Below are 144,179 nucleotides of genomic sequence, written 5' to 3'. Positions count from 1 at the left end.
TGATAAATTCTCTATCACGCGTCCTGCAAAAAACTGGTTAGGCTATAAAAATCTTAGATAAACAGAAGATAGACAGGGTTAGCATCAACGTTAGTATAATCAAATTTTAATTCACAAAAAAACCCTGGCAAGTAAACTGTTTCTGAAATGACAAAACCGAAATTCGTACGATAGAGTATACCTTCTTGCATGAGTATTCTCATAGGCCCAAATGACAAAACATAGAGTCGAGTTATTAGAGCAGAAACTCGTATGAGATCCTTTTCTGATTCATGCGATAAAACAGAGATCTTGACAGAATATCGTATGATGTAGGAATAACACTCGTACGATATTTAGCAGAGACTGTATGAACGAGACCTATAGGATAGAAAAAAGTGATTTTGAGGCCGAAGTATTGAATTTCATGCCCCACGGTGGGCGCCAAAAATGTGTGTGTGAAAAGTGGACTTGTATATGTATCTGGAATACACAACACTTCAATTAAGTCATTAGATGCATGGTTAGTAAATCAATAATCAATGAATAATAAACCATTACAAAGCGACCTATTGTCTTCTAGTAGATGTGAGTTTAGATTTCTCTCAGATTGCTAAGCTATCTGGTGACTAGACAACACCTAAACAAAAGATTTTTAATCTATATGAGCATGGATTTAAGCTAGATGAATGCAAGATTTGCAAGATTTAATCTAACATGATGTAAGCTATGAATGGATATTTAAGCTAAATGATTTAATAAGGATGCAAGAACTAATATGTAAATATCTGAATGAACAAATATCAATGAACCTAGAGCAAAAACAACATAATAAAAATATATTCTCCAGGATCCTTGAATGAGAGACGAGAACCTGAATTTATAGAAAATTCAGAAAGAAACCAACGGCTGAGATCAAATGATGATGAGCGGTCAAGATTTTCCAAGAGGAAGCACAATCCAGGTGAATTGATGTGATTGGCTGCTTTTCTCAGTTTTAAAGGAAATTGAATTAAAATTAAGATAAAATCAGAAAAAATTGATTTATTCTCTATTTCATTCAATTTTTAATATTTAATTGTTTTAATTGCTTTCTCTGAGATTATTTATCAATTTTTAATTTGTTTTTCAAGATTATCTCCAATTGATTTCTTTTCTCAATTTTAATTTTTTTTTGTCAATTAATTCCTTTTTTGAAGATTTGATGGCAAATTTATTTATTTAATTAAATATGCTAGGATATTCAATAAAACAAATAGGATAATTGTTTAAAATGATTTACTTGGAATGATCAATTAACTAAATAAATATTTAATTAATATTGGTTGATTAATTTGCCATGTGACATTTGATGATTTTAGAAATTAATTGTGTGCTCAAGATTTATTTAATTGCCTTTGGTTAGGATCTTGGTGACGTTGTCGAGATTAGGGGGTCTATGGTTTAGATGACCATTTTTAGGGTATTACAGAATATACACTGTATGAGAGACCCTTGGTTATATAGGCCAAGGTAAGACAATAGAGTCCCCTCCAAGTCTAGCACTAAATTTTTTCTTAATAATGATGGTTTGGGTAAGTGTACCAAGATGGGGACCAAAAGGGGGTCTTAAGATGCCACTTTAAAAAAATAAAATCAAAGCCTAGTCAGGAATGAGAAAATGAAGAAAGTTACACTCAAAATTTGAAGATGCAACAAGAACAAGAGTTATTGTGCTCCAAATCTACTACTTTCAAACTATTAATTTTTTGTTTAAATGGTGGAGATTAATGGTTTCAAAAAAGGGAAGTGCGCAAGTGGCACTTTTTTATTAAATAAATAACATAACGTTTAGTGTGCTTCCATAAATCGTTAACCTTTTTTCAGTATTTCAAAAATCACTCTAGTAAACAATTAGCTAACACCATGTATTTTATGTTAGATTTTGAGGCTAATTTTTAATGAATATATGATTTTTTACTAACTTTTGAAGTGGACACATCTAGAAAATTAGAAAATTGAGCATGCTCCCCCTTAATTTGTTTGAAAACTAATCTAAAAGAAATAAAAAATTCAATGTGTAGAATGAAATCTAGTTTCTTAAAAATGTAATTTGTTTCAAAATTTGATGAATGAGTAGAAAACTACACCCAAAATACCACAAGTTGGTTTTTGACAAAAAAATGAACACACGAACAAAATAAATTAAAGATGAAAACCTTAAAACATACTCAAAACTAAAAAAATTACATGGTTATATAGCTAAGAGAGAGCTTAGCATCATCATGATATTTTTAAAAATTTGCATTGAAACACATGCAAACTTAGTGGAGAGCATTCTAAAAATGTGTGAGATTATTTATTTTTTCAAAAAGCAGGTCTTTGGGCATGAAATGGTCATCCAACCCTTTGGGTTGGATACCAAAAGAAAATCCAACCAAAATAGTTAGAATTTCCTAATGCAAACAAGAATGTGAGTGTGTTATTATGCGCTCACATTATGGCATGGTAGTGATTGAGCCTAGCTTGGTCACTACCAAGCCAAAGTGCACAATCATTTTGGTGAAGAATTTTTTTTTTAACTCTTGAGTGTTATCTTCAATTCAATCTCATTCTCTTCATTAGAATATATACATGAAATAATCGTTTATGTATACTTTAAGTTGTATTTTATGTATATCTTGGCAAGATATTTGAGAGCAGTTTCATATCTCGAGGAGTTATAACATTTGTAGATTCTAGATTTTAGAAGATCTTATAAATTTTGACTTAGTCAAATTTTAGTAATCAACAATCTCTTATCAACATTCTATTGCTTTCTCTATCTCGCTCTCTTTATCTCTCCTAAACTCTAGATCTATCTCTCTCTATCACTATTCCTCTACCCCCTCTATCTGCCTCTATGTATCTCACTCTCTCCTCTCTTCCCTATGATCTAACCTTTCTCTCTACCTCTCTCTCTCATCGTTTACTCTCTACTATTCGTATAATATTTCTTTGAACACCTCCCCCTCACTCCCTCCCCACCTCTATTTCTCTACATCATCTCTCTCCCTCTCTCTAAATACTGTTCTCTCCCTCCCTACCTATGTATATTTGATATTTGTTTACATGCATCTCTCTTCCACCCTCTCTCTCTCTCCCCCTCACCCTACTTCCCTCTCCACTTCTTCCTATCTTTCCTCTCTCTCCCTCTACCTCTTCACCCTCCCTTCTTCCATTTTTCCCACTCTCTACCTATCTATCTCTCTATATTTCTATCTATCTCCCCTCTCCCTCTCCCTACCTACCTCTGCCTCCCTCCCCCCCTCTCTAATTTAATCTCCCCCGACTCTCTACTACCTTCTCTCTCTTTGCATACCTTTTTGTTCTTCCCTGTTCACTTCTATCTTTCTAACCTCTTTCTATCTCTCTCATTCCCTCTCTACTTATCTTTATATCCTCTCTCATTCTCTCTCTCAATACATCTCCCTCTCCCTCTCTCTCTCTCACTCTCTTCCTCACTCATTCCCTTGTCACTTCTCTCTAGGTCACTCCTCTCTTTCCCCTCTCTCCCTTTCTATACATACCTCTCACTCCCCTCTTTCTCTTTCCATCTCTACTTACCTTTCTATCCCTCCTTACCTCTCTCTACTTACCTCTTCCTATCCAACTCTCCCTCTCTATCTCTCATTCTCTCTTTACTTAAATCTATTTCCCCATCTCCCTCTCTCTCTCTCTAAATACTCGTTCTGCCCACTTTCCATTTGCATTTAGGGTTGAGTGTATAGGTTTTAGGTTTTAGGGTTAATAGTATAAGGTATTTGGTTGAGATTTGAGGGTTTAGGTTTGAGTGTTAGGGTACATGGTTTAAGGTTGAGGGTATCCAATTTAGGGTATGACATTTACAGTTGAGGGTATAGGGAATAAGATTGAGTTTAAAGGGGGGTATATAGTGGAGGGCTTAAGGTTTAGACACTCTCTCTCTCTCTCTCTCTCTCTCTCTCTCTCTCTCTCTCTCTCTCTCTCTCTCTCTCTCTCTCTCTCTCCTTTCTTCGCCTCTGTTCTCTATCTCACCTATCTCTCCTCTATCCCCTCTCTCCCTCTCTATTGGGATTAAGGTGTCTCAACTTAAAGAGTCCCAAGATTATTTAATTCATAAATTAGTCTTTTTTCTACATATTTTATTAATTAAATCCTAATTGATAAGTTTCTAAGTTGTTACAACACTTTGTGGGACCTGATTGTGAGTTGGCTTCCTACATGCAAGCTGAAGAGCTTGAGAATGATCCACTTGTTACTTGGCCACTAATTTCGAGAGGTGATTTTATGAAAACCTCTCAAAGGTGCATCATAGTGATATGTGGTATTGCTTTTGGAGTTATTACTTGGTGGAATTTGGGAATCTTGGTAAAACGGGACTATGACAACCTCTCAGAGTGAGTAAGAGTGAATGGGAGTTCTAAATTGGCATTTTGAATTATTTTATTTAGTGCCACTTGTTACTTGGCCACTAATTTCGAGAGGTGATTTTATGAAAACCTCTCAAAGGTGCATCATAGTGATATGTGGTATTGCTTTTGGAGTTATTACTTGGTGGAATTTGGGAATCATGGTAAAACGGGACTATGACAACCTCTCAGAGTGAGTAAGAGTGAATGGGAGTTCTAAATTGGCATTTTGAATTATTTTATTTAGTGCCACTTGTTACTTGGCCACTAATTTCGAGAGGTGATTTTATGAAAACCTCTCAAAGGTGCATCATAGTGATATGTGGTATTGCTTTTGGAGTTATTACTTGGTGGGATTTGGGAATCTTGGTAAAACAGGACTATGACAACCTCTCAGAGTGAGTAAGAGTGAATGGGAGTTCTAAATTGGCATTTTGAATTATTTTATTTAGTGCCACTTGTTACTTGGCCACTAATTTCGAGAGGTGATTTTATGAAAACCTCTCAAAGGTGCATCATAGTGATATGTGGTATTGCTTTTGGAGTTATTACTTGGTGGAATTTGGGAATCTTGGTAAAACAGGACTATGACAACCTCTCAGAGTGAGTAAGAGTGAATGGGAGTTCTAAATTGGCATTTTGAATTATTTTATTTAGTGGAATTCCATGCATGTGAAGGTGACTTATTATTTGTATAAAATATGGAGTTGGATGTCTTGCATGTGGTTGCATGATTAGCATGTTTCTAATGAGTCAATTTGGACTTTTGCATGTTGTCAATTTCACTTTGTATGCATGTGGAGACTATGAAAATATCACATGGCAATCTTGGAAACCTACCTTAAAGGTTTATAAATAAATGATATTATAGATATTTTTATATGAGACTTTTAAGATGTTGTTATGCTACTAGAATTACTCTAGATTCGTATTACATTGTGAAGACACATGAAAGAGCATAAAGTCTATTATTGTATTGTAACTAATATTGTTGCTAAAAAATTGGTCTGCATAATGGTGTGTGGGATTTTTTATTGAAATATTTTTTTTTTGGTAGTCCATTCAACAATAGCCTTGATCTTTTTAGGGCCAACTCTCACCCCCTTTGCATTGATAATGTGACCAAGAAAAAGAAGCTTAGTCATACCAAAGTCATATTTAGACTCAACATATAGAGACTCACTCTCCAAGATGCTTAAGAACTCCTCAACATACTACATATGCTCCTCCCAAGTCTTACTAAAAATTAGGATGTCATAAAAAATATCAAAACAAATTTCATTAATTATTTCTTGAACAGCTGATTCATGCAACTCTATAAAGTGGCTAGAGTATTTGTCAATCCAAATGGCATCGCCAAAAAAAAAGTCCAAAAAAGAACCTAAAAGAAGTCTTCTCAATATCTTCGTTGATCATCCATATTTGATGGTATCCTAACCTCAAATCTATCTTAGAGAAATATCAAGCACCATACAACCCATCAATCAACTCATCAATCCTAGGAATTACATATCTATTCTTAATTGTGTTTTTTTCCCAATGCCCTATAATCAATACACATCTACATTGTTGCATATTTCTTCACCAAAACTACTGCTGATGCGAATGGACTCTTATTGGGTCTTATGTGTCCCATTTGTACTAACTCAATTTCTTAAATTCTATTTCATCCTTATGCCTCTTAGGATGTTGGTAAGGTATAGTAATTACTAGTTTGGCTCCCTTATCTAGCTCAGTAACATGTTCTATCCCTCTCTCAGGTGGAACTTTGTAAAGGATACTCAAAAACACCTTACATGCTTCAATGACAGCCTCTGAATATCAAGATGGTAACTGTTCTTTTCCTGGTCTGAAATTGTAGGAACTGTAGGCATAATGAGACACTTGGTTGCCCACTCAACCTAATTAATTCTAATCAGTCGCTCCATCCTCTTAAGTGATACCATTGTAGGCCCTCCATTTGAAAGTCCTTTGAGTACTACTTTCCTTCCTTGATGTTCGAAACTCATTTCCTACTTCTATAAGTTGAAAGAGAACTCTACCAGTGATAACATCCATGTCATACCAAGAATAACATCATTGTCCCCCATGTCAACCACATAGAATTCATCTTTTAGCTCACAATCAACCAATTGTATACTCAAATTAGAGATCTTACAAGCACAAGGAAGCTTATAACAATTAGCTACCATCACCTTAAACCCATTGTGCTCTTCAGTTTGCAATCCCCTCTAAGCTAGAATTCTCTCATCAATGAAATTATGTGTATCTCTTGTATCAATCAAAGAAACTACTTGTTGCCCTTGTATTACACCTCTCATATTTTCAAATGAATTCTCTTCTTCACCATTCTTTAAATCAAACTATTGTTCTTGTTTTTTTTATGTTGATTCCTCAAGAGAAAAATACTCTAATTGCTTGGTTTTGGTTTTCATACTACACGTATGTGATGATTTCCAAGGTCTTCTGCAATAGAAGCACAATTTCTTCCTCATGAGGTCATTCAACAAGTCACTATCCAACTTGTTGGAATAATTTCATGGTTGACATGATTCCCTATGAAACTATTTCTCGTCTTTGTACCTCTTGGGAGGGAATCCTTTGCACTAAATCTTGCTTCAAGAAGTAGAAGCCTCCATGTCTCTCACCTTTTTGATAGCCTCTTGTAAAGTAGTTGGATTGAGCCCCTTAATCCACCATCTCAATGTATTTTTCAACCCATCAATGAAAAGAACTATGAGTCTCCTCTTTGAAATATCTGTGACCAACACTACATGTCTCTAAAAATCAACAACATATGTCTATACTAAACCCCATTGCTTCAACTATGCCAATTCCTTGAAATGCAGCTCCAAAACTTTCTTATCAAATCTCCTAATCAACCTCTATAAAATATGCATAAGAGGCAATCTGATCATGCCCCATGGTGATCATCCCATGATGCGACCACTCATGTGCAATTCCATCAAGATGTATTGTTGCATACTTGATGGCCTCTTCCTCTGTCATAGTGTTGAGTTGGAAATAAGTATCTACCTTTTGAACCAAAGCTTGAGTTGAGGTCTTCCCTGAACCATCATAATAAGGAAGAGTCATCCACAAATCATAGTTTTGTTCTCTATTACTAGTGCAGGGTCTATGCTTCATTTTGACATCAATATAGTCCCTCAATATTTAGAGTACCACCATGAACTAAGTTCTCTCCTTGGCCATTATCATCTTCGTTGTTGCCTTCATTGTTGCCTCCATGATTGACTCCATTGTTATGTCCATTATTGGCATTGTTTGTACCAATATCTATCCCCATCTATCGAGCCATTAATTCTATTAAAAGTTCCAAATGCTGATTTTGTTGGTGTGCTCTTTGTTTTGTATCTTGTTTCCCTTTGACCAAAGCATCCAACAAATTCAAAAATCTTTCATTTGCTAGATCTCTTGCATTCACGTGACCCATATTTTTTGTGTTGTCTCTCTAAAGCCCTATGTTCTTTTACAACTAAATTTGGAGCATGCCTATTTATTTGATAATGTAATGAAAAAGGTGATTGATCCCAATCTGTCATATCACTACTCTGTCATATTGTATCCTATGGGATAGTAAGATACACCGCTCTGATAACAATGTAATATGTTGCCCTATTTGCCTTAGTTTTTTGTTTGTTTTGAAATGTGTTTGGAGTGTATTTTGCAATGGTTTCAAGATGACAAATAAAGTGTAGATAATAAAGTAACTTGTAGCAAACAAATAACTCAACAAGATGACAATATTAAAAAATACATATAACTAAAAAATTTAGATTTTATTTCTGATTTGAAAATATAAATTTCTTCATATGTAATAGCAACCCAGATCATCAAATAGAATAACATGTCTATTTTAAGCATACCCCAAAAATATGATAGACTTTGATAATTCTATGTAATTGCAACCAACTCTCGTAAGCTCCCAAAAAAGGATGCCACAACCAAAAATGAATTATTTTGCTGATAAAACTAAAATACAATGCAATAATAACCCTAAGTGCCACTCCCAAACCAAATCAATGATGCCAAAACCTGACTAGAGGCTCGAGAAACTTGACGCCACTCTCAAACTAGTATGGCTAGTTGCAAGAAAGGTACGACAAACCAAGGAAGTCCCAACATCAAACAATTTCTCCAAAAACCTCCTAGCAGTCTCTATCAATCAAATATGCAATATTCTCCTAAAAAATTGAAATAAAAAACTCCACAAATACGGTCAATTGTGATCTCTGTGATAAAATCATCAAGATATTCTCCAAATTATATCTGTCAATAATATGGAGAATGTCACTTTTAAGGGATTTAGTCTTCATAAACCTAAGAAGAACAATCTCCTCCAAAAGCAAGAAGCAATATCAAAATATCAAACTTAGCATAAGAGAAATAAGCTCCAACTTTCTCTTTGATATTTTCCTGGAAGGGGGTTAGCCTCTTTCAAATAGCCTTTTAAAATAATAAAATAAAACCAAAGACTTCATAAAGCGCGTAACATAAATTTCCAAAAGGCCCCCCTTTATTAAATATTTGCATTGCACTTTAATCTTGGCACCCAAATAATCTTTATTTTAAATTATACTTGATGCTCTGCAAAATGGACAAGGTTAGCAAATGACAAACAACACAAGACACAAGAAATCGTTAGTGTTAGTTAATCAAAAGCTAATCTAAACAGGCATATCAAAAGAGATACTAAGAACATGAAAGAATATTTAACTAAATAAGCAAATATGATGAGGCATCTCCAAATGCCTCCTAACATGCTCTTGGCTCCTTCTCCTTTGTTCCTCTCCTCTCCAAGTTCCAAAGTAGTGTAGCTCTCAGCAGCTTTTTGCACTATGGATGCTTATGGAGGTTTGAGATTGAAATATTGCTCTAAATGTAAATAAAGAAGCTAATATTAAGCTATTGATACTAAAATAATTTATTTTAACCAAAATGACAATATATGAGTTGATTATGCTAAAATGCTCTCTCAAAATACCTATAGCTTAAATGCATACAAGTTTTCAGGATCTGGATTATGAAGAAATGGGCTCTATTTATAGGAAAAATGGAGCAATGGATGGTTGAGATTGAGTAATCTCAACAAGGGTCAAGATTGAATGATTTCAAATCCATGTGAGGGCTTTCAACCCAATCTTATGATGACAAGTGTCAATGTGAGATAGGTTGAGAGGAGAGGGAATAAACATTAAATGCTTGACATGACCTTGGGAGTTAAGGTCAAGGTTAGTTGAATGAATAAACTCTTTATTCAAAGAATAAAGCTTTTATCTAATGGATAAACTCTTGTGCAAAAGGCAAGAGGGATAAACATGGTCAAAGCAATAAATGTTTGGGGAGACAAGTTTGAAATAACCATAAATGGTTATGTAAGAGCCATTAATGGTCATGTAAGAGCCATTAGTGGTTTTGGAAGACTTTGGAGGTTAAATTGTTGAACACACAAAGCATTAAATGCTTTTCAAAGACTTTGAAGTCTTTGAGAAGTGACTTAAAGTTACTTAGGAATGTGACAATAATTAAGGAATGGATTAGGCTAATTAGGAAGGGGTTAGAAGAATCTAGAAGGGGGTTTTAGGAATGCAATTGGATTTGGTGGGTGAGGGAAAATAGGATTTTTATTAAAATAAAATTAGTTTATTTCAATAAATGTGTGCAAGTTGCATTAGTAGGAAAATGCAAGTGGGGGGGGATAAATGATTTAAATAAATGTTTAATTTAATTTATTTAAAAGAGGAATAGGGGGATTTAATTAAATAAATAGATTTTATTTATTTAATTGATTTGTGAGCTTGGTTTTAATGAATTAATTAAAATAAATTGAATAGTTTACTTAATTAATAAGAGAATGTTTGAAGATGAATTAATTAAATATTAATTAATTAACTCCTAGCTAGTGTATTTTTAATCAAATAAATAGCAAATATTTATTTAATTAAGTTGGACAGATTTGTGTGACTACATTTGCCCCTCTTTGAGACGGTGTGGTTTATCGCGTTGTTTCAAAGAAAGAAAAATTGGTGTGAAGAAATGCCCCATAAAATATTAATTTAATGGGTGGTATGCCCCCTCGAGAGATGGGCCGAATTTTTTTGAAAAATCGGGCGATCTCTCGAAAAAGAATGAAAATTGGCAGGGTGTTAGCAAAGAAGAAGTTAGGAAAATGGGTGAAATATAGAAGAAAGCGGGGGTAAAATGGAGAAATGGGAGGCTCGGGAAGTTTACGGGGACCACGGTGGTGAGCGAGGGGGAAGCTATGGTGACGACGAAGGGTTTAAATGGGGTGAAAGGGGTGAAAACAGGATCATTTGTGACCGTGACCAGAGCTCTGATAGTGACATTTTGGAGGAGCGAGTAGCAGTCAGGATGTCGGTACCTATTACAGAGCACCGATTTGAGTGAGTTCATTGATTCCAGCGGTCAGACGACTATGGACCAGCGGTACGCAAATTTGAAATTTGAATTTTTATGCATTTTTGATACGGTTTTTGCTGAGTTAAAGTTGGGTCGGAGCAATAGCGCTGAAACTATGTTTTGGCGCTATTGCCCAATTAACTAGCGCTATTGTGTCACAATGGCACTATTGTCCTATTGTTTGAGCATTGTTGAAATGTTTTAGTGCTATTGCATGCATGTTTAGGCGCTATTGATTAATAAGCGCTATTGAGTGCTTAATTGACCGCTATTGTTCTGAATTAGCGCTATTGTGAGGTTGTTCTAGCGCGTTTCGAGTTTAAGCGCTATTGGATAGCTGATTGAGCGCTTTTGTTAGGGGTTTAGCGCTATTGTTTATAAACTAGTGCTTTTGTTGGTAAAGTAGCGCTTTTGTTTTAGGAAAAATAGATGCCCTAGTTTGTATGAATAAAATCTCCCGATGCCAATGATGGATGGATGGCGATGTGAAGTGGGAGTTGTTTTGAACCATAGCAGTCTGATGAGACTTAGGTCATTTCTAGGATAAATGTCTATTTGAAGTCTAGGTTGCTAGGATTGCTTACCTGTTGAGACCCGAAGATACTTGATCAAAGTATCTGTTGATAGTCTAGGTTTAAACTTTAAGAAAGTTTGAAACAAAACAACTGATGATGATTGATGGATGCCCATGTGCAGGAGGATCTAGGCGTGTTGCAGTTACGCTAGAGACATCCGGTAACACAGAGGTTGCAGGATCGGTTGATAGAGGCGGAGATCGATTGTATTGCCGCGACTGGATTATATGAGGTGATGCACATGCCTGTGATTCAGATGAATCACGGATTGATTATGGCATTAGCAAAGCGGTGGCACAGTGAGACGTGCACCTTTCATCTGGCACAGGGGGAGATGACAGTGACCCTGGAGGATGTGTGGCGCATCCTACGTATTCCGATTCGGGGGGAGCTGGTGACATATGATAGATCCTAGGGGACCCTTGCAGTATAGAGGTTCTTCGATGAGGATGTGTTTATTGATGATAGCTCCATTGCATGGGAGGAGATAGCTGCATTATACGAGCCTCTATCAGGCATTGTGGGAGGACTTCTGTGTCTAGACAGGCGATCACATGGGTTGGCCGTGGGGTGGGGGCAGGTGATCGAGATGATGATTACCGAGGGGACCTGATTTGCTTGGGGGCCGTGCGTGCTAGCGCACCTGTATCAGGAGCTTCATGAGGTGGTTTACCGGGGGAGGGGTTCCTTAGCAGTGGGAGTGACACTGCTTCATATTTGGGCCTGGGAGCACCTACCAGTGACTCGACCAGTGAGTCTTAGGTTTCGCGTAGTGGATCAGCCGTATATGTTTATGTATAGCGGTATGATGAGTCAGCCCCACCTGGGGAAGTTAGAGTGGTGGCGACGGGCATTAGATGATCTAGATGCAGTCATATGGCGACCCTACCTGGAGTGTGAGCCCTGGGATGATGATGCAGACGCACTACCCTATGTATTCATGACCCAATTCCTCATTGGGAGGACCTTATACCATGTAGAGAGATAGGTGTGGGGGAGAGTGATGAGGCAGTTTGGACAGCAGCAGGGATTGCCTAGTGGATTAGGGGAGTATGCACGGGTGATTTGAGAGAGATATGCATGGGGGCCAGTGCTGTCGTATGACCAGGTACTGGCGGAGTTTTGGACGTTGCAGGCGAGACCGTGGGACATATGACCGAGGGTCGTGGATGCAGGGGTATCAGACGAGTACACGCAGTACCGGGCGGAGCATCTGATTCTACGGATATCCGATCCAGCAGAGCCGGTGCCCGATTTTGAGGATGAAAGGGGACAGAGACGAAGGAGGGAAGGATGTCAAGGACCGAGGGTAGGTGGAGGAGGGAGAGGAGATGGTGGAGACGGAGGAGGAGGTGGTGGAGGAGGTGGTGGTGGAGGTGGTGGGTTGGGGATTCGGATTCAGCGGAGAGGGAGAGGTGGACTGCCACTACGGATATCACAGGGACCGCTGATACAGGGAGGAGTTAGACTGGGTGGTAGAGGTATGGAGAGGGAGATCTCAATGGACAGAGGGGAGAGAGCTACTAGAGAGGGTGGTACAGGTGATGCTACTATGGATACCAAGGAGGGAGCCACTAGAGATCTTAGGGATCATATGATAGCACATTTGTAGACCCGGGTAGAGGATTTGGAGGTGGAGGTGGCGGCTAGAGATGTGCAGCTATTTGCACGGGAGTTAGAGCTGGTTGTAGTGCTGCAGGAGAGGGATAGTGCGGTGGAGAGATTAGCAGAGCTGCAGGAGAGAGTCTGGGTTGGAGTAGGAGCACAGGGGCCTATGGGGGAGGTGATGAGGGAGATGCGGCGAGCATAGGCTGAGATAGACTATTGGTAGGGTTTATATGAGCAGGTGGTGCCAGCTAGTCAGCGAGCACTTAGCTATTCACAGATGCGGCAGGCCAGATCAGAGCGATCACAAAGGGTGCAGAGCAGTGGGGGTGTGATGGGTCCTCTAAGGAGGGAGAGATCAGGGGATGCAGGAGTGAGTGGGGGTTTGATGGGGCCTCCATGGAGAGATAGATCAGATGGTGCGAGGACCAGTGGGGGAGCAGGTGGTGATGGTGGGACAACATCTGGCCAGAGTGGCATCTGTGAGAGCATTTTTGCATATATGTATTGTATCATTGTTTATTTTTGGATTGTATCTTGGATGGCTCTTGGTAGCTGATTTTGTAGACTTCATTGTACTCTGATATATGAGATGATATATATGAGGAGATCCCCTATTTTGATGATATGCATTTGATATGTATAGATGTTTATGCAAGATGATGAGTTATTGCTTAGATGGATATGTGTACATGTATGCATTTGATGAGATGTTTCTTATATGCATGTTTTTATGATGATTTATGATGTTGGATACTGACATATGAATGCAGGTTTATACATGTGTGCATGTTTTATTTCGATGTAATGCTTTATGTATGTAATGCTATGATGATGATGTATGTTTATGATGAGTTAGGAACAAGATTTTGGTGTTTCCAATTTTGACAAAAGGATGAGATAATTTATGCGATGATGTTAATGCAATGTTTGAATGAATGATGTTATGTATGGATATGTATCTAGATGTTTTTAAATGAGTGTAATATGGATAAACAAAATGTAAAGTACAAATGTTTATATGATAATGTCTAAATGAATGCATATGTATAATGGATATATAAATAACATGAACCAATGTGTTTTTGGAAACAAATGGTTTTATGATTCTAAATGCTTAAATATGATTTAGTAAAAATGATAATGTGTTGATAATGCAACTCATGGTTTTAATAACTGCACCTTAATGCAATTAAAAAAGGATAATGAATGCAATGTGAATGAATCCTAAATATGAACATAATAAGATACTTAATAATGGATGAATGAATGCATCTTTTCACTAATGAATAGATAAATGAATGTATGTAATGATAAATGATAAATGATAAAGGAAAATGAAATGATGATGGATAAATGATACTAAATGAATGCATAGGAAATGGTTTAATATAATCAAGGATAATTTGATCCCATGAATGAATCTAATTATTTATGATTATGCAATGATGCAAATGTTTAATGAAAACTAATGTCAATAAACCAAATGAACTATATGCAATGTTAATTTAAAAAAATGACATGAATGTACTTAATGCAAAATGCAACTAAATGTGACGATGATATGATTATGAGGAATGCAAGGTTTTTGAGACTTTGCATGATGTATTGATGATGTATCAGAGTACTCAGTCGTGATTGTATCCAAGACCAGCTTAATGGTCACATTTAAATATAAATCCTACATATGAATGAGTGAATGGATGGGTGATATGCAACGGAATGCAATATATAAACAGATGAGATGAAATGACGATCCATAGTGCTCTATTTTCATCATTGAGCTTTAAAATGTTGGAAAAGAATACAAGCATCTTGACATAATGATTCAAGATGACCTAAGTGTTTCTTACATGGATTTTATATAGCAATTTAATACAAACAAATTGATATAAGGGTCAAGTCGACCAGAGTATTGCTTGCGGAGCAGACAAGGATCATCTTCGTTCATGCATGACTTGGATCGTCCTCCTTGATCTTAGGTTGATCATATCCTGAGACAAGTGCATACCGTAATAAGAGATAAAAACCTTTATCCAAATTGGATGAGGAGGAACCAAAAAAGGAGCATTGTTCGTGCAAACAACAGTATATACATAAAGAATAAAGAATAGGGATCCTTGGTAATGGTTCATGCCCATATGGTTGAGGTATACGCTATAGTCAGCTAGCCATAATGATCTATGACTGCATTTTGCATAAGATCACGTAGCTTGGTGAACTTCCCACGTGGACACCATTAGTACATGCCCCAGGACTTCATTGGAAATAATGCGTAGACGATACAAAATAATGCTGAAAGATCCTGATACAGATAAACAAATGAATTACTCACAAATCAACCAAGTATTTGATAGCTTAACATAATTTTCTTGACAAAGAAAATGTCATTTTTGTCTTTGTTTTGGTAAGGAAGGATGCATCCTTGTTGAAGACAGTTTGATTGTTGATGTCGATTGTGTTGGTCAATTTTTTATAAGAGATCATCGTGTGAGTATTTGTCAATGTTTGTTTTTGGTGTCTGCTTGGATGAGTATGTACAAGGTGTTGCCATGTTTTTGTGTGATTTTCGATGTTTTCCATTGTTTTTGGATTTTGTGAGATGTTTTTGAATGTTTTTGGATTTTGTGAGACATTTTTTAATGTTTTTGGATTTTGTGAGACATTTTTGAATGTTTTTTGGATTTTGTGAAATAGTTTTGAATGTTTTTGGATTTTGTGAAACAGTTTTTGAATGTTTTTGGATTTTGTGAGACATTTTTGAATGTTTTTGGATTTTGTGAGACGTTTTTTAATGTTTTTGGATTTTGTGAGACGTTTTTGGATTTTGTGAGACATTTTTGAATGTTTTTAGATTTTGTGAGACGTTTTTGAATGTTTTTGGATTTTGTGAGACATTTTTTAATGTTTTTACCCAATGAATCACCAGTAATGTAGAATCCACTTCCATCAACTAGATTTAAGGGCATTGCCCCCAAGTTTAGACATGACTATGAAAAAGCAGGATGCAAGACGCATGAAGTACTTTCTTTGATTACAGATCAAATAACAAGCCATGGTTTAGATGGATGGATGTGTGTATGCATGAATGTGATCGCAACAAGCCTAAAAGATACTGGAGCCATAGTCTTTACGAGTGGCATTGCCAGGTTTTCACCATCGCACTTACCCAAGGTGCCACCAGAGTGGTTGTTCACCATTTGGATGCATGATTTTTTTTTACTATTTTGATGTTTTTATATTTTCTTCAGGACATTTATCTGGATGTTTTTGGTATTTTCGTCGGTATGCAGGGGAGCCTGATGTACAACTTAGGTATAAAACCGTTTGAGGTGCATGCTGTTGATTGGATCTGCGAGCGGTTCTCCTTCTGATGTAGCCAACTGATATGCCCTAGACCCAAATACAACAGTGACAACATATGGGCCCAGCATGTTTGATTCAAACTTGCCCTGATGTTCCCTGTTTGGTTGGTTGCGAGGATTCTCTCGGAGAACAAGATCACCTACCTCAAATGTACGAGGTCTAACTCGATGATTATAACTTCTACTCATGCACTGCTGATAGGCTTTGAGATGGTTGTATGCAGCTTGTCGTTTCTCATCAAGTAACTCTAAGTCCTGAAGACGGGATACTCTATGGGCTTCGTCATCAATGAGATTATGCAAGGAAACCCGTAGTGATGGTATCTTGACCTCAATAGGCAAGATAGCTTCTGCACCATAGACCAATGAATAAGGAGTTGCACCTGTAGGGGTTCGAATGCTAGTTTGATATGCCCATAGTGCTGGATTTAGTTGAACATGCCAATCACGGCCAACATCATTGACTGTCTTCTTGAGGATTCTTAATATGTTCTTATTTGATGCTTCGACCTGACCATTGCCTTGTGGGTAATAGAGAGTGGAAAAGCGATGTTGGATATGAAATTTCTCACAAAGTTCACGGACATCCTAATTTTTGAAAGGAAGACCGTTATCTGTGATGATGGACATGGGTACACCATACCGGCAGATGATGTAATTGAGGATGAATGAGGCGATCTGCTTGCCGATGACTTGGGTAAATGGAACAGCTTCGATCCACTTTGTGAAATATTTGGTGGCGGTAATAATGAATTTGTGGCCGTTGGATGAAGATGGATGGATTTTACCCACAAGGTCAAGGCCCCATTGACAAAAAGGCCATGGTGTCATGATTGGTTGTAGTTCCTATGTTGGTGCATGTATCAGGTCGCCATGAATTTGACATTTCTTGCATTTTCTGGCAAAGTAGTAGGAATCTTTTTCCATAGATGGCCAATAGTATACATTGCATAGGAGTTTCTTGGCTAGTGATGGACCACTTGAGTGAGTCTCACAAATTCTTTCATGTACCTCTTCCAAGGCCTTTGTTATCTCATCTTGTTCCAGACATCAAAGGAGAGTACCATCAAGACTGCATCGGTATAGGGTTTTAGCAATAATGGTATATCGAGCAGTTTGGCGAATGAAGGTTTTACGTTAGTTATTCGATTGGTTGGGAGGAAGGGTGTGATCGCGGAGATAGGTGTATAATTCACCGTACCATGGGGATTCAGAACCAACAAGGCAACATATCATTTCAAATTTGGGGATATCATAAGCGGGAATCCAAAGCTGTTCTACCAAGAACTCGTAGCGTGTTGAATTATGTGGAAGATCTAGGAGAGATGCGATGGTAGCCATAGCATCAACAACTCTATTCTGATCTCTTGGTATTTGCTCAAAGGTAATTGTAGTAAATGATGCTTTTAGTTTGTCCACCATTTGCTTATATGGCATGAGTTTATCATCCTTGGTCTGATATTCATCAGTTGCTTGTCGAATGACCAGTTGTGAGTCGCCATATACTTGCAGTTCTTGTAATTTCCATTGTACGGATAGCCTGAGTCCTGTGATCAAGGCCTCATACTTTTCTATGTTGTTGGTGCATGGAAATGTGAGCCTGTAAGACTTTGGGATGCTATCACCTTGAGGTGTGATAAACAGAATGCCTGCCCCCGAGCCATGCCTAGTGTATAAACCATCAAAGTATAGTTTTCATGGTTGTGTTGTTGTGATCATGAATATCTCTTCATCTGAAAAATTGGAAATGAGAGGATGATCGCCTATGAGGGGTGCGTCGGCCAACTGATTGGAAATAACTTGTCCTTTGATAGCTTTACGGTCCACGTACTCGATGTCAAATTCACTCAGCATCATCACCCATTTGGCCAAGCGGCCTGTCAATGCTGCTTTGTTGAGTAAATACTTGAGTGGATCAATCTTTGCAATGAGTTGTACTTTGTGTGTTAACAAATAATGTCTCAGTTTAGTGGCTGCTAAGATTACTGCTAGGCAAGCTTGCTCAATAGGTGTGTAATTGAGTTCATAGCCTACCAGTGTGCGAGAGATGTAGTAAACAACACACTCTTTTTCTTCTACATTATGTTGTGCCAGTAGTACACCCAATGTTGTACTTGTTACTGATATATAGAGTAACATAGGTCTGCTTGGATCTAGTGGTATTAACTATGGTGTATTCATGAGATAGTCTTTGAGCATCTGGAATGCTTGCTGGCATCTGGCATCCCATTGAAAGCGGATGTTCTTGTGTAGTAGGTGTGTGAATGGGTGACACTTATCAGCCAATTGTGCAATGAATCTTCGGATGGATTGAAGCCACCCTTGTAATGTCCTTAGCTGACTGATATTCTTTGGTGGTGGCATGTCCATGATTGCTTTTACCTTTGCTGGGTCGACCTCAATACCTTTGCTTGAGACAATGTATCCTAGAAGCTTCCCAGAGGTTACTCCAAAGACACATTTCTTTGGGTTGAGTCGAACATGGTATTGTTCCAGTCTATCAAAGATTTTATCTAATATGTTGAGATGCCCTTCTCTGGTCAGTGATTTTGCTAGTAAGTCATCAACATAATCTTCCATCATAGTATGCATCATGTCATGGAAGATGGTGGTCATGGCTCGTTGATAGGTCGCTCCTGCATTCTTTAGACCGAAGGGCATTACATTCCAGCAATATGTGCCCCATGGACCTGTGAAGGCTATCTTATGTTGATCTTCTGGTGCGATCTTTATCTGATTGTATCCTGAAAAGCCATCCATGAGTGAAAGCATGGCATGTCCCGCTGTCAGATCCACTATGATGTCGATATTTGGTAGGGGGAAGTCATCCTTAGGACATGCCTTATTCAGATCTCTGAAGTTAGTACAAATGCAGATGCCCCCTTTTGGTTTGCCGACAGGCACAATGATGGAGATCCATTCTGCATAATCAATTGGTCTAATGAATCCAACATCTAGGAGTTTCTTGAGTTCTGTTTTGAGTAGCACTGCAATTTGAGGATGCATCTTACGAAGCTTCTACTTGACAGGTTTGGCTTCTTCTACTACGGTGAGGTGATGCATGACTAAATTAGGATCAAGCCTAGGCATGTCTGCATATGACCATGCAAAGTTGATCTGACGCTGTTGAAAGAACTCTATAAATTTAGGTTGTTCCTCTGGAGTGAGAAGAGATGCCAAATGTATGAGATGAGGATTTTCAAGAGTCCCCACATTGTATTCTTTGGTTTCCTCGATGAGAATCGTTGATCGTTCCTGTTGTGTACTAGTAGGGAGGATGTCAAACCCTTCATCCTCAGGCGCCTCAGAGAGGTTTTCACTGTTGGATACGCTCTTTCTTTTTACTTTTGTTGGATCAAACAGTGCCACAGTGTGGTTTTCATTGGAAGATCCATGTTTTATTGTTATATTTTTGCAGCTGAAAGGTTTGGCATCCGCCCCGAAGTATGCTGTGCTATTTAGTTCTATGGTGAATCCAGCTTTGTGATCCCCACTTGGTAGGTTATCCCTTAATTCCAAAAAGTCAATGATAGCCTCATCGTTTTGGAAGAAGTCAAGACATGGGGGATTTGGTTGGTTCCATTCAATGAGTTCAGGGTGAATAATGGGCATTACTTTATCAATTAGGTTAAGTGTGTTAGATGTATCAGAGAGGGTTAAGATGTTGTGGTGAAGGTCGTTGATGGTACTCTCCCTATCAGAATTAGGCGTAGGATGAGACGTAGGGTCTGTGGAAGGTGTTTCCAGTTCAGGAACCCAAGTGGTCTTTATCTGTGCTTCTCTGTAAACAAGGATGTCTTTGCGTGGCGGAGGTAGTGATGTGTCTTCCTCATCTGAAGTGTTAAGCTGTACACAATCAAATTCTCATTCATGTGAGTCGATCTTTGAGTCACTTTCCAGCATCCGATTACTATACCATACTGGGATGTCCTTTGAGTTAAATACTGCAGGTGTGATTGGTTGATGTACCTTTGTAGATGAAATGATCGGTGCTGCAGGAAGGTTGATGGGGATTAAGGAATCCAATACGGGGAGTATCAGTAGTGTTGACTCAGTTGCTTCTGCTGGAACTGCGGGTGCCATAGATGCTGCTGCGGGTTTTGATATAGTTGTTGCTGCTAATGGTACTATTGATGTGATGGCTGCTACGGATGGGATTACTGGTTTGATTGGTGGGATGATTGGTATTGTAGATGGTGGTGTTGGGATTTTGAGCCTCCGTGGGGTAGTTGTGATGGTGCTTGATGCTGCTTTGATAATGAAAGGTGTCCTTTTTGCAGTAGGCTGACATAATGGTTTGCTGGGTTTTTCTTTGAATTTGAGTTTAGGAAAGATCTCTTTTTCAAAGCCTAGGCCTATATTACCTTTGGGCTTGAATTCCGGCAGTAGAGGTTCATGTCGTCCTTGTTTGCAATATCCCAAAGCACTCTGACCATCATACCCCATTCTTTGCATAATGAGGAGACCTTTGCCATATTGATTTGTAGGAAGCTTAGCTTGCGGTATATCAGTGGTGATGGGATCTTTATAGATCCATTCCGCTAAGTCCTCATCTTGGGTTTCTTCTTCTTGACTCTTTCCCAGGATGAAAGGCGTCAAAGCACATGTTGGCGTGATTATTGGTTGTTGGAGTAACTGTTGTTGTTTACCATGTGTTCTAGGAGAAGTGGGCATTTGTCCCACACAAAAGAGTTGACTCAAGTTGTATTCCCTAGGACCTTCCTCTGCTATTTTCATTTTAAGCTTTTCTTGCTTTGGTATAGTGGTGTTCGTATTGGCAAGAGAGGCGGGACTTATATATGATGTAAAGGAAATGGCTTCTCTATTATTAGGAACGGTAATCTCTGGTTGATGGCTAATATTATGGCAATATGCAAAGGGATTTGCATCGCCCAGGATTGTGATCTCTACACCGTTATGGGGGAACTTGATACATTGACGGTAGGTAGATGGAACAACTTGCATGGCATGTATCCAAGGTCTTCCTAACAATAGATTGTATGGCAGAGGAAGGTCCAGAACTTGACAAATGATGTGTTTTACCATAGGGCCCACTCAGATTGGTAGTACCACCACTCCTTTGGATGAACGCCCCGCATCGTCATAGGCTTTGATTGTGATCTTCTTGCGAGGATCCACTAATTCTATGGCATATCCCAATGATGTGACCAACTGTAGTGTACAAATATTTAAACCTGCTCCATTATCGATCAAGACTCGCTTGATCCTGTGTTGGTTGATAAAGCCTTCAATGTGTAGTGAAGCGTTATGAGGTTGCTGGAAGGAAGAGTTGTCACTTTCAGAAAAAGTAAGGCAAGGTGATGACTTTAGACTTCCAACCATGGCTTGAAATTGGTCTGTATTTAGGTTTGCAGGGACTAACGCCTCTTGGAGAGCTTGATCCAAGATTGTTTTATGAGATGGCGATAGGCGTAATAGCTCTAAAATGGATATAAGCATGGGCGTCTTATCTAATTGTTCCACAAGATTGTACTGCTTTGGTATGGAGGTGGTGCCTTGTGGAGCTGCTTTTATGGTGACCTTGCCACGTCGTGTAACAACATTGCAATTGGAGTTGGGATTTTTGATGGTTATAGTTGCAACTTGTTCACTGGCATCATACAGATGATTTACAGTGTAATTATATGCAGCCTGCATATAATCTGTGGTATCAGTGCCTCGCCTGGAAGTGGAAGGACCCCTTTGATCTTGTGATGGAAGTGGATTTTTGAACATCAGATGATCATTGTTTGTTGTTGTTTTTGGGTCATGTCCTTCGATTTCAATTTCACCTCGGTCAATAAGATCCTGAATAAGATCTTTCAATCGGTGACAATTACTTGTCTTGTGTCCTCTCCCTTGGTGGAAATCATAGTGTTCAGTATCTCGCCACCATGCGGGTTTGACCTAAGGCTCATAGTTTGATGTTTTAGGTAAAGTGACCAAATTTTGAGAAATGAGTTGTCGCAATACTGTTTCAATGGGTTCCCCTAAGGGAGTGTATGTTCGTTTTTGTTTTTGCTGACGAGGTCTTGGTTCATCGTGAGATGTGATGCGACCTTGATTGGAAGGAACATTTGTGTTATTCTGGGGTGGAGGATTTTGTCCTGCAAACCGAACCACAGGTTGTGCACTTTTTATAGTCCTGGCATCCACAACCCCATCGTTGACGATATTCTTGTTTTTGTTCCAGAAGTTTGGTTTATCACTATTGAAGCGTGGGCGAGGACTATCCTTTGGTTCGTTATAGATTTTGATAAGTCCTTTCTTGATGAGTGTCCGTTCACATTTCAAACCCTTGGTGATCATATCATTAAAAGAGTCTATGTCTTTGACATCCAGGTGAAATTCCATTTCTTCGTTCAAGTTGGAAATGAATGTTTCTACTAGTTCTCGTTCAGGTAACTGAAGAGAACGTCTGCTAGACATTTGACGCCATCATTGCAGGAATACTGAGAATAGTTCACCTGGTTTTTGTTTAGTGTTGCACAGATTAGCCATGGTGATGTTGCGCTCAATGTTATGAGAGTAATGAGCGAGGAATTTCTGGATGAGTTCCTCAAATGTTCTAATGCCACCTGATAGTCGGGAAAACCATGATGTGATTGTTCCTCCCAAGCTTTGGGGAAAAAGGCGCATTAGGTATGTGTCTTCATATGCCACTTCGAGACAAGCGGAATGAAATTCTCTGACATGATCACGAGGATCTCCCTTTCCTTTATATTTTTCGAATCCTCATGGAAAGGGTGGCATATAAAGATTCCTATCAAAAGGATAGGGACAGATGTCGTTGAGTGAGAATTGGTTAGTTTTGACACCACTATGAAGTTGTTGGGCAAGATTCTCGACTTGTTGCTGCAACATCTCCATTTCATTTGGAGGAGGAGGTGGTGGGTTACCTTGAGGAATGTTATATCTGATGGGATCTCTACCTCTTTCCTCTTCATGGCGACTTTGTTGTTCTGATGCTCATCTTAATTGGGCAAGATCAAAGTCAGAGGGGAGTTTTACTCCTTCTTGAGCAAGCTTTAAAAAGTGAGCATCGCATTGCTCCTAAGTATTTCGTCAAAAAGTGTGTTAAAGAGAGGGTTATGTTGGGCCCTTTCTATTGTTGCAGGAGTGGGAGTACTTGGGTTTTCGTCATTTGCATTTCCTCCAAGTGCTTCTTGAAATTCATTGAGATTTTCCTCTTCTTCCTCTTCCATTTCTATTTCTCGTTGCCTTGACTGTGATCGGGTTTGGGCCATTTTGTTTACAAGCTTTTGTTGAAATTGTGTGAAAATGATGATGAGTTTTTGATGAAATGAGAGATTGATGGTTGGTGAATTGTGTTGCATGCGGATCTCTAGCACTTAAAGGTAGATGTAACCGAAATTCCTTTTTTTTGAATTGTTTGTTTGTTTTTGATAAGGTTGGATGTGATAAGGTGTAGAGAAATCTGAGATGTGTTACAGATTTAACTACCTAGTAATGAGAGGATTCACTCATGAACTAGTTTTAACCTACGTAGATGTGTCTCTTAGGATGAGTTTATCCTAGATGTAGAAACAATCTAAAAAGTGATGTGATGCGTTTGATTCAAGCAATATCTAAAAAGAGAACTTGGGGCAAGAACCTCTTAATGTTTTGAGAGTTGGAACAGAGTGATGATGAAGTGATGATGTATGAGTAAGATAATTGATGAAAATGTTTTTAACTTCAATAAAAGCTTTGTGTCACAAATGGGACAAACTCTACCTCTTCCCTTTCGGGTGTTGGTGGTATTTCTCGAGCTACGTTGTATGTGATACAGACGTTTGGGAAAAAGTTGGGATTAATTTTACCTCCTTGGTTTTTGTGATAACTCAGAGCTCTATATTGCATAAAAGCTCTGCGGTTCAATGATTTTGAATCAAATTCGTTTGTTTTGCCTTGAAGGTAGAGACGCATGTGACGTAGAAAAACTCTATGGGAGACAAAGATTTGTCTATTTAGATAGAAAAATTTCCTCCTTTTGATCAAAGCCTTTGAGCTCAATGGTCTTCTTTTCAAGTTGATATTTTGATGACGCTTCTTCTTTCGCAAGATGTGAAGAATGGTCATAAAGTTTGAATCTTTGTTGTTTACACTTTGTTTTTGATATGTTTGGTTGTTTTGAATGATGTTTGGTTGGATGAATACTTTGTTTTTGGAAGTGATTTTTCTTTTGATGTTTCTTTGACAAGAAAACAAAGCAAGCACACAAACACAAGAATGTTGCCTAAAAGGCACAAATGAGTATGGGTCTAGATCAACCCAATCCTTGGACTTTTATATGACCCTTCCTTTAGATGTATTTTAAGGTGTATTTCCAAAGCCTGAAGTCGGCTCAATTTGCACTTGGTCTTGACTAAAACGAACACACTTCAAACACTTTTTATCCCTAAGGTCAAATGGCCAGTTGTGATAAATTTAGCCCACATCTTGATATTTCTTCGACTTTGGTACTACATACCTTATGAATCCCGTCGTGGCATGTAAGGATGTGATATACTAAGTCTTGCACGAGCATAACAAATAGATGATCCCTATGATGGGGGAGTCAACACTTTTATCAAGCCACAAGTGACTTTTCAAAAAGCTATGTTTTTACTCAAGGAAATATGTATGGTGAGTATCTTGGGAGCAAAACCATCTATGCTCTTGCACTAAATTATATCGCAAATATCCTCAATCAATAGAACGGGTGGGCTACTACTTAAAGGTGCTTAGTCATGTTCGATGTCTTTGGACATAAGTTCATTCTGCAGTGACTCACTTAAGAGCCTTGTAACTAGTGGTGGGGCCCATTTGTCCTTTCGGCTAGTTACACTGTAGGAACAGCTATACCCAAGGCTACAGCTTTCGCTCTCACCTGATTTTTATAGCGGCTCGAAGGATTTACCGCGCGAGGTCGTTCCCAAGAGTGATGTGTCTCTTAGCAGGCCTCTCTTAAAAAGATAAAAAAAATTTGAGTGTTACTAACACTTTTCTCTTGCACCTAGGACCACGAAAGCCAAGGGAGAGGATAGTGTGTGTTAGAGGTGGGACCACTTGACCAACTTTTTGCACAAGTGTGCCAAGCACGAAAAACACTTGTTCTTTTTAATTTGCCATTGCAATGTGATCTAACTATTTGGAGATGTTGCTCCAACATTCATGGTGTTCTTTTTAACTTCAAATGCAAAGGTTTTGAGTAAACTAGAATTTTGGAAATCCTGGTCAACTGAAATTGAAGCACGTATGCATGAAGAAAAATCGCTTTGCAAAAGGTTTTAAACAAGTTGATTGTGTATTTTATGTGCACCAAAAATTGAAGTGTGGATTGTAAATTCTTTAGTTTGATGTAAGAAAATGGAATTGTTGATTTTAAGCACCAAATAAAGTGTGTTTCCTAACTTGCAAGAAAACAAATGTTGTTTTGTTCAGTTTTAATGCACCAAAGAAACAAGTGATCCTAACTGGAAAGCAAGGGAAAGTTTGTTTGATCAAGTTTTAAAACACCAAAATAAAGTTTTTGATTTTTAAAAGATGAGTTTTTAGACCTACACAAACAACAACCGGTTAGTAAAATCCATATCTAAGGGGGGCTTCCACAAGCCTAAAAATTTTCACTTTTTCGGTTACAAGGTCTTTTTTACAACGTTTTGTTACAATAACGCTAGTCTATGTTTGAATAGAAGTGCTATTTAACACAAACGCGCTAAAAGAAAAAGAAAGACAGAGGAGGCAAAAGCACTTAAACAGGGTCAATAGTGCCAAAACAGGGTCAAAAGCGCTCAAACCATGTCAATAGTGCTAAACTTGATACAATAGCGCTCTTGTTCACAACAAGTATCAATAGCGCTAAAGCGCAACCTGTGTGACAATTTCAACATTCAAACATGTTATTGGTTAACAAAAAATGATCTCTTGAGTGTTTGGATTCACGTCGGGTTCACCAAATGATGCTCTGCAAAATGGACAAGGTTAGCAAATGACAAACAACACAAGACACAAGAAATCGTTAGTGTTAGTTAATCAAAAGCTAATCTAAACAAGCATATCAAAAGAGATACTAAGAACATGAAAGAATATTTAACTAAATAAGAAAATATGATGAGGCATCTCCCAATGCCTCCTAACATGCTCTTGGCTCCTCCTTTGCTCCTCTCCTCTCCAAGTTCCAAAGTAGTGTAGCTCTCAGCAACTTTTTGCACTATGGATGCTTATGGAGATTTGAGATTGAAATATTGCTCTAAATAAAGAAGCTAATATTAAGCTATTGATACTAAAATGATTTATTTTAACCAAAATGACAATATATGAGTTGATTATGCTAAAATGCTCTCTCAAAATGCCTATAGCTTAAATGCATACAAGTTTTCAGGATCTGGATTATGAAGAAATGGGCTCTATTTATAGGAAAAATGGAGCAATGGATAGTTGAGATTGAGTAATCTCAACAAGGGTCAGGATTGAATGATTTCAAATCCATGTGAGGGCTTTCAACCCAATCCTATGATGACAAGTGTCAATGTGAGATAGGTTGAGAGGAGAGGGAATAAACATTAAATGCTTGACATGACCTTGGGAGTTAAGGTCAAGGTTAGTTGAATGAATAAACTCTTTATTCAAAGAATAAAGCTTTTATCCAATAGATAAACTCTTGTGCAAAAGGCAAGAGGGATAAACATGGTCAAAGCAATAAATGTTTGGGGAGACAAGTTTGAAATAACCATAAATGGTTATGTAAGAGCCATTAATGGTCATGTAAGAGCCATTAGTGGTTTTGGAAGACTTTGGAGGTTAAATTGTTGAACACACAAAGCATTAAATGTTTTTCAAAGACTTTGAAGTCTTTGAGAAGTGACTTAAAGTTACTTAGGAATGTGACAATAATTAAAGAATGGATTAGGCTAATTAGGAAGGGGTTAGAAGAATCTAGAAGGGGGTTTTAGGAATGCAATTGGATTTGGTGGGTGAGGGAAAATAGGATTTTTATTAACATAAAATTAGTTTATTTCAATAAATGTGTGCAAATTGCATTTGTAGGAAAATGCAAGTGGGGGGATAAATGATTTAAATAAATGTTTAATTTAATTTATTTAAAAGAGGAATAGGGGGATTTAATTAAATAAATAGATTTTATTTATTTAATTGATTTGTGAGCTTGGTTTTAATGAATTAATTAAAATAAATTGAATAATTTACTTAATTAATAAGAGAATGTTTGAAAATGAATTAATTAAATATTAATTAATTAACTCCTGGCTAGTGTATTTTTAATCAAATAAATAGCAAATATTTATTTAATTAAGTTGGACAGATTTGTGTGACTACAATACTAAATAATGATTAAGTTAAATATTCAATTTAACTTTATAAAATATTAGCTTATCGTTATTTAAAATAAAATAACTAGACTACACCAAATATGAAGTCAATGATATCCCCTACTCCCACCGACATGTCTAAAAATAGAAATGTTGACAATTGGTGCTTGAAATTGAACAACTAAAAATAGTATGAGCAAAGTCATCCAAAATCAATCTAGAAAAGGACGTTACACTCATCAAAATTGTTGGAGCCCAAAATAGACATTTGATATTGCCATCCCATTGGATCAACTACCTCCAAAGTTCCCTAACGTTAACTCATCAACCTACGAGAACCAAATTGAATAGGCTAACAAACCACCATACTAAACTAGTTAGAAATGGGACATTACAAATATCGTTCAATTCCCTTCTTCCTTTATTTTCTTTTGATTATAAACATTACCTTATTTCAAATGGCTATATGATGCTACTCATTGATTGGTTTTCTATTTTGTATATTTCCAAGATGGAGCACTCATCAATGGAGTGTGTACCAAGAAGTGACATTTATGCCCTGATATGGATCCCATTTATGAGTGAATAAATTTATTTTCATATTTGTTGCTATATTTTACTTTGGCATTCATCTTCTTAGCATTTTTTATGCAAGTCAAAGTGGGCAAAAAATACAATGGTTAAAATTATACTCTACACTTATTTCCTTTCATCTTGGACTCCACTTGACTTGGTTATTCCTTATGTATTGACAAATGTACAAATAACATAATTTTTTGCTAAAAGTTGTCACACAACCCAAACCTTACCTAATTCCATTCACACTCACTCCTAATGACAAATCCTAAAAATCAATTTTATCCATTTCTCACCCAAGGTCAAATCCAATATTTACATAAGTAATTTGGAGTTGGGTGCAATTTATAGTAATGCTCCTTAACCTTTTAGTTTTCAATTTTAAATTTAGTGCCAACCAAATGATCAATGAAACACAAGTTCTACCTCTTGTGATCACCAACAATGGATAATCTTTGCGTCAACTCATTTATGAAACCCTCCACTATTGTCTAACACCCCACATTGAAATGAAAGATGCAATAAACATATGTTCATCATCTTACAACAACAAAGGCAATCATTTAAAACAAAACATACAAGATACCAAGTTACATAGAGAAAGCCTAGTTGCATAAAAATCTCCAACAAGAGTGTGTCATAAGCACCTCATCCATTGTTTCAAGTATCTCTTACAAGTGTCAACCACCTTATAGTTTAATTAGATCTTTGGTAATTTGCCTTCAAACCACTTCACACTTCGCTTGTCAAACTAGTAACTAGAAAACCCTATCACCTTTCCACCACTTCATGGAACTTGAACCTCAAATCAACTATTTACAATTTAGGTTTACAACTATTATGGCACTCTTTATCTCCCTCTATGACACCAAAATAGCAAAAGTACATAATTTGAATCAATTCAAGTACAAAACCCCTGCATCTTCCATTCTCTATTCCACAGAATGAAATTGCCAATTTAACTAGACCAACAATCACATGTTCATCATAATATTTGTGAGATCACCGTGATAATATTCCAATTGTCATGGTATACAAGGGTTGGTCATGGTGAATGGTGTTTTGCCATTGTACAATGAAATAATTTTGTACAAAGTGTTTCCAAACCATCCATGCCACCCTCCAATCAATACCACCATCATGCACTAGGACACATCTATTTTGTGGCAAGAAGAGTCTCTTACTTGTGTTACCTAAAGTGAACCCTCCATTCGACCCCCACTAGTCCATCTTAAGTGACCTGATTTTCTAATCACATAACCCTTCCAATAAGTCATTGTGCCAACTTGAAATATAAAAGATTCCATTTGTATCATATCAAGTTGCATTTAAAGACTAATCTCAATTAATTTTAATTATCCTACAACTATCCTCTAACAAGAGCATTCAACATACACTTATTCACATTATCAAAGATTTATAATATTAGTTACTTATTTTGGAAAGCCAATGACAAACTCCCAACAATACAACCCAATTTTTAATTCAAGAGTGGATATAGGCATTCAAGAAGAGCTAAAAGCAACATTTGAAGAATACTTACACAGGTCAGATTTGCAAGTGCACAATCAATTTCATAGTGACAAAATGATTTTACATATCCTAATACACTCATCTAGTTATTCATTATTTTTTCTCAAAGAGAAATCACTTTCCACCATCAATCACAAGCTATCAACATAAACTTTCCAGCTAAGAACCCATGTTACATCTTTAGATTTCAATTCAACACTTTGCTCTATGCAGTTCCTCTCTCAGCGATTTTAATCCTAAATTGATTTGCTAATTATGTTTATTGTCTACTTTATTTACTTTTAACTTATTTTCACTTTCAAAAGGGCTTCTTTCACAAATAAATATTTCATATAAATTCAATTTGCCTGAACTTATACTAAGTTTGTAACACCATATTATCACTGAGTAAAATTATATCTTTAAAATTATTATTCCCATAATCCTATTAATCAAATTCAATCATTATTATGCTTAGATGAAATACCATTATTAAATACATGCAATTGAAGCATATAAATTATATCACTAACATCATGTTCCCCTGCGGCTGCTTAACTCCATTTTCTGCTTAAATTTAAGTAGTTGGAGTGTTCCCATGCAAATTTAAAATTGTGCTCCACAAATTTGTTTCCCTCTTTTTTTTTAACATTTTATTTCTATTTTTTCTTGTGCACAAATTATTACTAATATTATTAATATCAATTTTAAGATTTTTCTTAAAAATAAATAGAAAAATAAATATTCATGGGGCCACCAGCTCCACAGATATTTCCTAAAAATGTTGAGCAGCCGCTGCTAGCAAAAATAAGCTAAGCAGCCACATGGGAACATGCCGTAAGGGTTAAAAAAGCTTGAAATCTGAAAACAAATGCAAGCAAGCATTTTTGTTTGCTCAAACCAAACTAACATGGTCTGGGATGATTAGATCCCCTTTACTGCACCACCACCCAATAAGAATCAAGGAAGCTACATTTTTGCCCCTGATTATTAGATCCCCATTAGACAAAGGTTGACAGAGATATTTGTCACCCCACTTTGTCTTCAAGCTAATTGAATATCATCGTAGTAACATCTGGCATACCTAGTATAACTACAAATGCAATGTTAAAAACCATTATTGTGGATTTTATTTTTAGCTATAAATGGCCAATAATGACGCAATTTATCTCCCAGTTCCAGATAATTTGAAACTGTAGCAATACATGTCAGAAACCAGCAAGAGACACTACAATCACTCTTCATCCTGCAAAAGCAAGAGGTTCAAAATTAGTTTTGGCAAGAAATTAGCACTTGTGACTTCTAGCTGACAACATTCTGCAAAGACACAACAGCAAGATTGTATATTCGCACCTTCCCAGAATAAAAAGACTGATCATGGACTCAAATGAGAAATTACTCCAATATTTGATTTCGGATGGAAAACCATTAATTAGATTAAATCTAGTGGCTGTTTTTAGATGAGGTATTCAACCTCAGTACTGCAATGAGTAATACCTGTCATCAAAAACTTGTCAAACCACTCACTGGCTTCTTTAACCATGAAAGGTGTCATACGGTGCCAAATGCGAGATTCTGCAATAAACTGGAATTCAACAACAGATTAGCTGTCAGTTATGCAAATATTGATGCAGAAAGAAACCTAAATAATAATGCAGCTTAAAAATTTATAGTATCGTGTCTAAAAAGAAATACATTCAGTCAATCATCAGGAACCAGCATTCATATTTTACAATCCTTATAGAGATCCTAACAAAAACAAAAGGTACACCATACTAGGAGCAAATAGCAGAACAGATACAGCAACTCATGAAAGTTCCGCGAAGCATTCCTCATCAAACTATTGTATTCAGATTTCAAGAATATAAAAACTAAAACAATTACAAATTAGATGCCAATACACTATGTTCGATTTGTCTCCAAATAAAATAGATACAGGGGGAGATAAACAAATAAACATACCATCTCATTTAAGGTACACTTGATTTTTATTTAACAAATTTACAATCCTTTAGAGACTAAAGTGAAGAAGAAAAAAAAAACTCAGCAAATTAAAAGGTACACCTTGAAGTTCACTGAAATATTAGCTTTACTATAGACCTCCTTTGCTATAGATATTGTTTCTTCCAAACCTTCCACGGGACATCGAGCATCCTTTACACCTGTCATTATTAACTACTATAACTTCAGTAAAATTTCAAGATACAGTTTTTTGATAGGCTCTATGCCAAACCATGCGGCAAGATACATAAACAAACAGTTATACCATTCAGGATCAAGAGTGGTCGTGGCACAATTGATGGAATTGAGATTGGAGCATCAAATTTATCTCTTAATCCAGGGGCTATTCTATCCCAAACCTGATTCATGAAATCAATGAGTATCATTCAAGTGACCAAATGAAGTGGTAACTAAAATACTAGTTCAATATAAACTACTTTCCTCAAATGGAACCTACCATGTTGACCACTTCAGCATCTATAGAAGACTTGCCAAGATCATTTTTGGCCTCTGTGATCAAAGAAAACAATAGTAACTATTGATATGGATAATAAATGAAATCAACGAAATGAATTGTCTTCAAGTGCTCACCTTCAAATACATCTTCTATACTTCTAACTCGAGCATGCCATCTGTCGTTTCTCGTGGCCCACCCAAAACCCTGCACATCCGATGCCATTAATTCCTTTTACAGATTCATCTATCTCATATGAATGAGATTATCACAAAGGCTGAGGTTTTGGTAGACCGTTATGGCAAAAAGAAAAGAAAAAACTTTTAAACTTTATATAAACAGATTTAACTCACACCTGAACACCAATGATTGGAACCACTACAGCATATCGTGGATCAGCAGCAGCAGCAAACCATGCATGCATTCCTTCACAATTATACCACTGCTAATCAGATGCTGAAAGCCAGTTGTCCACATTCATAAAAGCAGATCAAAATTTTCATTTATTCTATAGTAGATATAGAATCATTTCAAATACTTGACAAACACAAAGCATCAAGCAACTCAAAGTATACCTTTGTGATGCTCTTGGCCATTTTTGGAAGCATTAAAGTAAGAAACCAGAACTACCTTCCTATTTAATATTTAGGGGAGAGAGAATCTTCACCTCCTAGTGATTCACCAGTAATTCCTATTTTAGAGGGATTGATGTCATCCCTTGCAGAAAGGTAATCCATCAACTTTATCAAATCCCACACCTGTGTGCCACATTATTCAAAAAATTAACGATCTGCTATGAAATAATGGTGTACATGATGTTCGATAATGTAAATTGGAATGTACGTAATTTATTCATATGCTGCATTTAGAATAAGTGTTAAAGATATAGACATGGATTAAATTGCTGAGTCATATAGATGCTTCAGCCTCTTAACTCTGTGCCTAATCACTTGAACTGCAGCCTCTTAAAAGTTTTTACAATATGATAGCAACGAAACGGTGCATAGATACAGTCTTCAGCATGATTTCAATTAGAATAAGAACATTAATGGGAACCATTTCCTATCATCCCTTACTCTTATGCAGGTCTCTGTCTTTCCCAAAGTTGGATTTTCTTTCTTCCTCATTTTCCCTTTCAGTACTCTTTAAATGATTTTGTTTTCTCCTTTGTGCTATTGTTTGATTGCATCATTTACTAGTTATGTAAATTTCAAACAACTCAGAACCAAAAGTCAAACAAAAAATGGATCATCTTTATTTTGTTTAATCCCTTTTGATCCACTCTTGTTCCTTGGCCCTTCTTACATACAACATTTTCAACCAGAGCTGGCAGATACCACCAAGCGTGGGAATATATAGTAATAGCTAAGAAAGAAGTAAATTCTAATTAGATCCATGAATGACCAAAGTCAGTCAACAAGACTCAAAACTACAGCAAATTACAATAGCTAATCATGAGCACTAAACAAAATGCCAACAATTAAAATTTAGTATCGAAAGAAAGAAACTAAATTAAGTAATAGCTTCCAACATGCTCCTAACAAAAGTAACGTGGATATATAAGTTATAAAGGAAAATTAGAATGCACAGTGAAAAGTTGTGGTATCTAGTTATTACTATTTCCCTATGTTATTGAGTCCTTCAGTTTTGCCCGTTGTACTCGTATGGGTATGATTTCCTTCCTGGTCTTCTCCTGGGTATGCCCAGGATACTGCTCGAGTGCCACAGGTTCACAAGAGGACCCTGGGTCTATTTCCCTATGTTATTGAGTCCTTCAGTTTTGCCCGTTGTACTCGTATGGGTATGATTTCCTTCCTGGTCTTCTCCTGGGTATGCCCAGGGTACTGCTCGAGTGCCACAGGTTCACAAGAGAACCCATAGGGAACCCAGGGTGCTCAGGAAGTAACCTGGGCGTACCTGAGAACCCTGGCATTCCCACAGCCCGTGTGAATCAAAAAACATTTTAAAACATTAAGAAAAAAAAAATTTAAAACAAAAACACTTGGAAAAAGCATTTGTCGCCCTAAGAGAGGATACTAACAAGTTATTATCTCATTTGACAAGTATAAAAGGCCCAAAACTGTATTTTTTACCTCGAAGCTGTCGTTACTGGGCTTTGAATGTTGGTTCATTTTTTTTCGAAGTTGAGGGTTACAAGGGAGTTAAACCTAGACCAATAGCGAACATATAGCTGCACAAAGAAGATTTAACCATCAAAGGTTAGTAGATGTTTCATTTTTTTCAAGTTTTCAATAATTTTTTGAAGATATTTAGTTGAGCGCTATGAGGAGTTAAACCTACACCAATAGGGGGCATATAGCTGCACAAAGAAGATTTAACCATTAAAGGTCAGTAGATCTTTCTATTTTTGAAAGTTCTCAATAAATTTTTTCGAGTTGGCTGGAACCAGCATGAGATTTCAAGTGCCAAATCAGAGATATGTTAGATCTCTTATATGTCAGAAAATCCAAAAAAAGTGAAAAATTAAAAAATCCCAAAAAATCAGAAAATAGAAAAAAAAAAAAAAGGGATTTCTCAATGGAGCAGTTTCACCAAAATGAGCAGGAAGTTGATATCCTTAAACTTTGGTGGAGATTGAATGTGCAGTTACATCCACGGAGTTTGTTTGAATTCGCATCAAGGAATAGTTGTACAATTCATAACACAGGCGGACACGATGAGATGCATTGTTCAACATTTCTGTCAAGGATGGAAATAGCCTTGCAAGGAAAAATTTCCTTTTCAAAAGTACATGAGCCCATTGTACCAGTAAAAGTGGAACCCGAAGCTTCAATTGGTGAAAGTGAATTTTCATGAGGTTCAAGGAGATGGTTGAGAAAGGCTTAAGTATTGAGAAAGACTTGTGCGTAGAGGGCATCTTGCTCCCATGTTGGTGTAGGATACACAATACCACTCATCCTGAAGTCACATGTCCATCATGCAAGGAAGATATTCACCAAGCTAAGGTGTAGGCAAGGTTGGAAGAATCGTCAAAGATGTACACTATAGAAAAGTGGCGGAAGGCTCACCTTCAACCAATTAACTTAGCATCAAAAGAAGAAGGTATTACTGCAGCATCCTGTAGTGAACAAAGCACAATTGAGTGAGACAATCAACACAATTCAGTCCAGAGCAAATTTGCATACCTTATGCCGAGGAAAGAAACACCCACTAAAGTGGAGGATGAGGAAGCGATGGGAGATGTTCAAACAAATACAAGCAATGATTCCACAATCAAACAAGAAGAGATGGTCCTTGATGAAGAAGTCCATTCGTGCATGCTCAAGATGGAAGAAATGATAAGCAGCTCGAGGCAGGAAGGAATATGTGATAGTCAGTGGACCGCCAAGATGGATGTAAAATATGGAATGCAATTCAGGTCGGCACTTGATCCCCTACTTAAAATCCAAGAAGAACTGCTAAAAGAAATTGAGATAATGAGATGTCGATCGACGAACAAGTTGTCGTGATAAAGAATGAAGATTCATTCGGGTTGGGGCTCAACTTGTTATCAAATATTCAAAAGGAATTAGCTAGAGAAATGTCCTATATTTCCAAGTTCTCATTCAAATCCAGCTCACACCAAGGTTTGCTCACCATTGAGTGTGACCCTGATCTACATGTTGCGGATGCGAGTGGGATGATACATCACCAGCTTCGACCTCTTGATGAAGCAGAGGATCAAGTGCAAGAATTTCTGCCCAAGGATGAAGACCACTAGGTTGTCTCTTTCCTTGCTCCTAAGTTTGAAAGTTATGAATTTGATTATGGAAATTTAGGAAGAACAACTTGCTTATGGATTGATCATGGTCCTGATGAGTTGCCACAGTTGCTAATCTTTCCTAAAGTCTTACTTGAGTTTGAGATTTGCATTACAAAAGATTACTTTTCTGAGTTTAAAGATAAATTTGCAAGGCTTCGAACCATGAATGATGCCCTGTTGCTCCTGCACATCTTGATAAATCATGTTAGGAGTTGTATATATTTAGGTCTTGTGAGTATTGTTCGTTCGAAAATTTTGTTTTTATTAGATTAGGTTTCCTTTTTGTTTGTTTGTTTGTTTGTTCCCCCTGTGGGTTTTGGCTTTCCTTTGGTTTGTTTTCCTTTTGTTTGCTTTGGGTTTTGGTTTTCGACCCTTGGTGCTGGTTTCCCTCGAGCTTGTCTGCTCGTGTGGTTTTGAGTGGCCTAAATTGTTCGAAGTTCTCGTTTGCGAGTGGGGTAATGATGTTGTTCTTTTCACTCATGTTTTTCCATGACATTTGAACACTCGCTCTGGGTCATTTAGATCTCTTAGGAGAGGTCAAGGCCAATGAAAATCTTACATCTTGCTTCAGCGCCATTGGAATCTCCAAACCCATAGTAGGTTTCATTGCCTATGAGCCAAAGGAATTGACGGAAATAAAACGAAATATCAAAAGAAAGAAAAGAAAAGATGAACAAATAAAAAGAAATATCAAAATATTGGCTTTGGGAATATGCGGATAACTCACCGAGGCTATGGATGTCTGGCTGGCAGTGGCGCAATATTCGTGGAATTCCAAAGACGACCTCGTCGGAGCTATGGACGCTTGACTGGCAGCGAGGCAATGTCCCGGATGCTATTGAAGTATAGATACCTTTTAGCCTGCCATGACTAATTCTAGGAGTCGGGATGGTCTTGTGAGAGGGGATTAATGCAAATGCACACACTTATGTGATCTTAGATGAATGTTCTTTAATCTAGGTTCTAGCCCTAAGTGTTTTTTCAAGACTTTCCCCATGGATTGGATTTTTTATCTTTGAAATGTTCAGGAACATTTATTCGGGTGGGGGCTAGATGTTGTGACGTTTTCACACATTGCCCCATTCTAGATGGGGACCCCTACTTTTTAGGCCCTCTCAGTCTTTTGTTTTGGTTTTTTGGGGTCTTTTGGTGGCAGTCTCGTCAGTCTCTTCGCTTTGCAAGTGTTCGAGGGTCATTTTGATCAAGTTTTCTTTTCGTCTGAGCGAATTTGGTGAAGTCTAGGGCTTGTTTCATCAATTTTAGGGTTTTTGCCTTTAGTCCTAGATTTTAGTGGTTTTGTGTTAGGGTTTTGGAAAAACTGAGCATATAACTGGAATCATGACCCTTCAAGGAACCCCCCAGTAAAATTTGAGCCAATTTTTAGAAAGTTCCTATTTTTTAGGGATTTCATTGAGTCCCAGAATGTCTTCATTTTGCCAAAAATCAAACTTACTATTTTTAGTAAGTTCTTTCTTGACCTATTTTGTCCAAACCCTAACATTTTGAAACACTTGCTATTTGGGAAAATCTATTTTTGGCAGGTTCTTCACAGGAAAACATTGAAAACTGAACATCCCTGAAGATGCTGAAGATTGAACATTCTTGAAGATCATTTCTAAATTTGGAAGAGCCAGAAGGCAGACAAGTTGGATCAAAAAAATGGTTAAGTATGGAACTCCTATTCCAGAAGAGGAAAGCATGCAAATCATCTAAGTCTGGAAATTCACATCAATCCACCAATGTCATCCTGATCCGGAAATGGCCTGAAATTTGATTGAGTCCGAAAATTTGAAAGATCTTCTAAAATCCAAAATTTGCATTATAATTCCTAGGGATCTGAAACCACTCTCAAACATCCTGCCAATATATATGAAATATAACTTAAAGTATAAATAGCATTTCAATATATTTCATATATTTATATATATCCTGAATTGGTAGAAAACATCAAATTCCTCCACAAGCATGGAAATCCGCCCAGGCAGGGGTGAAGGGCGCCAAAATGAAGGTTCCTTGGAAATCAAGAAATGGAGGGAATTCCATCTCCAACCAAAAATGCCGCCCTAGGAAGTTAAAGGGCACCAAAACTACTCCGTCATGGAATTCATAAAAACGTCAAAGTTCCTTCCTTCTAGCAAAATGTCGCCCTACTCCTCAGGAGGGCCCCTGTTGTGCGTTGCACACACTCCCTGTCGCCAACAGGGTCCCCCTTCCTGTTTTTTTTTAGCTTTTCGTCTTTGCCTTGCTGAGTTTCACGCAGAGTGTCTCGCGTCTTTTCGAGCGAGCCCACGACTGGTCCATAAAGTGATGATGTCAGAGAATAGAGCCGATGAATCCTCCCGGCTAGTCTAGCCCTCAAGCGTGAGTGCCGAGAGTTTGTAAGAAGTTTTAAAAAATTGCCTTGGGTAGGCGTAAGGTAGTAGGAATTGGCGAAGCCCGCCAAGCAAGAGCAGTGCGTCTAAAGGTCGCACGAGGACCAAAGTCGTCGTTTTTTCGCACAAAAGCTACGAAGTAGATTGCATAAGGTTTATCCCTGCGAATGTTTATGGGATTTGAATGAGGGATGATTTTCGCCAGCTGATGAATGATCGAATCGCCTGGCCAAAATGCCTTAGAATTCTGAAGCCTCCGAAATCCAAATTTGTAGGACCTGGCGAAAACTGGTCTGGAGTCTGAAATTTTGCTTAAGTTCCCAAAATCACCCTACGAACCGAATTTCGGACCCAGAGGCCACGGGTTAAAATTTCACTAGGTTTAAAAGGTTGCTAAAATCGCCCAGGGGACCTGTAATGTCCCCTTATGTTATTATTTATGAAGTAGGAACATTTAACTCATAAGAATCAATTGCAAGAGACTTCTTTCCTCAATTTCTTTGTAAATACTTGTAAATAAAGATAATCAATGCAATAATGATTTGATACACAATGATTTCCCACTTATAATATAATGATATGAAGTCAATATCAATGCTATCACGGGTCTAGCATTAAGGCATAAAATGATCTTGATCAATATATATATGTATATGCGCTAGGCGCAATGCAACCGAATGATTATCTCTGTTTTCCTAGTATATCCGATATGAATTTGCAATGTTCTTGTTGATATGCTTGCTGTGTCTGATCCTGGTCCTTAAACTAATGAAATTACCTTCCAAATATTTCTTAGAATGATACGGTGGTCTGCTGTTCTATATGCGTCTTTGTGAATGTGCAGAGGTATATGAGGATATCACTCACTGTGATATGTTGCTATCCCTAATCTTAAATTATATGCTTGCGACAATAATTAATGGTGCTGTTTCCAATATGATTGTATTAGCTTGCAATGGTGGTGCTGTATCTTATTTTAATCCTGAAATGTATGCAACCTGCTTTGACACTTAGCCAACAGATGCTTTTAATGAGCAGATCCACATTGGGATACAAGAATAAAATTAAAAACAACTTTTGGATCCCCCGAATTGAATGATAGAACTGCCTTCTTATATCTTGTACTTGGGATGAGGAATCACGTGTAAAGGACATGACTCATGTCTCTTCTTAATCGCATCACTCCATAATACTTCAAAACGCTGCATTAATCCATTTCGGGTTTGTATACAATAGTCAACACACCCATTCATTATTGCTAATCATTGACAATGGATTGTCTTCATGTCTTTTCACAAGGACATTAGTTTATGTTTAACATAGGTAGTCATTATTATTCTTATTGATCACTGTTTATTCCATGCCGTATTTCTTCTTATGATATTGATTGTGGATGATAATTGATTATTACTGCTATTTAGATATCGGTCCAATCATTATCTTCTATTATGATCAGTTCATGCCTTAGCGGGTCGATCTTTGAAATATTGATGACCGATGATGATCTTCACCATTAATTCTGCTTGGTGACTATACATATGTTTGTTTAGTCTTCTTCCTTCTTGATTGTGATATGGATTCTCCTTGTCTTTGGTTGATATTGCTGTTATTCTTCATTGATCAACGATTTGTATTGTTATGGTTCTGCATTGGATATCTTTGATTTTGCTGATGACAATTGATTCTCGATCTGGTTTGCTCTTCACAGTGATGCTTATGGTATCTTTGATCATCCAACCCTTCTCTTTGCCGATTGTCCATTGACAACATGTCGTGTTGATTACTCTTTGTAAGTATGGTCGATATGCAGCGATGGTCAACTTCATGTAACCGTATTAAGCATGATGATCTCCAATCATACATTTTACCTCTCACAATGACTTAATCATTCTTATTGATCAGCTTGGTATGATAATTTGTTAATTTATAGTTTTGAGTCTGGATTATAAAGATATGATTGTAATAGATCATTCATTTCTTTGTCTACTTCCTTTAATGACCTTTCGATTCATTTTGCAATTTTGTCTCTTTTAGAGACTTCACAAAATTGAAGAAGTACTAACGTTGTAAGGTTAAGTTGGGTACATTACACATTCCGAGGTTGTGAGGCCATACCAAAAAGTGTCATACTCGTAACACAAGGAATTGTCAAAATTAATTGTGAGGGCATTAGTAATATTAATTGTATTAACAATATTAAATTCTATTAATAATAAAATGTGATTCACATATTACTAAATAATTTTTGTATAATAATTTTCAATATTAATTTGTGAATAATAATAATAATATTTAATAATTAAATATTAATAAATATTTTTAATAATATTTAATAATTAAATATTAATAATTTCAAATAATCATTTGTTGATTATATTAGTTTATAATAATAATTGTTTCATTTAGATTATAAATAACGATCAAGGAGGGGACATGACAGGACCGAATTTCGGACCCTAGGTTGAAAGTTTCGAAATTCAAAATCTATTATTTGGTCCAAAATTCACTTGAAATGCTCAAATTCGGACCTTAGAGTAAAAACTGGAGAATGCGAAAAAGGTGAAATCTTGCAAAAGACCTTCAAGCTCCGAAAACACTTTAAGTTCTTATTTTCGGACCCCAGGGGCAAAATTTGAGAAATGTTGAAAGTTGCAGAAACCTCCTCCAGGTCCGAAATTCACTTTAAACCCCAAATTCGGACCTTAGCTCCGAAATTTCAAAATATGATACATCGCAAAAGGTGCTGAGAGCTCCGAAATTTGCCAAAGGATAGCTTAGGTCCGAAAAACACCTTAAATCCTCATTTTTCGGACCCTGGGGGGTAAATGGAAAGTGTGTAAAGTTTGTAAAAAACGCGTTTGAGGTCCGAAATTCGCCAAAAGCCCCAAAAATCACTTAAGTCCTCATTTTCGGACCCTGGGGCGAAAATGTAAAAAGGAGAAATCGTGCAAAAGTGGGCCATGGTCCGAAAAACACCTTAAAATGCCCATTTCGAACCATGGGGCGAAATTGAAAGTTTAAAAAGCGTCGAAAGTTGTAAAAGCCTCCTCCAGGTCCGAAGTTCGATTTAGATGCCCATTTTCGGACCCTAGCCCTGAAATTTCAAACATGTCGAACTTGCCAAAACACCTTTTAGGTTCGAAGTTGGTGCGAACTTGCCAAATCGCCTTTTAAGTCCGAAGTTGGTGCGAAACGTGAAAGGCGCGTTTGAGGTCCGAAGTCATCACGAAGGGCATTTAGGTCCGAGCCCCCCTTTTTTTTATATAGCGAAAGCATCTAAAAACGAAAGTTGCAAAGCGCATTGAACTCCGAAGTCATCGTGAAAGGGAGTTTAAATTCATTCCAAGCTCCGAAATTCAGAAGCGCGAGGTTAGTCCAAAGTTGCCAACAGCGAGTTAAGGGTCCGAAGTTTTGGCAAAATCGTTGAAATCTGAAGATATCTCCAAGGTAGTGAGAGCATTCAAAGCCCCGAAATTTGCAGGATCATCTTTTAAGTCCGAAGTTTTACTTGCAAACAGTGCCGGTGCTTCGAAAACCACCATACGCCCAAAGCCCCAGCAGGTGAAAATCGCAAACTTTCCAAATTGCAAAAGAAGAGGTGTTAGGTCCGAAGTTTTTGCCAAGGCGGTGACCTCCGAAATTCGCCAGAAGCCTGCAAATCGCGAAATGTAAAACGCGAAATTTGCGAATCTTGCAAAGAAGAAAGCGTTATTGAACTCCGAAGTTTGCCCTTGGGATTGAATGGAAGGCAAAATTTAAATTTCAAAGGGGTCTCCAAACTCTCCAAGGTCCGAAGTTGAAAGGTGAAATCATTCGAAATTTGAAAATCCTCCATTTCTCCAAAATAGTTGCGTGCAGGCCCAAATTGGGAAATTCAAAGTTTGGTAAACCCTCCCTCCATGCTGCTGCATTTCGTGCAAAGGAGATCACAACAGATTTGAAAGACAGGGCTAATTCCGTGTAAGTCATATTCAAGGTAAGGCGTTGTGTAAACCTTTCCAAAACATCCAAATTTAAATCGCAAATTGCCCAGGGTAGAAACCATTTAAAATGATATACTCTCTCTCGTCCAACAACCGCGAAAAAAATTAAACTAAAGAGATAACCGTTGGAATTCAAACTTTGCAGGATCGTCCGTTCATTTCACGCGGCAAGGTCGGGCAATCTCTTGCCATCCGCTCTCACCAGGTAAGTACGCTTTGTCTCGTATGATCATCTGAAAATGCTTAAATCGAATAGACAAATGCGTAAAATTTGATCAAAATGCTTGAATTCTTGAAATCTGCATCTCTTTCGCTCATAAAACGTTGTTCAAAGTAGTCAAAATTTAGAATTCACTCCTAAGGTTTAGCCAGAAATCGCATTTTCAAACTTGGGAAAATTTTCATGCTTTGTCTCTGTTGAAAATTGGTCTAAAATCCAGAAAATGTTAAGTATAAATGCGCAATCAAAAATCTTCATGAATGCTGTGGTTAGAATTGATCAAGCCCTTTTTAGCTAGAAACGTCGCCCCATGTCCAATCTAAATTTTAAATTAATCCCGGCATGCTGGAGCATTTTGCTATCTAACCCGCATTACTTTTCTTGTATCACCTCGTAATCCGCATCTACTGTGTAGGATAAATGCCTAAATCGGCGGTGGAATCATCAAAAACGCCCGCTGCAGCCGAGACCTCACGAGCATCCAAATCAGATATCCCACGTAAGGTTGAAAGGATGAAGTATCAATATTAGAGGGGAGGATTGAGGGAGTCGAAGGTTCAGAGCGTCTGGGACAATATCGGTGATACTGACCTTGGCCATATTGATATTCAGGACTTCAGGAATCGGGTCTTCTCACCCAACGCATATGGCAGGCCTAGGCAGATGGTGGAAAGTGGCATCGCCCAAGCGGCAGGATTTCCTCCAGTGATACAGAACTATGAATTAGTAGTGGAGGCTGCCCGGCATTATGAACCGAAATCCAGACTAGTGCTCCTCGAAAATATGACCATCGTTGACTTCTCCCCTGAGGCCATTGGTGATGCATTTGACATCCCCTTTCCAAACAATCCCACAACTACAACCATAGATGAAGCACAAGGGGCATATGATATGAATCCGGCCCGATGCAAGGCACTGATCAACGAAGAATGGTTCAAGGAGAAAAGGCCTTCAAGCGCCAGAATTGTGAAAAAGACCCCCAGGAGTGATTTTCATAATGAACATGGGGATATGGTCACCTTACTCAGCCGAGTCATGGGACTTCCTAAGTCCAGCTACTTTGAAGAGTGGATGTTCTATTTTACAGAGCAGGTCTTCACCACAAAGTCTAAGTTTGACTGGGCCCAGATCATAAGCGATAACATCCACACTCAGCTGATTGAGCTCGAAACGAAGAAGTACTTCACCATGACCTCTTATTTGGTCTATATGTTCGCCAAGAACCAACCACTGCCAGGATTGATAATGAAAGGTGAAATCAGGAATGGGCCCAGTCAGGTGAAAGTCTATGATTGTTACCCACAGCTGCACTACCAAGATATAGCTCAGAGGGAAAAGAACAGCCCGGCTTATGCAGTTGGTCAGTATGAACGCGTCAATGACGCCTTCACAATGCGCTTGGTCAGGCTAATGCAGGGAGGGTTACACATAAGGCTCTCGGAGCAAGCTACTACTTTAGTACAGAGGTATGGAGCCTGGTTCATTCAGTTCCCAAGGTTTTCCTACATCCGAATAGCTAGCTTCGATGGTGCCCCTCTCCGACTTCCACAGTACCCAACCGACAAAGTGATTCTTATGGAGGTTGCAAGGCAGTCACGCCCGGTCGGCATCTTACTCCGAGAAAGCAAGCAGGCTGGATTCACATTTCCTATGATCGTAGGCCACCATGATGTCCACTTGAAGACCCCTACCCTAGCAGAGGAGTCCCTTGCAGAGCTGGCCTCTTATGGCCTACAGGACCATTTTCCAAGAAAATATTTCGATCATGATAATCTGGCAAAAAGAGCCTATGGTAGAAGATACAAAGCAAAGGAATCAGTTGAAGACTATTGGAAGAATTCCTCTGATGACTACGAGGTCAGGCGACGGGAATATTCTAAGCTGAGTGTGCAGCAGATGCGACTCTTTGAATACCATCGGGTCCCAGATCAGCTCACAGACTCAAGGAATTGCCTCCAGGTCAGAGAATTTGAAGCAGTAAGGCATCTCTTGCCAGGCGTTGATTGGTCCCAGGACCCAATCACAGATTTCAAGGCAATCATGGCAGCCTCAACAAGGTACACAGATTAGTGGTTGCATCAGCAGATCGAAAGGCTAATCCATGAGGGAGTCCAGTTCACTTACCACTTAATGGGCAGCCTCGATTCTCAGTCTTCAGAAGATGAAAGAACATCTAGTGCACCCCAGGAAGGAACTGAGAAACCAGAGAAAAGGAAGAAGGCTAAGGCTTGCAGAGGGACTTGGACGTCCAAAAGAACAAGAAGGGAAAAGATTCCTATAAAGAGGCCAGAGGTCACTTCATCTTCAAAAGATCCCAGTTCATCCGACGATGCTGTAGAATTGGATTGTATACATGCTCTGCCTTCCCAGAGCGACATCGATGCATTTGAAGCCAATGATCCTCCTGCGCCCGATGTGCTAGACACTGAGCTAAGAGCCCTCGAATTGATAGAACTAGGTAACCAAATAGAAGAAGGAGAAATTCCATCCACCCAGGGGGTCAAAGTGCATGAACTTACTCAACAGAGCCATCACGAGTTGCTGCTCCAACATACAGCCAAAGATGACTCCACTGTCGAAGGAGAACAAAGGATAGACGAGACTCATGAGCTCGAAAGTGCTGAAGAACGACCTTCACATGAAGATGTCAGGCAGTTGTTCAGCGAAATAGGGGAGAATTCAGCTGCAAGCAAAGGGCTTCACACCTCTTTCACTCCTCCGGTGGCAGGACAGCTGCGAATCTGTGGTGAGTCAACTGAGAACGTTAGAGGACAGAATGTGGACTTAACCTTATCATCAACCCAAACAGTGCCTCATGAGTGGTTGATTGCCAGAGCCCAGTGCAAGGCCGCCACCAAACCACCCATTGATCTAGAGGATATCATCTCGAGTATAGATTAAGCAAAAGCTAAGGGGAAGAAAAAGCCCAGGGCATATTCTAGAGTGACCAAAGACGAACAAAGGAACCGCACTCTTCATATTGCCACCCCGCCAGTAGACAAGCCAGTAGATCAGATAACACTGGCAGATTATAGCATCACAACTGTCCCCATCGGACGAGCAACTAAAGAGCAAGAAAAGGAAGAATTTAAGGATTCAGTGCAGAATATACTTAGGCGGCTCGAAGAGATCACAGCTGAAAAGGACATGTATGGGGCTCATGCTGAGCAAGCCGAGGGATACATCGATCAACTCCTAAGGCCATTGCACAATCCCTCTGAATCCCATATTCCCCCGACAGCATTGGCGCAAAGGACCACAACTGAATTTGAAGGAGTACGGGACACCGCAAAGGCCGTCAAGGAATGGATGCAAGACATTAGGAAAAAGCGAGAGCAGATCCTTAAGGAAGTAAAAGAAATGGCCCTCCATCGAGAGCTCACTCTAGTCAAGTTATTGAAGGTAAAGAAGGAATCCCTTCACATGCACGAAGTGGCAGCCACTACCCTTCCCCTCATGAGAGCCATTTTCTGGACACACGCGCAAATTCCCACATTGTCCGCCATCCTAGATCCTCATAGCGTCAGTGTTCTTAAGGAGTGGTATTGGACCATCACCATGAAGAATGACACCAAAGAAATTATTGATAAAGAAAGTGACGCATGTGAAGTGATTCTGGGAAACATGCAAGAACTAGGTAAGACCATCCTCCGATCAATGGTTTCAGGATGGATAAACGACTTGTCCGATAATGCAATCCAACCGGACTGGGAAGAAAGATTGGGGACGGATAAGATTTCCTATTCCACTAAGGACTTGAGTTTTGCTGGTCAGTTCCATTCAAACATATTATGCTTTGAGCGTAATTGCTCCAGCTAGAAGGACGGTTTAACGCACGTGGACCAGTATCTCGAGGGCATGCAATACAAAATTCGCCATCCTCCCATGCCTCCATTCAGTTTGCTCTTCCAGTTGTGTATCAAGTTCTAGGAATACGTTCGCGAGGAACGGGCAGTAGGTCATGATTTATGGCGGGAATACCTACATGGCGAGGATCAATTTCTAGAAAAGGAGTGTGAGACCGAAATAGAGAAAGTAATTTCTCAAAAGTGTTTTTTTCCCTCAATCTTAAAAGTGCAACTTTTGCACAAAAAGGTGACAGTTGACTTTTGGTCAACAAATGTAAAGCTTTATTTGATGCACCTTTTTGAATCATTTCAAATTGCTGTAATTATCCCTTTTTGGGTAGTTATTGCCCATTTTGGGGTGGTTGTTGATATTTGCCTCCCATTTATGGATATGGGCAGCCATGCTTTATGGATGAATCTGGGCCACTTGTTTAGATTAAATCTAGGCCATTCATCCTTTTTGAAGCCTATTTAAGGGACTGTTTTTCCCTCTTTTTTGTAAGAAATTCTTGGATTGTTGCGAAAGCTCTGGAGAAATTTACAGGAATTAATGCAAAGAATTAAGACTGTTTTCAAGTTTCCTTGTGAGTGCATGGTCTCCTTCTTCACTTAATTTAGAAATCTTTCAGTTATGTCTATTTATTTTGCATAGCATTTTTCAATCAAGCATCTGATAGAATCCTTGCAGTCCACACCATTAGGGAATGGCTGATTGCCTTTCTTTCTGCATGGTTAATCTAGACCTTTCATGCTTAGTTCGGTTATCAAATACATACTATGAATGTAGAAGTTCTAATATCGTACTTGATAATATGAAAATCTAATTTCTCCTTTGAAGATTGCACTGGATTTATGCAAACATTGTGCTTGAGTAGCTGGTGATGTTTAATCTAGTTTCCTGGAGGTGTCTGTCTGCTTGACTGAATTTGCTATTTTAGTTAGAATTTACATTTCATGTCTCTCTCTCTCTATCCTTCCCTCCTTTTTCCCCTTTTTATTCAGAAAATCTGCAGTCCCATTAAAACAGTATCAAATTAACCGAAATTATCTGATAGAAAGATTATAAAAGTTACAGGGAACTTGTCTATAATTAACCAGTTCAACGTAAGTCCCCCTTGTGTTTCCAGCATAAACACATCAAGCCACTGAGTAGTCCCATAGTCAAGACCTGACAAAAGAAACCTTGAGGTTGTCCCCTTTGATCAGATATAAAAAATAGCATTAGGGACTTCCTTATCTCAAGAGAGAGTAGGATAATCAGTTGGCTATTCTATTCTGCGTTGGCCGTATGGAGTTTGCAGCAATGCGATTTCAGACATGTCAACAACACCAAAGTCAAGAAGTCATGGAAGATAGTAAAATGTATGAATTCCTTGGACAACTCAAAATCCAGCCCAAATAAGTCAAAGGGCGTCAAAGCATGGTCAACAAGGAGAATGGAAAAAAGTGTGAATTCCTCCACCTATGCAAATATCCGCCCAAGAAGATCATAGGGCACCAAATCCAAGGGATGATGGATAATTCAAACAAAGCATGAATTCCTCCTTCAGTGTGAAATTTTGCCCATGTACATGAAAGGGCGCCAAAATGCTTAGGCTTTGGAAAACGTGTAAAGGATGAATTCCTTCATCAAGCCAATTCAACGCCTAAGTTCAAAGACAAGAAAGGTAGGTTTAAATGATGATGAAATTTCTCCTCCAAGATGATTCCATGCCCAAGAATATCAGAAGACTCCCATGGCCAAGGATGAAATGATGAATTCCACCATGCAAAATGAATTCCATGCTCAAGTGTGAAAACTTGGAAAATTGTCTAAGGCATGACTATCCAAGGGTCAAGGAGGAATGAAAAGCAGAAATCCCCTCGAGATTTTTTTTGAAATTTCCATTTTTAGACACCAAATTTTATCAGAAAATCCAGAAAGTTTTGCAGATTTGGACTCGTGAGATAATTCTCTCTCCTGGACCCGGGTCCTAAATTTTAGGAAAATTCCTAAAAAATAGGAAATGTGGCAAATCAGTCAAAAAGCTCCTTGTGGACGTGATGAATTCAAAGTGCACAAAAAATTCCTTCCTCAAGAAAGAAATACACCCAAGGTGAAGAATTCTAGGAAAGTTGAAAAGTTGACTAAGTGTTGGAAATTCCTTCCTTCACGACAAAATTCTTGGAAAAGGTGAAAATTTGGCTAAGTGCTGGAAATTCCTTCCTTCGAGACGAAATTTCAAGCAAGGAAGAAATCACACCCAAGGATGAATTAAAGATAAAATTTCTAAGGCAAGGAAGGAATCAAGGATGATCTAAACAAGAAATTTTTGCCCCAAGAAAAAAATTGAAAAATCCATTCTCGAGCATCAAGAATCATCCGAATTTCAAAATGATGGTAGATTTGGATTCGTGAGAGAATTCTCTCGCTCCTGGACCTGAAACCCTAATTTGTGGAAAATCCCTAAAAAATAGGAGATGGTGAAAATTGATGGAAAACCTTCTTCAAGCAAGGAAAGTTAAAGAGACTTCAAGAAAATTCTTCCTGAAACGAATTTTCTCTCTCCAACAATTCTAGATGTGCGGGAGCGGATATACGACGGCGGGGTCCATTTGCATGGCAAGGATCTATTGAACACATGGCAATAGGGTGGCGCATTCGTTACCGGAATATTTGACCAAATCTCGACCCAATCATTGCATGTTGAATTTATGGCAGATTCCTTTTGCATGCTGCCGCCGCATGTGGAAATGATGGAGCATTTATGACATAATGGGGTGATTTTTGCATGGATGAATATTCAATGCATGATGGGAGAATTTGAAAGAGGTGGTGCATTTAATGCGCAATGGATGCTATTTTGGGTTCTTTTGGAATTAATTGTATATGGGCTTAATGGGTGTTAAATGTTGATTCCCACCTTGTTGCATCTTGAGTGGAGAATCTTTTGGGGAAAACCCTAATTAGGGTTTGCATGTAGCCAAGGCCAGAAGCCTATATAAAGGGGTGACCCCCCTCATTTGAAAGGAGAGGGAGACTTGTATGAAATTGTTGAGATAAGTTTTGAGATAGTAACAGTGAAACATTGTTCTTTGATGGTGTCCACTTAAGTTATTTTTTCAAAGCTTGCATGGTTTCACCTTCCTCACTTAGAGTAGAATTTTATTTTCTCAGTTGTTAGTATAGTGCTTTGATTTCAATGGAGAATGTAATGGTGTCTAATGAATTTCCATGGTTCATACTTTTTGCATCTTGTTGATAGTAAGTTGCAGTGTAAAGTTAGCCTGAGCCACTAAACTTGTGCTAAGTTCGCTTGTGGACAGTCGTTTGGATTGTGCCGTTTTGGGTATCCAAATGCACTTTCTCGATTTGATTATCCTTCAGCATCCTCAGAAGATTGCACCGGTTGTTGCTGATTTGTAGTTAAACTTGGCGAAGCAGAGCTTGGTTTATTTGGAATTTGTCCACCAAAGCATTAGCTGTTGATATCACTGCCCTTAGGAGTAGATTTAGGCCCTTTCTAACCCTTTCCCCTTTATTTTCAGTTCGTTCAAAGAAGCAGCATCACCAAATTGTTGTATCTGATGATGAAGTTCCACGCCACATCAGAGAAGTGAAAGAATGATTCAAACGTAAGTCCCCTTGGATTACCAACAATCACATCCACCAACTAAGTCACGTCCGTTGCATGAAGGAACCTTGGAGTCGATTGTTTGAACTTTCTGCAATCTTAGCATGCAATCGTACTTTGATCAAGAGAGAGTGAAGTGACTGTTAGGCAACTTTATTTTGTGTTAGACGTCGTCATAAAAAACACGTCAACAGGAAAGATTGAAAAAATAGATCATTGATCAATGCTATAGCAGTGTTCCTTAGAGGGGCAATATATTTGAAGGCAATGCATTGTGATGGGCAAGTAAAAGATGCAAGTTTCATTGACAATATCCTCATAGAATCCATTGAAATGATGAGCTTTAAAAATGTTATCCAATTCATAATGGACAATGCAAAAAATTGTAAGGAAGCTAGGTCTATGATGGAGGGTACATACAGTCAATTTTTTTAGACACCATGTGCAATCTACTCACTCAATTTGATATTGAAAAAGATTGACACATAAATTGAGTGGGTCAAACAAATCTATATGTAGAGCAAGAAGATCCAAATTTTTATGACTAATCATCATATATCACAAAGCATTTGAGGACCTTCTCCAAGTTGGAGTTGTTGAAGGAAATTTATTTTTACTTTAATAATTTTTTTAATTTTTTACTTTTTATTTTTTATTGTTGATATGTGACATAATGTTTTTTACCATGTAAGGTTGTGAAAACTCAATTTGCATCTCACACAAACATCTTTAGACAACTTGTGAAGGTGCAAGAGGCCTTGAGTTCTATAGTCATTAACAACCTATAGAGTGTATGGAGGTAGTCAAGCACATAAAGAGCACACAAATTGTAGTTGAAGGAAATAGCACGCTTAGATATATAAATATTGTCAAATATATACAAAACTCATGGAATATGAAATCCATGACATCAAAAGTTCAAAAAATATATCAAAACGATAACTAAGGTATCTAAGGTAGGTCTTGGATGATGTAGAAGCAATAATACATTTTTAACTATGAATATGCAAAGTTTTGCAACAAGGGATATGCATTATTTAGATTTTTATGATCATGATTCAACATTGGCCTATTACTTTCTTAGACTATAGTTTGATGGGTTTTGGGGGTAACACCCAAATGAGGTTGAGGGTAGCACTCCTTGTGGGGATTTGAAGGTGAGAGAGAGAAAGGTAGAGAGATAGGTCTAGAGCTTGGGGGAGGAAGGAGAGTGTGAGATAGAGAGAGGTGGAGAGAGGGGATAGAGGAAGAGTGATAGGCAGAGAGATAAGTCTAGAGTTTAGGGGAGATGAAGAGAGTGAGATAGAGAGAGAGAAAGAGATTGTTGATAGGAGCCTACTGAAAATGATTTTTTATTGTCTAAAAATTTATAAGATCTTCTAAAAAATAGAATTTGCATTATAACTCCTAGAGACCTAAAACCACTCCTAAACATCTTACCAATATCTACATGAAATATGACTTAAGTATAAGAAAGGAAAAACACATATTGAAATGTGACTTATATTTCATGTACATATTCTGATGAAGAGAATGAGATTGACTTGAAGACAAAGATGGGGAATTAAATGTTATATCATGTATATTCTAGGGGCGTGTCATAAACCAAAAAAGCATTGAAATTTTGTGTGTTTTTGTTTTTAAATGGCCGAGTCTTAGGCCAAAACTCACCAAGACTCGCTGAGTCTACATGAGTTTGGAAAAGACTCAGCTAAGTCTAAGTCCAAGTCCCCCAGACTTGGCAAGCATGACTCACCTAACAGCTCCCCAAATTTTGAGGAGTACAAGCGAGTCTTGCTTCTCTGATGCAAAGTATTCTCTTGAATGAGTTTGGCTAATTCATATCTTCAATGAATCATGATGTTTCCACTCTTCAAGAAAAATATAAGAAATATGCTTATGATTTGTGGTATCTACATGGTCAAGTCTCCATTTGCTTGTAGCCTCTTGCAATTAAAATCCTCTCCCAAGTTTGCATTGTTTTATTTTCTATTTTTCTTGTTTTTCATTCAATGTTATTATGCTATATATTATATTTATAATAATATAAATTTATAATTTATGTTTTGTATTTATAAAATTAAATACTAAATGTTGTATGCAAATTCAAAACATTTTAAGTTCTTCAACAAAGCAGAATTGGAGCTCATACTCCATCCACTTGGTTAAATGCAGCTATTTGAGTGCAAAAAAAGATAAAGATTTGGTCTATGTACACACAAATCTTCATCTCTTGTCACATAAGGCACTTGAATACATTGAGGGCATGACAAAGAATCGGGACCTAAGTCGTGAGTGTGTTGATTTAGATACTACAATTGCATAGTTTCTCGAAGTCTCTATAGATGAGGTACGTTCTACACATGACATAGCTGGTGGGAGTAGCACTCCAATTGATTGTGGTTCCAATGAAATTGAACCTGGTGTTGCCCTTAATGCTTTTGATGAAGAAGAATATGAAGATTATTAAAAACTAAATAATGGTAATTAACAAAATATTAATCAACATTTTTTGTTGAATTTTTTCTTATTTTTAAACTATTTTTTTATAAAATCAACAAAAAATGGTGATTAATAGAGACTAATAAAAAATTGACCGTTTCTGTTAATTTTTTCTGATTTTTTAACTAATTTTTTCTGATTTTTTAACTATTTTCACTAGTTTTTCATGTTCAACTTATTTTTTCATTTTAATCTTCTTTTTTGAAAAAAGTGTTTAGAATCTTTAGATTAGATTAATTTTTTATGATTTAAACTATCTATATTGACTTGAACTAATTTTATGCTGATTTTTAGGGATTTATGTATAATTTAAGTTTATTTTAGTATTAAAAAAAAGTAATATGTTTTTCTTTCACTTTGCATGAGGTTAAATACTTCATATAATGGCAAATAGAGAGACTTCTGCATTAGTTTTGCTTCAAGCTCTACCCCATCGGTACTGCTACCACCATTGTTTGTAGACACTCATCTTGCAAGAGCTAGAGACCTTGCTTGGAAATATGCCTATCAAGGACTGGAACCTAGATCAGTTTATATTGCATTAAATGCCAAAAATAATATCATGGAGGCATAAATCGCCTCCAATACCATCTTGCAAGCATTACTCATCATGATGCCAAGCCTTGTCTTGGGACCACTAAAGAGATAAAATGAGAGATGAATGCCCTACTTTCAGCCGCAAAAGACAAAAAAAATTGCAAAGGGAGAGGGCAAAGTGTTAGACAGCTCAGATAATCGGTGAAAGCCAACTACCAGAATCCCAGATATAACAGTTAAGCACAAATATAATCCACAGAACAATTACCAACCATCCACAAAAGATAACACTAAGATTTGTACGTGGAAAAACCACAGTGGGAAGCCTACCCACAGTCAAATAATACTTCTACAGTAAGTATGTGATTACAAAGAGGGGCCTGCACATGCAGGAAGGCCAACAGCCTAGAGCGCACTACTCATCACAAAAGGAGCCTCATTGACTACAAAATAAATCCAGACTGCAATCCGGAAAGAAGAATGAACTGCAAGAATAGCATCTCCTATGCCTGAATACAGTTTCAGTTAAGCTTAGTACCAGAGGTCTTAAACCTCTTTTACCAACCCAATTCGATCACCTATGATCGACCAAAACCTCCGCATACGATTACAACCTTATTCACACACATATAAACCTATATCTCAAAAACCCACATACCATGATCTACAAAGAGATCTTACATCATATTTATACCAACCCGGGACCTAAACAATTAGGTCGGCCACCTAAAAGATAATAGAATAGATTCATAACATAAACCCGCAATCCAATGATCAACCAAGTCGGCCTAAGACCGAAACAACATAATCCAATCAATAGATCCAACCGGAAACGCATCGGGATCATCCACGACCACATTACATAAACCAGTCCATAACCTAGCCGAATAAGATAGCATTAGGTCCGGACTCAAATCCAACACCACCAATCAGCAGGAACATGAACAAGATAACCACTAGCATCCCAAAAGCCATCTAGAAGCCGTGCCAACACCACTTATCATGTGCATCAAAAGATCTTCAACAAAGCTCTGCCGATAGAACCCTTACCAGTGACCAAAAGGCTTACTAGAACAAATGATAGCTCCTGAGTTATCAAATACCGAACCAACTGATCGTGTTACACATCTGAATAGCATCAATGACAAATCTAAACCAATTCCACAAACCGAAGCATACCGGAGCATACCAGATCAATATCATAATCCAACCGCTCTACTGGAAACCGGTAAACAACCAAAACAGCCGGTGTTGCCATCAATGACAAAACATCAATGCAACACAGAATCAATTCCTCCAATTGCCAACACAAAGGCAGCCATGGTAGCATCCATAGCTACTGCCTACTGATCAAGGTGCTCTAGTCCAATTGGAATCAGATGAAGATACATGTTAGGGAATAGTGGGCACTTGTTGTGGGCCACACATAATCCACCACCACTTCCACTTCATCTACTTCTAATAGAGTTCTAACAACAACGCCTACACCTACACCAACATGTATTCCGCATAGTATCATTAAAAGCTTTTGGGTGGAACAAAGAAGTGCATGAACATGCATATATGGAATATGCTGAATTTTAGTACTTTAAGAACATTCCTTTCAATCTAGTGAGTAATGCTTATCAAGACAATTTGGTTACTAATTGACACTTGCTAGAAAAGGTTACAAGGTGCTTCTTGCAAAGTCTTGAGTGCGAAGTTAGGTAAATTAAATTTTATGCTAATCTATATTTATAGTAATTTATTTTCTTTAATTTATTAAAAATTATGTTGAATTTAGGATATTTTTTGTTTAAAAATTAAAATTGTGCACTTAATTTAATTTCGTACTTGCAGGTTGTTTATGAATGCAATTGATAGGGAAAGGATAGTTGTGAAAAAACAAAACAAGAAATGGAAAAATATGTCTGCACTATTCTATCTGATGGGTGGACATGTGGGAAAACTATACCATTATTAAGTTTTTGGTAGCTTCAAAAGGTGAGGTTATTGTTTTGAAATTGGTGGATACCTCCAACAAAGTAGAAAATGTAGAAACATTGTCTCTAATGTTGGAGGATATTGTAATGGAGGTGGGCATAGAAAATATGGCGCAAATCATAACTTATAATGCAACAACATATGTGGTGGCTTGGAGAATCTTGCAAGACAGATATAGGACACTTATTTAGTCACCTTGTGTAGCACAATGCCTTGCCTTGACCTTCTTTTGGAGGATGTAGGAAAACTTGATTGGATGACACTAATTGTAGATGATGTAAGGAGCTTCAAAAAATTTATCCACAATCACCCTTGGGTTCTTAATTTGATGAGAGATCACACCAATAAGAAAGAGTTGGTAAGACCCAGTGTCACAAGGTTTGCAACGGTTTTCTTAACGTTGAAAAGATTTATTGGTTCATTGATGAATTTGAAAGAAATGATTGTGAGTCAAGCATGCTTAGACTCATCTTATTCAAATAAACTTGAAGGAGAGAGCATAGTGTAACAACCTTTTCGCAAAAAGAGCTACAGAGATTGTGAAAGTAATTTCAAGACTTTGAATTTAAATTCAAATGGAATATTTTTTTTTCATTTAAGTCTTTCATTATAATTTTTTAACTTTAATCTTTTTGTATTTTTAAACTATAGGTGTCAGAGCCCCTAGTTAGAGTTCTTCGTTTGGTAGATGGGGATCAAAATCCAATAGGTTATACTTATGAGGCCATTGATAGGGCCAAAGAGTCTATTGGACATTATTATAAGGGGGACCATGTCAAATTTGATCCCATATGGGAGATTATTGATAGGAGGTGGAATAATCAACTTCACCAACCCATCCATACAATAGGGTACTTCCTCAACCCTCATTTTTTCTACTCTAATACTTTCTTGGATCCCAATGGAGAGGTTATGGAGGGCATCACAACATGCATTCAAAGGATGGCACCCCACGTTGTAGTGAAAAACGTCATTGTCAATGAATTGCAAAGTTATAGGGAATTAAGGGGTAGGCTCTTTCCTTTAGAGCTAGCTAAGCAAGGAAGAACCACACAAACATCGGGCATAAAATTTGGAGTCTTTAACATGCACCTTAAAAGTTACATACTTCAAATTTACAAGTTTACAACTATTGATAATTTGATAAAATATGTTTTGACTTTGCTTTCTAACTCTTCAATATTTTATTTTGTAGTCTTGAAGGACAAATTGGGGTGGAAATACCCCCAATATCCAAAGATTTGCCATCTACATATTATGCCAATCTTCAAATGCATGTAGTTGTGAGCATAAATGGATCTTGTTTGAGGCCATCCACACGAATAAGAGGAATAAATTAGCTCAAAAACACCTCAATGACCTTGTCTTTGTGCAATGCAATTTTCAGCTATGCACAAGAAAGGTAGAGGACATATCAGATGATCCAATTGATTTGGACGAGATAGATCCTTATAGTGATTGGATAGGGTGAGATGAGCATCCTACATTGTTTATCGAGGATGAGATTCTTGATTTGGAGAGGCAGGGTGCAACAAGAGGTTTGGGATTGGATGACATTGATGAGGCTAAGGTGTCATTGCCATCAACATCTACATCTAGGATAGAGGTTGAGCCATAGCTTGTCATGTGAAGTGTGATGAGCACACGGGTATACTAAGAGAGGGGGTGATACAAGAGAAAACCATGACAAAATATTTGCTTATATAAACTTGTCTTAATAATTTCATAGGCACTAACCTACTAGAAGCACCAACACCCACAACTAAGAATCAACTTAGCAAGAGACACCAACTCCTCCTTTAGGAAGCACCAACTTTTGAATCCTTCAGTGGATGATATCGTGATTACCTTGTCCACACCATTTGCACAACATTTCCGAATTGTTTTGACCATTTTGACATTCTCGGGTCAAGTGACCCCATTCATTACACTGGATCATTGGTCTTCCTTTGGTGTTGTATTGTATTCTACTTCTCAGGACACTATTGTTACTATTGAATTGATTATTGTTTCCTATTCTATTGCAATATCCGCCACACGATCCATTAGAATTTTTTGCTGGTTTTGGAGGTGTGGTTGATCATTCCCCCCGAGTAAAGAGTAGTCGTGTGCTTCTTGTCTTTAGTTTATATGGACATTCGTTGATGGAATACTCCAATACCTGACAGATGTCACATAATAGTTTTTTTGGGCGATTTGTTTTTATGTGACCTACTTTACAGTAGGTGCACCATAGTTCTTTGTTTTCCATAGAACTTTCCTTCTCAGTTTTTGTTCCTTCATCATACACATCATGTCTCGCCATAGGCCTTGGACGATCTTTGATTCTTCGTTCTTGCCATCCTCAGTGCTCTCGTCATCGTCTGTCTTAATTTTTCTCTGAGAGGATGTTTTGGATTCACTCTCGATGTCCATTGCTTGATTATAAGCATCGACGTACAATGTTAGAGGTACCAATTTCATTTTCTTCCACAGTGAAGGAATCTTCTTCAACCCATATGTTGGCTAATTCTCCAAATTGACCAGCAACTCCTTGAGCCTAAAATTGTAAGCTTGTACATTCTCATTCTTCCCTTGTTTAGTGTTGCAGATTTCCGCCACAATCCCGTCATCATCTCTCAACAGTTTAAACTTTGCCTAAAACGCCTTCTTCAACATTTCCCAAGAGTCTATGGATTCATCATCAAGCTTACAAACCAATCAATGGCTATTCCCTGTAGTGTTGCTGGAAACACTCTCAACCAATAATCTCTATCTTGACCGCTTCCTATCCAGATAGTTTCACAAGTCTTGCAGTGCCTTATGGGATTGTCTGACCCATTTCCCATGAACTTGGGGTGTTTCTACTTATTGACATACTCACTAGGGGAGTCACCATTTTTCTTGGTCGGTATACACCCTATGCCTTGGACCTGGTTGGATTGTTTTACTCTCAACATTCTAGTGCTTCACTTGCACTCACGACCACGTACGAGTCCTCTACGCGTCCACCCTTAGCGTCCCTTGCACTCCGGTTACCTTTCGCTCCATTCCTAGTCTTTGTTCTCCTAGGATTCCTTGGCTTAATTCTCTCAACCCTCAGTTCTTCCGATATGGATAGTTGTTCTATGCAATCTAAATTATTCTTGAGTATCTCAGCAAAATTGTTCTCAAGGTTTCCTTCTTTCCCCTCTTCATTTGATGCTGACTGTACGAACACACCTATTTGGTGAGCAAGGTCTTCGTACACTTCGTCCGAGAGTGGTAGGTGCCTTGCAAGTTCCACCCACTCACTCTTTGTTTTCTCGTTGTCGATGAGATTCTTTTTCTTCTCCCGACTATGACTTCCACTAACGCTTCGACTTTTGCTTCTCCATGGACTTGGACTTTCCCTCAATAGTCCCTTGTTTTCTACTTTAGCAGTTCTTCTCATTCATCTTCATTGCTCGCTTTGTTCTCTTAGACAATGGATCTTCTTATCGATCCTTTTGTGACTTTTAGACAACTTGGGGTATGTCTTGTGTCTTTGTCTAGTTGCATAGGCATTAATTTCTTGAAGTACAACTTCTAGTAGCGTTATGTTCTTCCTCCTTCCTCTAGTTTCATTCTTCATACTACTAATTATTTGTTGTCTATGTTGCTCCTAATCCTTCTCTTCTTGAAGGTCTTGAAAGGTAATAAAGTTACATGCGAGCAACCTTGGTAGTCTTCGAAGAATATTGTCAACTTCGTTGTTCAATGTTAAGTTATCACGAATGGTGCTCTCATGGACCTCTCGTTGTAGAACTTCCCTTTGAATGAACAAGTTTACGGATACTTCTCTAAAGTAAACCAAGTCTAGTGTTTGTTCGTCTTTTTTAGTGTATTCTTCTTCAGTTTCAGTTACTTCCACTTCTTCCACAAGTCAACCCATTACATTACCATACTACCTACCTGCAATTTATATTTTCCCAAGATTCATATCAGCAATAGCACCAAATGTTTATTACCTAACTCTACCGATTACAGAAGTAAATGGAATTATAAGTACAGGAAAAATATGCATTTACAATAGTATACAAAAGATATATCATTCTCCTCCATAATTATTCAATGATATGTAGTGATTAGAATATTCATATGTCAGTCTACCAGTCAATCGTGACTCCCTAACTATGAACCAAAGGTACAATATAAAGCAGGCCGAAGTTGGTTAAGATAACCAATTGTTGGTACCTACTCACCACAACTGGTCAAGAACTACTGATTACAATGCATAACTGAGTAACAAAACATAAGAAAATAACACTTGGCCAATACAATTATATTACTTTTATTACTTGGCCGACTACAATATTTATTAGACATAACAACATACGGTCAGGAGTAATATAGTTAGGAAATGGCAACAACAATGCCCCAAATGCTAGAGACAACAAAGGTGACTGTGACTCTAACGACGCAAACAATGGCAATCTTGATCCCTTCTCTAATGAAGATGTTTGGGCACATAAATGGGTTGTCGAGGACGAAAAATCCTCTGTTCTGGTCACAAATGTTTGATTGGGGAAGACAAATCCTAGTGACGAGAATGAATTCTTGTTCCTATAATGGTATATTTGACTTGAGCATTGTTGAGGACAACGATTATGTTGATGGGGAAATGTGGCACTTCAGTCAACACATAATAGAATGCACCAAGTACACCCTACCCTCTCTTGTATAAGGAAATCCTATATGCCCTCTGACTGTCCAAACAGGATAACCTCAAGGTCTCTAATATCAGGTCATGACTAATCTTAGGATAACTCAGGGCTGATGTGATTTGCTAGTAATCTCAAGGGGACTTATGCATCTGACAAGATGGTCTACATATGGTATAGCAATCTAGCTGATGCCTTTGCTTCTCAAGCTAGTTGAAATAAATGGCAAAAGGATAGGGTTTAGAGATCCCAGGGAAAATGATATCAATGGTTGATGTTGCAGATAGACAGATTTCAAATAAAACTAGTTCTTGCTCAGCTAGAGATAAACTCACAACTCCAGAGGAATAGTGCAAGCTCCAAAGGGGAATAAAAGATTTTAGACCATGAACATTCACTTAGATACCCAATTTTGGCACAATCAAAACAAACATTCACAATTGAACTAAGAGCAACAATAGGCTTAGACAAACCATGCGCAGAGATTTACAATTAGCAAACCTCCAATGGTATGGACCAGAAATCAGATCAAATACCCTCACTTCACCATTAGAATCATTGAACTTTAACTAGTTTGATGAAAAGAAACCATGCAAACAGGAGAAGACAAATGGTAAAACACCATGCTTCAATGCTTTATCCACTTGCTTCAACTACCATTACAACAATTTATATCCAACAATTCCTACTCTACTCTAATTCTACTTCTAACCACTGCTACTTCTATTTTCTAAAATTCCAACTGTCTAACCCCTTACAATGAGAGAGGCGTTGGCCTTTCATAAATTTTACATTTTGAATCATTGGATAGGATTCAATCCATTCAATGGCCCAGATTTGACCTTCTAGAAACCCTAACAACTTTCGGTCAATGGCCACAACAACCCTCAACCACCCTTTCAGCTACCTTCAACTGTTTTTAGTTAATCCCACTAGAAGACAAAAGCTAGTGGGGCTCAAGACACAAAGAGACAAACTTGGTAGTTGGGTCAACAACTAACTTGTGGCCCCCTCTTGAATTGTATTAAATTGGGCCAACAAGTAGTCATTTTAAAATATAATAAATGTTATTACAATAAATTCAAATTTTTGTCATCTCCAACCGTTCCTTCATTTCTGCATACTCTTGTAGCATTTTGTGTCTGCCTCTGCCTTTCAAAGATTTGGAATGACATCACTTTGGCTTTTCTCCGTCGTGGTAATGGTCTCTTATCCTCATACTTTGTCCTTAGCGATCCTTGGGCTTGACTACGATCATATCTTCAATTTGTGCATTGGATTTCCTCTTGTTTCCTTGTTGGTGGTCTCCATCTCTTAGATCCTTCCATCCCTTGGATTCCTCTAGGTGTCATCCATCCTACAGGAACAAGCAATTCAAAGATCAATCACATTTCATTTAGTCATTCATTCATTACCATCACATCCATTGGTGGTTTGCTTTTGCAACACCTTAGCCCTATTGAACATTACTCATGCCTCATGAACCAGGACCTAGGAAGGTCTCTTTAGGACTGGGGGAAAAGTGATCAAGGAACCATACTTGAGATGGTGCAACCTCCAAATTGCCCAAATTTGTTATCAAACTCTGTCATAAGACAACTTCAAGAATTCACTGTCAAACTCGGTCCTAGGAGTGCCCTTAGTTTCAGGGACTTAATCTTGATTTCAATACATTCACCGATTTTGAAGAGTAAAAACCAAGTTATAGGGGGAATTTGGACTAAACTTCGGTCCTAGGACACCCCTTAGAAATAAGTCTTAATCCCCCTTTATGGGTTACCACCCTACTTGGGAACCTTCCAAGCTCTTTCCTGAAAATCGGTGTAAACTTCGGAGAAAGACATTTTGAACAGTGACAATTCCTTATTTCAATATTCAGACTGAATTTGGTGCAGAAAGGTGAAAGTTAGGCATAATCCTTGGTCGGCATAAACTTTGGAAACATTTTAGGATTAACTCTATTCCAAATCTCAGCGCAAATACCGAAATTTGGTCTACAATTTAGGTTTCCGGGAACTCATATCTTGTTTATAATTCATTCTCCTTGGTCACTAGCCCTCTAAGCACATAGATTTCATGTTGTTAATCATTTTCTTTATCTGTAACCCTTTTGGCAAGGTTTGTGGCCCAGTTCTCAATGCTCAATGACTCCAAAATTTGGTTTTGGAAGCAAAATCAGTGCAAAGTTTGGTCCAAGGAAGAAGCTTAGGAATAGTGACTATTCCCATTTCCACTACAAACACCAAACTTTGTGAGGAAAACCCCAACTTCAGTCTAAAACTCGGTGGTTGGAACAGTTTTTGGAATAGTGCTACTCCTACTTTGCATGCAAAAGCTGAACTTGAAGGGTGAAATCAGAATTTCGGTGAAAACTTCAGGCTTGGGAAAGATTTTAGGATTAAGACTTAATCCACATTTCTTTGCTAGCACCGAGTTTGTTGATGGCCTGGTCCAAAGTTCGGGTTCAGGAAAGGGTTTTGGATTAATGGCTTATTCCCACTTTCAGCTCAACCACCAAATTTAGGAGGAAAGCCCCAAAACTAATGGGCTGGCCATTACTTTGGGCTATTTTGACTTTTCACTTCTCCCTCCTCTTTATTTTACTTGGTTCTTATCATGCTCAAACCTCACCCAATGCTCCATACACCAAGCTTCCTTGCCCCTAGGATGCACTACAAGTTCAGGCCTATGGGCTTGTGTTCACACTATCTTCCTCATGCTTGGAACTGAGTCTCATAGGATTTGCATATTTCTAAACCCTATCTCTCTCTCAGAAGGACAGAAATGCTTCAGGGCCCCAACGAAACAGGCAAAAAACAAGAAGGGGGCTCGCTGTCGGAGACGGGGAGTGTGTGCAAAGCACAACAGATTCTAATGCTGTTTTTTCAGATGTTTTTTAGGCAATAGAATGAGTTGACGAGGAGGATGAACTTCTCCTTGATATTCTCGTTAAGCATCATCTCAAGGTGCAGGGGTGTGAAGTTGATGGGAAGACTATAATGGAAGTTCAAAACAAAGTTTTATATTTGGCTTAGCGAAAAGGCATTCTTCTCCCTCAGACTGTTGATGTTCAATATTTTGTTGTGGAGGGCAATAGTGTGGCTCTTGTTTGTGATAGAACTCACCAATTTAATTGACCTGCCTTTTTGGAACCATTTAAAGATTAAAAGGTAGAGCAACTTCATCCTTTAAAGTCATATGCTGGGTCCTTAAAGGAGTTTGAATGGATGTAGTACTCTGATATTGATGACCTGCCTTTTTGGGATAGTAGTAGACTGAAGTTTAAATGGTGACCACTGGTGCACAGTCATCTACAGCAGCAATACAGTGCTCAACGAGCTTATTACTATTAGTTATCTAGCAACTCAGCTGGAGTTCAGTTGTGTATGCATTTCTGATTTGTTTGTCAACATACTCTTTGTTTCAGCGTTGGATGGTGTCTTGTAACAGCTTGGTAATATTATTCAGGTCTGAAATAGATTTTTGACTTTGTAATTCTATTACAGAACTCCATTAATGACACTGCAAAAAGGACAAATTGTACACAAGTTAATTTTGAGTTCTTTTATTAACAGCAGCTTGAAATCTGGAAATGTTTTTAAATGTAATAATTAATAATTTCAATGTATTATATTTGCATTGCCAAAATGATATGAACCCTTGCATGTGAACATGAAGATATGAACCACCATTTTATGACAACTAAGACCATTAACAGAAAATTCTTCAAGTGAATTTGAAAATCTTTTGGCCATAAAACTACCAGCAGCAGAGTGTGTGGGGAATGGAAAAAAAATTGGTATTAAGTTTTATCTGGGATACTACATATCCAAAGTAGATGATGATGATGATGCAAAAGATATTTTATTGAATAGCATGCATCCTAGCTATGATAACATCGTGTCCATATTGAACAATGCAGATGTTACCTTAGAGGATATAATATCTACTTTCATTGATGAAAGAGCTAAGAAAAATGATTCAGCTATAAAGGAAACTGCGATTCTCATCAAAAACATGATTAAGCCTTCCTTTAGATCCAATTATTCTACTTTAAGGAGAAATAAACTCTCGAAGGACAAAATTTTGTGCTACTACTGCAAAAAAAAAGGGGCACATTGCTATGAACTGTATATGACATGACATGGATCTCCTTGATGGCAAGATCAATATAGATAAGGCATTGGCTGCAAACAATAATGAAGAATATCTTTTTGAAATAGCTACTAAAGACCCTCCACATGAAACTAGAGAGGAGGAATACATTTTTTAAATAAAATCACAATTGTTTGGTTTTTTGCTATGTTACCGGGTTCGCCACTTTTGGTCCACACACCTGAACCGGGTTTGCCTTGGGTACGCCCTGGGTACATACCCAGGCGTTTGGGTACATACCTGGGTGTATCCAAAGATGCTGAGTACCAAAACATAACAAAAACAAATATTTTTGACCTTTTTTTGCATGTAAAAACCCTAAAATGTCCCTAAAAGCACCCCTTTTATCGTAAGGTTCTCATGCATTGATCAATGATGAAGTAGCATACTATTAAACGTATTTAGTTTTATAATTCTGAATATTTCTTTAAATTTTTGCATATAATATGTGTGTGTGTGTGTGTGTAGATAGATAGATAGATATGTACATATCTATATATATACATATGTACATATCTATCTATCTATATATATACATATATACATATATAGATATATGTATCTATCTATATATATATATATATGTACATATATACATATATATATATATATATATATATATATATATATATATATATGTAGAGATACATATATGTATGTATCTATACATATATATATATATATATGTATATATGTACATATATACATACATATGTACATATCTATATGTACGGACGAACCGAACCTGAAAACCCAAAGGGCAAAATTTTTTTTACCCGAACCGGTAACTTAGATTTTTTGTGATTGGATGTGTTTCTCCCCAATCACATTTTTAGAGAAATAGTGATTGGATGTGTTTGTCCCCAATCATATTTGTTGGGTAATTATGATTGGATGTCTTTGTCCCAAATCATAATTAATGTGCATAGAAGTGTGTGTCCTTGTGCATAACTAATGATAGATAGATGTGTTTGTCTCTATATATAACTTGTCATATGACCTTGGATAGATGTGTTTGTGGTGCAGGAGCACCTAGTTTTGAGTGCAATTTCTTCATTTTGGTGTGTTTGATCTTAGTTTGGTTTGGGATGGTGAATAAAAGTCTTATATTAGGCCCTCATATGTTTTTGAAAAGCTTTGGTAGGTTGAATGTCCATAGGACAATGCATTTGCTCAATTTTGGCTTGTAAGCCCTTGTAAGCCTAAAATGGCATAATCTTGCATTTTGATGTACAATGTCTTGAATAGCCTTGTTTGGCATTGGGACATGTTAATGTAGTGGTTTTTAGTCATCCTCGATGGTTTGGAGGAGAAAACAAATCATGTAAGGCAAAAATGCACTTTTTGGCAAAAGTTGTCAAAGTTGCTTGACAACTTTTTGCAACGTTCAGCAACTTTATGCATTTTTTGAGCAAAAGGTTGGTTGGGAAACCGATGGAGAGTTATTTAGGCCACAAATAGCATATAAATGCCCTGAGAATGAATGTAATGAGGTTGGTGAACACCTGGAGTAGATTGGAATACAAATTGGAGACCATTTTTTGAGTTTTTACCTTGTGTTTTCCAAGAATTAGAGCAGCAATTTGTACTTAATGGATTGATTGCATTGCTGTTATTTGCTTATCGTATTGTACATGTTCTTGTAGTGCTCAGGAAGCATATTGATTAGTTTTTGTGCAAGTTTGAATTGAGTTGTTAATTTTGCAGGCTCTCGGCCTGAGTAGGGGTTTGAGAGGCCCAAACATGGTTCCAGCTTGAAGTCCTTTGAGTTCTTCTCAATAACCCTTGGTACTCAAGCCATGGAACCCTTGTATAGTGTATATAGTCTTTATTTTTCTTTGGAGGTCATTGAAAGGCCAATGAGCATCATTTCCTAGGTGAGCTCAGTCATAGCCTGGTTAGGAAATGAGTGAAATTATGCAAGTGCTTGCAGGGATGAGCAAGGTTGGAAGGGCAGAGTGTTTGGCATGAACAAGTGGGGTGTGGCAGAGCATATGTGTGAGTTTGAAGGTGTGGCAGATCAAGGAAGACACCAAACCCTTGGAAAAAGACCAAAACAAGCCTAAAAGAAGCATTTCTCGGGTTCCGTACTTGTACGGTCAGACTGAGATTTCTCATTTCACAAATTGGAAAGTACTTCCAAAAGGGTACTCGGATCACCAAAGTTTGTGTGGGTCTTTGGGGAAATTGTGAGCAAATCCACAAAAAACGGTTAGGTAGGGCTAACTAGGGCTATAGGGCTACTAGGCCTAGAAAATAGGGAAGGAAGGAGCGATGGGGAAATGAATCAAACCCATACTCAAAAACAGTTGATTACCCTTGGAAAACATCATGAACACTTACTACAACCTCTGCAAGCATTTGTTAGGAGTTTGAGAGTGTAAGGTTGGATTTACCCTTGTGAATCTCAACCATGCCTGAGCAACCAGTGAGCACATTTGGATTGGGAGCACTCCTAGAGAGTTGAGGTGTCTAAATTGATTAGTAGACCAGATGAACGATGAAGGGAGCCCACTAGGACAACACTTGACTGCCTTTTGACAAAGGATAGACTCCCTTTGAGTACACCTCCCCATCATAGTGGTATCAGAGCAACCAAGATTTGGGAAGAAGTCAGTACATGACAGACACTGAGTCAGTAGGAGAGAATAGTCTAAGGATGGTGACCAATGCAGAGCTAGCCAAGAAGGTATAAGATCAAGAGGAAGAAAATAGGCTCCTCAGAAAAAGATTACTACAACTGGAGAGCAAACTAGACGTAGTTGAAGACAAAACTAAAAAAGTGACAATTAAGGTCAATGAAGGGAAGGCAAAGAAGTTGTAGAAGAGGATAGGACACCTGAACCAAACCCTATTCTACCTGAAGAACCTTTCCTCAAAGCAATCAAAGCCTTATGAGGAAAATCCCTAGGAGTGCCACTTTTTTGTGGAAAAATGGAGCCTGAGGTAGTCCTGGAATGGATAGAGGGATTGGAGAATCACTTTGAATGTGATGGAATGAGTGAGGCACAAAAGGTGATGGTGGCCAAGTCTAGATTGAGGGGAGCAGCATTGACTTGGTGGAAATTTATCCAAGAAGAGAGGCAAAAAGAGGATAAGAACCCATAGCTACTTGGAAGGGCATGTTAGCCAAGGTGAAAGAGGCATACATCCCTGAAGATTATGAGATCCAATTGCACAAGAGGAGACAAAATTTGAGACAAAGAGATTTGGATGTGAGTAGCTACACTGAGGAATTTCAGAAGTTGTGTTTGAGATCCAAGGTGGTAGAGGATGAGAGCATCAAGGTAACCAGATACTTGAATGGCTTGAGATGGAATATTCAAGAGGAATTAAGCTTGTTATGCCCCAATATCGTGCATAAGTGCTATCAATTGGCACTGAAAGTGGAGGAAAAGAGCAAGAAGAAGCAAGAACAAAGCAACCGAGGCAGAGGTAGGGGAAGAGATGGCAGAGGTCAGAGAGGTAGTTTTGGCGGAAGAAGTGTAGATCAAAGATCCCAAGGGGAATCCAAGTTAGTTGAGCAAAGTGGGGATTCCAATAGCAAGAGCAACTATAGAGGAAGGGGATCTAGTAACTCTAGTAGGGGAAGGTCTAGTGGATCGAGAAGAGGGTCCTATTTTACCACCATGAAGTGCTACAATTGCCATCAACTTGGACACCCAGCCTATAGATGCCCTAAGAAGTCTTCTTCATCCCAAGGAGATGTGAGGAGAGTAAATTATGCTCAAGAGGATGCAGCAAACATGAAAGCATCAGAAGTAAGTTTGGATTCAGAGGTTGGAGAGAACCTCATGATAAGAAGAGTCTTGATTAAAGAACCGGTTAAGGAGGAACCTAGCCAAAGGAGATCCTTGTTCAGAATAAAATGTAAGCTCATGGGAAAGGTATGTGGAGTGGTGGTGGATTCAAGATCCACAGACAACATAGTGTCGGAGGAAGCGGTGAGTAAGCTCAATTTGCCAAGAATACCACATAGTGATCCTTATAGAGTTACATGGATCAACAAGGGGCAACATGTTCTTGTAAATGAACAAACTTGGGTGGAGTTCACTATAGGAGGCTACAAAGACAAAATCTTGTGTGATATCTTGCCCATGGATGCTTGCCACCTACTCCTAGGTAGGCCATGGCAGTTTGACAGAAAGACAATACATCATGGGGACAAGAATGCTTATACCTTCCAAAAGGATGGAACCGCCTACAAATCCCAGTCCATAGGAGACCAAGTAGAGGGCAGATCCAAAGGTCCTAATGTGCTGCTAGTTGGTGAGAAAGAGTTCATCAACACACTCAAGGAGGGAGAAGGAGTGGGGTTTGCCATTGTTGTAAAGCCAAAAGAGGGCAGCAAAGAGAAGAAGGTAAGCATTCCTAACGAAGTGCAGCAGGTCCTAAATTAGTTTAAGGACTGTTAGGGGTAAAAACGTATGTTAGTATGAATAATAATTATAAGTGTATTATGTGTGGTTATGTTTTGCTGTTGCCGAGAGGTTCCCGTCGGGTAGTTGGGAGTTGGTGACGGCTGGGAACTTGGCCAACCGTCAGGTCTATATATTGTTTGGTTGGAACCTCGGCAGGGGAGATTATGGATGGAAATTCTGGACATTGGAATAAAGATATAACTTTCTGGTCTAATTATTATCATTTGTCATTTATGTTATGATGTACAATTGTTCTGTTCCATGAATACTTGGTACGTGCAGGAATTACTATGTTATCGGATTATTCATCAACTATACATTTAGGACTAAACATTTTGGCGCCGTTGCCTGAACAAACCTGGAGATAACCATCGCGACAGGCGGAAGCAATTAATTGTCGTGGACAGCGACATGCACGAAGAGAGTACCGCGGAGGAGGAACGAGAGGATCAGTTGATGGCAGAATTGGTGGAGTTGTAGGACGTGTCGGTCACGCAGCACGTACGGTGAGAGGCTCAGGAGAGAGCCGTCTCGGAAGGTACGGTACGTGGTGAACTCACCGTCAGCACCCCCGTCTTTGACCTACTCGGAAGTATTCCAAGGTTACTCGCTAGGAATTTGATTGCACTCCAAGACCAAAGGGAGGAAACGGCAAAGGAACTTCGGCGGCAACAATTTCTTCGACGGTACGAGGAACGGAGTCGTGGGTAGGAAGAGGAGAGGGAGGCCAGTCAGCGCCGTACCTCTGGCACTTGATGCCCCTACGACCGAACAGAGACAGACGTACCACTACTACCGAAGGAGTAAACGAGGGAACCGTACGACGATCTCTCCGCATAAAAGAACAGGCCGACAAGAGACAGCAACTAAGAGAGGTTGCCAACTCGAGGAGTCCGGAGAAACACAGCAGAAGTCGGAGTGTGAGTCGGAGTCGTAGTCGGGAGAGGCAAAAACTGTGTATGTGGAAGGAGTTGGCCAAGGTCGCCAAGAACCTGCCACTTCCAAACGTAGCAGAGGAAGATCTCGCCGACCAGGCCCCACACTCGACGTCAAGTGAAGAAGACTCCAGAACCGAGTCACAAAGCACCCAATCGGAATTTTCCGAACAAGGAGAGGAGGCGGTACGAGACCTGCACGAGGAAATCGCCACTATTTTCAAAGCAACGTTGTCTGGCATTAAAAACTTGTCCTTGTCGGAGGGCATCAAAATAGGAAGATTGGATCCAAAAACCCCGAGAAGGAGGGACTATAGAAGTGAAGGTGACCAAAGCCCGGTTGGCAGGGGCCCAACCAGACCAGGAGCGTACGGTACCCTCCGGACACATAGTACCTTCCCGGCATATAGCCATTTCCAGACACTGCATAAAACCGCACAGAAAAGAACGATGGCACACACCCCAGAGAAACAAAAACTTCCAAAATTCATGGGCGACGGGTCAGAGGACCCCGTATGGCATTGCAAGAAATGCGTCACCATCTGGGAAGCAAATGGCCAGGACGACCGGGACTATTGGGTGAAGGCATTTCTAGCCACTCTGCGAGGAATAGCTATTGACTGGTACACAAACCTTGATGCTCAGCATAAAACATCCTGGAGCAATCTGAAGAAGGCCTTCGAGGAAGAATTTAAACTCCTATGGGATAACAACGAGATTGTGGCAGAAATTTACAACACCAAACAAGGAAAAAACGAAAGTGTGCGCGCATATAATATAAGGCTGAGGGAACTGCTTAACAAAATGGAGAACCAACCGGCAAATGGCCTCAAGAAGCGGTGGTTCGTGGAAGGATTGGTACCATCCCTAAGAAGGGATGAAAGTAGTCCCTCCCATCGTACGATGAAGCATACAATCGCGCCATGGATATTGAAAGTGAAAACAAGACATCCCGGGGGAAGCGACGGACCAATGATGGTGACAGCACGAACGAAGACAGCAACGGGGGATCCAAAACCGTGCAAGCACTCCAGAAGGATATGATGAGGATGATGGAGTTAAAAGGTGACAAAGAAAGTGGTAGGGAAGTGTTGATGTGTTTTTTATGCACATGCGAACACAAAATAAAATACCTAAAGGTACCTTATCCTCTCTTGAATAAAGTCTCTGAATGCTGAAGATGTCGCGAAAAGGATCAATGGGGATGACTTCAAGGTTCTTTGTATGTAGGATCTCTACGTGTGGATAAGCTCTCTGTGGTATGATGTGATTTGCTGGAATCACAAGGGGACTTACACTTGATAACTGAACGTCTGATTTGCTTTGAATATTGCTGGAACACAGGATTTTACTGCCTTAGATTTGAAAAAAAGGGAAAAAGACGAGGGCGAGGAAAGGATCTAATCCTAACACTAAGAATGTAAGAGCAATGAATGATCTTTGATGGAATTCTAACTAAGTCTTGTTTTGACATCCCAGGACCATCTCCACAAGGTTAGTGCGATCTTCGAAGGAAAGCTTTATGATATTCAAATCATCACTGCAGGCATAGACACCATCAGGCTGATGCATATCAATGAAGAAGCGACAATTAAAGTTAAGCTTAAGCTAAATGATTCTAGTTGACTACACAAGGCAAGTCTGCAATCAACAAACTGCTAGTAGTATGGATATACGAATTTCACCATCAATCAAGCACATTTCTTCCACTCATCTAATAACACGAAATCAAATATGAGAAGTATAGAGACCATGCAAATTGTCGAATCGACCCATAAATTTCACCATTTCTTCAATGAAGTTACAAGTCTTTTACAACAACATCTTGGCAACAATCTTTGCCTTCTCTCTCTACTCTACTCTAATTGCTATTCTAATCACCTTCTAACTACTCTCTATTCACTAACTCCTTTCTAACTCTTCCAGCTACCTTTACAAATGAAATGCCAGGGCTTATATAGTGCCCTCAATACAATTCGATGGCTTAGATCAATTCGAGATCAATGGCCAAGATTTTACAATGAAAACCCTAATTAGGGTTTGTTACAACCATTACATAACATTTAATGCTTTACCAATGAAATAATTGTATTGCTTGGACACATGTCCTCTCTGGAAAATTCCACCAATGAATATTCGGGGTAGGTACATCGAAGTTTGTGCCATCACCCATGAGTTAGGTACATTGAATCTGGACATGCTGAGGTGGATCAATCCGACTGGAGGAGTGATGACTGGGATGCCACCTCGTCTGACACTTGGTTGATGCCAATTTGATGTTGCTGAGAAGCTAGCTTTAATTAACTCTTCTGAAACTATCTGCTTCTTCAACGAACCCTTGCTCTGACTTACTTTGTCTTTGATTTGCAGGATGATTGATGTACCTCGCCTTGGAATGCTGGATTGGAAGAAGTCATTCCTGATGATGTTAGTCCGAAGAAGGTTGTCTTTGTCAATGCTAGACTGGAGGAGGTCACCCTTATCCTTGCTTGATCATCTTTGATGGGAACCTGCCGACTTGTAGATCCTCCGGGCTTTGGAATCGCCATCTTGATACCTACACAACATTTCACAATTAGTAATATATCTTGAAGTGTAGAAATTAAACTTAAAAGGAAGATTTAAGATTTTAATTAGGAAACTTCATGATAAATCTTGAGTTATCATTTCCTAATTAACCATGCAATACTTAGATTTTCCAGAACAAATGTCCAAAAATCAAACCTTAAACAAGGGTGTCAAGATGATTTCGCCATACCTCCTCTTGAGTTTTAAACTCTAAGAAATGATGTAAAAAAAATAGATTTCGCTAGGCAAAGTGTAGATCAAAGCCTTCTCTTGAACAAATTGCCCCTCCTCTAGCTTGGAAAAGAATAAACTCCACTAGACTCTTCAAAAATCTGGAAATTCGCCTTCAAATACCTTCAAAAAATCTGGAAATTATCCTCCAATCTAGCAAGAAATTCGCCTCTCCAATAGCCTTCAAGATGAATTTCGCCCTCCTTAGTCTCCACACTTAGTAGAAATTCGCTCCACTCCAACTAGATTTCGCACCTTCTTCTTGCTCTCCAAATTCGTACTTGAAGTAATGAGTGAATGATTGATTAAACTTGATCAAAACACCCCTATTATATAGGGCGCTCACCACTTTGCTTCCCCATAGGCTGACTTGGCAAAATAGGCCTAAAACATAAATAAAATTGCAAAAAGGAGAGGCCGACTTGGTAAAATAAATAAAAATAAGCCCTCAAGTGCTCCATTTTTAATTTTGATTTCACAAAAATTAATTTTAAATGCCTTTATAATAAAAATTCGATTTTTTGAGGCTCAAAATTAATTTATTAAATGCCAATGTGTCTTTTATTAAATGCCAATTTAATTTAATTTTTTCAAATATTTCGAATTTAGCAATTTGGCATCTAATGCAATTTGGAGGATATCAACGCTCAAATATGGTGAAAATAAAAAGTGCTACCAACTTCGCCCTGGACCCTTGGCAAGGGTCAGGAGCGAACTTTCAATTTAGACCTTGCATTCCTCATTTTCTTGTCCAAGACTTCATCTAGGCGTTAAAATGGGATTTTTAATTGGAGTCTTGAGTTTAATTTCACTTGATCTCTAGGAGGGAAGTGCATTAGGACCTTTTTCGCCCTGGACCCTTGGAGAGGGACAGGAGCGCCTTTTCACTTTTGCTCTTAATCCTTCACCTTTATTTGTCAATTCTTGTTGTGGGGTAAGTAATGATCTCTTTCACTTGTTCCATGCACGCTCAACTTGCTTCCGAAAGGCAAAATAGGTGTTCTACAGATTTTCGCCTTGGGCCTCTAGTGAAGGACAAGAGCGACTTTAGCAATTTAGGCTAGGATTACCAAATTTTGAAGTCAAATCTTTGTTCACCATGCTTTAGAAGACCTTTTCCATCTTTGCACAACCTTGCCTTAGCGTAATCTTGGAGGGAAGCTATTGGTTTTGCAAAAATCGCCTTGGACCCTTGGTGAGGGACAGGAGCAATCTTGAGTCTTTTGCACAAATTCTCAATTACCTCAACTTCAAATTACCCTCAAGGCGTAGAACATCATTCTCCACTCCCTTTTGAGTCTTGGAAACAAAAAAGTAATCTTGAAATGCAAGGAAAGTGGGCACACTTAGAAATTTCGCCCTGGACCCTTGGAGAGGGACAGGAGCGAATTTGCAAATTGTCATCAAAATTTGTAATCCTTGCATCTCAATTCCAACTCCAGGCATTTTAAACATCATTTCAAACTTGCGCCTTGGCTTAGATTTGTCCAAACTTGGAGAGAAGGGCTGGATATTAGGTTTTTCGCCCTGGTCCCTCAGAGAGGGACAGGAGCGATTTTGCAAATTCAAGTTTATCCATCCTTTGCTAGCCCTCCAAATTATCTTCAATGGGCAAAACACACCCTCCTCCATTCATTTAAACCACAAAACTCGTTTTGTCCTTGTCAAAAAAATTGCATTTTTAGAATCTAGCTCCGGACCTTTAGTGAGGGTTAGGAGCGCTTTTGCAAATTTGAACAATTTTCTCTCACCTTTCCCTTTGAAATCACCTTGATAGGGAAGAACTTCCCTTATTTCACGCTATGAATATACCTTCATGTCCAACAAGTGATAAAATAATGTGCCTTTAAGAAAATCGCTCTGGACCTTCAGTGAGGGTCAGGAGCGAGATTCGCCTTGGACCTCCTGAGAGGGTCAGGAGCGCGAAATTTGACTTTTTGAACTCTCCGACAGGATAATTTTATGGAATATAACATTTAAGTATAAGTGACATTTCTTTCTTATACTTTAAGTTATATTCCATATATACTTTCAGGATGTTTGAGAGTGACCTCCAGGAGTTATATTGCAAAATCTAGTTTTTTGAGGTTTTTCAGTTTCCAGACTTAGTCAAATTTCAGGATCAGGACATTCCAGACTTAGCCAAATTTCAGGGTCAGGACTTTCAGACTTAGCCAAATTTCAGGATCAGGACATCACCCAAGCCGGACTTGCTATCCATGTGATCCCCTTGGCGACACTCAAAATGCAAAGGCTAACGGACAAAACCCTAAAAAGCAAAAAGTAGGGGCCCCCATTTGCAATGGGGCGATGTGTGAAATGGTCACAACAGGAAGGAAAAGAACTATGGTGTACTGACTGCAAGACTGAAGGACACACTAAAGGAAGTTGTCCCCGTAAAGTTTTCTGTGACATCTGCCAAGTAATGGGACATTCCACTAAGGAATGCCCGTACAACTTGAAAGCACGAAAGGACAATGTATATAATGGAGGATCAAATGAGAAAGGGAAAGAGAAGGTTAATGAAATCCGACAAGATCATACCCAAAGATGGGCCAAGAAGACTGAAGATCAATCTGTAGATGGGAATGCACTAGTTACTTATCCGATAGAGGAGGTTCCTACTGCATCAACAGAATTTCCCCACTCTGTTATGGAGATTTTAATATCTATGTTAAAAATTTGTAAAAACAATTGAGATTTAAAAATCTCTGTGAAGTTTTAAGATTTAATTTAAAATTTAAAAAAAAATGGATCTTGGGGTTGCGTGGCGGGGAGCTGGGCTCAACCCAACCACACACCCCATAGCAGCAGTGCTGCTACCACACAAGTGCTCTACGCCCAACACCACCAAGCCACACTGCCGAAGCCAACAGCAAACTCCGACGCCTCACCTAGAGGGTACAGAAACAATCGGCGGGGTAACAACAAATCCAATAATAACACACCGAGGAGCAAAATTCAATATGATGGGAAGGGGCGACCCATGATTCAGTGCATGAAGTGCAACGAATGGGGTCACTTTGCCTGAGAATGCCAAAACGGAGGTGATGTAGAGAGTTTGTTGTGCAGATGGTGCGGTCCAGGAAATCACGAGGACATAGATTGTCCAAAACAAAAAGGGGTGAACATGCTCGATGTGGAGGGATCAAGAGAAGACGTACTGGCAATCACAAGGTTGCAGAACAAGAAAGCCATGTACCTGGACCCTCGCACAGAAAAAGAAAGACTCCAAGAGGCAAAGGGCGGATATCGAGCGGGCGATGGCTGGAGAGTGGAGGGCCTCGCACCTGGCTGCTGATACACCAGTCCGATCGGAACCAGAGAAGACTATCATCAAGCAGATGTTACAAACCACAATACTCGTACGGGTGTTTGACCTTCTACAGACCATGCCATAGTTAAGGATGGCTCTGACAAATGTAACTGGGGACACTACCATCGGTCAGGAACACCAAACGATGACAAAGTCTAGTACGGATGCCATGAACCCTATGCTACTAGCGGTGGGTGTCGGACGGAAACCCGCAATGGTAGAGATGGATATATTGGGACAAAAGCTGACAAACACCATTGTTGATGGTGGGTCTGGAGTCAACGTACTGCCGGACGAAACTTGGTGAAGCCTCGACAAACCAACACTATGGCCACCAACCTTCCACCTGGTTGGGGCGGATCAGCACGGCATCAAACCCCTTGGCACCCTCACAGCACAAAAGGTGATAATTGGGACTTAGCAATTCCTTATCAATTTTGTAGTCATTCCTCTGGAAAAGAAAGCGTACGATGCTCTTCTAGGAAGGGGGTGGCTGATCATGGCCAAAGCAAACCACAACTGGAAAAGGAACACGCTCTCAATCGAGAATGACGGCCATAAGTATGTAATTGATCTCAGGAACTAGTCCGTCAGCGAAGAGCTCGCGTCATCGGACTCCGACTCGGAAGATTCCAATCAATGGGAGTGGAGCTCTGAAGGAGACAGAGGAGGGAAAGAGCCCGACGAGGAAGGAGTGTTGGAATTGGACGAGTGTTCGGAGGATGGAGCCAGTTCACTGGCGGGACTTTTTCATTGGCAAATGGAGGACTATGAGGTCTTCCACTCAGAATGTCACATGCTACAAATATGTGAGATAGGAGAATCAAGCGGCGGGACGGAAGAACAATCCTTTCCCCCAGAGTACGGTAAATATCAAGAGGGAATGGCAAGAGTGGATGACACGCCAGCACACCGGTTTGAAAGGGATAAACCCATCAAGTACGAGGAAGGGGGTTGAGAAGATTAATCTAGGCAATCAGGCAGAACTACAAGTGATACTAGTAGGAGATGACTGGAACCCTGTGCAGAAGGCAGCAGTCTTCAAGATATTCCTGGAATATAAAGATGTCTTTGCATGGACCTACAAAGACTTGAAGGGGGTACCGCCGAAGCTATGCGTGCATCGCATAACCCTCGTACCAAGAGCCCAGCCGATACGAAGGAGGCCGTACTGGATGAACAAAAACTACACAGCCAAAGTAAATGAGAGATCAATAAAATGTTGGAAGCAGGGATTATATTCAAGGTGGAAACAAGTGATTGGGTTTCTCCAATAGTCATCTCCCTTAAAAAAGAGGCTAATCAGATAAGGATATGTGTGGATTTCAGGTACCTAAATGCAGTAACCATCAAGGATCCATTTTCGATCCCATTCACTGACAGTATCCTGGAAGAAGTCGTCGGGCACGAAATATACACATTTCTGGATGGATTCTCCCGGTACAACCAGATAAGTATTGCGGAAGAAGATAAGCTGAAGACCACATTCGTGGTGGAGGAAGGAGTATATGCCTATAATCGCATGCCCTTCAGGCTATGCAATGCGCTCGCGACCTTCCAGCGAATAATTTTGCATATTTTTGACAAGATGTCAGTAGGTAATTTCAGAGTATTTCTGGATGATTGGTCGATTTTTAGCGATCGGGACACCCATTTGAAGGCTTTGGGAGAATGTATGGAAAGATATTGGAAGGCTAGGTTAGCCCTGAATCCAAAGAAGTGCAGGTTTATGGTACCACAAGGGAAACTCCTAGGCCACATCGTCTGTAAAGAAGGATTGAAGACAGACCCAGATAAGATAGGAGTAATCGTCAACATGGAAAGCCCAACGAACGTAACAGGGGTGAAATCATTCCTCGGCCATGTCGGCTACTACCGGAGATTCATCAAAGGCTTTGCGCAGGTGTCTTGGCCATTAGATAAGTTGACAAGGAAGGGAGAGCCGTTTGTGTGGGGTACGAGCAAGAAGAAGCCTTCAAGGAATTGAAAAACTGGCTGGTGAGTGCACCGATATTAGTGTACCCAGACTGGAACAAGGAATTTCACGTACACGTCGACGCCTGCAACTTTGCAATTGGTGCTACTCTCGCCCAGGTAGGGGCATAAGGACTAGACCATTTTGTCTTCTTTGCAAGCCAACTTTTGTCAAAGGCCAAACGGAACTATAGCACAACGGAGTGAGAAGCACTTGGGATGGTGTACGCAGTACAGAAGTTCTGGCACTACTTGTTGGCTATGCCGTTTACATTTTATGTGGACCATCAGGCACTAATGTACCTAGTGAATAAACCAATCATTCAAGGGAGGGTAAGCCGGTGGCTACTGCTCTTACAGGAATTCACCTTCACCATTGTCGTACGGCCAGGGAAGTCCCATGTAATAGCCGACCAATTATCAAGGATTAGATCAGGGGAACCGACTGAGTGAGTAAACGAAGACTTTCCAGACGCACACTTGTTTCAAATTGCAATACTACCAACCTGGTATACAAAGATAGGCCAGTACCTATCTACCTCCACATTTCCAAGTGAGATGCCTTCAGGGGAACAGAGAAAGTTGGCACTAAAGAGCAAAACCTTCCAACTAATCAATGGGATTTTATATAAGACGGGTCCTGACCAGATCTTGAGGAAGTGTGTCATGGAGGACGAAATTCGCAGTGTACTAAAGGAGGCACACGACGGATTGGCAGGCGGACATATGGGACCAGATGCAACCGCCGAAAAAGTGCTTCTGGCAGGTCTATGGTGGCCAACCCTACACACCGACGCTCGAGACTGGGTGATCGGATGCGACACTTGCCAACGAGCGGGAAAACCTCTCAAAAGGGACTTCATGCCTCTCTTCCCTTCGCAGCCACAGGAACTATTCGTACGATGGGGTTTGGACTTTGTGGGACCTCTCAAGCCAAGTAACCTACACCGGAGCAAATATATTGTAGTTGCCACAGAATATCTCACCAAGTGGGGAAAAGCTAGGGCCTTGCCGGATAACATGGCTCTGAGTACGGCACGGTTCCTGTACAAACAGATTATCACTAGGTACGAGATACCACTCCAAATAACCAGTGACAGAGGAGTGCACTTTGTCAATCAAGTAATCTGTGCCATGACCGTGGAATTTAAAATATTCCATAACCTATCCAGTCTGTACTATCCCCGCGCTAATGGTCAGGCAGAAGCAACCAACAAGGTGTTGGTATCAATAATCTACAAATCGTATGGGGTGGAACAAGAAGACTGGGAGGAAAGACTACCAGCCGTGCTATGGGCCTACCGAACAACATACAAAGTCACTACCGCGCATACACTGTTTCAGCTCATGTACGGACAGGAGGCAGTGGTACCAGCGGAGTACACCGTACCAAGTCTTCGAGTGGCGGTGGAAAATCGACTGGGGGACATAGAAAGCATGAATGCAAGGCTTGATGGTTTGATAAAGTTGGATGAACGAAGGCTGATGGCACAATGGGCAACTGAGGTGGCATAACGTCGGCAGAAGCATTATCACCACCAGCATCTGCGGAAGGCCAACTTCCGGCCGGGGCAGTTACTTTTGAAGTATAATGGTCGGAACGAACTTCGACCGGGGAAGTTCAAGGTCCGTTGGCTTGGACCCTATAAAATCGGAGAAGTCGGTAGGAACGGAGCAGTAAAGCTCACGACTCTGGATAACAATCCAATCAGGGACCCCGTGAACAGTTCCAAGCTAAAAATCTACAGGGAAAGAAATAAACCTACGATTGGGATCAACATGCTAGGATACGCCACGAAAGGGCATTGGACCATTGGTCGAAGCAAGGAGGTCGAAGAAGACCCGGTGATAAAGGGAGAACCCTATTGAAGGGATGACGACTGGGCGAAGCCCTTGGCGGCCATGGAAGAATGACTTGTACCAAAAAGGGTGGAAGGTGTGGCGGTTCCTAGGATTCACAAACATCTCACGAATGCGTACTTCGGGGACCCAGCTGTGTGGGTGCGAGTTTCCGGATATTGGAAAAAACGGGCCCCATACGAAGGAGCTCGGGAGCGATACATAGCATATGACATTGATGAAGAAGCAGAAGCCAGGAGGAGAACTGAGAACATAATTAAAGAGGAGGAACCGGTGGACCTGGAGGAAGAGCTCAACCTGGAAGAATATGGGGCAACCCTAGGCCCATGTTTAAAAATGGTACTGAAGACAGAGGACCTATTCGTCATCGCTTCTGAAGCAGGCGAGGTAGAGGCCGGACCTAACTCATTGTATCGGGTTATCCCCAACCCGGTTGGACCACCGGAGATCGACGGAGAAAGAGTAAAATGGTACCACCAATACGGGGACCGGTACATTGACGGCCGCTACAAGGGTGTGGGACCCGCCCCACTGGTGGACAAGATATGAGACCTAGAATACGTAGGGACATGTTGTGCACAAGAATGCTACAGAAGACTACCACATGTGAGTATGTGGCTGCACGACTCGGAAATAATAATGAGGACACCCAACAATACCTCAAGAGTAAAAAGGAGGAACAATGGGGATGGAGACTCCGAACAGGAACCAAACAAGAAATGGAAGGAGGACAAGGTGAGGAACGATGAACCTAGGAAGAAATGGAGGAAAAAGAAAAGTAAAAGGCCAGTGAGAGGGAAACAAAGGAGACAGAGAAACTCCTTGCATGCAAAAACAAACACAATAAACTTGCCAGTGGCCTACAGAAGGCCAGCCAGAGGGCACAATCAGGCCAAGGGGTACCGGGGGAAATTAAAGGCAAGGAAACTAATATTGAAGAAGCCGTGCCAGACAAAAGAAGTAAGACGACTGGCAAAACAAGGGGTCTTAAGGGGCGAGGAGGAGAAATACGGGAAAAGAGCAAGTCCAAATCGGCAGGTATTAAAAAATTAAAATATCAGGCAAGTACAAGTAAAAACAATAAAGAAAAAGTAAGACTGTTGAGGAAACAATTGTTTTATGTTAAGTTAATAAAGCATTTTTACCTAACCCTGGCAAAAGAAAAGGCTTATAAAAACCCCCACGAGACCCCATTAGACACAGCACAAGAGGATGAACCTAGCAGCCAGTCAGAACTGAGCGAAGGAAAGGAAGGCACATACCGTACAGACCAGTTACATACCATATAGACGCAATATACAGCTTGGAACAATGGTATGGACACGCAGAAGTGGATAATTCCATACGGTGTACGGATAGAACAGAGGAGAGAGTACGACGAAGTCTTACCGTACGACATACGGATCACAGAAAGGCATAACAGGATACCATACGACATACGGATTGGCAGCAAACCCCACCGTACGGCATACAAAGTGTCTGGCAATCACATCGTACGGCGTACGGACATGCAACAAACTCCACCGTACGGCGTACGGATTAGAGAGGACAAGTTCCGTACGGTTCACATATGGATTTCAGAAGGAGGAGATCGCCGTACGGAACAAGGCGGGAGGAATCTAGCGTACGACATTGCCGAACGGAACAAGGCAAGGTAAAAACATCGTACGATGTACGGCATAACTGTACGGGCACGTGCAATGGAGTCCACGCAAGACAAAAAGAGGCAAAATCCATACGACGTACGGTATCAGACAGAGATATTTGTACGGCGTACGGTTCTAGAAAGGCAATCAGAGATACCCATACGGCGGGAACAGGCAGCATGCAAGTATAAAAGGCAAAGGGCCTGTCTGACAGAACACAAGCAAGAAGCCGTACAGCAGGGAAACTGAGCGGGATACAATGGGCCATACAAACTGGCGAGACAATCTGTCAGGCAGTTATAATAACGACTTAGGAAGGAGTATGGGAAGAAGAACGGAGAAAGGCAGTTGCAATGCAGCCACAACCATGACTGCCACATAGCCCGCCAGCAGCAAGAAAACCAAGAGCAGACCAAAGGCAACAAAGGACTCAAAGGGATTCACGGCAGCAAATGTAGCATTCGAGAGTGTGACTGGCAGTGAATGTCGTACCTGGTGGGAGGAAAACCCTACAGACCTTGTGACAAAGGAATCTCTCAGGAGGGCACAATCTCTCAGGAGGGCACAAGTCGACCACGCTGTGCAGATGCCCACATTAAACATTAAAGAGTTCGAGCTAGTCCTGCGAACCATGGTATCCGGCTATAATCCGCACGAACGAGCTTCTGTCATCCAGTTTCAAGGGCACACAATGTGGGTTTCATTCAAACCTGAGGATTTCAAGCGAGTATTTGGCATACCGGAGAAAGGAGCATCTGCTGCCAAGCCAACCAAAAAACTCACCAGAGAAAAGAAGAAATGGTTGATGGATTTGGTGTGCAGAAATGACCTCACAGAAGAGCAGTGGAAGAGTGCCTAAGCTGACAACAGAGGAATGAAGCGTACCTTTATCGCACCTGGGGAATGGAGGATGTTAATGGACCTAGTCAAAAGCCACCTGACGGGGGTCAGCCATGCCTCTGACATAGCCATATGGATGATTGGATTAATGAACGGGATCAGATGCGGGAAGGTGTACAATTGGGGGCAACTCCTGGCAGAACGCATCCATGACTTCCTGATATTAGAACACAAAACGTTTTACATGTGTCATCATGCTATCAGCTTGTTCCTAGATGTCGTCCGCCTGTAGGTGCCACCAGAGGAATGGGGGACATTTGAACCAAGGGGAAGGGTAGAACCAAGTAAACCCACCATGTACTACTACATTCACCTGGACACCCTTGGCAACACAGCACAGCCCACACGGAAGAGGAGGAAACTAGACACATCTGTAGAAATTGAAGAGGTTAGCAGCACAGAGGATTTGGAGGAGGTGGAAGAAACAAAAGAACAGGAAAGTGGGGATGAAGGGTTCCACTTGTCAGGACACACCGCTGTAGAGGAGGAAGAGGAAACAGAGTCATGACAGTAGGAAGAAGATGAAGAGGAGGAGCAACAGGGAGGATTGCGGGCGCAATGGAAGAGTACGAGGATAAAATTTACACCCTCGAAACTAGCCTCAGCACACCTGGTACCTCAGGAGGCGCTTGCAGTAGCTAGCCCAGTAGGAGATGTACAACCAGTGGGGGTGTTGTTCCAGAAGATTGGAGAGCGGGAGCCGTCGGCACAACGACGAGTATCATTGCCACAGATCAGTTTGGCCATACTTGCAGTAGGAGCAGAAACTGGTACGGCGGTAGCAGAAACTGGTACGGTGGCAACAAAAACTGGTACGGTGTCGGCAGAAACTAGTATGGTGTCAGCAGGAACCGGTACAATACCAGCTAACTTAGAGGCAGCCTTGGATACTTTGATAGATGACGATATAGACGCCTCGCTGGATGGATGGTTGGGGCAGTTCACCCTCGCCCCCCACCTTCCCCCCTCTCCTGCACCACATAACATGGCCATTGGGCCAAGCATGACCACAGATAGAGAGACCTCTGTCCCAGACCTGGCAGGAGAGAGGTCCACTGATCAGGAACGGCAGGGAAGAGACAAGCAGAGCACTGGACCAGCAGGAGCTTTCACGGGACTTCATATCACACCACCCGACCCAAATGACCCAGCAGGCTCACTCGGACGATTCTTAGAGGAGCTACAAGGGCTCTCTAATGTTGCACGCAGCATGGCTCAACTTACAGGACAAATGGAGGCCGGCAATTCAGCCGATGCTACACAGCTATGTCACTTCATGACCGCGGGGTGCAAGGATGAGTTCACACAACACTTTGAGCAACAGGGGTGGCCGGACCATAGTACACCCGAGATGGTTCAGAACTGGACCCACAGGCACCTGATAGGAGGTACAGACACCTTAAGCACCACCTTCCGCAGCATGGAGGGGGCTTTCCGAGAGGTGTACTTACAGATGCAGCAACATCAAGTGGAGAAAGAGACTCAACAGATGTACATAACAACCCTGGAAAAGGAGGGTAAGAAGCAGGCAGAGCTGGCCACAGTAGAGAGGAGTTTGAGGAAGGAGATGGAAATGAAGATGACTACCTGTGAGGCCCGCTGCAGCATACAGGAGAAGGAGGCACAGGCATTAGCAGCCCAGGTGGCGGCACTCACTTCACAGCTGGAAGAAAAGGATAAAAAGCTACTGGAAGCTGGTCACATGGTAAAGAAAGCTTGCGAACGGCAGTTGATGGCAGAAAAGAACCTGAAACTCCAGGCCAGACAGCAGCCTCCTACAGCAACCACTACAGGGACGCCTCCTCCCTCTTCTCGGTCTTAGCTATGTTTTTCATTTCAGTTTCTCTTGTCCGAGTCGTCTAGAAGACGACTACGTTTTTGGGGGGGCTAATGTTAGGGGTAAAAACGTATGTTAGTATGAATAATAATTATAAGTGTGTTATGTGTGGTTATGTTTTGTTGTTGCCGAGAGGTTTCCGTCGGGTAGTTGGGAGTTGGTGACGGTTGGCAACTTGGCCAACCGTCGGGTCTATATATTGTTTGGTTGGAACCTCGGCAGGGGAGATTATGGATGAACAATTCTGGACATTGGAATAAAGATATAACTTTCTGGTCTAATTATTATCATTTGTCATTTATGTTATGATGTACAATTGTTTTGTTCCATGAATACTTGGTACGTGCAGGAATTACTGTGTTATCGGATTATTCACCAACTATACATTTAGGACTAAACAAGGCCATCATTAGTGATAGAACACCAACTACATTGCCTCCTCAACGTGCCATAAGTCATTAGATTGACTTTATACCCGGAGCTTCTTTGCCCAATAAGGCAGCTTATAAAATGACACCAGATCAGAACAAGGAGATAGCCAAGCAAATACAAGAACTTCTAGACAATGGACTAATCAGGAAGAGCATCAGCCCATGTGCAGTACCCACCGTTTTGGCTCCAAAGAAGGGAGGTACTTGGAGACTTTGTACTGACTCTAGAGCCATAAACCGGATTACTATCAGGTATAGATTTCCTATCCCAAGAATTGAAGACTTGATGGATTGTTTGGGAGGTGTTGAATACTTCATCAAGATAGATCTCAAGAGTGGTTACCACCAAATCAGAATAAAGGAGGGTGATGAATGGAAGACAGCCTTCAAGACTACAAAAGGACTCTATGAATGGCTTGTTATGCCATTTGGACTCACAAATGCTCCTAGCACATTCATGAGACTCATGAATGAAGTACTCAAGGACTACATTGGTAAATTTGTTGTTGTTTACTTAGATGACATCTTAATTTTTAGCAAGTTTAAGATGAACATCTTAAGCATATAGAAATTGTATTGAGTAAACTATGTGATGAGCAACTAACCATCAATTTGGAGAAATGTGAGTTTATGAAACAGGAGTTGGTGTATCTTGGGTTTGTAGTCTCAAGAGGTGATTTGAAGATGGATATCTCTAAGGTGGAAGCCATAATCAGTTGGCCCACACCTAGGACAGCAAGTGAAGTAAGAAGTTTCCATGGCTTGGCTCAGTTTTATAGGAAGTTCATCAGAGGGTTCAGTGAAATATGTGCACCCATGCTTGAGACAATCAAGGGAGGTATGAGAACCAAGTTTGTATGGACAAAGGAAGCACAATGAGGTTTTGATCTCTTGAAGACAAAGGTTGCTACTCAACCAGTACTTATCCTACCAAGCTTTGACAAGCTCTTCACCATTGAATGTGATGCAAGCAACATAGCAGTTGGAGCAGTTTTGAGTCAAGACAATAGACCTGTTGCCTTCTTCAGTGAGAAGCTCAATGATGCAAAGAAAAGGTATTTCTCCTATGATTTGGAATTGTATGCACTTGTCCAATCTCTTAAGAAATGGAGGCATTATTTGCTGCCTAAGGAATTTGTGGTTTACACTAATAATCAAGCTCTTAGTTTTCTTAATTCTCAAGAAAAGTTAAACCATAGGCATATTAAATGGGTAGAGTATTTGCAGTCATATACCTTTACCATTAAACACCAACAAAGGACAATGTAATAAGGTAGCTGATGCATTGAGTAGGAGATTACTAACAGTGCAAGAAGTGCAGCTTAAAAGCATTGGAGTGGATAGTTTCAAGAATTTGAATGAAGAAGATGAAGACTTTGCTACTGCCTACAAGGTTTGCCAAGGGTTTGGAAACCATTTTCATAGTGAATATGCAGATTACAACTTGCAAAATGGCCTTTTGTTCAAAGAAGGACAGCTATGTGCGCCTAAAGGGTCTATGAGAGAAAACTTAATGCAAGAGAAGCATAATGGATGCTTGAGTGGACATTTTGGTTTGAACAAGACTTTGGAACTTGTCCAAAGGTTTTACTTTTCGCCTAAAATGCAAAGAGATATCAGAAGATATGTGGAGCAATGTGTGGTTTGCCAAAGAGCTAAGGGTACATCTTCCAATGCTGGTCTTTATCAGCCTTTACCTATCCCCAACCGGCCATGGGAGTGTGTATGTATGGACTTTGTTGTTGGTTTGCCTAAAACCAAATCAGGTTTTGATAGCATCTATGTTGTGGTAGATAGGTTTAGTAAGATGGCTCATTTTATTCCATGCAAGGTCACTCATGATGCTAGCCACATTGCTCACTTTTTTTTCAAAGAGGTTATTAGAATTCATGTTTACCTATCACCATTGTGTCAGATAGGGATGCAAAGTTTATTGGTCATTTTTGGAAGACTTTGTGGCAAAGATTAGGTACTAATTTGTCTTTCAGTTCAGCCTATCATCCCCAAACGGATGGCCAAACTGAGGTGGTCAATAGAACACTTGGAAATCTACTTAGATGCCTGACAAAAGAGTATGGTCAAGCTTGGGATCAGATCATCCATCAAGCTGAGTTTGCCTACAATGATAGTGTGAATAGGTCCACTGGTAAAAGCCCTTTTGAGGTGGTGTATGGCATTCATCCTAGAGGAGTTTTGGAGCTCAAAGATGTGGGAAAGATGGGACAGCCGAGTGGACATGCCTTAGACATGGCTCAATCTATGCAAGAGGTTCATGAGCAGGTTAGGACAGCCCTAATGGACACTACTCAAAGGATCAAGGACAAAGTGGATGAGAAAAGAAAGGATATCCAATTTGTTGTTGGTGACATGGTGATGGTGCATTTGAACAAGGCAAGACTTCAGAAAGGTGTCCCTAGCAAGATTCAGATGAGGAGGATAGGTCCTTGCAAAGTTTTGACCAAATATGGCAATAATGAATACAAGATAGACTTACCCGGTGATATGGCTTTATCACCTATTTTCAATGTGGCAGATTTGGTGCAATATAAGGGCACACTTAATGGATTGATTGCATTCTTGTTCTTTGCTTATTGTATTGTACATGTTCTTGTAGTGCTCAGGAAGCATCTTGATTATTTTTTGTGCAGGTTTGAATTGAGTTGTTAATTTTGCAAGCTCTCGGCTTGAGTAGGGGTTTGAGAGGCCCAAACATGGTTCCAGCTTGAAGTCCTTTGAGTTCTTCTCACTAATCCTTGGGACTCGAGCCATGGAACCCTTGTATAGTGTATATAATCTTTATTTTTCTTTGGAGAACATTGAAAGGCCAATGAGCATCATTTCCTAGGCAAGCTCAGTCATAGCCCGGTTAGGAAATGAGTGAAATTATGCAAGTGCTTGCAGTGATGAACAGGGTTGGAAGTGCAGAGTGTTTGGCATGAACAAGTGGGGTGTGGCAAAGCATATTTGTGAGTTTGGAGGTGTGGCAAATCAAGGAAGACACCAAACCCTTGGAAAAAGACCAAAACAAGCCTAAAACCCCCTAAAACAAGCATTTCTCGGGTTCCATACCTGTACGGTCAGACTGAGATTTCCCATTTCACAAATTGGAAAGTACTTCCAAAAGGGTACTCGGATCACCAAAGAATTTGAGTGGGTCTTTGGGGAAATTGTGACCAAATCCACAAAAACCGGTTAGGTAGGGCTAATTGGGGCTATAGGGCTACTAGGCCTAGAAAATAGGGAAAGGAAGGAGCGATGGGGAAATGAATCAAACCCATACTCAAAACCAATTGATTACCATTGGAAAACATCATGAACACTTACTACAACCTCTGCAAGCGTTTGTTAGGAGTTTGAGAGTGTAAGGTTGGATTTACCCTTGTGAATTTCAACCATGCCTGAGCAACCAGTGAGCACATCTGGATTGGGAGCACTCCTAGAGAGTTGAGGTGTCTAAATTGATTAGTAGACAAGATGAACAATGAAGGGAGCCCACTACGACAACTCTTGACTGCCTTTTGACAAAGGATAGACTCTCTTTGAGTACAGCTCCCCATCAGTTTGTCCCTATCCTTGGATAAATTTCAGTAAGGTCAATCCTATTGAACGAGTGTAGTGAGGTGAGTTCCACTGTTGTTTGCCACAAGTAGATGTATATGTCCCTACTCTTATCTTGAGCTGTTTTATGAACTGCTTAACATGGTCTCAAAAGTTTGCTAGTCCACTTGTTCCCATTTAAAGAATGATGCAATAAGTGGGGGTGTTGGAAATATTACATCATTGTCATAGGTTTGTTAGTGTCCTACACTAATTATTTGTTAATCAGTTATTTATTTGTATTACAAGCTATTAAAACAACTCATCTTGTTAGTGAGTTGTTATATGAAATAAAACTCTGTTGATGTGTATTTTGTACACAATCATACACAGAATAAAATACCCAAAGGCATCTTATCCTCTCTTGAATAAAGTCGCTAACTGCTGAAGATATCGCAAGAAGGATCAGTTAGGATGACTCCAATGTTCTTTTTAGTAGGGTCTCTACGTGTGGATAAGCACCAGTGGTCGTTGTGATTGCTATGTCATCAAGGGGCCTTACGTTGCCGAAGATTTTGCTAAACTAAACAAGCTTTTCAAAAAAAAAAAAAGGATAGGGTTTGCAAAAGGTCTAATCTAGTCTAACCCTAAGAATGACTCAATGTGGACAAGACTTGGTGAGATTCTACCAACTTCAATACTGCCATAAATTAACAACTCAATTGAAATTGATGCGATCTTCTAAGGTAACAAATGATTTTTCAATACATCAAAGATCAAGGACACTACCACAAAGGTACATATCCAAGATACAGCAACGATCGAAGGTTTAAACGATTCAAATATCTCCAGTCGACCACGCAAGGCGTTCCTACAATCAGCAAGAAGCTAGTGGTTTGGACAGCGAATCCTACCAAAGATCAAGTCCAACACTTTGTCCTTCGAATTAACACACTACTTTGATTGAGAATGATTCAAGAAAAATGAACAACCATGAAGATAACCAAGAGAATTGCAACAAAACACCATAACTTCAATATTTTATTGATCTCAAAGCCATCATGTACAACAATTGTTTGAATTCTTTCTTCAAAACTCAATCTCGCTACAAAAGTAAATTGCTTCTAAACTCTAATCTCTCAATAATTTCTAACTCTCTCTAATTTTCTCATTATGCAAAATGAAAAGAAATGCGGGTATATATAGCATCCTCAATTACAATGTACGGTCCAGATCGAAAAGAAGATCAATGGTCAAGATCATGACACCTAAACCCTAATTAGGGTTTTATTACAAAAGTTCCCCTTTTATTGCACAACATTAAATGCATAGCCAATTATTAAATTTGGCACGAAAATCTAGGAGACATAAACCAATGACAATTAAGGTGCCATGTCATCTATAACAATCTCTCATCTAGAATCTTATTCCCTTTCCAATGCTCCTTTTTAGCATATGCAATGAATCTAGACACGATTCCTTCGATTTCAGCAATTGGAATCTCGGGAAGATTCTTCATTCTTTCTTCCAAGTGGATGACCTGATCAAATGCCTCGAGAAGAGTAGCGTCCCATTCAGGTTCAAGTTCCTTAGTTTTCTCAATCAGGAGCATGGTAGCAAACATCTGGTCCTGTTGCTCATCTGTGATAACATTTGCATCTTTGCAAAAGATGACCTTAATTTTATCCTCCAATTCCTGCAAATCCACATCTGTCTCAACTTCGATCCTCTTGCCAAGAATGGTACGTAGTACCTCAAATACTCTGTCCTGGATCGGGTTGATAACCTCCTCAACATGGCTACATCTAGTACTGATGTCCTCGAAGAGAACTTCCTTCATCTAGAGTAAGGTTGACCACTGAAGTAAACTGTGAGGTCCTCCATCCATGATCTTTTCCTGCGCTAAGACCTTCCTCGATGTTTGTCTGATTACTCGCAAGACAGGAATGATAACCTCTTTGGTATGAGAAAAAGCAGCTACTGTTATCATCAAGTTGTGGATAATCTCAAGAACCTGGATAGCCCTATGAATAGTCTTCATCATCCTTGTTGTAAATTCTACGGCAACTGTATGAGATTTGTCCATCCAAGTACTCATACGCTGGACCATACTCCTGAATCTCTCTGCCTCACCAATTGATTGAAGGGGAAGTGCCTGTATGGGTGATCTTGCTGGATCCTGACGTCCTAAAGGCTAGTTGATATGACTGAAATATGTTCTCCATGCACCGACCTCTCTCTCAAGCTTCCTATTCTTCTCCATTTCTTCCCTAAGCTTGTCTTTCAAGGCCTCAAATGAATCGGTGGCATCATCTAGTGTCTGCTCGGCTATGAATGGACCTAGCTCAAATGTCTCTATATCATATTCCTCTGCTAGGATCTCACCTTCATACTTGTCCATTGCCGGTGTAGCTATCTGCAACTTTCTGGATCCAGTCTCATCTCTAATCATCTTGGACATCTTGGTAGCCTTCTTCTTCTCTGTCACTTCCTGAGAACGTCCAACAAGGCTCTCCAAATCAATTACATTGTCCTCGTCCTCAATCACGATCACTTTCGTTAATCTTTCCTTCAACCAATCTGGGATGGCAGATCTTGTCTCTTTAACCTGTATTTCCTTGAGCAATTCTTCTTCTCTGGGAGGAGATGTTACTTCATTATCTTCCCCATCTTCATGCAACTCATTGTCTTGAAGAGATCCACCTGGTGCCTGTCCTTCTTTATCATTCTGTACCATTGACTCCATAGACTCCTCCACTTCAAGTGTCCTCTTCTCTTGTCGAGAAGATGTGCCGGATGAACGATCTCGGTTGGCCTCTTGCTTCTTCTTGGAAGATTCTCTCTTCTCAGGTCTCTCTTTCCTCTTTGAGCCTCTTGGATGGAGATTGCCTTCACTTGCACTTCGAAGGTTACCCTCACTAGTATTTCTGGGATTAGGATTGCCCTCGCTTACACTGGCTCCACCCTCAGCTGGTCTGTCCTCCAAGGTGAAAGTCATAGCTATGCCTTGCTCTCTCAACTTCTGATGCTGCACATCAACCCATCTGCGAGTACAAGACAAGACTGGGGCCATCAAAGCATCTAGATCCACAACCTCGGGCTCATTCCAATCTAACCTCACTGTTTTGCTATCTCGATCATAGGATGATTGGAGATGTCTGCCACCGTCCTAAGCTTGGTCGGCCACTCTGTAAATCTTGCATTTCCTAATGAAATCCAAAGGCAATCTAGAATGCATCTTTCTTTTCACTTCAAGATCATCCAATAGATTCATCATAAAATCTTCTATCTGAAATTCATGCTTAAATTTCCTACCGACTGTCTCCTCTATATATCCATGTGGATCAAAGCTTTCTCTCAAAGCAAAGAATGAAAAAGAATACAAAGCTAACTCCTTCTCTGCGTCATCCATGGCTAAAGCATTAGGACATACCTCAACTGAATTGCCTAAGATGATAGGTACAGGAACTCCATTCCCATGTCTGTGTCTGAATGCCTTCGCATAAGCTGCCAACTGTCTTGTTACCTCGAGTAACACTATTCTGTCTGTCGGATATCTCGGCAACATGTATGGAGGTGAAGGACATCCATGAACTCTGATATAAGTAAACTTCGGAAATTGGATAAACCAAGCACCGTACCTCTTTACTAGCTCCTGTGCATCCTGTGATAGTCGATTGTGGATCCCACCTTGCAACGTCCTTGTGATGTTCATCGTGAAGGTATCATTAACTAACTTGTAGTTACTTCCTGGTGGATGATGCAAGTGAACATAGGAATCACAAACTCTGACCTCGCCGGGTCCTCTTCCAATCACTCCTCTATGAGGTAGTCCTGCGTACTCAAAGCTCCTAATCAAGGCATACGTGACATATGAACTCATGTGGAAGGACTTGGTAGCCTTGAGTCTCCTTAACTGTACGTCCAAGCAATGGCTAATCATCCTAGCCCAATGAATTGTTCCTTTTCCCTGAACTATCACCTAGATAAAGTAGAACATCCACTTCTCAAAGTAGAAGGCTTGAGGAGCTCCTGTGACTCGGTTGAGCATTGTAATCAAATCTCTGTACTCCTCCTAGAAATCGATCCTATGTGGTGTGTTCGGGATCTTGCTCAGGCGAGGACGACTCTTAAGTAACCAGTTCTTGTTGATGATGCTTAGGCAAGCATCTGGATCATCTTCGTACATGGACCTGGCTCCTTCTATGCTCTTGTAGACCATATCTCTGTGCTCTGGAAGATGGAAAGCCTCACTTATAGCTTCCTCTGACAGATAAGCTAAAGTGTTTCCCTCCTTAGACACGATCGTTCTGGATTGTGGATCATAATGACGAGCACACTCGATCATCAACTCATGGCACTGTACTGCTGGAGGGAAGTCGGCCGCCTTAATGATGCCACTCTCAATTATCCTCCTGGCGACAGGCGATGGCTTGCCAATGTAAGGGACCTCTCGAAACTTCTTCGTACTGAAGTTGCCCAAGTTGGTATCTCCAATGTTGCTCCACTTAGACACGATCTTGGTCTCCAGTTCTTCGTTCTTTTGATCTTCCTTCATGAGAGCTGGACGACTGGTGGATGCTCCCGCCTTCGGGGTCGCCATTGTATCACCTACACAACATTTCATAATAAGTAAAAGATTTTGCAATGTATAACATAGATTAGAGATTAATTTTAGGAAACTTCATGATAAGTCCTTGAGTTATCATTTCCTAAACAACGATTGAGCTATTGAAATTCAAATTTTCAAAATTCAAAATTTTAAGGCTATGACGATCAAAAATTCAAAACAAGAGAAGACTTCGCCATACCTCACTTGAGAGCTAACTCTAAAATGCAAAACAAAGAAATTCGCCTAGGCAAAATCAAAATTTGAAGTTTTCCCACGTGATCTTCCTCAAGCGAATGTTCTCCTTAGCACTTCGCCACCTTTGGGGGGGTCTTTGACGTGATGATAGCAAGTTCGCCTTACTCCTAACCAAGGTTCGCACTCCCCTTTTGATGATGCTCGCACCACTTCCTTTGCTAAATTCGCACTTTTCCTTATTCTCCAAAATCGCATATGAATGAAGGTTCAAATGATGATTTAAAAATGAAATTTTCACCCTCCCTTTATAGGCGCTTACCTCTCATTTACCTCTAGGCCGACTTGGTAATTAAAAACAAATTTTAAATAAATTTAAAGGCCGACTTTTGTAAAATAAAACAAATAAACCCCAAGCGCCCCACTTTTTATTAATAATTAATTAATTTAATGCCTTTATAATTAATTTTTTCGATTTTTTAAAGGCAACAAATAATTAATTAAATGCCATGAGCTATTTTTAAATGCTAACCTTGATTGAATATTCAAATTTTATTGATCTTTAGCATTTAATATAATTCAAAAAATTGTGTTAGCGCCAAAATTTGGAAGTTGAAAAATACGAACCATATCGCTCTGGTCCCTGGGAGAGGGACAGGAGCGAATTATCATCTTAGCCTTGATTCTTTTGCCTTTTACGTTCAAAACCATCATCTCCACGTTGAAACTGGCATTTTCGCTGGGAAACTCGAGCTTGACTAACTTGATTTGTGGATGAATGCCTCCTAAGGTTAATATCGCCCTGGTCCCTTGGTGAGGGACAGGAGCGAACCTTGTGTTTTCTCCTTGATCCTAGCTTCTTCGATCACCAATCTTCATCATGAGGCAAGCAACAACGCCATTCCTCAATTCCACGTTTGCTTTATTCGTCCTTAACAAGGCATTTTGATGTTTGAAGGATTTTCGCCCTGGTCCCTTGGTGAGGGACAGGAGCGATCCTTGTTTTCAAGCCTAATTTTGTCGTTTTTACACCTTGGCTTCTTGTTCATTGCCTTCCAAATGACGTGCTCGATCTTGTGTACCCTGGCTTTGACGTGATCTTTGAAGGAAAATGATAGATTTAATGAAAATCGCCCTGGTCCTTGCCTGAAGGACAGGAGCGATTCTTGGTATCCTGGGCTCATCTTTGTTCTTATCAACTTGCAATTGCCTTCATAATGTAAAACGGTGTCCTTTGATCCTTCTTGAACATACGAAATGTGATTAATATTCAAAATTTAAGCCTTCATAGAAATTTCGCTCTGGTCCCTGACTGGGGGACAGGAGCGAACTTGAGCATATAGTGCAATTCCTTCATCATATTAACTTGCAGTTGTCTTCAAGGCTCAAAATGATGCTCTTTACTCCCTTTCGAACACTTAAAATGTGAGTGGCAACTTAAATTCGGACACATTTGAATATTTCGCTCTGGTCCCTGGGAGAGGGACAGGAGCGAACTTGGGCATTTAGTGCAAATCCTTCATCCTTGGCAGTCTTTGCAACTTCATTCTTCGTCGAGACACCTCAAAACGTCATTGCCTCCTTACACCTTGACTTGGAGTGACTTGAATTTGGGTGGAAGGCAAGATAATTAACATTTCGCCCTGGTCCCTGGCTGAGGGACAGGAGCGAATTTTCATTTGCAAGCTCAAATTCACTTTGCCAACTTCCAAAATTATCTTCAATGGACTCGTTGTGCCCCCTTTCATTCATCTTTGGCCTGGATTTCGTTCTAACTTGGCAAGAAATTGATCTAAGGAAGAAATCGCTCTGGTCCCTGACTGAGGGACAGGAGCGCCTAGGCCAATATGGAGTTCATCAGGCGTCTTGCAATCTTCAATTTGTCTTCAACAGGTTCGTTACACTTTCCTTGCTTGCCTCAAAATCAAAACTTACTTGATCTTTGCCCAAAACATGCCTTATGAGGAAATTCGCTCTGGTCCCTGGGAGAGGGACAGGAGCTAACACTGAATTTCGCCCTGGTCCCTGACTGAGGGACAGGAGCGATTTAGCTTCTAGATCAAGTTTTCCTCATGTTTGTGCTTTCAAATTATATTCAAATGATGAAATATATCTCCTTTGATCTCCTCAGATCGTCAAATTGTTCGAATCCTGCAAGGACAAGGCAATGTTTGATTTTGAGCTCCGGTCCTTCAGTGAGGGACAGGAGCGATTTTTGCTCTTGGCACATTTCCATGCCTGTGAAATTCTTCAAATTATATTCAACGGAAAGAACATGCCTCCCTTTATCATTTCCAATCAAAAATTCGTCTTGATCCTGCAAAGACAGTAAAATTTTGAGAAACAAGCTCCGGTCCTTTACTGAGGGACAGGAGCGATTTTGCCCCTACAGGCCAAAATATCATGATTTCAAGGGTCAAATCACTTCACACGGCAAAAACAAGTCATTTCCAATGCCCGGGATCAATTATCAAAATTTTCAAAATTTGGTCAAAATTACTCAATCTGACGAAAATCAAAATCTCATCATCAACACTTAGACAAATTTTCAGAGTTGCACTCAAAATTCCAATTTGAAACTAGACCAACTCACTTAGCCTCTGGCGAATTCACTTTATTTCCAAAATTGCATCCCTCGGGAGGAAGCTCTCAAATTCAAAATTGGACTGGACTCTAGCCTGAAAACGTCAAAATGGAAACCCTAAGGCTTGACCCTAGTCCAGGCAACTGGCATACTAAACCAAAACCCTAAAAAGCAGAGAAAAGAACAGGCAAAACGAGCAAAAAAAAAGAGGGGGTCCCCATTTTAATGGGGCGATGTGTGAAATGGTCACAACAAACTCCTATAAATTTGTGATATCTTATTGAATGGTTGAATAGAAAAATAGTATTATTTTGAGCATCATATTTGCAATTGTTACGTCATCACATTTTCCAAATACAATAATTATTTCTATTGTCCGAATTCTAGTATTTATATGCTCTCACCTTGCCCAAATCAGAAACTTGATGATCAAAAAGAGCTTAAAATTGAGAAATTACAAAATATCTATACAGATTTAACGCCCTGTGAGGGCTACTACAGTTCAAGAACAGCTAAAAGTGCATATCCCTTAGACTCACATGACTGAGCTTCATGATGAAACAAGACTCTATGAGATTTATTCGCAAGTCTGCTCCATCAGTTCTCCACAGAGAGAAAAATAAAGCCTTCAAATGGCCTCTTTGATGTTTTTGAAATTACAAACTTGTTTTGATAGAGCTCAGCCCAGTTATCCAAGTTCATGAACTAGTAAAATACATTTAGTTGTCTTTGAAGCTCCTCAATAGAAGAAACTAGCAGTATTAAAAATCACAAATTGTAGTGTGATCAAGACTTAGAAGAGAACAATCGTTAGCATACAATACAACTTTCATTTTAAAATAAACAGATGAAAAGACTTGATGAAAGGAAAACTTCATCTTTAACACCAATAACCTTCTGATGTTCTCAAAGTTTGTGCAGCATTCAGAAGCAGCAAACAACAATCTCATATAATCTCATCTCATTATATAAATGGGATTTATGTATAAACCACCCAAAAAGACTGTTAGTAATGCCCAGTAACATGAAGATTATTCAGGTTGAATAGCAACTCTAGGAATTATTGCTTCTTTTGTCATTTTTATTTCTACCCTCTGGTTTGCTCCTATTACTTCTTTTTCACGTCATATTTTTCCCATCACGTGCAGGCTCTAAAAATGTCAGAGAAAAACTGAGATATACAAACATGAATGTGTATGTGTGTTGGAATGTGAAATGCATGTGTAAAGAGGTGAGGAATAGGATTACCGTGTCAAATATAAAAGGCATGGTTTGGCCGGTTTTCCAGGAAGTAACAAGAGCCTGCATACAGAAAATAGCAATTAATCCACTAAAGCATTAGGCAGGACATCCAGAATTACTAGGAAATAACTATCTTAACATGCTTTGTAAAGGTAATTGATGCAAAAATGTCCCTACATCTTTGTATGCAGTTTTGTATTTTGCCCGTTCGCCATGATAACGAGAATCCACTGCAATTGCTATGTATCCCCGGGAAGCATATGCCTGAATAAAATGCATTGCACATGTTCAGATAATACTTCGGGCCTAAACATTTTCCAAATTTCAAAAACCACATTCGAATTCAAGTCAAAAGATAAATTGCCAAATGTATACAAGATTTATATATGGAATAGTTTCTCTACCTCCAACAATGGCCGCAACCACTCCTTGCATCTATATGAACAGTGCAGGAAAACAACAGCAGGTCTTTTTTTTAGTTCACCATCTTTGAGCCTTAGAATCAGTACTGGTAGACGACCTTGCTCACCTGCCTGAGAGTGAATATGTTCAACATAAAAGATCAAATTAGAATTTTGGCCACAGATGCTGACAGATGAAGAGAAGCACAATATTTACTGAACTCATATGCTGATGCAACACAGCTGGTTTCTCATCTTGGTGAGTTAAGACCTACAAAATTTGGATTGAATATTTGCTGTGATATAAGAATATTATGATGTTTTGCTTGCAATAAGGAAGACATCTATACATGGAAGTAGGCAACATATGTTTCATTCTTTCAGAGCCAAAGAGTGTCATGAAGAAAAATTGAAAAATAATTAAAAAATTTTGAAAAAAAATGCATCTGGAAGAAAATTTACATCAACCTAACAGGGTTCAAAGAAAGTATCTCCCTAAATAGGCCAGAAAAGATAACAAGTGGCCCTTGTTCCAAGAAGCATTGTCGTTGGATCCTTAAGCATTTATTCTTAAACTTCAACCAAAAAAGCCAACTCCTCTTTGATAATAATCAAGTTCCCTAAAGCAAAAACCTGATTAGGTTAAATTTGAATCTTTTAGTTTTGACAATGAATAATCCAAATAGGATTAAATAAAGTAAATCCACATATTTACCAGGGGATATTTCGGGGGCTCTCGACCACCTCCGCTCCCAATGCAAAATACTAATATAGGGATAGGGGGCCTCCACCTCCGCCTCTAAATATAGGGGTAGGGGGAGGGGGAGGGGTAGGGGTAGGGGGGGTTGGTTGGGTCTGGTTGGGTCGAGGAGATCGAGGGCAACTATCAAAACTATCCAGATCTAACCTGCTTCTCCTCCTCCCACCCACCTTGGGGGCAGCCCCCTAGGGCGATAGGGAGAGGGGTGAGTGATAGCGAACCACTCGATTGATTTATCAATTGAGGGCCCACTATGGGGCACTCGACCAACCAATAGGGGTGGGAATTAGGAGGAAGATAAGGGCCTCCCAACTATAGTTTCCAGTAAGGGGGGGGAATGAGTGGGATAAATGCCGAAGCAAGGTGGGAAACTATGGTTCCACCCCCTGGTGGTAGCAGGAATTTTCTTTCCGCCCAGATCATTTAATTGGAAAGGGTGATCATGAGGAAGACCCTTTTGTTCTCCAGGGAGGAGATTTTATGCTGCCAGCCATTATGTTTGGATCTGCATATTAATATAATGTGAGTGTGCCTGGTGGTGGAAGGCATGTGTTCTCCATAGAAGTCATAGATTTGAATCAAAAGAGAGCTAGGATTGTACACCTTGTTGAACAACATATAAGGTACATCAAAAACAACGTCCTTATAGGTAATATCCATAAAGGGAGTTTCATACACCAAAGTGGTGTCTCACTTGGCAGTGTGCAGAATCCCTTACTAGATTTCACCCAAACTATTCACTCAATCCAATGCTCACTGTTTATAGAATTCTGAGAATGATGAGTTTTTAATTTGCATGTTCATGATTTTCATGTTTGCACATGTTTTGCTGTAACGGCATTGCATGACTTCTTTGAAAGTAACAAGTATCGATTGCATTTAATGAAATATTAACAGTGTTCCACGGAAACGCGTTTCCCCTCCCCAGGCCCAAGTCCCCTTGTCCCCGAAACCCGTCCCCAAAACTTTTTCCCTTTGTCCCCCCGTCCCCGCATCCCCCCATCTCCCCGTCCCCAACAGCCGTGGAACAATGGAAGTATACCTCTACTTGATCTGCTATTACAGAGATATTCGGTGGTAAAGATATTACAGCTGTTAAAGAGAATAACCAATTTATCTGTTAATATTCAATCACAGTTCACAGAAATTACAGTTACAATGCTGACCTTGAAAATACAGCAATGATGCACCTTGGAATGTAAAGTAATTCCGAAGTATAATCTCCACGCCAAGAAGATATGTCTTCACATCATCAAAAGCAGAAGATTATGTCTAAACTGCTCCCATGACTTCCAGCTGCTAAGGAACCCTCCAATGTTTAACCTTTAAGTATGTATTCTTCCTCTTTGCAGGCCCACGTACCAAGGAAAGGCCAACAACCCCAAACACCCAGAAAGAACTTGCAAACTCAGTCAATAAATTAGCCACCTAACTCATGAGACTGCTCATACCAATTTTAAGCCATTCTCCTTCCACACCAACCCAATTGTCATAACCAATCTGCATAAAAAGGAATCACTGCCACAGCATACTCCAGCACTTAGACTTGGCAATACCTCACACAATGATAACTAGAGGTTGCAACTCAACTTTGCTCTTCAATATTCACGCCACAATCAACCCCTGAATCAACTCACATAAATAGACAACAGATGAAAGAAAATGGCATCCACTTCCAATCAAACTTACAAGCCTTTAAGTTTAAATCATTGAAATTTGTCTTCCTTGAAAACTTCACAAATTTTGAACCATCATTGAAGTACGAAACCTGAATGTTTCTTCCTATAACTAGCTAGGGTGGATAGTTTCTCCATTGAAACTGATTGCCCAAGGGTTTCCATCCTAGGGTTTGGCTCCTTAAGAAGCTCTCAAAATCCAAATAAGAGAAATAATCCAAGCATACCAAATGAACAACATGATGGGAGCAGAAGAACAAACATAAACAACAAAGCAATGATGTTGAAGCACCCACACTTCAGAATATGGTTCACAATCAACCTCTACATGGTATGTGGACTCAAGTGCTATAAAGCACATGACTGGACAGAAGCAATGGTTTCTCACATTGAAACCTCATCATGGTACAGTCACTCTTGGAGATTATACCACCTATGACATCAAAGGTATTGATGACATCTCTTTAAAGTTTGGCATACATCATTGCAGGCTTACTAATGTTTTGTACATGCCGAGACTTACCAAAAATCTTCTTTCTATTAATCAATTTCTTGATTATTACCTTAGGATTGAATTTGATACAAAACAGCATAAAAAGGTATGTCTTATCAAAGATAAGTCTAAAGATGCAAAGATTGTTTTCCCACTGCTACTGAGATTGGTAAAATGTTTAGACTTGATACAAGTGCTAATAATCAAGCCTTAGTGACTAAGGATAATTGTAATGTCCCCACTTTAGCAGTTGACCAAGTGTATGTGTGTTAGCCTAGCTCTACATGGTCCCAAGGCCTAACGAAGGGTTTAAGGGGATCCTGGAGTGTTTTGGCCTAGTCATTTCCAGTTTGGGCTAAAACGGAGTTGATTTACTTAGTTTCAGGCATACTTACTATTTTTAGTAAGTCAGTAGGACACAACGCAGGCTAGCTTTGGTGATTGGATTCGATACTCCTCGGTGAGAGATTTCCGACGAGCTATCACTCGCGCTATTCGCAGTCCGATTGCTAATATATTTTAATGCCTGAAGTGTTATTAAAGTAACATTTAATTTAATTGTAAAATATTAAAGTGTTACATTAATATTTATTTTATGGGGATGTGTGCAAATCAAAGGGGCACCCAAGGGAGACATAAGTGAATATTTTAATATGTTTTATATTGCACATCTTTTATCCCACATTTCTCAAGTGAGTTGGGTCGACCCTTGGAGAATGAATAAAAGGAAGCTTTTGTGGCTTCACTCGGCATGTTGAATATGAGAAGAAATTGATGTGTGAGTTGCAGATCCGTTCTTGGCATTAGGGGACGTCTATCCTCTCTTGTGACATTCTAGACGTCATTCCTTTGGGGTTCGGCCTTTGGAATCCATTGCTATCAGCTTCATTAGCAGGCAGATTGGGTGCATCTCCAGCTATAGGCAGATTTGGTGTTTTTGCTCATACCTTCTTCACTTCTTGTCCAATTCTTATGCCATTCTGAAGGGATGATTTTATGAAGATATTGGACTGATTGAAGACTAATAAATACTGTAGCAGCACTGTAGCATAGCACTATTCACGTTACTGTAGCATGACACTATTCACGCACTATAGCGCGGCACTATTCATGTTACTGTAGCACGGCACTATTCATGTTACTGTAGCAGCAAGATGGGAAGTCATTGTTGGAACATTATGTCAAAAATGCTGGAGTATTTAGTGAGTTGAAAAAATCTGCTATGTATTTGATTTTATTAATTCTGGAAATAATATCATATCAGCAGTAGTTCAATCTTCATGTTGCATATTATTGTAATTTCCTTCTAGTTCATGTTATGTGATTTCAAATCTATGCAAAGACTTAAAAACAAACAAACATTTCATTTCCGAAGCCATACGGGGGTTTAAACATTAAACGGAGAAATAAGGAGTTGGATGCAAACTGTTTGACTAAATTCCTATCAGCAGTTGGTTTAGTTTTTGGGCATTCTAGGGTGTCCATTACAATAATGATCTTGCTATGCTTTGGCATCGTAGATTTGATCATTTGAGCACTAGTTACTTGCTAAAACTTAGTAAGAAAAGCATAACCCTAGGATTGATTTTGATACAAATCAGCATAAAAAGGTATGTCTTATCAAAGATAAGTCTAAAGATGAAAAGATTGTTGCCAATGCTACAAAGATTGGTAAAATGTTTAGGCTTGGTACAACTGCTAGTAATCAAGGCATAGTGACTAAGTATAATGATCTTAAGATAAGTCCTATTTCTTGATTATAACCTTAGGATTTAATTTGATACAAATGAGCATAAAAAGGTATGTCTTATAAAAGATAAGTCTAAAGATGCAAAGATTGTTGCCAGTGCTACTGAGATTGGTAAAATGTTTAGGCTTGATACAACTACTGATAATCAAGCCTTAGTGACTAAGGATAATGATCTTGCTATGCTTTGGCATTGTAGATTTGGTCATTTGAGCACTAGTTACTTGCTAAAACTTAGTAAGAAAAGCATGGTCAAAGAGCTTCTATCACTTGAGAAGTCGAGTGCTATTTGTTCTAGTTGTATTGCTGAAAAACAACATCGAGCACCCTTCTATCCTAGTGAGCATCGTGCAAACCAACCATTGCAATTGACACATACTAATCTGTGCAAGCCCATGGCACCTAGTCATAATGGATTCAAGTACTTTCAGCCTTTTGTTGATGATCACACAAGGAAAATGTGGGTATATGGTTTGCAGCATAAATGTGAAGCTTTTTCCTATTTAAAAGAATTTCGCACTCATGTGGAGAAAGATACGAAACATTGTATTCGTGTCATCCGCTCAAAATAGGAGGGGAATACACCAACACATAATTCTCTACATACTTGAAGCAAAATGGATTTCGGTGTCAACTGATTGTAGCATACACACCTTAGCAAAATGGAGTTGTTGAATCGATAAATCGCATCATCATGGAGATGGTCCGAAGCATGTTGAAGGATTCTCAACTAGGACATGGATATTGGGCTGAAGCTATGCATACAACAGTTTATCTTTTGAATCATGCATCAACCAAAGCACTTGATGGCATCACACCAAAAGAAGCATGGATAGGGGTAAAGCTATCTATCTCTCATCTTCATGTATTCGATGCACTGCCTAGATGCACATTCCTAAACAAAATAGAAAGAAGCTTGATGAAAAATTAATAAAATGTATTCTTCTTGGATATAGTAACGATTCTAAGGAATATCGCCTTATGGATCTTAAGACAAAGAAGATATACATTAGTAGACATGTCACATCATCACCTACTTCAAATAGTGCTCCTATATTCAACATGGATGGGAAAAATGATGGGAATGTTGATAATCAATCAACACCCACATATGTCACAAAACCTTTACCAAAGTGGTATACTAGTACCATTCACGATACAAAGCTAGATGGAGTCCCAGACACTTCTACTTCAAGACCAAGGACTTGCAGCATGGCTCACAATGAGGTAAATCTAGCCTTAATGAATTTAGTTGTTGATAATTTTGAACCATCTACTGTTCAAGAAGCACTAAAATCAAAGCCTTGGAAAGGGCTATGGATCCAGAGTATCAATCTTTGATGAAAAAAAACACTTGGGAGCTTGTTGATCTACCACCTGGTAAAAAAGCAATTGGATGTAAATGGATATCTAAGACTAAATAAAAAGCAGATGGTAGTATAGATAAACATAAGGCTAGACTTGTAGTCAAGGGTTATGCCCAAAAAGAAGGGATAGACTATGAGGAAACATTCACTCCCATAGCAAAGATAAAAACAATTAAAATAATTTTTTCTTTAGTTGGACAATTTGGATGGAAATTGTACCAAATGGATGTAAAATATGTATTTCTCAATGGAGACCTTAAGGAGGAAGTCTATATGACCCAACCAGAGGGATATATTGCACCTGGTAAAGAAAAAAAGGTATGCAAACTAGTGAAGTCACTATATGGTCTCTAACATGCTCCTAGAGCTTGACATATCAAAATTGATGAACATTTGCTATAACATGGTTGCAATAGGCATCCAAATGATCCAAATATCTACCTCAAGGATCAAGGTTGGGGTATTGTGATCATTAATGTATATGTTGATGACTTAGTTATTGCATGTAGCTCAAAAGCAATTGTTGAGACAACCAGGAATGATCTCAAGAAGGCATTTGATATGACGGATTTCGGGCTACTACACTATTGTCTTCGCTTAGAGGTATGGTAAACAAATCACCATATCTTTGTATCACAAAGAAAATATGCCAAGACACTAGTTGAGAAATTCAGAATGATGGATTCCAAACCCATGTCTACACCTATGGAATCAAGATTGCAGTTATCAACATTTGATCCTTCTCCTCAGGTGACTGCAACTCTCTATCGACAAATGATTGTAGGTTTGATTTACCTAACATATACTAGACCAGATATCAACTTTTTTGTTAATTTTCTTTCACGATTCATGCAAGAACCAAAGATATGTCAATGGAATGCAGTAAAACGGATACTAAGGTATATCCAAGGTACAATGAATCATGGTTTGCAATATAAAAGGAGTGATCAATTCTTCTTGATAGGGTACACAAATGCAAACTATGCACTTTTTGTTGATGATAGGAAATCCACATCTGGATTTGTTTTCTTCTTGGGTTTAAGTCCTATTTCTTAGGGAAGTAAGAAGAAAGCACAGTTGCTCGTTCTTCAACAAATGCAGAACATCGTGCAGCAAGTGTAGCAATTTGTGAAGCAGTTTGGCTACACCACATATTAGAAGGATTGGGGGTACCACAAAACCAGCCTACAGTCCTCTATTGTGATAATCAAAGAGTTCTCAAGCTTATTCGTAATCTAGTGTTTCACGAACGGACCAAGCATATTGAAGTGGAAAGTCACTTCTTACGAGAACATGTTCAAAAAAATAACATTCAACTTCAATTCTGCTCAACTCAAGAACAACGTGCTGACATCTTCACCAAGCCACTTGCACATATGAAGTTTGACAATTTTCAAGGTTCTCTTATTAGTAATTTAAAACAATGATGTAATAAGGGGGGAATGATGGTATATTCCATCATTGTCTACCACGTAAAAGAGAAATGGACAAAGCATCATGAAATGGTCATTAGGACTCTCAAAATAACATGCCAAGAGCAACTCATGAGATACTTCATACAAGCTTGCTGGACATAACAGAGAAGATTGACAGATGCTTTACCATAATCAAAGACCAGTGACAGTGATGGCAGTGTTCTCTCATAGTGTGACAGTCTTGGTGAGAATAGGGAGTGTGAATTGTAAAAGGATAGATATCGTGGCAATGACAGTCCTTATGTCTGATAAGAATGGGCAGCTTTTAGATGGTAGAAATCATGAATTTGGGGCATTTCATTTCTATGGCAGTTAGCACCTTGAAATTTGCACAAGAAGATAAGCTTAAGAGCCTTGCAAAAGCTTTGAACTTTGAAGATCCTAAAGGTACAATGTAAGGCCAGTCCTAAAGCTTGATGACAGTGATGTCAAAAAATTGTTACAGGACTCACATTTTGAGCTTCATTCAAAAGACAGTCTTAGAATCTGGGATGGGTATTTCACAATTTGTGAAGGGATAAGCATGAGCAGCAACGTAAAATGATGACTAAGGACATCAAGGTCTAGTAATCATAAAGGAAAACAAAAACTCACACATAATAATAGCAAGATTCAACATGACAGGTACAAGCATGAAAAAGGCAGTCCTATATGTTTGTAATTAGATTCCCAAGACAAAGACTGAAAGAAGCTATGAGGAATAGTCCATACACCATGAATGAACAGGTCAATTTTATGGAGAGAATAGTGGACAATGTTTGTATGATGAAGACATTATTATAGAACCAAGACACAGTCAAGTCTTACATGACAGTCATATAGTGAGCAGTCAAGTCTTGATGTATGGATAGCTCAATGGTTGTGATGTGATTTTGTTGGAATCACAAGGTGGACTTACGTTGAATCTTGAATGTTGAACGTTTAGATGTTGCTGAAATGTGGAAATTAACTTGATTTAAAAGGGCAAAAGGATAGGGTTTAAGACGACTACGCTACTCCTAAGAATGCAAGAGACAATGAACGATTGGGTGAAATTCTACTAAACTTTGCTTCGCCATCAACAAACAACTCCACAAAGCTAGTGCAATCTTCTAAGGTAAGCATGTGGTGTTCTAATCACTATTAACAACAAGGATACCATCAAGGTGATGCATATCAAGGTATGAATAGCTATTGAAGTTAAGCTCATTTAAGGATTCTAGTTGACCACACAAGGAAAACTTACAATCACCAAATTGCTAGTGGTATGGATAAACGAATTTCACCATCAATTATTAACATTTCCTCATTCATCTAATCAACTTTAAAGCAAATGGAAGTAGAGACCATGCAACATGTTGAATTAACATAGAGAATTCACCATAACTTCAATGAAAACAATATGTCTCTTACAACAAGATCTTAACAATAATCTTTGCCTTCTCCTCCTACTCTAACTTCTACTTTAACTTCAAATTACTAATTGTTTGGCTATTATCTATTCTCTATTACTCCACTATTAATCTTTACAAACGAGAGATTTGTGACTTTTATAGATAGCTCTTTACAATGAATGGCTCAGATTAATTCACAATCAATGGCTGAAATTACAAGATAAAAACCCTAATTAGGGTTTGTTACAACAACTCCCTTTGGCCAATGAGAAAATTACATTTAATTTGACACATGTCACACATTGAATGTGAACCAATAGAAAATGAGGTTAGGCATCTTGAACTTTGTGCTTCCATGGGTGAGTCAAGTACATTGCATCTGGACACGCTGACGTGGAGCCTCTTGATTGGTTGGTGATGACTGGGATGCCACCTCAACTTGCACTATAGACATGATATTTCAACACAAGCAAGTTTGATGTAGAGCAAAATCTTTTGATATTCAACATCTCCTAAGCTTGGCGTGATGATGATGGGGAAGCATCATCTTGGTCAAGCTGATCTTCTAGCTTTGATTAGCTAATCTGAGTTGATCACGCTTGCATTTCCATCTTCTTGTTGTAGGGTTCCTCGTGATACTGATTCGCTTCCTTCATTAGTGACCACTCTTGCTAAACCCTTGATGTTGGTGGATTCACCACCTTCACTTGATGTATGGCAATATTGTCTTGATTTATATATCTTGAAGTTGTATTTTCTATAGCTTAGTAGACTTGATGCTATGATGCTCTTGAACGCCTTGGTAGACTTGATGTTACCTCTAGCATAAATATGCTAGCTTCTTCATGAGTTTGATCTATATCCTAAAGTTGTGATGTTTGAGTCTTCATCTTGATATTGACTCTTTGATATTGCTGATTGCCCACTCCAAGCATCTGAGGTTGTGATGACCATGATTTAGAGTAATGTTGAAAAAGTGAGGTGCATATGTTAACTCCCTCCTTCCCTGATTAATTCGTCCTCTTGCTTGGGTATGCTGGTCTGATCTCCCCATGAATGCTGGCTTGAACTGTCCTCAAACATCTGTAAATGATTTTGCATCCAATTCAATTGAGAATTTGATCAAATGAAATTATCAAATGTTCTGGAAAATTCGCTGATCTTAATGAGTTTTGCACTGCCTGAAGGGTTTCTATCAAGTTCGCTTGGAGAGATTGCTTTGAATGATGTTTGATTGAAATGGAATATATCCTCTTCTATATAGGCATTGATGCAAGGGGTTATGTCTCTTTACCTTGTAGGAAGGGGGGTGTCTTTTCAAGTCATAGCCGACTTGGCATTGCAATAAAATGTTTTACCTTTTACTTGATGCGCTTGATCTCTGTGTTCTTATTGGTCAGCTTAATCACTTGAGCACATGAGCTCTTCTTTGGCGGTTTTGGTGATATATGCACAAGTGAGTCAGCATTTAGAGATTTGTACGCACAAAACTGATCAGTATTTTATGCTTCAGGTGCACAAGATATTGTGTTGGCATCTACCCCTATCTATGCACAATTATGGCGGCAATTTGGTCTTGCTTGTACTAATTTACTAGGTCGGCAATTTGATGGTTATGTGCACAAATGAAGATCGGCATTTTTGCTCATCCATGCGCAAGTAGGTTGGCAATTTCACTCTTGTTTGCACAAAGTCTTCAAACTTGGGCAGCATTTTGGTGTTGATTTGTACAAAGGGATCAGAAATTTTGGCTTGATATGCACAACTAGATCAGCTTTCTCCTCTTCATTTGCACAACATTGTCGGTATTTTGGGGTTGGTTTGCACAAGATACTCAGCATTTGAAGGCTTGCCTCCACAAATGTAGCTTCATCATGGCAGCCTTTTGCTCATCCCATGCACAACAATTTCGGCTTTTTAGCTCTTGCATGTACAAACATGGCGGCTTTGACCCCTTTGCATGCACAAATGGTTAACTTGCTAAGGCGGCATTTGGGGGGTCATTTGCACTAAACTGGCAGGATTTTGTGCCCCATTTGCACAAGGCGGAAAACTGACCTTTGTTTGCACAAACAAGGTGACTTTTCACCATCCATTTGCACAAAGCAATAGTAGCATTTCATCCTTGCCTTAGACTAATTGTTCATTTAGATGATCAATCTGATGTATCTTTTCCTCAAATCATCTTCTATCCTAGGCACAATTTTACCTCTCATTTGCATAGATAACTCCTCATGAGCAAGCCCATACCAAGACCATTCCTTAAGCAAAATTTTGCCTTAGCCAAATTTTTGAATTTTCATCCAAATTTCTCAATTTTGATCACTTATCTAACATTGCCATAGGTTATCTCATGATTTTTGCCTCTCTAGCATGGGCGCAATTGGAGGGTCCATTCGCACAAATGCCGCTTGATGAGCAAGCCAGTGCTAGGACCATGCCTTGAGCGACAATCTTACTTAGTCAAATTTTCACCACCAAAATTTTGATAAGCCTAATGTTTCCATACTTCATCATTTGAATATTTCACATCATTGAAAACAATTCTTGACGTCTATTCCTCAAACTTTACCTTTTGCCATACCAAAACCCTTGGACCTCTCCACTCTTTCAAAGGAAACCTTGGCGACTAATATAACCTAACCTCCTAACAAGCAAAGGCTAATGGCAAAGAGACTGACACCAAGCCAAGACAACTAACCTAAAACCCTAAGCAAAGTGAAAAAGAGGGGGTCCCCATTTGCAATGAGGCGATGTGTGAAAACGTCACAACACATAGCAATATGTGATATGAGTTACCAAAGGTAAGGACAGTCATGTCTTGACAAGCAAGGTAATAATGAGGAGACAATAAAAGCAACAAGGCAACTTAATAAGTGCACAATCATTAGGAATAAGAGTGAATGGTTGTCTCAACGCTCTAAGTACAGCCATGAGCACCACTGAACATTAATGTGGTGATACAAATGCACAATCTGCGGTGGCATCTTGCAAGAGACCATAGAGCAAAGCAATAACATGCAACTAAGCACAGTGAAAAGTGTAATATTCCCTTCTTTTTTTCTTCTTTTTTTTTTTGGCAATAAGAATTACAAGACAAACACCATAACCCGTTAAGGTTAGAGAAATAATCCAAACTAGTGAAAGGGAACCCTTCCACCTTTTGTTCACTGAGAGCCCAATCTGGGAGGGTGAGAGCATGCGTGTTCCGGGGATTGTTAGATGCCAATAACTGAAAATTACAATGCACGGGCGGCAAGTCAGCCCCTTCTGCTTGTCCAGCAAGAAAGAAACTAAACTTCTTGGCGGTAAACCAACCAAGGGAAAGAACAAGAAATTAGATCTCAATCACTCTACCGCGTATTTCAGCGGGAGGAAATTACATAAAGCTATCACTCTACCGCATATTTCAGCGGAAGGACAATACATAAAACTAATCACTCGACCACTTATTCAGTGGGAGGACTGAGTTACAAATACCAGAAAATAGGAGGCAAGCCTGCCTCTTCCACTTGTTCAACGGGTATGTTTATAATTCAAAAATTGGTTGATAGTACTACTATTCAACCTTACAAAATATAGGAATGATAGAATAGAAGAGAATGCTAAATCACAGAAGATAACATCACCAAACCAGCTCAACACCAACTTCCTAAATTCTGATACAAATAACAGCAGGCTGGAAATGCATAACCAGCAACACTGAATCACACTAAATGCTCATATCTCACTCAAAACTCCTTCAATTCACCCCAAATCACTCCCAAACTGACACTAAGAACCAAGCATCTAAGAACAAAGTGAAATAGAACTTCTAAACACCCCAAAATACCAAGCACGCAATCCAATGCACTCCCAAAACCCCATGCCCAAGCTGGAAAGTACGATTTGAAATATAAAAACAAAGACTCCAAATTAAAGGTTGCAAACTTACAAATCACATCGCCTATGGCATAGAAGTTGTTCGAGCCAATACCTAGAATGAAAGGTCATACAGGTAGGGAGGTAGGAATGAAACTTCACTTCAGCCACACAGGAACCAGCAACACAAAATAATTACAGCAGCAACCCAACTTCCTCAAATCCTCACGTGCAAACCCGAAGAACACCACGAAATCTACACAATAGAGCCTCAACTAGGAGTGATGTTTCACACTCAAAACTGCAATTGAAAAGTCTAGGAGGTTTTCACCCTCGAAGAAGGCTTGAATCAATCCGACAGCATAACATTACATTTTCTTTTTTGATGCACAAATGAGAGGCCAAGCACTTGTATAAATAAGTTTCCAAGACTGAAATTCAAATTCAAATGCCTCCAAATTCCCCCTCAAATTTGCATTTCATTTCCCCCATGGTGGATGCAAGAATGGCGCCATATCCCAATCAAAAACACGCCTAGGAAGAAGACCACAATTTTTTGGCATGCAAGTTTACTTTGTCAATTAAAATAAAGTCCTCTCATTCACTTAGGTGTCCCTTCTTAACACAAAATAATTCTAGGTCCTTAGGTGTCCCTTCTTAACACAAAATAATTCACCTAGACAAACTTGGGAAAAAATCATATTATGCACAATTCCCAATATCAACAATCAGTAAATAAATAATTAAATATTAAACCTTAGGATAAGGAAATAATATTTAATTAAATAGCTTATAACTCCAATACTGATTATCACAAAAATCAAGGATGAAGCTGAGCAATGAAGACCACTGAATTGTGCTAGATCGGGACCATATCCAAGACTGCCAAAAATAGAAATGCTCAAACTGCCACTTACTAAAAATAGTAAGTCATGAAATACTGCTCCGACAATCATGATCTTTGCACCCAGAGAAAGAGCTTGGAAAGCTCAGTAAGACTGCACCATCCCGACAGCCAAACCCTAACTTACTAAAAATAGTAAGTTCACATTTCACCAAAGAGTCAACTGCATGTTATGCCACACTGGAGTCCATGGAAAACCTAGAAGGAAACCACAAGCAGAAATGAAGAATTCCCTCCTGACTAACCCTGACAAGCTCGAGTAGAACTCCACAAAAGATGGAAACCCTAATTCTCCTTTCCACATAGCCTATGGGTCTCCGGAATAGGCCAATGGACCACTGAATGCATCAACACTAAGAAGGGGACATTACAAAAAGAAGAAGAAAGACCAAAGGATGGCAGAGGTAAATATTAGAGGACAGCAGACATAAGTATCATGATATGACAGTGAGTGTCTTCTAAGCATGATAAAAGACAGAGTTCAGTCAAAGCATGCTACCAGGAGGGTTCACTGCTATTAATAGTGAGATGAATTTATGGCAGTCATAAAGGTGAATAATATAACGTTGCAAGGCATTTGAAGCTAGTCTTTTAGCAGTAGACAGTATAATAGATGTTAAGAACATCATGTTGTGTTGCACAAATGAGGATAACAGCAGTATTATATTGTTAAAGGCAAGCATTAAGGATGGCCTTGAATACTGAACAACTCTCAAGGAAGAATAACAGTTGAAGATAATTATAGACCTTAAAGGGAAGTTAGTATACAGCAGACCCTAAGTTTAAAGCTAATATGAACAATCAAAGAAAAATGACAAAGAAAATTCAAAGGGATAAGAGTAAAAACTAAAAATCTTTGAAGCTTGTAGAAGGAGACAAAGGGCAAGTGTTGAAATACTTGAGAAGAGTGCACAGTAACAAAAAGGGCAGTCTACACAGTCCAAGACAGATTAAAAAGACAAACCCTACAAGGATATACCTTGATGGGAAACATGACAATGACTGAGCACAAACCATACATACAAACCAAAAGTATAGACCAGCAGAGACATTCATGCTATGAGCATGGTATAAGATCAAGTGCCATTTAGAGTGAAAGAGGAAAAATGACCAAGAGATAGTCAAGATGACAGTTGGAATGGCATAAAAGAAAGTGAGACAATTATCTAGCACAGAGGCTTTTGAAAGGACAGTCTTTACAAAGGCAAGAAAGTAATGCATGACAAAGTGACCGTGAAAGATAACTGTGTAAAGTGAACAAAAGGCATGACAGTCCAAAAAGGAGCGTGATAGTACCAAGAAGAAATCAGTGAACATGTTAAGGGACAGTGCTATAAGGGTAGGCTATTATGAGAAAGATCAAAAAAAGTGACAGTGTTATGAATGACAATCATAGAAGTAATGTTGTGAAAGTCAAAAGATCTCCCACAGTGGCAGCCATCAAAGGAGCATAAACCAGAGATTAAATATATGACACATGTTGAAAATCATGTCCTAAGACTTTTCCCACACCTAGGAGGTATTCTACTCACTCCAAGCTTTCTTTGCACATGCCCTCTGATCACGGGAATGGAAGTTACACCAGTTTGAAGAAGTAATAGGCAGTTGGGCAGATTGGAGGCATCATGGAGAGAATATAGGGCATTTCGGTGACTTGTACATGTGATTTAGGAGTTTAAAGAGGTAATTTTGACCCAATTTGAGCCAGTTGAGAACATCTAGGAGATGATTGAGGGGCACCATCAATGGATGAGTCGAAGCAGATGACTTTTCTTCATTCGTCATCATTTTGGAGCACTTTTGGAGCCTCGGGAATGGGGACAGATCAGCTAAACGTCCAAGGAGGATTTGACCGAGAAAAGTAATATAACACTTCTCATTTTTCCCTCACACATGTTCCTTTGTTGTAGCGAGCTGTTGCACAGCATAAATTAAAACCTTAGCCTTCTTTTTGTAGGGACCTTTTTTTGCTCTTCTAGACTAGTATTGTAATTTGAAAGCCAATTCTTTCTGGTCTTCTAATGGCATTGTAACTCAAGAGATATTTTCCAGACTTGTACTCGCTGCTGTACACCTTCTCAATCAATAAATATAAGTTATTTTTCCTTCATAAGAGGTTGTTCTGTTGTGTGTTACCCAGTGTTCCAAGTTTTTTCTCCACTTCAGCTAGCTGGTAAAAAAAATCAGAATTAGAAATGTGAATGAAATCTGTAGTTTGTTAATCTTAGAGGATCCAGTTAATACTGAGAGGGGGGCTGAATCAGTATTAACAATTTCAAAATAAAACTCAACCTTATAAAACTTCATCAAATAAATCATAAACCAGCAATAAACTCTTTACTAGTACCGGCAATCACTGATAAATATGATAATCATCTGCTAAACTGATTTTTCATGTCTGCACATTAAGTGTTCATTTACCAAGCATTAACTGAAAATAAACATAACAGCTCATAAAAACATTCACCATATGAACACCATGTTTTTCACGTGGAAACCCAAATAGGAAAAAACCATGGTGGGAATTGGTACCTGTTGTGACGTTTTCACACATCGCCCCATTGCAAATGGGGACCCATGTTTTTTTGCTTTTTTAGGTTTTGTTCTTTAGGTTTTTTAGGGTTTTGTTAGCTAGCCTTTGCATTTTGAACGTCGCCCAGGGGATCACATGGATAAGCAAGTCCGGCTTGAGTGAGGTCCTGATCCTGAAATTTGGCTAAGTCTGGAATGTCCTGATCTTGAAATTTGACTAAGTCTGGAAACTAAAAAAAAAAACCTCCAAAAACTAGATTTTGCAATATAACTCCTGGAGGTCTGAAACCACTCTCAAACATCCTGAAAGTATATATGGAATATAATCACTTATACTTAAATGTTATATTCCATAAAAATTATCCTGATAGAGAGTGTGAAAAGTCAAATTTCGCTCCTGTCCCTCTCCAAGGGACCAGAGCGAAAATACTTATTTGAGCTATTCATGACCGTGTTTGGACGAATTGAGACATCAAAGGCATGGTGAAGGACGAAATGAGCATGATAGAGCATCCAGACTTGATCAAAAACAATGAAATGATGAAGTTTTTGCCTAGAGGGTCAAATTCGCTCCTGTCCCTCACTGAAGGACCAGAGCGAAATTCTTCATAAGGTACGATCTGGGCAAAGATCAAGCAAGTTTTATGTTTGAAGGCAAGAAAGGAGATGAATTGAACCCATTGAAGACAAATTGAAGATTATCAAACGTCAACAAGGGACCCAAATGCCCAAGTTCGCTCCTGTCCCTCTCCAAGGGACCAGAGCGATTTTTGTCTTAGACAAATTTCTTGCCAAGTTACAATGAATTCCAAGGCATGGATGAATGAAAGGGGACATTACAAGACCGTTGAAGATAAATTTGGAAGCTGGCGAAGTGTGATGGAGACTACAAGTACAAATTCGCTCCTGTCCCTCTCCAAGGGACCAGGGCGATATCTTAGTTATGTTGCCTTTTCCTCAAATTCAAACCACTCCAAGTCAAGGAGAGAGGTGGCAAGGACATTTCGAAGCGTCTCAATCAAGCACAAAGTTACAAGGATCGCCAAAATGAAGGATTTGCACTTAAAAACCTAGGTTCGCTCCTGTCCCTCTCCAAGGGACCAGAGCGAAATCCTCATGAAGCTCTAAATTTTGAAAGTTTATCAAACATCAAGTATCCAAGGGGATCAAAGGGACTTCATTCTACGCAATGAAAGTGATGGCAAGTTGATGGAAGCAAGGACAAGCTCAAAAACTTGAAGTTCGCTCCTGTCCCTTAGGAAGGGACCAGAGCGATATTGATTATATTGGCCAAATCTCTCAAAAATCACGTTAAGTCAAGGTTTTGCGGGGTCATACAAGGTCTAAGATGTCTTTTGAAGATGATATACAAAGGTTTTTGACATCAAAATGTTATCAATTGAGCCAAGGAGCCTATATCGCTCCTGTCCTTTGGACAAGGACCAAAGCGATTTTTATTAAAACACTTATGTTCCGTCAAAACCAAGACAAGGCAAAGATAGGCATGGTCAAGGATGTCCTTTGGAAGACAATGAACGAAGAACAAAGATCAAAAGTTTACAAATTTGAGCCAGGACACTAGGATCGCTCCTGTCCCTCAGGAAGGGACCAGGGCGATATTTGCCAAAACACTTATAATCCTTCGAAAATTATGTTAAAACAAAGTTGCAAAGGGTTTGAGATGTCTTTTGAAAGGTTGAAGGGTGATGAACGAAGAAGTTAAAATCAAGAATGAAGAGTTGCAAGCTAGAAGACAAGGATCGCTCCTGTCCCTCTCCAAGGGACCAGGGCGATGATCCTCCAAACATCAAAAACGCCTTGTAGAAGTCAAGTGAAACAAGCGTGGAATGAAGAAACAATGTTATTATTCGCCTTATGATGGAGATTAAAGATCAAAGATGCAAGATCAAGGAGAAACATGAAGTTCGCTCCTGTCCCTCTCCAAGGGACCAAGGCGATATTTACTAAAGCACTCGTTATCCTTCCAAAGATCACGTCTAAGCGAAGTTGCAAGGGGTTTAAAATATCATTTGAAGATAATACAAAGGTGGTGAACGTTAAAATGTTATTAATCCAAGTTTGAAATGGAGATAACATGAAGATCGCTCCTGTCCCTCTCCAAGGGACCAGGGCGATAATGGTTATAAAGGCATTTGTTCACACAAGCAAGACGTTCTAGCTCGAAGGACCTAACGAAAATAGCAAATCCAACGTGGAGATGGAGACCTTGGATGTAAAAATTGCAAGAATCATGACCAAAGTAATGGATCGCTCCTGTCCCTCTCCAAGGGACCAGGGCGATGAGGTACGTATACTTCATTTTCAAAATAATTTGGCGCTCAAGCAAACATTTTTTTAAATTTATTTTAAATGCTAAGATCGATAAGTTTGAAAATCCTATTAAATTAGCATTTAAATATTGCGCTTAACATTTATTAATTATTTTGCCTTTAAAAAATCGAATTTGATAATTTAAAAATAAAGGCATTTGATTAATAATTAATTATTAATTTATTAAAAATCAAAGGGAGCGCTTAAATATGGAGGTCGGCCTTTATTACTTATTAAAAATCATTTAAATTGCCTTATTTTTACACAAGTCGGCCTTGGGGGTGAATGGTGAGGTGAGCGCTCTAAAGGGAGAGTGAAAATCATTATTTTCACATTATCATTTATCAATTCTTACATGCAATCTTGAAGGAGAAAGTGCGAATTGTGTTTAGAGAAGTGCGAATTTCCTTCCAAGCAAGGTGGTACGAATATATATCCAGAGGTGGCGTAGATATTATCCAAGGAGATACGAACTTAAAGTTTAAATTGTGCGAACTTGTCAAGCATTGGAGATCACGTCAAAGATTTGAAAGGTGGCGAATTTCTTATTTTGAAGTGGAGATCACGTTGAAAACCATCTTTCGCCAATTTTGCCTAGGCGATTTTATTCATTTTGCATTCTAGAGTTAGCTCTCAACTGAGGTATGGCGATATTTGTTTTATTGTTTTAGTTTTTGATCGTCATAGCTTAGATTTTGAAATTTTGAATTTTGAATTCATAGCTCAATAGTCGTTTTTAGGAAATGATTAATAAAGGACTTATCATTAAGTTTCCTAAAATTTGCTCTCTAATTTATGTTATGTATTGCAAAATCATGGTACTAATTTTGAAATGTTGTGTAGGCATCAAATGGAGATCTCTTCAAGGAAAATCAAGTCGGATCCAGGACGGTCTTCGCCAGGACGGTCTTCGCCAGGACGATCAAGTAAGGACATGGGCAACCTCTTTCAATCCAACTTTCCAAGGCGAGGTACATCATCATCCTGCACATCAAGGACACAAGGAGTTAGAACAAGGGCTCGTTGAAGAAGCAAATAATTCCAGATGAATTAATTAAAGCAAGCTTCTCAACAACATCAAGTTGAATATTTACCAAAGTTACAAGTGTCAGATGAGGTGGCATCCTAGTCATCACGTCTCCAATCAGTGAGGTCCATCTCAGCATGTCCAGATTCAATGTACTTAACTCATGGAAGGTGGCACAAACTCCGATGTACCTACCCTGGCTATCCATTGGTCGATTTTTCTAGAGAGGACATGTGTCCAAGCAATACAATTTTATCATTGGTCAAGCATTAAATGTTATGTAATGGTTGTAACAAACCCTAATTAGGGTTTTCATTGTAAAATCTTGGCCATTGATCTTGAATTGATCTAAGCCATCAAATTGTATTGTGGGCACTATATAAGCCCTGACATTTCATTTTGTAAAAGGGAGTTAGAGAGATAATATAGAAATAGTTGAAAGCAGTTAGTAGATAGAGAGTAGTTAGAAATTGATAGAATAGCAATTAGAGTAGAATAGGAGGACAAGGCAAGAAATTGTTGCCATTGATTGTAAACAAACTCCATTTTCATTGAAGTAATGGTGAAGTGTGTCGTTTCTTGCAATTTGCATGGTTTCTTGTTGAGTCTTCAATCTTAGATGGTAGATGATTAGATGAATGGAGGAAATGTGATTGATTGATGGTGGAATTCGTACATCCATACTACTAGCAGTTTGTTGATTGCAGACTTGCCTTGTGTAGTCAACTGGAATCATTCAGCCTAAGCTCAATTTCAATTTGTCGCTTCTTCATTGATATGCATCAACTTGATGGTGTCTATGCCTGCGGTGATGATTTGAACATCATAAAGCTTCCCTTAGAAGATCGCACTAGTCTTGTGTAGATGTTCCATTGATGTCAAAACAAGATCTAGTTAGAGTTTCATCAAAAATCAAGTCATTGCTCCTACATTCTTAGTATTAGGATTAGATCCTCTCTTCGCCCTTATCCTTTTTTCATTTTTTTTCAAATCTAAGTTAGTAAGAGCCTGTGTCCAGCAAAGTAGATCGGAAGTTCAATCATCACATGTAAGTCCCCTTGTGATCCCAGCAAATCACATCATACCACTGGAGCTTGTCCACACGTAGAGACCCTACTAAAAGAACCTTGGAGTCTACCTAACTGATCCTTTATGCGAATCTTCAGCAGTTAGAGACTATTTTCTCAAGAGAGGATAAGATGCCTATTGGTATTTTATTCTGTGTATGATGGTGTACAAAATATACGTCAACAGTACCCACAATATTTTGTGCTCTTTCGGAATGCACCCTGTTAGGAGCCAAGCCCGGTTAGAAGCTTACAATGATGCCCTGTTAGGAGCAGACCCTGTTAGGAGTCACCAGGTTAAGGGATTTGGATATGAGCCTTGTTAGGAGCTATGACTTGTTAGGATCAACCTCGCAAGAGGATTTAACACTCAGATGCTAAGCTACCCGGTTAAGGGATTTACAATGTAAAGCCTGTTAGGACCTACCCGGTTAAGGGACTTTAGCTGCTGCAATTGTTAGAGAACAACAGTGAATGATCTGGGTATAGCAATTAACTGCTTGCTTGATCATATCCAATTCTACTTCAAATCTGCAACACTTTGGCAGATCTCTTACACTCTGGTTCGGCTTCACACACTTCTCAAACCACCGACACTACAAACATCAACTGTACCGACCTAACTAACCTTTTCAACTTCGTTGGTTAGAAAACCCTAAGACTTACATCATAGATCATCACAAATCTTTACAACTCATTACAGATCATCATATGGATCATTAAAATCAATTACAAATCAATATCAACCGTTGAGTGATCGTAACTCATCACAACAACTCGATCTGATACAAAGTCAAACCCTTAGCTCATTCCGCTAAGCACTTTGCACATTCCCAAGAAATTCCATCTTGATCGCGCCAAAACATAATTCAAACACTTCACGCGGGTTGTGCCACATCACCACCAACATATGAACTTGATGTAGATCACCACCAAACCAAAAATCATTACTAGTTAATAGAATTCTTTACCGGTCCTTAAACCCTAGCAAAAATATCACATAAATCATAAACATGACTTCCAGTAACCAAAACATGATGCAGTTCCAATCATATATACAAAATCATATTCCAAACCACAACACTTCAATCATCACCAATTACCGGAATCAATCAAAACATCTCTTTGTTTACCGGTTAAGGTCCTAATTCTCAGTTCACTGTCCTCAATACCGGTAAGGCATTTCCGGTAGACAAAAAAGACTAAGATGACAAAATACAACATAGTAGACATCAGTTACCATCAATGACAACACAAATAATTGATCAAAGTCATCCAATCATGCAATCTCAATCTCTTCATCTCAATGTTATCACAAACAATCCCTTACCGGTTTAGTTATCATTATTCATTTGCATCAGTTATGCCAAACATGCCAACATTCTCCCCCTTTGGCATTGATGGCAACACTAATATAAACACCAACATAAATCATGCTTCTCAGATCTGGAACTTCTCTGCTGCACTTCACACTTCTATTGAACATCATCTGCCTGTACCACTCCTTCACCTACTCAATTTTACTTCTCCTCCTTTCTCTTATAGTTCTTCTCCCCCTTAGGCTAATATATATTTTCTCCGCATAAGCATCACCTGTCATAAAATTTGTTGTTGTTGTTGTCTTCAACATGTCTACAAACTCATCTAAGTTGCTCCCCCTGCAAAGTAGCCACCATTTCATCAATCCACAGTGAAGAATATTCAGTAAGTCCACTGGATTGATGCATCTCTTGCATCCTATTTTTTCTTGAGTAGGGGTCTGACCCCTATGTTTACCTCGGAGGTACTCAAAGGTAGTCTTCGGCAAAGGTTTTGTGAAAATGTCTGCTAACTGTTCTTTGCTAGACACATACTCCATTCTAACTTGCTTCTCTTGGACTCTCTCTCTCAGAAAGTGATATTTCAATTCTATGTGTTTTGTCTTTGCATGTAACACATGATTTTTCGAAATATTAATTGCACTTGTATTGTCACAATAAATAGTTACCGGTTCAGACATATCAATTTTAAAACCTTCTAACACATGTCTCATCCAGATTGCATGCGTGCAATTCATTGATGTTGCAACATACTCTGCCTCTGTTGTTGACTATAAAACACAAGTTTGCTTCTTACTTGTCCAACCAACCAATCTACCTCTAAGAAGAAAAGCTCCACCGGTAGTGCTTTTCCGGTCATCAACATTGCCTCCCCAATCTGCATCAGTAAACACCTTCAAAGAAAAATCATTTTTATAAGGATACCATAAACCATAATCTATTGTGCCTTTCAAGTACTGGAATATCCTTTTCACCACTACCAAGTGAGTCTCCTTGGGATCCTTCTGAAATCTAGCAACCAAACCAACAACATGTGCAATATCAGGCCAACTGTGAACAACATAATGTAACTTACCAATCATGGATCTGTATTCTTTTTCATCAACGGAGGGTGAATCATCTTGTTTAGACAATTTACAACCTGTCACCATCGGAGTACCAACCGGTTTACAATCTTCCATGCCAAATGTTTTCAACACTTCCTTTACATACTCTGACAGATAAATATTCCACCATCCAATTGTTGGACCTACAACCCAATGAAAAACTTAATCTCACCAATAAGAGACATCTCAAATTCTTTCTTCATCTCCTCAGCAAACACCATACATAAATCATCATCACCTCCAAAAATTATATCATCTACAAATACTTCAGCTATCAATACTTTATCTCTATCAGTCTTAAGATATATGTTATTGTCCTCATCGGTATGCTAGAATCCTATCTTAATCAGGTATGCACGCAATCTTTCAAACCATGCTCTCGGTGCCTGCTTTTATCCATACAATGCCTTATGCAACTTGCAAACCATATCTTTATCCTCAGACAAAGCAAATCCATCCGGTTGTTCTATGTACACTTCTTCCTCAAGGATGTCATTAAGAAAGTTGATTTAACATCCATTTGGTAGACCTTAAAGCCTTTAAATGCAACATAAGCAAGTAGCATTCTTACTCCTTCCAATCTTGCCACAGGTGCAAAGGTTTCACCATAATCTTCTCCTTCTTCTTGTGCATAGCCTTTGCATACCAACCTTGCTTTATTCCTCACAACCTTGCCTTCTTCATTCAACTTGTTTCTAAAGACCCATTTAGTGCCAATAACATTCTTGTCTTCCGGTCTGGGAACAAGTGTCCATGTCTTGTTCTTCTCTATCTGATTCCAATTCCTCATTCATAGCATTGATCCAATCATCATCTTTCAATGCCTCTCTTATTGTTTTAGGTTCAATAGTTGAAATCAGACAGGAATTTTCTTTGATTTTCCTTCTTGTTTGTACACCAGCATTCTTATCTCCAATAATTTGTTCTTCTGAATGATTCAGTCTGACATACCTTGGTATTACCGGTTCCGGTGTTGTGCTTTTTGCTTCACGTTCTTCATCTTCTTCATCGCTATCTTCATTTACCGGTTGAGAACCTATATCTGCATTGTTCTGCTCATCATTCTTTTGTACCTCTGGTTCAATAAACACAAGTTTATCTTCATCTTTCTCAGGTCCAAATCTGCTGGTCTCATCAGATTTCTCAGAGAGTTCATCTACCTTCACATTATCACTTTCAATGATCTTTTTTGTTCTCTTGTTATAACATTTGAAAGCCTTACTCTTCATAGAGTAATCAAGAAAAATACCTTCATCACACTTTGCATCAAACTTCCCAGTGTAATCATCACGTTTAATGAAACATCTACTCCCAAAATTTTTAAAATAACTTACAATAGGAGTCTTGCCGTGCCATAATTCATAAGGTGTTTTGTTGTTACCTCTCTTGACAAGTACCTGGTTCAAAGTGTAAACAACAATGCTAACTGCTTCTCTCCAAAACATTTTCAGTACTTCACTTTGAATCAACATGGTTCTAGCAGCTTCAACAATTGTTCTATTCATTCTCTCTACTATCCCATTCTGTTGTGGAGTTCTAGGAGCTGACATCTGCCTCTTGATTCCCTGTTCATCACAGAACTTCACAAATTCATCAAAAGTAAATTCTCCTCCCCAGTCAAATCTCAGACATTTCAAATTCTTCCTGGTTTCTTTCTCAACTAAAGCTTTGAATGCTTTGAATATACTGAATGCCTCTAACTTTTCTCTCAAAAAACTCACCCACATCATCTTGGAAAAATCATCAGTGAAAATCATGAAATATCTATCACCAAAATAACTCTTAGTCTTCACATGGCCACAAAGATCAATATGAACCAAATCAAGAATATTTTTTGAAGAAAAAGACTTACTTTTGAAAGATACAGAAGTCATCTTACCCATCTGACAGTCTTTACATAACACATTATCCGGTTTAACAAGCTAGGGCAAACCTCTCACAATGCTAGATTTACTAACCTTTATCAAATTGTCAAAATTCACATGACAAAACCTCTTGTGCCATAACCGTCTTTAATCTTTGCCACCAAACAACTATTCACATTAGTATTCAGATGAAAAAGATTACCTCTTGTCTGCTTTCCAGTAGCAATCAATTCTCCATTATTTCCAAGAATCCTACACACTCCACTTTTAAATTCTAGAAGATAACCCTTATCATTTAATTGACCAACACTCAAAAGGTTATATTTCAATCCATCAACCCAAAAGACATCATTTGCATTGCTTTTTTCATTTAATGAAATAGTTCCTTTACCTTTAACCATGCAAGGTGAATTGTTACCAAATCTTACCATATGGCCATCAAATTCTTCAAGTGATAAGAACTTGTTTCTATCACTGGTCATGTGGTGTGAGCAACCACTATCTATTATCCATTCATTACTGCTATCCATGTGAGACACCAATGCCTTTTCATCAGTCAAATCTTCCTTCATAGCAACAAACACTATCTCCTCATTGTCATCTTCTTCTGATTCTTCATCAGTCACACCTTCATCCACTACAACATAGCAATGTTTCTGTCCTTTTCCTTTAAATTTTCTGAACTTCTCTTTCTTATCAGTGTTAGGATAGTTAGCAGCAATGTGTCCAATCTTATTGCAAGAGAAACATTTCAAGCGTAATTTACCTTTATACTTACCAGTGCCTCTAGGAAACCTTTTAGCCAATATTGCCTCAAGTTCCATCAGATGATCTTCATTATCATCTCCAGTTCTGCTACCGCCATGACTTGACCTGCAGTCATGATCATGACAAATATCCTTTCCTTTCCTAACAGATGTATCAGTAACAAAACCTTTAAAAGAAGATTCAAACGGTTTTGAAACATTGTTATCAAAACCATTTAACTCAAATGCAGTCAACTTTCCAATGAGAGAATCAATAGTGACTTTATCTTTAGAAATAGATCTCAGTTCTTGAATTGCAGAAACTGTAATAGCATATTGTGGTAGGAGAGTTCTAAGCATTTTGCTAACAATAATATCATCATCAATCTTAGCTCCGGCACTCTTAATACCACCTACAACTTCTTTAATCATTTGACCATATTGTTCAATGTTCTCACCATCAACCATTTTCATGTCATCAAATTTGCCTATTAAACTTTCTTCCTTAGCTCTTTGAACATGTTCATCTCCTCCATAAATCAATTCTAATTTTTCCCATACCTCAGATGCAATTTCTAATCCATGAACGTCTATATACTCAGAATCAGATAAGGTACTTACAATTGCTTCCAAGGCTTGAATGTTTTCTTGTTGTTCTTTAAGCTCATCCGATGTCAAGGGGGTGGTTGTAGGAGCAACATACTTGTTTACCACATGATTCCAATACTGAGCACCCAATCCTTTAATATGTATCTTCATCTGGTCTTTCCATATCCGATAGTTATCCTTGGTAAACTTGGGACCCTCCTTCTTAATCATCTTTCTTCAAGATCTTTCCCTCAAGTTGTTAGGTTTTCTGCACACAGAGGACCAACGCTCTGATACCTATTGTTAATCTTAGAGGATCCGGTTAATACTAAGAGGGGGGTGAATCAGTATTAACAATTTCAAACTTAAAACTCAACCTTATAAAACTTCATCAAATCAATCATAAACCAGCAATAAACTCTTTACCAGTACCGGTAATCACTGATAATCTTCTGCTAAACTGATTTATCATGTCTGCACATTAAGTGTTCATTTACCATGCATTAACTGAAAAGAAACACAACAGCTCATAAAAACATTCACCATATGAACACCATATTTTTCACGTGGAAACCCAAATAGGGAAAAACCACAGTGGGAATTGGTACCCACAAATATTTTGCACTCTTTCGGAATGCGCCCTGTTAGGAGCCAAGCCCGGTTAGAAGATAACAATGATGCCCTGTTAGGAGCAGACCCTGTTAGGAGTCATCTGGTTAAGGGATTTGGATAATGAGCCCTGTTAGGCGCTATGACCTGTTAGGATCAACCTCACAAGAGGATTTAACACTCAAATGCTTAGCTACCCGGTTAAGGGATTTACAATGTAAGGCTTGTTAGGACCTACCCGATTAAGGGATTTTAGCTGCTGCAATTGTTAGATAACAACAGTGAATGATCTAGGTATAGCACTTAACTACTTGCTTGATCAAATCCAATTCTACTTCAGATCTCTCACACTCTGGTTCGTCTTCACACACTTGTCAAAACCACCGACACTACAAACATCAACTGTACCGACCTAAATAACCTTTTCAACTTAGTCGGTTACAAAACCCTAAAATTTACATCATAGATCATCACAGATCTTTACAACTCATTATAGATCATCATATGGATCATTACAATCAATTACAAATCAATATTAATCGTTGAGTGATCGTAACTCATCACAACAACTCGATCTGATACAAAGTCAAACCCTTAGCTCATTCCGCTAAGCACTTTGCACATTCTCAAGAAATTCCATCTTGATCGCGCAAAAACATAATTCAAACACTTCACGTGAGTTGTGCCACGTCACCACCAACATATGAACTTGATGTAGATCACTGCCAAACCAAAAATCATTACCGGTTAAGAGAATTTTTTACCGGTCCTTAAACCATTCTTAAACCCTAGCAAAAATATCACAGAAATCATAAACATGACTTCCAGTAACCAAAACATGATGCGGTTCCGGTCAGATACATATTACAAAGATACAAACTCATGTTCCAAACCGCAACACTTCAATCATCACCAATTGCCGAAATCAATCAAAACATCTCCTCGTTTACCGGTTAAGGTCCCGATTCTCAGTTCACTGTCCTCAATACCGGTAAGGCATTTCCGATAGACAAAAAAGATTAAGATGACAAAATACATTATAGTAGACATCAGCTGTCATCAATGACAACACAAATAACTAATCAAAGTCATCCAGTCATGCAATCTCAATCTCTTCATCTCAATGTTATCACAAACAGTCATTTATCAGTTCAGTTATCATTCTTCATTTGCATCAGTTATGCCAAACATGCCAACATAGTTTTAGTGGTTTTGTATTGCATTGGGAGAAGGGGTGAGGCCCACATCAAATTAGGGTTACCCCCAAAAATCACTCAAAAAAAAAATCAATTTCTTTTTGATTTGTTCGGACAGGAGACTCCTGAAAGTCTCCCCGCCCCTCGAGAGATGCCTAGGAGTCTCCCAAGGAGTCTTGGAGACACCAAGACATCTCCGTGTCTCCGGTGGAGCAATGGTGGTAGTGGCGGGACGGCGGGAGATGCCATGTTATCATATGATTGATGTCTCTTCTAGTGATATATATGAAGATCCTTGAAACTATATCTCACTATCAACACCTTTAGGTAGAAATATGTGTTTTGTGCAAGTTATAGGCTGTAAATGATATTAACAGTCAAAGTTGTGAAGAAATGTAACATTTTCCTTCCAAGATAGTGAATATCATGACCTCCCTATGAAGTATTGACGCATGAGCAAGTGAAATTTTTGAGTTGTTCACAGACCAGCATTATCATCGGTTAGTTGTGTGTCCAAAACAGCATTAAAGGTTTTAAACCAATTTGGTGCATCAACCCAGTAAAAGTAGATTCATTTCATGTTACTTTCTATCGTTTTTCCTGATATGCAGCAATATCACCAGTTTAGTTTTACGTGAGCTCCAAGGGAACTAGCCTCTCTAGAGATTCACTACAACTTACAGGCAACCCATAGGCCCTACAGTGACTATATTTCTCCGGATGGCTAAATAGAGCATTTAGCCACTGTGCAATCAGTGTGATAACAAGTATATTATAAAGTCTGGCCAAACCCATATAAACAACATAAAGTGTGCATGTGGGGTGTCTAATCGAAACCCTAGTTGAGGATAACTGACATTCCTTAATTTACCAGAAATTATAAATGTCTGAAATATGATACACATAGCAACTGCAAAACTCAACACATGAGAAAAGGGTTCAACTGAAATCGCATCATATAGCTCAAGTTTCAGAAGTAGACTAATCCTTCCTTTTTGGCCTTTTGTAAGGTCATCTACATGGCTAAAATCATCTAAACATATATATCTATTTATACAGATAGGATAAGATAAACAAAAAGCATTAGCTCATAAAAAACACAATGAAACTAGCACATACATCCATCAACACCAGACTTGATGCCATCAGATCAGTTGAGTGGCAAATTATAACACTTAATAAAGAGAAGCAAGACTTATCACCTTTGAGCGGGAAGCCTATAATGTTCAAACACATGAAATCATGAGGAGAAACAAAAAGCAAGCATTAAAACTCGCCTCAGTAATCAAGTAGAAATTCTCTTCTTCTAGAGCCTCCTCCAAATTAGGAATTTCTTTCCTTGGGCAGGCTGCCATTGCCTACAAATGCATTTCCATAACAAGATAATCAAATTAAATCAATGGCCCATAAATGTTAAAGCAATGAGACAAATGAATCAAAAGAAAACCTCAGAGAATTCTGAGAATTTAAATCTATGATCCATATATATTAGATTATATAAAACAAATCAATCAAAAAGAAAAACACCTCACAAAACTGTGGAATGGAATCCAACTGGTACATAGGGTTTGTCACAGGACGAGCTGGCTCCACAGTCCATCCCACTGGAACAACACATCATCACCAATATGAAAAAAAATTCATATTAATATTAATGTTCGGAAATGGTGAAGATGCATCTACCCAATTTTGATCTTCTTTCAGCCAGAACGTTTAGAAACTCTGTCCTCATGCTTATGTATTTAACATCTGCAATAGACTCCATGCCTGAACACAGCTAACTTTGAAAATCTCCAGAAAGAAACGAATTTTAATGATATGAGAGAAAATCAGTCTTGCTTTTTAAAAATAATGATGAATAGCGCACTTTCTTTACAGGTTCACGAGTTTCAAATTACCGTTTTCACTAGAGGAGTTCAAATTAGAGGACGGGGTACGTGCGAATGCATTCCAGACAGTTTAGTACAGTACACCGTCCTGTAAAAAATGTTTTTTTTGGTAGCTGTTTATTTCAAAGCGTGGGTGGAGAGACTTTTAGTTAAGTTATGACGTCACTGTTTAATTATAAATTTGTCATTTTATTGTATACATTATATTGATCTTTCTTATCAAAGAGATTTTTAGTAATAGAAGAGGAGGAAATATTAACATTTACAAGGTTAAAAATAGTTTATGGGACAGACTTTTTGATCAAATTAATTTCTGCATTCTATTCTTTTTTTTTATGCAATAAATGAAGAATTTTAATGATGTCCACCAGACCAACAAGTCTAAGAGTCCCAGCACCAAACTTAAGTCATCTTTATGACACCAAATTTAAGTAAGAAATAAATATTACCAAGATCTTGACAGCTGTCAAGGTATTTACATAATTGTCGTCACAAATGTTTTTTTGTTTCTACTTTCACAGAAGTGCAAAATGAAGTTGATGAGAGTTAGTTCTTAATTGGGCAATACAAATTTTGGCTTTCCACAAAATATTGGCTTCTATGTATGTTTTTTGATGATGATCACAAGTGGGATTAAACTCTTATATATAATAATTTTTTTCTCCCTGGTGTTTTACATCAAGTACACTTGTAAAACTTATCCATAACAAAAGTCTATCTCTTTACTATTTGTAGGGCATGTATTCAAGTAAATATTCCATTTACTTTACTACATCCAAGTCTTGTTTCTTTTGCACAATAGATCATTGAAAACAACCTTAGACTATCTACCCTCTTTTGTTTGCTCGATTATTTTTATATATCTTATGAAATGCACCACAACAATTGCTTTAATAGGAGCAGTCCTTGTTTTACCCAACATGATATCACAAGAAACTAAACTTTTAATTTTAAACTTGTTTGTAATCAAGTGCTTTTGAATTTTCTCAATTTGCTTCCACTATGAATCAAATGCACTATTGAACCACAATTCACACCCATAAAGTAGAACTGAAAGCACTAAAAGTTCAAAAAGAGTTTGGGTAGTTTTTCAATCCCTAGCTCTACATCTCTTCATCTATTTTGAAGATCATAAAACACTTTTCAACCTCCCAAAGTTCTCTTCTTTTTGCAGCCTTCCCAACTTAGATTTTTGGTAAAGTCAATTTCAAGGTATTTGTATTTTGTAACTTCTTCAATAATATTGCCTTCAAAGTAGAACTTATCTTAGTTTTGTTCCCTTCTATTAGAGAAACCCATGATTTCATCTTGCTAATATTGACTTGCATCCCAACCATTTTGCAAAAATGCTGAAGGGCACATAAATGCTCTTGCAAACCAAGAGTCAATTTAGAAATCAAAATGAGGTCATTTGAATACAGAAGAAGTCTTATTACAAACTTCCTCAAGGAGACACCATCACCACTGTAGATTAGTGAAGTTAATTAGTCAATCATGTGATTATATTTTTTTTCTTTTATATTTTTTAAATATCTTATAATATTATATTTTCACATAATAAAATGGGTTGTTTTGCATATTTTATTGGTTTATATTGAATGAAAAGATTATTTTATGTTTTCTCTTTGATCTTATTTTCATTTAATTTTAATTCATTATTTTTAAGGCCAAACATATGATTTTTTTCTCAACTACAATAATTTTATATAATTGATATGATTTTTCCACCTTATTATAAATTTGAAATGATATTGGAAATTATTATTCGTATACCTCATACCTACATATATCAAAAAATAGTCAATTATTCACGTACGTAGATAAAACTTAATAAAAACAATTTGTTACGCTTGACCCTTGAATCCAAAAGTGAAAGATTATAATTTTCTCTTAAATTTGGTCTTTGAATCCAAAGGCCAATTGAAAAATATTATAGAATCCATTATTATTGAATACTAAAAAAGTAAGTCATCACTCTTTTTTATGGAGATTTAAACTTGCGAGAACAACAACCCGACAAAGGCATGAAGCCCACAAGCGCACCAACCAGCAGGAGCCTTCACACAGTAGTTTGATCCACCCAATAGGGGGGCATGAGCCTATAGGTTGAAACCTCTTTGGCTAAGAGTCAAGGACTAAGGGGTATCCATTTCGTCATATTTGCCTAGGAAACAATCCCAACCTCATCCCTTATGATATCGGAGCCTTGCACTCATCAAGACTTGATCCCTAGTGGGCTCATTTGGCGCCATTCAACTTCATCGGCAGGTCAAGTGCCCATTGACACCTTCACTCCTTTAAAAAATGAAAACATAGTAAATTACAATAAGCGGATGACCTCTCTAAACATGCTCATATTTTTGTCATGATTTTTCAATGTTAAAGTTTAGATGTGGAACTTGCAATGAGGATTGGTGGAATATCATAAACAATTCATGAGAGAACTTATACAATTTACTTGACTCACAAAAATGTCATGGATAAGGTCAATCGAGTTAAATCAAAAGGTAGCAAGTCCTAAGACTAGGAAAAGATGAACCTAAGGATTTATTATTCTCTAATATACATAGTTTTCAATAATTGTGATAATTTTGATGGAGAAACAAAGTTGTGAGCTAAATGTTGACAAAAAAATTGACACCATTTGATTGCATAATAAATTTTAATTGCATATTGTACTTGATGTTTATAAAGAAATGAATAAGGTCACCCTCATTGCATGTGTCATTTATCTTTTTTTTTCATTTATATATGTTTAAAGTGTAGTTATGTGTTTCTCTTTTCTATTATAAATTGTAACAATGAGCTTTTTCTATGTTTTGCCTATGAAGAACTAAAGTATTTTGAAGATCTTGTAGTGGAATGAGTTCTCATTTGAGCAAGTGGTGAATATATTGATTCATTTAATGGTGCAATTTTGTAGTTTTTAAGAGCATCTAGGTTATCTTTTGTTCAAAATGAGATCATATTGTACTAAATGCAAATGAACTAACTAAAAATAGCAACAAATAAAAACCAATTCAAACCAAATATAGGCAACTCAAAATTATCGTTGTGATATTTTGGTAGATTGAATGTAGTTTCTCATCAAACTAATAGAATGGCAACAACATAAGAGTGGATTCAATAAAAATGGGATAGCATAACGATATGATAAAAGTGAATTGGTTCTCAACTAAAAAACATAATGGTATCATGAAGGTAGATTGATTCTCAAATAGATAGCATAAGGGTATTATGAAAGTAGATTCTCAAAGGAGATGGAGACCTCCTATTTATAGACTTTTCAAGAGAGAAACCAAAGGCCAAGATGCATCAAGGATAATGGATGGTAAGTATTTGAGGAGCGTGAAGGCGTGGATTGAAGTTGTGGTTATTGGAGTTGATAGTGAACCCCACAACTCCCAAAAATCACTTGCAATCAAAACACTCATCACATGTGAAGAGAAAAAGATGTGATCATGCCATGCAACCTTAAGAGATATTGAACCAAGAAAGAATGATTGATATGCCTATGTTGATTGATTGAATAAACATCAATAATACAATAATTTTTTATAAAATTATAAAGATAAAACCTAAAATGAAACCTAGGTGAAGGATTAAGTTAGATCATGACAAGTGTCGTCATCTTTATTTTATTAGATAACATGAACTATAATTAGCTCAATCTAAATATAAAAAAGTACTCCTAAGTTTAGCTTAAGTGTAATAAAATAATAGAGAACCTAATAAATTAATGATTGATTAAAATTAATTACTAAGATGGTTACAAGGTTGAGACAGAAAACTACAACTCTATTGACACTTTGACAACCTTCGTCATTGATGCCAAAGGGGGAGTAGTAGTATGAGAAAATAATCAACAAAAGACTTATCTGCTCAGGGGGAGCTCACATATTTTTGGTACACAATTTTTGGATTACAAGTTTTGGAATTTTCTCATGAGTGTTGCCATCAATGCCAAAGGGGGAGGTTGTTGGCATATGCACACTCCAATGAGACATTGTAGGTGATTGAAGGTTTTGTCATTGATGGCAACCTTACAATCCTATGACACCGGCAAGGCATTCCACTGGCACTAGCAAGATCAGACTCTACACTGGCACTCAAACCACCAGCATCGGCAGTGAAAGGAAGCATACCGGCACAGAAGCCGACAGGAATTTTGTTGTTAATATATTTTGTTTATTATTGTAAAATCATTGTAAGCCGACTTGGCAAGTTGTAAAATGACTCTTATATAAGAGAGATCATTGTAGAACATTTTTAAAATGAGAGATAGAGGAATGTAATTAGGCGAAATAAGGCAGACCTATTATGCGAATTATAGGTTAAGGGTTTATGTAAGAAGTAGATCAGAAACCGGTACTGGATCTAGCATTATAGGTGCTATTTTGAAGCAGTACAAGACACTGGATTTATATAATCCATTTTGTAAGTCAGTGAGACTTCCTATTTTGTATTTGAGCAATGAGCTCTAGGTACTTGGCCTTCCTACATGTGCAGGCCCCTCTTGTAGCAATAATATTCTCTTATTGGCCAGTAAATGAATATTGTGGGTCACAAATCCCATCGAGGTTTTTCCCACACCGGGTTTCCTCGTTAAAATATTGTGTTATGGTGTGTTTTTCATGTGGTTGCTTTTGTCTCTATTTATTGTATTACTTTCTGCTTACCGATACACAGTATTAATATGCTCTACATGTTTTAAGTTAAGAAAATCTTATAACCGGTTAGATACTGATTCACCCCCCCCCCCCCCCCCCTCTCTGTATCTATGGTAATCCTAACAATTGGTATCAGAGCCTGGTCCTTTATTTTTAGAAGCCTAACAGCTTGAAGAAGATCTTGACACCGGTAGAGATGGAAAACTTGATGAAGCAACTTGAAGGAGCTCTCTCAGACTATGATGCAGAAAAATTGAAAAATATCAAACTTGAAGATGATCTAAAGGCTGCTCAGGATATCATTCAAGCACTTCAATAAAATCTTACTATTTCAAGAAACAAGAGAAGAGAACTTTGTGAAAAGGTGCAAAATGAGAATGATGAAAAAGAAACTCTTAATGATATGATAAACAAGTTGAAGCAAGAGAACATGACAACAAAGAATGAGATGCAGGATATGACTATGAGATTCTATAAAGAAATTGAAGATAGAAAGAAGAATGAAGAAGATTTGACTACAAGACTAAGTGATGATGCAAATGAGAACACAAGAATTAGCTATGAAAATGATTTGTTGAAGACAGATCTGATGCACACACAGAATGACTCAAATGAACTGATGAGGTAGAAAGAAGTCTTAGAAAGAGAACTAGATACTGCAAATCAACATAAAGAAATTCAAGAAAAGCTTAGAAGAACTTGGTAACTTGCTGAAGAATCAAAAACCCAAAGGTGACACTTGTGGAATTGGCTTTGAAGTTGGTGAAAGCTCCGGTACTGCAAACACACAGGATCATAGCAAACTGGTAAGACAACCTACTGCTTATAAATTCAATGGCAAATGCTTTAACTGTAACAAGTATGGTCATAGAGCAAATGAATGTAGATCTAGAAACTATCAGAATACCAATGCACCCACTAGTCAATGTTCAAAATGCAACAAAGTTGGTCATAACTCTGAGAATTGCAGAATGAATGTGAGATGTTATGTTTGTGGAAGATTTGGACACTTATCTAATCAATGCAGAACACAAACCGACATAGGTTATGGAAGGCTATTCAAAGAAATAATGTGACTTGTTATGCATGTAACAAAATTGGGCATATTGCTAAATTTTGTAGAAGCAAGTCCTCACCGATAGACAACAAAGGTCCTAGTTTGAAAGGAAAAGAAAAAGTTGAAGAAGTTAAGCAGGAATTCTCAAAACAATGGATCAGGAAATCAGAACTGAATGTTGGGAATACTCCTCCACCGGTAGAACCAAGCAACACTCCATCGGCAGAACAAAGTAGCACTCCACCAGCAGGAGTCTCTTCATCAAATTGAAGAAATTTCTTTAAGGGTTTGGCAATCAATGAGACATATGCTATTATTCCCTCGGTTGATGGTAAGAAGTTGAAATTACTTCTATACCGGCAGTTATGTTAAGTGATTACTTAACCGACAAGCATTAAATATGGTAGTTGGTAGATTGACATTATAAATTAGTGTTTTTGGCTCCATTTCACTTCACTGAGCATTCAAACATTCAAAGAGCGTGAAATTTCCAGAGCTAAGGCATTTCAAGCAAAGAGGCAAAGCATTTCAACAATCAATCTTTCCAAAGGCAGAAAAAGGTATTTATAATCATGGTATCCTCTTCTGTACTTGAATTCATAGCAAACCCTATTGTAGTCGAGGTAATCAAACGCCCTAGGCCCATATTTCAGCTAGTTCCCGAGATAGCTAAAAAGGATGATAATATTGGTGCATTTTCCCAAATTCCCAAAGGAGTTGTTTTTGCAGAAGACCCTAGAATGTACATCCATTTCCATATAGAAGAATTAGGAGATGAAGAAATAAAAAACATGTACAAGACTGTCATATGTGATGACTCCAGAAATGTAAAACATGAATACAAAATTGTTGAAACCCTAGGATTCACTGAGATCCTCTGCATTCCGGAATTCCCCAAGGAAGTGATAAGGGTAGTATTGAGCAGGGTACATGGAAAAATTTTCTGGCTAGATTCAATTCATAAAATTACCAAGGAAGTTGTGAAAGTTGTAACAGGCTCACCTTCCACCGGTAACAGACCAGACAAAACAAAGAAGGTCTCAAATGACCTAGTAATGAACCTAACAGGTGCAACATCCGACAAAAGGTCCTTAAGGGTTAATGATGTAACCGACATAAATGTAAGATTCATTAGCATGATTCTAGGTTACAAAGTAACACATGCAAACAAACTTAACTCAGTCTCCAATTTATGCATAAAAAGTGCACATGATATGGTAAATGAGAATGTGAAAATTGATGTATGTGAATGGTTAAAGGGTGAATTGATTGACAATTTAGGGAAGATCAAGAAGGACAAGAAAGGAACATTTAGATTTGGCAACTTACTTGTATGCATAATGCTACACATAACCAAACAAGTGCCCGGTATAGGTATCATGAACCTTGGATTTGACATACCGGTAGGAAAATAGTTATTAGACTTGTTCAACAACATGGGTGAAAGCAAACAAAAGAATATTGATGAGTATTTTCAAGCACTAAAGGCCAGAATGAACAAAAGAGTCAGACTGTCACAGGAAATTGTTAACAAATACAAAGATGATATGTGTTTTGTGATTAAAAAGGATGAGATCTGCATGGAAGCAATTATCCCAAGAACAATTTGGGTTACTGAGATGGGTTATGAGACAGATGATCACATCATTGAAACATATGCTAAAGCCCTTCTGGAAGCACCCAATGAACCTAAGGAAGAGGTATTTGGTAGTGCTGAGACCATTGAAAGCCAAATTCAATCTAAGAAGAGAGTGAAGAAAGTAGAAGCAACAGTGAGAAGAGGTTCAAGGCAGGCTAAGGCTATTAAAGAAGATGTACTAAAACAAACCAGTATCACTGAAGATGAGTTACAGGATCAACAACCAAAAACTCACCTTTCACCGGTAGCAACTTCTTCAGAAAGTGACATGCCAGCTGAATTCAAAAGAGTTGTAAGGAAAAGACAACCTTCACCGGTATCCACACCTTCACCTAGAAGAACCAGGCAAAAACAGCAGGCAGTGAGGCCCCCAGTCAAGAAGAAAAAGATGACAACAAAGAAAAGGACTCAACAAAATATTTCTCTGATTGACAAACTGCTAGATGAAATCACAAAGGAAGGACACTTGAAAAACATCAACAAACTATATGACTCACTATCAGTTGATGATAAAGAAAAGGTTGAAAACAGTGTTATCTTACACTTGGATATCTACAAGAAGTTCTTGATGCAAATTGTAGATGAAGTACCAGATGAACTATTCAAGAGACTGGAAGTAAGAAGACAATCTGTTATAGAGCTTGACAAGAAAATAAAAATTGAAAAATTACTTGTTGTCTACCTAGTTAACTCTCCAAAAGAAATAGATGATCTAATTGCAGAGGCTAACTGGTCAGTATTCCATACTACACATCGACATATTGCACTAATGGTTGGAAGAGTAAATGAGGTTGCAGAAGAAACTAAAAATGTATGGGATATATTCCTTGTTGAGAAGGAAAAATAGGAAGAATATAGAAACCCTAAACCAATCAAGGTATATCAGAAAGACAAGGACAAAGGTAAAGGAAAGGTTGGTGGTCCTCCGAGCATCAAAACAAAAGATAATTTATCCCCATCACCTCTAGTTACTCCATCGGTAACAACAACTAAAGATCAACCGACAGATGAGAATATGGATATAGAGGATACAAATCCTAATCCTGAGGTCTTATACACAGTTGATGTTGATACTCAAAAGGTCAACATTATGATAGACAAGGACACAACCGGTAACACAGATATGGCTAGTGAGCCATCAGTAGCTGATAACATTGATAACACTAAAGGTAAACTGACAGATGGGAAAACAAAGACTCCAACAGATCAACAAACAGAGAGACAAGCAAAGCAACAGGCTCCAGAACAAAAATAGGTTCATGTGGAAACAGTGCCACCGGCAACAAGAGAACAACAAAAACCTTTTCTTAAGGAAATGGAAACACAGATTGACCTACCAGAGGTCACTGCAAGCAAGGATATTGCTCCCACCGGTGAAATTCAGAATGTTAGCTCTTCAACTAAAGGATTTAAATCAACAAATATAACTAAAGTTCTTTTAGATTCTATAAAGAAAATTACAGATTGCAGTTCACAGGCATATAAAGCTATAGATGACACAATTCCAGTTTTGAAGATGATAGCTCCAAAATGCAATGTAGATAATAAGGATTCTTTGAGTCAACTTGACACTTTGTCTAAGTATATTACTGACAACACAGTGACAGTTGAAAAAATAAAGGAGGAAGCATTCAAAGAGAGGTTAGAAAAGGAAAAACATAAATTCTTTGAGGAAGAAATAAAGAAGTGTTCAAGGGAGTTTGACACACTTCTACCGGAACTGTGCAACACACTCAAGGAGTTCAAAACTTTGTACAAAGACACTTATAAGACAAACTTTTTAACAGTTGACATAGACAAGAAAATGAGCAAGATACAAGAGGAAATTAATAAACTTGCTGACAATTTTGTTAATTCACCTGATACATTATTAGTTTTTGAGCAAAAGATAACTAGTTTTGAGGAAGAATTACTGAAGCTAGAGAGAGAAAATGTGAGAATAATAAACAAGGCTAATAATTTGAGATTAAGACTAAGTCCCATACTGGACTATCTAGCATCCCTGAGGAAGGAAATATCTGAGGCACTAGTACAAGGACATAAAACACTAGCAGAGCATATGCAGCACCTCACCGGTACAATTCAAAGAGCAGAGGCAACAATAAAAGACAGTAAGAAGTTTTTGGAAAGCATAAATTTGGTTTTGGCAGATCTTTTTCAAATTGTAACCACCCAGTTACAAGGTTGAGACAGAAAACTACAACTCTATTGACACTTTGACAACCTTTGTCATTGATGCCAAAGGGGGAGTAGTAGTATGAGAAAATAATTAGCAAATGACTTATCTGCTCAGGGGGAGCTCACATATTTTTGGTACACAATTTTTGAATTACAAGTTTTGGAATTTTCTCATGAGTGTTGGCATCAATGCCAAAGGGGGAGATTGTTGGCATATGCACACTCCAATGAGACATTATAGGTGATTGAAGGTTTTGTCATTGATGGCAACCTTACAATCCTATGACACCGGCACGGCATTCCACTGGCACTAGCAAGATCAGACTCTACACCGGCACTCAGACCACCAGCACCGGCAGTGAAAGGAAGCATACCGGCACAGAAGCCGACAAGAAATTTTGTTGTTAATATATTTTGTTTATTATTGTAAAATCATTGTAAGCCGACTTGGCAAGTTGTAAAATGACTCTTATATAAGAGAGATCATTGTAGAACATTTTAAAAATGAGAGATAGAGGAATGTAATTAGGCGAAATAAGGCAGACCTATTATGCAAATTATAGGTTAAGGGTTTATGTAAGAAGCAGAGCAGAAACCGATACTGGATCTGGCATTATAGATGCTATTTTGAAGCAGTACAAGACACTGGATTTATATAATCCATTTTGTAAGTTAGTGAGACTTCCTATTTTGTATTTGAGTAGTGAGCTCTAGGCACTGGGCCTTCCTGCATGTGCAGGCCCCTCTTGTAGCAGTATTATTCTCTTATTGGCCAGTAAGCGAATATTGTGGGTCACAAATCCCACTGAGGTTTTTCCCACACCGGGTTTCCTCGTTAAAATATTGTGTTATGGTGTGTTTTTCATGTGGTTGCTTTTGTCTCTATTTATTGCATTACTTTCTACTTACCGGTACACAGTATTAATGTGCTCTACATGTTTTAAGTTAAGAAAATCTTATAACCGGTTAGATACTGATTCACCCCCCCCCTCTCAATATTTGTGGGAATCCTAACAAAGATCAACTTAAGGAGAAGCCAAAAACCTAATGAAGAATACATGGATGGATGCATGGGTGGGTCTCGAATACAAGTCTTGATGAGGTACCCATGCACAAACAAATGAAATCTCTCATGACTAGAGAAAAGAAGAAAACCACATGCAAAAAAATTGATCTCCAAAAGAAAGACAAGGAAATAAATGCATCGATAAAAGAAGGATAGAAAGAGGAATCAATGTGACCCTTCAAGAGAAGGAGGGATCGATGTGACCCTCCACGAACTTCTTTTGTCACAATAGTACAATAGATGTCGCCTTATAGGAGAGAGAAAATAAGGATATGAATCCCCCAATAAAAAAGTAGCTCATGTGCCAATGATGAATTTATAAATATAGAACACGACCCATTACTCAAAAATAGCATTTCTCCCCTTAAGAAAAAATACATGTCTACTAGTGATTTGAAAAGTCATTCCCATAAATCACAAGAATTAAAAATTAAAATCCAAATGATTGTGTTATGCAACCTTGAGAGAGATATTGATCCAAGAAAGAATGATAGATATGTGTGTATTGATTGATTGAATAAACCTAGATGAAGCCCTATGTGAAGGATTAAGTTAGATCATGATAAGTGTCCTTATCTTATTCTCTGAAACAACATGACCTATAATTAGCTCAATCTAAATATAGAAAATAACTCCTAAGCTTAGCTTAAGTGTAATAAATTAATTGGGAACCTTAGAAGTAATTAATGAATAATTAATTAATTAATTAATTAATTAGTAAGGTGATTATCTAAAAACTCCAATAGTAGTCATGTGGCAAGTATCCCATGAGGTGTAGGAGCTAGGTGTGAGAAATGGAGGGCTCACAATTGATGAGAGGTCTCAAGCAAAGTGGATTAGACACATGTCAAAAATGGGTTAATAGCAAAAGGTGGCTAGGAGGATCCATGAAAGGTATTGGACATAGAAAATAAGGGACAAATAGAATTTGGTAGAATATTTTAATAAGGTATCTTGGGAGTTAAGATTTAATTTCTAGAAAGGTGATATTTATCTTGTTGCACATTCCTAAGGAGGTGGAGAATTTAAAATTAAGATTTGTTGAAAAGGAGATCTTTATCGAATGTACACCTAATCAAGGATTAATTAATTTAAATCTGTTAATTATGTATCAATCAATTGATTTCGTTGGAGAATTTAGGAGGATAAGGCTAGAGTCAATAAAAAAAGAGACAAATTGCATCTCGTTCTTGCCACTAGGATGTATAATATGGTAATTGATTTAAAATTTGTAAATCTACTAATATAATTAAAAATTTTATTAAATCACATGACATATTAGAGATGAAATTCGTTGAACTAGTTTCATTTTTTTTGCTTCTAAATGATGCTTAAAATAAAAAATTAAAAACATGATTCAACAAAAGCTAGAATTATGTTGAGGATGTCAACAAAAAAGAAGCAATTCTAAATGAGAATTAAAGCTCTAAATATGATGTAATTTAATAATTATATTTGAATATTAATACATTTAACATTAAATTGATCAAATGTGTTAGAATTTACATATATAATTTTTCTTGAGCAATCTATAAAATAGATTTAAATATAAATATTATGTTATTTTTAATTAAAAAATTAATTATTAATTTTTAAAATATTCTAAACTAATAGATTTAAATTTTATTTATATTATTCTAATTATTTTAATCACAATCTCTTATTTTTTCTTATTTCATCTTTTCAATAAATTAAAATTATGTCACATATGATTAAAAATTGTATTTATTAACCCACAAACTTTTAAATAAAAAATAATGTCATTATCAAATAAGACAATAAATAGTGACATGAAAATAAGTTTACACTATTTTCTTTTTTATATTCAAAATGAAATATTTAAAAGATTGTATGCATACATCACACTAAAAGATTGTATGCATACATCACACTAATAATATTATTCATAGGTATTATCCAATAGAATGATAGATAAATCCACAACCTTTGACTACATCCTCTCTATCTATACCAATGTTGGAGCTTTGAAACAATGTATGTGATGCAACAAAGGAGGAGTGTGATTCAAAATTAGTTGCAATCATCACCTTGTGGTGTCACCCTCCTATCTGTCAAGGCAGATCTTTCTCCCACCTCACCTACTCAACCTTGGAAATTAGGTTAGGTGCTAATTTTTACTTAATGTCTCAGACTTCTCTCACCTCTAAAACAATCATGACATTCCAATCTTACTTAGGGCTTGCTCCCTACACAAAAGTGCAGCCACGGTGGATACTCAATTGGTCCTTCCAAAGAAACCATGTGCCAAAATGGACTCTCAACTATTCCACAACCTAGCCAAAGGTCTCTACCATGTGATTATGGTGTGTTCAACCTATTTTTTCCACCCAAGAAGTTTGGAGACACCTTCTAAGACCTATACTCTATCTTGCTCCTAAAATCTAATAGCCCTTCAATTTAGGACTGGTGAAGAGAACTTTTTTCTCAGGCCCTTTCCTCACAAATTGAGACCAGTTTCAAATATCCTTTTGGAATTTCTAAATAATATCTCAAAGTGGCTATATGCTATTTTGGAACATGTCTATCAAAAATGAGGTTTTCTCGCTGCACTACAGACTCAATTAGCCCACTTTTACAAAGCAACCACTAATGAATTGGTTTCCAAAATTTCTCTTACCAACTTGAAAGGCCTTGGCACATCACATAGGCTCACACTCCACCATTATTTTCCTTGGAACTTCTCTTCCCTTTGTTGTTCACACAATTCACCTACTTATCTAGTCTAACACATAGAGATGTTAGACTAGGGTTTGAGCAAAACCCTCTCCAGCTCCATCCTTTTGTACAAAATTAAATAAATACATAAAAACAAAACCAAAATATTCCATTCCATTGAGTTTGGCCAAATCCTTGCACGACGGAATGGAGATTTGCTCACAAACCCTTGTCACGTAGGGTTTACAGGCGGTTTGCAAAGAAACAATGATATCTTGCTTATTCCTTTATGAAATCAAACAAAAATTGTTGTAAAACAAATTAGAATCCGATCTCTTTCATCTACATTGGTTCTCACAAGCCTTTCTTTCATGTACGGAGCCATACAGTACCATAAAGTGCAGAAAATAGTGACTTTTGTAGAAAATAAAGTTTTGTTATTGCTTTGTCCTCCAAAAACATTCAACAACCAAGCCTCAACCATTTTGAGGCTATTTAAACATATTTGTCCCTAATTCCAATGGCCATAACTGATTTTAAAACAATGTGACCACTCATCTGCCAAAATTGGAAAGTTGCTAACTAACTTTTCCAACTTTTCAACAATTTTAGCAAATTTTCACTAAATGACCCTACATGCACTAAAAACTTGACAAATGGCCTTAATATTATCTTATTACATCAAATGAACATTAATCAAGACCCTAGACTCCTATATGCATACTTTGACCAACTTTGACTTAGGTGCTCCTGCATGTCAGTATGGGCCTCCATTAGTGCATAAATAAGGCATGCAAATGGTTCAATAAAATGCATCAAATGCCACAAAATGGTGAATTCTTTTTGTAGGAGATATATTTTATCCATAGACACAAGAGATCTATGCCAAGTTGGAGAAGTCAACTTGGAAAATGAAGGCGGTAGGGTATAAATCTGAATTCAAGAAATCTATTTAATGTTATGGAAGAGAAGGAAAAAGAATTATGTATTTGCCATCATAATGAAAAGTTAATAATTGTATTTGGTTTATTAAACATAAACCTTGAAAGTAGTTATAAGTGCCTTACTAGACACATGCAAAAATGTGAAATCATAAAAAAAGCTCATGAATTGTTTAATATATTGCCTTAAATAGATGCCATCTCATGGAATGCATTGCATGCATGATATGTAATAAAATGAATTTATTACAACTCTTTAATAAAACTTACAAAGAAAATATATTCAACATGTGTGAATATTAATATTGCTAAAGAAGACAATGGTAATACTACATGTTTGGTGGATTTACAAGAAGTAGAGTATAAAGAAGTGATTGTTGGATACATGTTATGGGGAGGTACCATAAGGCATAGGTTAATACATTCTTCAAATAAGATAAGTCATACCCATAAAGGTACATAACCTATGAAGAATTAGATAGATTATTTTAGGAGATGAAGGCCATGGGATATTCATCCAACCCAACATTTGTGCTAAATGATACATTGAGAGAGAAAAAATAACATATCATTTATCTACATAATGAGAAATTATCAATTGCATTTGGATTTATCAACACATACTTAGCCACAACTATCAAGGATACCAAGAACCCCAAAGTTTGTGATGATTGCCACTCTATCATCAAATCCATCTCCAAGATTATTGCAAGGGAGATTGTTGATAGGGATGATAGTTTATATCAACATTTCAAAGATGGTTTATGTTTTTGCAAAAATTATAGATATGGTAAGTGAAATAAGGTGCATGTAAGGTTCATATGATAATTATTTTATCCAATGTTCTTCACTAGTGTATAATTTGATTTTTTCATTGTCGTTAGTGTTATTGCAAGATGCACTTGTTTATCAAAACTCAAAAATGGAAAAGAAACCCATGGCTACATTATCACAAGGGAAAAAGGAGAAAATGAAGATAGGCAGGTACCTCAACCAAAACCCATAGCTCAAAAGCTACATGTTTCTAGTTACCTTTTGTAAAAAAGACTTATGTCACTTGATGTAAACCAAAGTTAGAAATTGACTTTATTTCTAGAAAAGTTGTGTTTAAATTAACCCTATAATGTCCATTAATTTTTATTATTATATTTCAAAAGGGTAGTTAGAAAGTGGCTACTAGGTGGTTGTCAAGAGGAAGCCTATAAATAAATACTATTCTACATTGTTAGGGAAATTTTTTAGAATGGGGACTTTTGAGAATATTTCAAAGAGACTTTATCAAGACTCCCGATTTGACACTTTGTATGGAATGGGTTTTTGGAATTGTATAATTTTGGAAAGATAATAGATGATACATTTTGTTTGTATGTCGTAAAGTGTTTCTAAGTTATTATTTTTTATTTCTCATATGTTAAAGTGGTAATCCCTTTATGTATCAATGAAAACCATTAATAATAATCTATGCAATTGATGTACTAAAAAAAAACATTGATTGGTATCTTGATTTGGATGTGCTAGTATACCCAACCTCTTCATATGTCAAGATTTGTTATCCTTCTTTCATAATTGTTGCTTATCTAAAACATATTTTGTGATGAAACCTCCCCCTTGTGATTTTTTATCAATTTGAAAATCTCAATTAGTATTTTGAATGTCTACCATTGGGGTTTCTATTATTCATAGATCTTCAAAATTTTAGTCTTGTCTTTACTCCTTTTTGTTCTTTCAAGTTAAAAGTACACAAAAACCATAGAAACTACCATCATACGAGGGACCTCCCCTCCCAAACATAGAGGAAGATTGCAATTTTGTAGAAATCTCTCCAATTGTTGAGACATTTGGCGTTGCCTATTGTGTGAGTCACTTTGACTTTTAGTGACAAATGCTTTTACCAACACACCCAAATGTACCTCTATTTAAATCAATGAGGTATTTGCACTCGAGTTGAAAGACCTTGCAAGTGACATTCCAATACCTTTAATTGCACAACAAAGGTATTAATATGCTCTTGATTTAGATGGATAATTATAAATATGTTAGTTGAACATTCAAGCACCAAAATTCACATTCAAGGATTGTCTCACTAAATTGCTCATAACATAGTTTATCTATAGATTTTTGAGATGGATGATCAATGGCTAAGTTTGGATTTGGTTTGATTGAAAAGATTGGAGAGAGGTGGAGCCTTCAAGTGGCACCCTATGATTGATATAATTAAAGAGGGCGAGGCTCAAAGGGGTTTTGATGGTCAAGATTTTCTTGAAAAGAGATAGAGAATGAGGATAAAAAAGGTCCAAAAGTTTATTTTTTGGAAGTTTGAAATGTTATTTATTTTTTAGACATATAAAGAATGAGGATCTTATTTGAATAATTTTGCATGTAAAAGGCCCTCCTTTTGACACATATACATCTTAAGATACTCATGTACATTTTAAGAAAATAAACAAGATTAATAAAATTAATCATGTTTTGACTAGAATGCAAATGACTATTCAAATCATTTAATTGATTTTAGTGTCTTAATGATATGAAAATTATAATCATTATGAATTATGAAAACATCATTATTCTAAATAATAATAATATCTACTTAAAAACATATACTAATAAAATTAAAAAGTAGCACATCAAATTGTCTATCACAAATAGATTGAATGCTTTAGATAACATTTAACATCAACATTTGTTAATGCTTCTGGTAATGTTGTTACCTTAATACCACTATTCTTGCTGTTCTTTATGTTGTTGCCCCACTTTTGACTTTGGGTCAGTGTTGTTCTGTTTGTAATAACAGATCTACTAGACAATTGTCCAACGTAAGAAGAAGGATCACACTAATAAGTTTTCATAGATTAGGATATTTGATAAGTAGTCTCAAAACTCTTGTTCCAAAGTAAGTGATAACCTATTTGGCTCCAACTCCATTATTTGACTGTTGCCCTGTTTTACAATCTCTTGTGTCTAGTATTGTTCCAACTTTGGTTTTTGATAGTCAGTGTTAGGGCATGTCCTCATGCCGCTGTTTAGCTTATTTTGGCTAGCAGAAGCTACTCAACTTTTTTAGGAGTAATTAAAATTACAGGCAAAATTATAGGCAAATAGAAAGGAGAGGAAACAAATATGGTAAAGCCACATGTCTATTTTCTCGATAAGTAGCCACTGCTTATTTCTAGCCCCCCCTTTTTTTCAAAGCTTATTTTCAACTTTTAAGTAGCTGTTGCTCCACTAAAATGGGGACATGGGGTTAGATCTGTAATGAGTTGGAGCCCTTTCCCACTTAACTTTAATAAAAAACATTTATCATCAATACAATGTCTTGGAAATTAATTTATATTAAATTGAATGTTACTGATCTTGTCATTTAGCTTTTTTATGATTTTATGTGTCTAGATTATAAAAATACGACTATTTTCTATCTGATTTTTAAAATATTTATTACACTATTTTAGAAATGAAAATATAAACAA

At 38.5% G+C, this 144,179-nt stretch overlaps 1 protein-coding gene across 1 annotated transcript; it reads right to left on the bottom strand.

The window, feature by feature from the left end:
• Positions 1 to 30,466: 30,466 nt before the first annotated feature.
• Positions 30,467 to 126,584, bottom strand: LOC131070099 (uncharacterized). Its single transcript, XM_059207089.1, has 14 exons — positions 126,280 to 126,584; positions 126,124 to 126,200; positions 125,870 to 125,954; positions 96,558 to 96,682; positions 96,331 to 96,417; positions 96,160 to 96,213; positions 32,897 to 32,987; positions 32,585 to 32,655; positions 32,367 to 32,436; positions 32,233 to 32,285; positions 32,041 to 32,134; positions 31,839 to 31,936; positions 31,272 to 31,359; positions 30,467 to 31,020 (listed from the first exon to the last, which is right to left on the bottom strand). Exons 1-14 carry the CDS (start codon positions 126,359 to 126,361, stop codon positions 31,016 to 31,018), a joined length of 1,080 nt encoding a protein of 359 aa, XP_059063072.1. The 5' UTR covers positions 126,362 to 126,584; the 3' UTR covers positions 30,467 to 31,015.
• Between the last annotated feature and the right edge of the window lie 17,595 nt (positions 126,585 to 144,179).

Source organism: Cryptomeria japonica, chromosome 6 (assembly GCF_030272615.1).
Source record: "Cryptomeria japonica chromosome 6, Sugi_1.0, whole genome shotgun sequence".
Taxonomy (NCBI): domain Eukaryota; kingdom Viridiplantae; phylum Streptophyta; class Pinopsida; order Cupressales; family Cupressaceae; genus Cryptomeria; species Cryptomeria japonica.
Note: the sequence above shows the minus strand (reverse complement) of the source record. Positions and strands in the feature narration are given on the sequence as shown.

Bases quoted from the DNA above. Each gene is read 5' to 3' on its own strand.
- LOC131070099 (XM_059207089.1), bottom strand. From the start codon at position 126,361: ATGGAGTCTATTGCAGATGTTAAATACATAAGCATGAGGACAGAGTTT. The intron at 96,214-96,330 runs GTAGGGACATTT...TTCTGTATGCAG, and splicing joins ACAAAACTGCATACAAAGAT to GCTCTTGTTACTTCCTGGAA. The intron at 32,656-32,896 runs GTGAAGATTCTC...ATAATTGTGAAG, and splicing joins TACTGGTGAATCACTAGGAG to GAATGCATGCATGGTTTGCT.